The sequence below is a fragment of the Onychostoma macrolepis genome, chromosome 18 (assembly GCF_012432095.1).
Source record: "Onychostoma macrolepis isolate SWU-2019 chromosome 18, ASM1243209v1, whole genome shotgun sequence".
Lineage (NCBI taxonomy): Eukaryota > Metazoa > Chordata > Actinopteri > Cypriniformes > Cyprinidae > Onychostoma > Onychostoma macrolepis.
Window position 1 is genome coordinate 6,231,684 of NC_081172.1, and position 103,701 is coordinate 6,335,384.

General features: G+C 35.7%; 1 protein-coding gene across 2 annotated transcripts; it reads left to right on the plus strand.

Annotated features, from left to right (window-relative positions):
• Nucleotides 1-22,616: 22,616 nt before the first annotated feature.
• sema3ab (sema domain, immunoglobulin domain (Ig), short basic domain, secreted, (semaphorin) 3Ab) lies at nucleotides 22,617-73,554 on the plus strand. 2 transcript variants are annotated; one of them, XM_058751676.1, is made up of 18 exons: nucleotides 22,617-22,820; nucleotides 39,755-39,949; nucleotides 49,376-49,536; nucleotides 52,227-52,289; nucleotides 56,006-56,125; nucleotides 56,339-56,432; nucleotides 57,264-57,383; nucleotides 58,602-58,744; nucleotides 60,956-61,070; nucleotides 61,174-61,243; nucleotides 61,399-61,543; nucleotides 61,647-61,866; nucleotides 61,968-62,059; nucleotides 62,292-62,333; nucleotides 64,033-64,190; nucleotides 66,031-66,098; nucleotides 69,031-69,176; nucleotides 70,753-73,554. In XM_058751676.1, the coding sequence occupies exons 2-18, from the start codon at nucleotides 39,835-39,837 to the stop codon at nucleotides 71,221-71,223; spliced, it is 2,343 nt and encodes a 780-aa protein (XP_058607659.1). In that variant the 5' UTR covers nucleotides 22,617-22,820; nucleotides 39,755-39,834; the 3' UTR covers nucleotides 71,224-73,554. The 2 variants fall into 2 exon arrangements, with proteins under 2 accessions (XP_058607659.1, XP_058607660.1); XM_058751677.1 differs by lacking the exon at nucleotides 22,617-22,820 and adding an exon at nucleotides 36,781-36,928.
• Nucleotides 73,555-103,701: the final 30,147 nt, after the last annotated feature.

Genomic DNA, 103,701 nt, shown 5'->3' on the forward strand with positions numbered 1-103,701 from the left:
TACTTTTATAAATGGCTTCCAGCCAGATGTCTTTTTCTTATTTCCAGGAGTAATCTGTTTAATAAATCTTTAATGATATTCCATAGACTAGCTCTGCAATTTTTGCGATAGACTGTTCCGCCACTCCATAAAAACGGTGCGGTAGATGATGATGTGTTTGTTTACTGTGGCTAAATGTGGTAACTTCAGTATATTTATCTTAGTAAACACTTCCTGAAGGAAATCGTTTCGCCTAGCTGCTGTAATGAAAAATGAACAGTCTATTATATGATTTTTTTGTTGTTGTTGCATATAAAATTTTTATAAAGTTCAAATGAGCTTGCATTGATTAAAAGGACCAGGTCCAAAGCTTGGATATTAATCAGCAGCTCAAACTTTTCCACAAGCCTAGATGTCAGTAGCCATTCTAATGTGAAAAACAACTTAAAGCAATCATGCCATTTAAATAACAGGGTGAATTTCTGAAGATGCATAAACCTCAGTCATTCATTATTAGACACACAATTTCCAGTCAGAGCACAATTATTGTCATTTTAAACAGACAAACTTGCATAAATGCAAAACCCAAACTGTGAATGATTATTGTCATACTTTGAATATTTCACCCAAAATAAGAGTTCTATCATAATTTACTCACTCCCATATTGTTTAAAATGCATGTGATATATATTTTTTTGTGCTAGGAAACACAATATGAGATGTTTGACAGAATGACCAGGCTAGTCTTTTTCCACATAACTAAAGAGAATTTGACTGTAGACCTCTAAAAAAAAGAATAATAATAATAATAAAAAAAAAAAAAAAAAATATATATATATATATATATATATATATATATATATATATATATATACACACACACACACACACACACACACACACACTATACATGCATAGTTGTAGTACACAAGCTTCTATAGCTTTGTGTGACAAATCTTATTTTTTGGTGAACTAAAAATGATCTCTTAAGTTCTTAAGTGTTGTGAAGTGTTCCCAAAGAAGACTTAAATAAATCAAAATTATGATGACTGTCAATATATCAGTTGCATTGGTTATACTGGAACACTGTGCATTAGTTATGGCAAGGAGAAATGGGTGGTTATTTACTTTTGTTCTTCATCCAATAGCAATTTTTAAACAATATAAATTGTATTAAGAATGTGTAAAGGTCACGTCATTTAAATATGCTCTCTCTCGTGTACTGATTGTGCTAATGCAATAAAACACTTTTGTGTTCTGTGTGATAGGAATGCTTAACTTGGAACCGCTTTAACCGCTCTTGGAACTGAACGCTTTTCTGAGTAACAGTCCAGATGATGGACCCTGCGATCTTTGGAATATATTTATTGCAAATCTTTAAGGAAACAATGAAAATGGATAAAACACACCCATATGGACACAGTCAACTGGACCCACTCTGTCTGACTTTCATGCTAATCACTGCACATTTCCTTACGCCCCCCTTCAGCATGCAGACTGGCCTTCCAGACGAGCGCTCACCTGCAGAGTCTGGCTAACATCACAGGAATTGCACTCTCTTGCAGGAAGCATTGTTAATAATATCACTGCAGATATCTATGTTATCTATAACAAATTAGATTTTTGATTTTGTTATATAATTAAATGTTGTTTTGAATGTTTAAAATTGTCCTTGAACTAGATTTTTGATGTTTTCAGATGAATTTCTAGGGCATTGCTAGAGTGTTGTGGGTAGTTGCAAGGGTGTTGCCAAGGTGTTCTAAGTGGTTTCTGCAGATTTTCTAGAATGTTGTGGGTGGTTGCTGAGGTTCTGCATAGTTTCTGGGAAGCTACTAGAGGTGCTAAGGTTTAGTGCTAAGTAATTTTCAGGAAGTTACTTAGGGTGACCATATGTTCTCTTTCCCGGACATGTCCTCTTCTTTCCTTTCTACATTAGCCTTTCATCGTGTAAATTTTTGTATTAAAGCCCTGCACGGGACTGTTTTCTTAATCCTGCTCCCAATTTCTGACTATTCAAAATTCTAATGTTGAATATAATGTTCGCGCATCATGGGAGCCGCTACCAATATGCAGAGTATTTAAATCGCTTTGGATGCAGCTCGTGTTGGATGCAGGGTTGCCAAATCCACTTTTTTCCCACAGAATTGGGATAATTTTAAACTGTTGCGGTGGGTTGATTTTCTCACGTGGGTTGAAGGTTTGAAATATTGCATACATTACATTTGATTGAAATGCTTGTGTTGAAACATTTTGTATTCTACCTATGATAAAACTGTGGTAGATGTTAAGTTTTGTGAAGAATGGCCACTGGTAGGAAGCCTTTTAGCTGTGTTTAAAATCAATCTGCAAAATGGGGACTGTAAAATATGTATTTTAGTTATGTAAAAGACATATTTTGAGTTTTGATATAGGATATGGTCATTGCACTACTTTGGGGGCTACTTCAACCCCTCAACCCCAAACCCCCACTGTCCTATTTTTTGAAAACTAAAATATGGTCACCCTAAGTTGCTAGAATATTGTTGTTGGTTCTTGGAGGTTGCTAGTGTTTTGGGTGATTTCTACGGAGTTGTTAGAATGTTGTTGGTGGTTTCTATGGGGTTGCTAAGCTTCTGTGGTTCTGAGAGGTTAGAATGGTAGAATGCTAGATTGTTGTGGGTGGTTGGTAATGTATTCTGATTGGTTTCTAGGAAGTTCTTATAGAATGTTGTGGATGGTTGCTAAGGTTCTGCATTGTTAATGTGGAGCTACTAGAACATTGTGGGTAGTTTCTGTGGTTGCTAAAGTGTTCTGAGTGGTTTCTAGAGTTAAAGTCTGGCTAACATCACAGGAATTGCACTCTCTTGCATGAAGTGCCATTAATGCATATTAGATAAATCGCATAATTACATGTGAACAAATGCACACATTTCTGCAGAGCTCAATTCGCACCTCCCCTTTTCTCAGGCGCAAACACACTGAGGGTTTGATATTAATCCCAAGTTCAAGAGCATCTTGACGTCAGCGTGTACTCAGGTGGGGCTACGCCTTCATCAGCCCTTGAGACCTGCAGTCTTGTGCCCAAATTAGAGCTGTAACTAGGAGGGTCCCCTCATCTTTTGTGTGTGTGTGTGATTGTGTGAAAGCGAGAATGGGTGTGGCATATACAACTACCATCATACATACAATTTCATGGGCTTTACTCTCATCCAGATCCATGTCTCGGTCTCACAGGATATTGGATGGTGTATCCCAGGTCTCAAAACTCCTCTGCCAACATCAACTGTGAGTTAAAACCCTTTGATTACCACAATTTATAATGTTTTTGCTTTTTGTTGGGTTTACGTTATGTTCCTTTAGCTTTATTTGTCTTCGTCAGGTTTATTGCTCTGGTAATAAGGGCTGTGATGGCTGCAGGTGTTGAATGCTCCGAGAACGTCATTTGGTGAATCCAGCTGTTATGAAGGTGGATGATGCAGGGATATCCTGACACAAGCCCTGCAGGCTGACCGTGCGTGAGTAGATGTGCTCTGAGACCTGCAATAATAGTAAATTATGCCCATGTGTAATATCATGGCTCAGGTGAAAAATAAATACGTTATTGATAGCGTTTATACTATCAGTGAGCAAGAGCGTTTACTATTTGACCAATAAAAAATTATTATGACTTTGCAGAGAAACCAAAATTGATCCCAGAAGCTCACATAAAAGTCAGAATCTGTGAACATAGCATGAAGGATTTTTTTTTTTTCTAATTGAGCAGAAATGAAGGAAATCATTCACAAGGGATGTTGGGCAATTTCAATAATGCATAAGTAAATGAGTAATACTTTACAGAAATGTTCAATTTGTTTACATTAATGCATTTTTTTTTAAAATTAACAATGAACCTTTTACATGCCATTTATTAATCTAGGTTAATGCTGTTAATGTTAATTTATGAAAAAAAATATTGTTTATTGTTAATTCTTATTTGTTCATTATTCATTAACATAAGTTTTGTTTATACAGCTTAAGATGTTAAAAATTTATTTATTGGCTAACAAGTTTCTAAATCTTTTCTTAATCTTTAAAGGTTAATGTTATTTTTTTTTAGTAAAAATAAAGTGCTGTTGTTCATGATACTTTAACTAGTTAACTTGTTTAATTTATATAACTTAATATTAAAAATTAGTATTAGTATATAATAGTATTAAAAATTAACATTAGATTAATACTGAAGAATTATTTTTCATTGTTAGCTAATTATACCTAATGCAGTAGTAATGTTAGCAAACTGAACCTTTTTGTGTCACCAGTATGTCCCAAATAAGTGAATTTTTCCATATATTTCATGTAATCAAGGCAGATGTATTTTATGATAATTTTATGCACTTTACCTCTTTAATTGTGTGAAGAAAGTGAAAATAAAAATAAACGTACTGCTCTCCATGCATATGTATGAGACCATCTTTCTTAGATGCTTACTATAGTTCAAGATAATTGCACTATTTATATCACGCCATGTGACTGAAATACAGCAGGACTTTGTTCAGCCATCACGCATATTGAATTGTAATATAAATGCCGTGGTGATTATCTCATTGAGAGATGGTTTTGCTGACAGACAGTAGGACAGTTCTATGTGATCATCTTATTCCAGAGGGACTAGTTAAGGGTGAGCGTGCTCACTCGTGCCTGCTGGCTAAATTCTGGGCCATTAGGCAGAAATACATATCTACCAGCTGTTCAGATGTTTGAATGTGTGTGTCACTGTGTGCTTTTAATGTCCACCATTCCCTTTGTGCACTTCTTTTTAATTAAGAGCGAAAGACGGTTGTTAGTAGCGCTGTGGAGATATGTCTGACCTTGCTTTCTGAGGGCTTAATGTTGACAAATGTCCCATTCGGCTCTTTCAACGCAGTCTGTCTGTAAAGCGCTGCTCTGGCAGATAGCTATCAGGGGATTCAACTATACTGCTTTCAAAGACTTCACAAAGACTTTATATACTGACGCTTTTTACAGTAGCAGGGCTACACAACCATTACTTTACAGAATAGTGCAAATTTTCAAATTGAGTTAACATACTGTAACTGATAAAAACAAACAATATCACAGGAGGAGACATCCATATTATATATAATAAATTATGTTTTGCCCGGTTCTGTAATTTAATTTTATTGAAAAATTTATCTACAGAATTGCTAGCATGTTTTTAGGCAGTGCTAGAGTGTTGTGGGTAGTTGCTAGGTTGTTGCTAACTACATATTGCTCAGATGAAACCTTTGCATAAAATATTTAGAACTGTGGTAGACATTTGTTGATTTATTGTTTAGGATCAAAGCACAAACACTAAGAGTGGAGATAATAAATGTTTGACAGATGTCCTCTTACCGCAGAATTCAGACACCGTGCTTGTATTTTCCATGTGTAGATTTATAATGCAACATTACACCTTTCATTAGCTGGCTGCTAACGTGTGGCCATGGGTGGCTCATATAGGACACAGCTGCAAAGGACTTCTTGTAAAACCTGATCGTTTTCGAAGGAAGGAGGCAATCAAAAAAAGAGTATAAAAAACATGTTACAGAGGTGATCTTGTGCTTGGATTTCAGTTATGGCTAGTTAATTTTCACATGGCAATACTGATTCATAAAATTTACTACTCTGTGTCTCGTGTACTACTCTGCAGCAGTGTAGTTGGCGTAATCTCACAGAAGCCTAGACTCTGATGACCGTAAGGTGGCATTTGGGACGGGTCCTGAGAATTAGCGATCCAATAAGGTTGAAAATGGTAGTTTTCAGAAGCACTTGCCATGTTTGGCGTTCAGTATATAGGGCCCTATGAAATCCGTTTTATTTTTTATTTATTTGTATTATTAATTGAAACATTATACAGTAGCTGTACTTTAAAGTTAACAAAAGTAAAAAGAAAAGAAAAAAAAAACATCTAGGTACCTAAATTATACGTTTTACAAAAAGTGACCCACTTTACCTGAATTCACCCTAATAATTTTATTAGTAGTAGTAGTACTATCATTACATTAACTAATATATTTCTGTCACAATTTCTTCAAGTTAAACCTAACTTTTATTTTGACAAGTTGCTATAAAGACATTTAAGTGTCTGTTTGTATATGATATGATGATATCATGTTTTTCTCAAAAGAAATGGTGAAATGCTCATGAAGTGACAGCGGCAGAGGCTGAAAACACTGTGAGCGTCACGCGCTTCAGTATGTGTGTAATATCCAACGGATTACGCAAATTACAGGCCTATTTCAAAACTGCCTTTTCTATCAAAGGTGTTGGAGAAAGCTGTCCTTATTCAACTGCAGTCTTTTTTGAATAAGAATTCTTTATTTGAAGTTTTCCAGTCAGGGTTTAGGGAGCATTATAGTACAGAGTAGAGGTGTGCAGCGGAGCCATTATTTGTATCTGTATCTGTATCTGTATCTGTATCCATATCTGTGACAATCTCAAAATTATTTGTATCTGTATTCGGATAGATCCTGAAGTGGGCGTGGCTTAAACCGGAAGTTTGTCAAATTACATGAAAATACCATTTTAAATGCAAATCTGTTCGATTCGTAGTTTTCATTTAACAAATATGCCTTGTATAACTAAAAAAGTATCCACAATCTTAAATAAGAGCACTAATAGAAAAAGAAGCTGAAAAAAAAAAAAAATAGAAATGGAAAGAAAGTGTTCAGTAGCCTACTCATAGCAGAATGACAATGAAGCTCGCTTGAACTTTAAGTAACTTAGATCATGTGTTGCGGGAGTCTGTGATCATTTACAAGTTTTTTTTTATCAACAGAGCGCAACAAATCATTTGGACCCTCCAAAAGCCTTGATCAAACATTGCTTTTCTTCGTCTTGTATAATTAAATGTAATGCCCATTCACGAAAAGGGCTAATGTAATGCGTTTTTACAGTTGGATTTCGAAAAGGTTTGAAGTTAGGACCGTTTTTAGGATATTTTTGTCGAGTTGATATAACTCCAGACAATGCTCTGATTTCTGAAAGGTGCGCATAGACCCCAACGTGGCTATTGATTTGCGCTCATTTAATTCATATAGGCTAGTTTACACTCATTCACTTTACACATCCAGGCCCATAGCCAGCTATGAGGTCCAGACCTCCGTAAATGTTTCATGTTCAAAAATAAAATTTGAAAATATGAAAAATTATTTAAAATCATGTCGCTGAATAAATTCATGTGGCTGACTCGCAGCAGCTGCGAAACGCAGGAGTGAAGGAAGTTGTCGCAAGTGCAGCCTCCACTCCGCTCCACCATCTTGCCAGATATAGTTATTTTAAGCGTCGCTGGATTTGTTTTAATACTTAATGTAACAGCGTTAATAAAGTAATTAGGGCATTTATAAAGTGGGAAGATGAAGGTTGAGGTTAGAGATTCTGTATCCTATTTGCAAAATACAAGATTTAAACTTATTTTGGTGCATTTTTCAGGAGATTGGTTGTGTTTGTTTTTTGTAGCAATATCTGTCAAACGCTATCAAAGCAGTACTAGCCATTATTATTGCACAAATCTTAACAACCGCAGACCTCACTAATGTAGTGCTGTTCCAGCAAACGTGATTGTGTCTGCCGAATATTTTTTCTGATATTCGGATTAATCCGTTATTCGTTTTGAAGCCATTATCCCTGCCTTTCTGAATAAGGTATTTGGCTTTGGGCACATCCCTAGTACAGAGTCTGCACTTTTGAAAGTTCTCAATGATATTCTGCTAGCAGTAGACTCTGGTGATACTGCAATTTTGGTGTTAATTGACCTTAGTGCAGCTTTTGACACCATAGACCATGAAATTCTTATTGCTCGACTTGAACAGGTGGTAGGGATTCGTGGTTCTGTTTTAAACTGGTTTAAGTCCTATCTAACCAATAGGAGCTTTTCAGTTACCCTGGGGAAATTTTCATCTCTCTTACATGTGGGATCCTGCAAGGATCCATTTTGGGACCCATTTTGTTTTCATTGTATATGCTGCCAATTGTATCTGTTTTTAGTAGACATGGCATATCGTTTCATTGCTACGCTGATGATACGCAGATTTATGTACCTGAAAAGAAGGAAGGCAACTTTTTAGAACCTCTTGTTGCATGCTTAAAGGACTTGAAAACATGGTTGGCTGTGAATTTTCTGCACCTAAATGAAAGTAAAACTGAGACTATTGTTTTTGCACCCTCCAATGCAACTGAGTCTATTAATATTGATTTAGGCCCTTTATCTATCTATGGTAAATCCATGGTAAAAAATGTAGGTGTAATTTTTGATGATGCCTTGAAATTTGACAAACAGATCAATAGTGTTGTTCGATCTGGCTTTTTTCAACTAAGAACACTGGCAAAGATTAAGCCGTTTTTATCCTTTTGTGATTTTGAAAGAGTGATGCATGCTTTTGTGTCTTCTCGTCTGGACTACTGTAATTCTCTTTATGTAGGGATTAGTCAGTCCACCCTGTCACGACTATAGATTATACACGACTATAGAATATAGTATCGGCCCCAAGGCTTTGGAACAGTTTGCCTTTGCACATAAGAACTGCCTCCACCTTGGTGTCATTTAAGTCCCTTTTAAAGACTCATTTTTTCCTCCCAGGCTTTTTTACAAAATGCTGTTCAGTGACATGTTGTTTTTTTTTATGTTGAATGGTCTGATGCTCTGTGATGTGTAAGTTGTCACGAATCCGGTCTGTGAACTTCCATTCGCTCACCACCAGAGGCCACTCACTCACCACAGTTACTTTTGCACTACACTATCTGTTGCACGTCACCTCCGGACTACAGTTCCCATCATTCATTGCACTGATCACACACAGCTGATTCCCATTTGCACACCGTACTTAAGCCATGGACTTTCTCTCCCTCACTGCCGAGTATTGTATGCATTTATCGCTGTGCTAGCTTTAGCTACTCTACAGAGCCCCTGTTAGTTTTCCTAGTCTTGCCTTGCCTTGCCTGTTTCGGATTGTGTTTTTCCCCTGCCTGGATTATTGCTTCGTACCTGGATCATCTCTCTGCCTTGCCCTATTGGATACTGTTCGCCGATCGTCAACCCACGCTTGTCTTTATTTACTCTCTGTCTCGCCTGTGTTATACCTGTTTGCCACTGTTCGACCCTGCCTGTTATGACCACGTCTCTTCTCAATAAAAGCTTGCATATGGATCCGCACATCTCACGTCTCGTCAGTCCCGTAACATAAGTGATGTGTATATGTATATTGTCTACTCATCTATGTTTTTAGAATCTGTACAGCACATTGGTCAACTTGTTGTTTTTAATCGTGCTTTAGAAATAAATTGCCTTGCCTTGCCTTGCCTAGTAAACGAATCCACGCATCTGCGCCATTCATTCACACATAGACACACAGAACATGCATGATTCATATTTAAATATAATTTTTTGCAGTTTAATATTCACAAACACTAGTCCATATTGTGTTTTGATTGAAGTATACTGACCTACTTTTGATTTATTCATCCAAAATTTGGCAAATTCCGTGGATTCCGCATTGTGGAAATCATAGGGCCCTGATTACAGTCAGAAACCATTGTGACAAATAGTTAAATCTGTGTGACCTCTTTCTAACTTATATTTCACTCTTTCCTCCATTCATGTATCTTTTTTTCAAAACAGAGCAGGAAAGAGACAGAATTGCCCAACTGGTTGGCATAAACTCCACGAAAATCATGTCTGTTAACATTAAGGCATATTAATAGTCTATAGGTATAACAGTAAAATAAAAAAGCTGCAAAAAGCTTGTTGAATTGTTTTTCTGTCACTAATCTGTTTCCAGAAGGTTTACTTAAATTAAGTCCCATGAAAGACATATTCATAGCAGTGAATTACAGCGGAATTCAGGGAGCCGTTTACAACGTGGCCTTTGCAAGGTTTATTAATATTATTCATGGATGTTGTATGCATGGAGTCACTTAAACTATTCCATGTAATTGCTTCCACTTTTCTTAAATGGCATATGGGTAGTTGCACACATGGGTAATTGATTCGTGACAGGAAAAGACCTCTGGATTGTTGTAGAAAGTATGCTGCCTGTCTTCCCGCTCTGAAACTTCAGAGTTGTGTTACTGAACAGTGAGCTAATGACCACAGTGGTTTCTGTCAGGATAGAGGATTGCTTTGAAATGGTTGCTGACAGCTGACCATTGCGTTCCATGTGGTTGAGATTCAGTTCCTAATGAGCCTCTGCGTAAGCAGCGTCGCTGTCTCACATGAAATAATTTCATTCTTCTAGCCTGCTTTTCGTTTCGAATATTGCATCTTAATATTTTTCTTACAATTACAGTTACTGTATTCTTTTTAAAGCACTTTTTAAAGTGATTTGTGGTGAGGCTAATCAAATAAGGTAATTAGGCTCTTACATTTGCTTATAAATGTTTTTTTTTTTTATTTAAATGTACATTTATTACAGTGCTTAGAAGGCAGAACTGCATTCTGGTTAGGGTTTGTTTTAAACACAAAATATTATATTCTGCAATTAATTAAGCTTTCTCCATTTAATGTGTTCCACTGAAGATTTGTTTTGTAGTTTATTAATAGATAAAATAGTAATTTGTGAATTTTTGGTCAATTGAATATTTAAAAAATAATCTTTCACTGACATTCACCAGAATGTTCATCAGTGAAAACAGAACTGTGATGGCATACTTAATTCAAATCGGTCTTTCTTGCATCTATTTAACCAGCTTTTAATTTATAAAAAACAATAAAAAAAAAATTTTTTCTGTGGGTGCATTGATGTTAGATTTTCCTGCTGAATTTGGAAGATCAAAATTGTAACTTTTTTTTCTTAAAATACGGTATTTTAAAACATCTTTCATTGGGAGCATTTCTATTTCCCTACATTTTAGTGTCAGTTTCGTGAGTTTCTCCCAAGCTCAATAAAAGTATTTCCTCTGCACACATGTGCCATTAAAAGCACAAGCTTTGCCATTGTAGAGCTTTTAGGTCTCTCTGTATCTACAAGGTCATCTTAAGAGAATGCTCAGGTTTCCATTCTTCCACATTTCCAGTCTGCCTGAACAAATGACTTCCTTTAAAACACTGCCTACCTGCTCGCCCCACGGCTTCTAAACACTCCACCAAACGCCATACAGCCGTACTGCTGGAATGCTTCTGGTAGGCACAGATATCCTACATTTGGAATCCTAATGACTTGAACCTTAAGGCACATCAAGCACCATGATTTTTTTTTTTTTTTTTAGATCTTGTGACAGGATTAGCTACTTTTTAGCATTTTAATAAGGGTGACATTTAAAATACCAGCCCTAAAAGCTTTTAAATTACTATGAGATGACCTAGAAAGATTTTAGTAATAGATATAAGGGGTATTAAAGTGAAATTTCGTAGCAGTCTTCTGTAATGACTGTAAAGAATATTGCATTTTTATATTTTTTTATGTATTTTTTCTTGTGGGTTTGTATTGTATTTTGTCACATGTAATTGCAGTGTGGCATGTTTTCCCAAGTATGTATTAATCATAAAGTGACTGGCAACATGTCAGTGGCATGTTATATTATTAATTAATGTACTTTAAAAGAATTGAATTTGTGATGTATATATTTCAATAACTGCTGTATAGGGATACTCACTTTAATGATTATCTTAAAAAAATCTTTAAAATATTAAAATATTTAAACACTTTTAAATGTAATAATTACTTCATTTTTAAAATTAATATTTTTCAGAATGTACATTATACTGCTGTGATGCCTATGTATAAAATTATTGTTTTATGTAGTGTTGTATATTTTTGATCATTAAGTTATTTAATCGAAATTGTATAGATGTATAATATTGTTAATTATATATATTTATAATATCTGTGCATCCCTATTGCTGAATCCATATATGATTATTATGGATATACTGACTGTTTAAAGTTAAAAGCATTCAGGGGAAAATTTGTAAGCTATTTTGTTGGCTGAAATTGTGTTAATTTTCTCTATATAGATTGTAGTAAAATATAGCATTTGTAAATGCATAGAAGATCTCCAAACACATTCCTTTTTGCATGCATCCATCTCTATCTTTTCCTCCCGTCTTTTCTCATTCATTCTCCCCCTCTGTGTCTGAGTGATATAGCATATGCATTGCACGGTTCTCTTGCTGCTATATTACCCTGCAGGTAGCCCCCGTTCCGACCCTGCTTTGTTTGCAAACTGTGTGCAAGTATCAGATTCCTCTTTGACAGGATGCAGTGAGCGTGGAGAGGCCGGCCAGTTCCGGCGATGTGCGGCCCACCTCCATGGGTCCTCACGTCTGGACAGAGGAGGGTCAGCCGGGGGTGAATGCCTTCCAAAGCCTGTGTCAAAGCTGCGTTCTGGCTCTGTGTGTCTGCCATCACCCAGAATGACCTCCGGTCTCCTCCTTTTGGTCTCTGCACCTGATCCGGAGATGTTAGTTGAGCTACCACAAAACAGCTTGTCTGCGTTTCTTCCTGCAGCTATGATGGAATCGATCACTTTTGCATCTGCTTTGCCATGTTCTTTCAGAACAAACTGAGAGAGGGACATGCATCAGGTTTTGGCCCAAAAAATATTTGCCACTCATGTATTTTCAAAAAATATATAGTCACTTTTAATTGCCAGAAGTACCATTTTAGGTTCTCCAATGAACCTTTCAGTGAAAGGTTCTTGAAAGAACCATTTTGTGTGAAGAAAGAACCAAGTGTGAAGAACTTTTTAATGATCTGAAGAACCTTTTTTTTTTTTTTTTTTTTTTTAAACACTCTTAAAAATAAAGGTTCTTTATTTCCATTGATGTTTCTGCGTAGAACCTTTAACATCCATGTACCATTGCATTGATTCCTTGTAGTAGAAAAGGGTTCATTAGTTTATTAAAATTATTTTTTTTAAAAAAGGTTATTTTAAGAACTGTTTAAAAGTTATTTGGGGAACCCAACCTGGTTCTTCAATAGCATTGCTGTAAAAACCCTCATTTAGAAACTTTAATTTTAAGAGTGTATAAGGAACCTTTTATGTAAAGGAAAGGTTATGTTGATTTTAAAAGTTCTTAATGGAACTCTCGATACATTAGAGAACCTTTCATTTTAAAAGTGTTGTTAAATGTGCCTTAAATATCCAAAAACTTTTTGGGGCCACCATGCAAAACCTTTTAAAAATCAAAAAAACTATTTGCTGGATTCATTTAATTGTCAATTCAGATAAGATTTAGGGTTATCAGCAGAGTACAAAGCTCTTAAAAGAGTTGTCATTTTGGAAGAAGTGGTTACAGACATGTTCAACATTTAAAGTTAGCTCAAGGTTTTTCAAAAACAAAAGGAAAGATATCTTAATTAAGCAAACCATGAGTTCATTATGAACACTTCATTACCTAAATGCAGAATATGTTGGGGGAGACAAATTAAGATAACAGAGACGAATGGCTAATTAAGATAACGGTAATGAATGTAAAATTGAATTTAGATAAGAACAATTGAATCATCAAACACTCTTGTTAGAGTGCTACTGTCATCAAGAACTATTGTAAATCTTTTCTGTTCGGGTTTGACACAGACAAGACGAGTTAATTTGCTTTTTTTTTTTTGCTTCTCTCTCTCTCTCTCTCTGTGCTTATTTCATACTGAAGAACTTCAGTGCATTACGCTAGATGAAATTATTTAAACTAGATTAGTTGTGCTTGTCATGCAAAAGTTACCATCACGTTGTTAGGGTGTTATAGGTGGTTGCCAGGTCCTTAAGTGGTTGCAAAGGTGTATTATGTGGTTTTCATAAAACCGCTCAAAATAAAAGTTCCAAAATAGGGGTTTTGGAGCAATGCCTTAGAACCATTTTGGGTTCCCCAAAGAACATTTCAGTAAAGAGTTCTTAAAATAATTATTTTACTTATTGTGAAGAACATTTTAATCATCTAAAGAACAATTTTCCAGTTTTCCACTATAAAGAACCTTTTGTGTAATGGGAAGTTTCCATGGATGTTGAAGGTTCTTCATGGGGCCATTGATGCCAATAAAGATTCTGCTTGAGAGTGTGCATCATTGTTTTTGCAAAGGTTAGCATCAGTGGTTCAATGAAGAACCTTTATCATTCATGAAACCTCTTCATTGGACAAAAGGTTCACTCTTAAAATAAAGGTTTCAAAAGCGTGTGATGCCACTGAAGAACCATTTTTGTACTTTAGAATTTTAAATTGTTCTTCACACTAAAAAAATGGTTCCTTTAAGAACCGTTAACTGAAAGGTTCTATTGTGGAATCGCTGTGAAAACCTTCTTTTGGAACCTTTATTTTAAAAAGGTAGAGAAGCATGTGAAGGGTCCTCTCTAGTGTCTTCTGTAAGTTGGACTCAGTCTTATCGCGTGAGCAGCGTCCTTACGACTCCTCACGTAACCAGCTTCAGTTTGAGACCTTGGGACAATAGAACAAGTGCCATGACCCACTTAATGTGAGCTAAAGACACGCTGTTCTTGGCAAAGTTCATGAGACTGGAGCAAGATGGTGCACACAGTCTGAGATCAACAGATACACAATCTTTTTGATGCATTATGCAACAGCATGGCAGACTTCATCAGACCGCCAGTGACCATTTCTAAAGCATTCAAGCTTGTTTTTTTAATTGCTCTGAAAGATTGAAAAATTGGCAATGAGGTCAAAAGTGGTACTTTAGAAGATTAAAGCATGCGATAGCAATGTCATGCAAATGAATCTGCTTCAAACAATAATGCTATTTTTGGTAACTGACTCTGTCGTTATGCAACCTAATGAACAGCTTTCATGGTCTAACACTTCTCTCGTTCTCGTCTTTGCACTTATTTATTTATTGCCAAAAACTCCTCACTCTAGATAGATACATCAAACGATCAGGAGAACAATTTGTCCCTGTATCTGCTTCCTCTCATTATTGAGTTGGGTGCATTCGGAGTTTCGAGGGGTCAAGAGTGCTTTTGTTTTTGGGGGTGCAGGGTTTTGTATGACTCACCCCCTCTCAGAGAGACTTAGAGAGCTCCTTCAGTGGGCAAACACTCACACATGTTGGCATACAGCAGCAGTTCTCAGCTGGTTTTGCTTTAGGACCCAGATTTTATAGTGGACATCAAGTGGCAACCCAACATGGTGCCAAAATAGTTTATCATATTAAAGTAAAAAAAAAAAAAAAGAAGCTTTTTAAAGCTTTTAAGGCACAGTGTCAAGTTCTATTCAGTTCTTCCCTAATTAGCATTAGCCATAGCTGCAAAGTCAGTCTTGTATTTATTTATTCATTAATTTGTTCATTTATTCATTCGTACCGTATATATACTGTATAGTAGTGCTGTCAAATCAATCATTGCAATTAATCGCATCCAAAAGTTTGTGTTTGCATAATATATGTGTGTGTACCGTGTATATTTATATTTAAATACAAAACATATATATATATATATATATATATATATATGATTTATATTATACATAAATATAAACATATTACATATATACATGTATATGTGTGTATTTATATATACATATAAATATACACAGTACACACACATTATGTAAAAACAAAGTATTAAGTACAAAGCATGAATAAAATATCAAGGTGAGTTATGATATAATAATAATAATTATTATTATTATTTAGATATTTTATTTCTGTAATATATAAAAAGTAATATATTATGAGTAATATATTCTGGATCTCTTTAATCATTGTATTGATGATGATGATGATGATGATTATTATTATTTGTTATTTTTTTGTTCTCATTTCTGTGATGCATTTCAGATTTTATGAAAGCAGGTGAAGTAATATAATATGAGTAATATATTGCAGATATATTTTGGATCTCTGAAGTCATTGTATTGATGATGATGATTGTTATTATCCTCATTTCCTCTTCTGTTTTTGCAAATTTTTTTTTTTTACATTCTGGTTTATGCTGCACTTTGAGCTACCTTTTGCATTTTGAAGGTGCTATACAAATAACATAATATATTATACATATTATTATTTCATTATTTTCATTTAGCAACATATTTTTCCTGCTGTCTGCTTCCCGTCAGCTGAGACGTTTCGGCCGAGTGCTCTTGCAACCAGCAATCGTATGATATCCCCAGCAGACGTCCTGTAAAGAGGGTGTGGGAATGCAGGAGACACGCAGAATGCGATATGTGCATGTGTGTTTGGGGGGAAGGGGTCATTTGTAATTGCGGTAAACAGGTTACTGAACCAAGGGGCCCCTTCTTTGAATGGTAAATCAGCTTGGCTGTCACGCGATTACAACACAAGCGTATGTAGAGTAGACGAGCAGAGAAGATCGAAGCTTCCGCTTTCTTTCTCTTTCCTTTTCTTTATCATTATCTTTCCCTTTCTCTTCATGAATGAGGCCTTTCTCAGGCTGGCACTGGGACACTTGGCTTGCCATAGACTACTAATGTGCTTTGGGTTTCTGGTCGGGCATTAAAGGGACGGCTCAATATGTTCTGAGTCCTGATGACAGGAGGTTGTGGAAACCATCTCTCACCGTATTACACACATCAGTTGATCTGCCAGGGGAAAGTGTTTCTGCTTATCAGGGCTGAAATCGGATATCTGGGCTGTGTGTGTGTGTTTATACTCTTTCTCCTCAGGGTAACGGGGTGTTTTGCAGTCAGGTATGGGTCAGGATGTATTGCTCGATGATTCCTCCTTTATTCTATGCATGTTATTGTTTCCTTCCAGGCCAAATTCCAAAGCTTATACCTGTGTGTTGCAGCGGTTGAGGGTTTGCTGGTAAAAATAACATTGTGTGAGTGGGTTCAGGGATCGAGGCTTACTGGGGTTAAGTGGCTTGGCAGATACGGTTTCCATGAGCGTGAGCTCAAGATTACCTGGAAACGCTCAAATTCCACTTAGATTTTGGAGCATATTAAGTAGCTGTGCTTAGAAACCAATTCAAGGTAAAGTTACATTTAAAGGGAAAGCTCACCCAAAAAAATATAATTAGAAAATTCTGTTATCCTTTACTCTTCCTCATGTCATTCTAAAGCTGACTTTTTTCATCAGTGGAACAAAACTGACATGTTTTGAAGAAGTTATGAAATTTAAGTTATTATCTGGAAATCTTTCCTTTTGCCGTGACTCTTAAACTTTGTTCACACTTCCGCATGCATAAACAAATTTGACACATGGAGATGTGATGTGCCAGGTTTCACTTCAGAGATGCCAAACAACATTGGTTTTTGTGTGTCTCATATCCAGCACACACTCATGAGTACTTACAAGATGGTGAAAGTGTAAATTATTGTATGACTTTGCTAGCTGGCTGTTTATTGTTTTTTCATGGTTAAGTTGAGAGGTTGTGTAATGGTTGTTTGTGTTTTATGTTTAGGTTTATATATGTTTTTGTACAAGGGTCAAAGCCAAGACAAAAGTGATTTTATATAGGAAAAGCATATTAAATGCAGGTAAGTGTTTTTGTGTGTGTGTGTGTGTTATGTTTCAGATAACTCTTTTGAAAATGAAATGCCAAAATATGGGTGAAATAATGTTCCATCCTGGTTCCATTATGTAAAATCCCTTTTCATCTTTGACCCCCAACTTTTACCATTTCACCATCACTTTATGACTTATTATGACATCTCATGAGGCCAAATTGCTTGAATTTTCCAAGTTTGAATATGTAGATGCACAAATGAGAAAAACCAGAATTAGTTTTGGTTTGTTTCTTACACAAAACTGACTTGGATTATTAGTTTTATTACCTAATTTTATGTCCATTGCAATGTCCTTATTGTATGGAAAAAGACCAACTGAACCATTCTTATCTTCTGTGTTTCACAGGGGGAAAAAACCATTTGGATATTCATGAGGGTGATTAAATGATGACAGATTGTTTTCATTTATAATTTTGAATCCAATTACAGTTTAGGATGAATGAGACCATGTTGAAAAAAAAAATAGCATCTGTATAAAAATGGCTGTGTATCCATTATATGGTTGGTTTTGTGTGTATACAGAGGGAAAAGTGTTGCAATGCACCTGTTTGCACTGCAATCCTAGGAAATGGGCATATGCATGTCACCACTGTCTGGACTTCATAATCAAGCCCTCTCTATCTCTCTCTCTGCATGCTTCTCTTTCTCTCTCTCTCCCTCTGTATGGCTGTTTGTCTTTTTCGCTCTCTCTTTCTCCTTCAACACCTGGATGGACGTGGAGTGTGGGTGTGTTGTGTCAAATATTGGCTGCTGTCGAGCAGTAAATTAAAACGAGGTGCAATTTCCTCCAGTCTAATTAGCAGTAAATTGGCGGTGTCTGCTTAGTCAGTCTGCCCAAGGGTACAGAGAGAGATTGACGTGTCATTACATGAGTGAAGGAATACTTGATACTATCACATTAACTTTATTATATGTTTAATCTTTTTTTCATTACTGTTTACCTGAATGTTTATATTTACATAATTTAACATGTTCATTTAGTGCAATTAAGTTAAAAATGAACACATTTATCCATGTGACCTACTTTAAGTTCAAACAATTCAAACTATGTACTGACCTCTAAAGCTACTTTTTGTAATATCTGTTTGATTTAGATTCATTGGCATTTATTTAGGTAATAATTCAGCATATTATGCCATCAATTCTATTGTTTTAATTGACCGACAACACTAAACTGTAATGTCTTAGAAGTTATGCATTCATGAAATGCTATTAATAAAGAGTATGTTTGTGTATATTAATACAGTTTCAAACACACTTAGGTGGTTACTTTAGTTATACGAGCTGTAATTCTGCTCATGCACATGGTCTGATGGGTGTGTGTGTGTGTGTGTGTGTGTGTGTGTGTGTGTGTGTGAAACCTCACATGGTAAAACACTGTGCACTCTGGTCAGGTCCATGAATGGAAAGCATCTGTCATGCGTTAAGCTGTAAAAGCTGTGCAATGTTCCCTGACTGTTTTCATTCTTAAAAAAAAAAAAAAAACAAGAAAGAAAATGGCAAAAGAAAAAGAAAAGAAAATGGCAAAATAGCATCATGGAGGAGATCCCTTCTCTGTCTCTCTCATTTGGGAAGGTGTATGTGTTGGTTGACAATATGTGGTATCAGAGGTGAATTAATTATTCCTTTAAAATTTTGTCAATTTTGTTTACATTTTTAAGAGTTTATCCATCCATCTCTTCATCCTTCTGTCCACTCTTTCCTGTATTTGAGTCCAAAGTCACAGTTACTTTCTTCCTTCATCTCTTTCAGCAGCACAAAGCTCAGAGGTGATTACTGGACTGCATTGTTGTCCAAGATCTCCTGAAAGAGGAAACATGAATTCAGCATTGCATTTACTGTGACCTCGGCCTCACACTCATAACAGTCAGTGTAGAACACGGCTCTGATCAATACAACACCTTATCAATGTCACTGAGACCATGTAAAAATGTAATCACACCATTGACTGGACAGAAACATGAACTGTGGCCTGAACAACAGCAAATAAGACTTTTAGAAGGGTGCATCCTCATATTTTACATACTATCGCTTGAACATTTCATTAATAATTTCAAACATTTTATTGAAAATTAAATTAGTACTATAGAAGTTGCACTCTAGTTCAGAGAGCTTTCCTTGCGGACAGGAGCCAAAAAGTGGCCCTGGGCTTTTTGGCACAGAGCGGCCCTCCAAACCCGGTCCGCACCACACAATAAAGGACTGGCATACTTCTTTACATTATAATTTGTCTTGGTGTATATGGAAAATAGTAAATCATTTTAAAGAATTTTTATGAGGGACAGTTTAATATCACTAAAGTTAAATACCTATATTATCAGTCCATGCTCTGGTATCATCTAAGACTTGAATAGTGCAGAATGCGGACTGTTTTTATGGGCCTTTCTATTGGTCATCATAAACAGTATTTGTCCTTTTGCAGGAGCTTCACATCTATCATTTTAAGGAATAGAGCTCCAATTGTGGAAAAGAGTATAAAATTTATTTTGATAATGAAAAATACAGTAAACAGTACCATGAAATATATAATGTTAAAATTTAAAATAGCTGTCTTTTATGCGAATATATAGTAAAATGGTTTACTGTTGTGATCAAAGCTGAATTTTCAGCATCATTACTTCAGTCTTCAGTGTCATATGATCCTTCAGAAATCATTCTAATATGCTGATTTGCTGCTCAAGAAACATTTCTGATTATTATGAATGTTGAAAACTGTAGTGCTGCTTCATATTTTTGTGAAAAATGTGATACAATTCAGTTTTGGGTAAGAATAAAAATATATAAATATATATTTTTCTTCAACAAGGTTGCATTAAATTGATTAAGTGACAGTAAATATATTTAGACTTATTACGAAGTGCTTATATTTCAAATAAATGACGTTATTTTAATGAGAACCATTTGAGAACCAATAATAACAAACCATTATTAATAATTGATTAATAATAACTAAGCAGCATTAAAATGATTTCTGAAGGGACACTGAAGATTGGAGTAATGATGATGAAAATTCAGCTTTGATCACAGAAATAAATTACATTTTAAAATATCTTAAATAGAAAACCACTATTTTAAGTGTAATATTTCATAATACTATTATTTTTACTGTATTTTTGATCAAATAAATTAAATCTTCTTTCAAATAAATAAAAAGCCTTAATTATTTCATGCTTTTAACACCCTAAAATAATGCATGTGTGAATTAATAAGCAAATTATATTTTTATTAGGTCTACAATATAAATCACTTTCCAATGCACAGCACTCGAAAGCAAAAGTCTTCAGAATTACAATGTTCTAGAGTAAGACATTTAAACATTTTCTTAGACACGTGAAATCATGGAAGAAAGCCTGTATAGAAACATACATTAACTCTTATCTCATGTCTGCTGAAAACTGCTATATTATGTAGGCTACATTGTGACGAATAACGTAAATGGCATTAAAATCTGAGAAATTTGAAAAGGCCAGTAGTAGTTTGCATTCCTGAAAATGAATGTCTTTCGTTTAACATTATTTGATTTTTTTTTTATATCGGTAAACGGTTGGCAAATATTGCTGAATTGTCTCGTCATGTTTAGTCACGCGCAGCTCAGTGTCTGTGAACAGTAAATCCCGCCTTCTTCAATTTGATTGGCTATTTCAAATATTTTGACATTGACGAATCCCTTTGAGCCACTGCACTGAGCTGGGGCAGAATTTTTGAATCAAATGTACCATGCGGGCCATTCGTCTGGGCCAATGGAAGGATAGCCTATATGTACATTTACTACAATTCATTTTTTATATATATTTACGCAACGGGCCAGCCCACATTGTACAGCGGCCCACCAGGAATACTCCCTGTGCTCCAGATGGCCAGTCCGCCACTGCTTGCGGACATAACCAACCTAAACTAGTTAAACTGGTGACCGTGGCCAACCTGAAGTCTTAATCGAAAATTCTAAACTACTATTCAAATACTATTCTTTATTTTTAAAAATAAAAAATAATATTTTATAGCAAGGATGCATTAAATTGAACAAAAATGACAACAGAGACATAAGTAATGTTGCAAAACATTCAAATAAATTATATATAAATTATATTGCTATTCACCAAAAATATGCATTATGGTTTCCACAAAAATATTAAACAGCACAACCGTTTTCAAAATTGATAATACATTTTTCCTAAACACCAATGATGCTGGAAAAATCATCTTTGCTTCACAGAAATAAATTACATTTTAAAATATATTCAACTACAAAACAACTATTTCAAATTGCAATAATAATAATTAACAATATATTTGATTTTACTGTATTTTTAATTAAATAAATGCAGCTTTGGTGAGACTTAAAAAAAACAAAAAACATATATATATACACACTATATCATACCAACCCCAAACATTTAAGCAGTTTGTATGTTTTGAGCACTTTTGGGATTTTAGGTGGTCACATTGGTTTACCTGCAACAAAAATCCAAAATTAAACAAAATTAAACAAAAATTAACCAGTTTGTGTCAGTAATAGACCAGCACTGGCCATCTAAAACCAACCTGTCTAGTCCAAACCGGTCCAAACACAGTAATTACGTCTGAAATGCACAATACTTATTTTTTCTCTTTTATTTGTGACTAAATAACTGCAAGATGGCAGCATTCTTTCCTAGACTCTAGTTGTCCTAGTAGGTGACATTGTCTACTGTCCTCCTGTTGGGTCCCTGATAAATGGCTGATTATCTGCTGCTCATCCTGCTATTCATCTCCTTGATGTTTCACCAGTGGAGAGGTCCCCCCCCCACCCCCCTCATTGATCCTTTTGTGAACAATACACTACACTAGCATTGGCTTTCATTCATTGCAGCCTCAACTCTAGATTTGTCTACAAAGCAATTAAAAGTGTGAAATCCAGTCAATGTATGCCACAGGAGAGAAATTTGCCCAAATACATTGAGCATCGAGGAATATCTGACTTTTAGTTTCACCATGGGTCACCAAAAAAGCACATTCAGACATTTTACAACAATATCAATCTCTGTCGCTGTGGCTTTTACTCAAATGACTCATTAGGAAATAATTGCTTTGGAACAATACCAGCCGCATTGACAGCGTTCAGTGATTTATGACGCAAAGAGAGAGCGCGCACAGGTGAAATCAATCTACTGTAACGAGAGAGTCTAGTGGAATCGGTCTCACCGGGCTAAACCCACAGAACCTCTCTCAGTCACACTTCTTCTCTGTTAGTGTTTACAGTCCGCCGTTCTTCTGGGTTTATGAAGAGGGCATTCACACCTAATGCCGTGTGGCACATGTCTGCAAGCATTGAGCTTCTCACTGCTGATCAAAGATACCTGAAGGGCTTCTCTCCATTCAGTCTTAATGAGGTTTTAACGGATCCATACCTTCTGCTGCTGCCCGCTTGGAGATGGTCTGCATAAATTCTGATGTAAGGTTCTCTTTGAGTTTTAGATGGTTGGTGTCACCAGTAATTTACCCACTTTTGAGCTCCATGAGCTTACAATATTTTCATGAGGTCACTGAGTTTCTGAGAACTGTTGTCCGCCATGGAAGTGCTTGAGAAATAGGCATAATAAGTTATTTTCCCTAGACTTAATTAATGATATAGGAAAATAGAAGAGGTGGTGTGTGGGTGGAAGGTTGCTTTAAGAATTGTTGCAAGAGTGAAGTAACCAGACGTTTGTATTCTTTGGTTTGTGCTCAGCAGGATTAGATGACAATGTTCATTCTGAAGTTTCTTTTTGAACTCGTTTTAAGTGTTTTACCACCTTTGCGTAGTGCATTGTTCCTCTAGGTACTGCTGGAGAGGTTCACCAAACAACTGTGCATTAATTTGTTGACTGGAACTGACTGAAGAAATCCAATGGTGACGTTCCAAATCCATTGTTGATCGACAAAACATGTAATGTAAACTTCTTGTGACTGTCAGAAGTTATGAAGCGTTTAGGTAGGTATTTGTATGTGAAGTATTGTTTTAGCCTAAAATTCTTTTAGGTCCATAGAATATTGAATTCATGGATTTTTATAGGTTGATTTTATTGTATTTAATCAATTTAATGATCATGTTTATTTTATGCATTTACTTTTTTTGGTTCAAATTACTTTTTTTTGTCCAAAGGATACGCTAACAATCAACAGTTTGGGTTTTTAAAATTTTTTTAAATTTATTTTTTAAAATCTCTGTGCTCACCAAGAATGCAGTAATAGAAGAAGAAGAGCAGTAAGATTATGAAATATTATTACAATAAAAACTTTTCTATTTAAATATATTTTAAAATGTATTCCTGTGATGACATCTGAATTTTCAGCAGCCATCAATCCAGTTTTTAATGTCACATGATCCTATATTATTCTAATATGCTAATTTGATGCTTATTATTATTATTATTATTACTGTCAATGTTAAAAAATAGTTGTGCTGCTTTATATTTTTGTGGAAACCATACATTTTTTCAGACTTCTTTGATGAATAGAAAGTTTAAAAGAACAGCATTTACTTGAAATAGAAATCTTTTGTAACATCATAAATATTGTTTTTTTTACTGTCACATTTGATCAAAATAATCCATCCTTTCTGAATAAAAGTATTAATTTCTTTTAAAAAAAAACAATAAATGTTTCTAATATTTTATTGTTACTGAAAGTATTGTGACTACGTTCATCAGCAGATTACGTTTTATTTTATTGAGAAGTGGTGAAGTTTAAGGTAGGGGTTCAAAAATATCAGTGTGAAATGTAACGATGGAACATGATGTTATACAATGTCTTGTACAGAAGTGTTCGACTGAACTCTGTGCTGAACTCTTCAATAAATGACTCTTGGAGGTTTTTGTGACACATGTCAAGTGTGTGGGTGCTGTTATAGGGGAAAATGGAAGCCAGAGGTACAGGCTTTATGGATTTGGTGAAGTTTTTTGTTATGTCTACTTTGTGAAGGTGTAACCTTACATGCAGGCCATTCACTTTCTGTCCACCCCCTTTCTCCTCCTTTTTTCAGGCGTTTTCCCTGTATTTTGTTAAATGATCTCAGCTAGCCTTGACAAGCCCTTCTGGAGCCGCTCCATGGCTTAAGACAGTGGTGTCAGGATATCCATAAATCTTGATGCCAGTTTGTCACTTTGTGGTCTCATGATAACAGAATACCAACATATTCAGGGGAGTTTATTTAATATAAGATTCTGTTCATTATAATTATTGTTATTAATACATTCAATTATCTATTCAACATTAGTATCTTTTATCATATTCCTCTTGGAATTATGGTAATTACAGTAAGGTTCAATTTATTAACATTACTTAAATGGACAGTTATCCTAAATTGATCCAAACCTGATGTTGAGATGTGGTTGTGATTTTAAGAACATATTTTTTTTTATATAACGCGATTTTGAAAAAATTAGGGTCCAAACTAAATTGAAAAATTGCACCTCATTCAAAAAAAAAAAAGAGTTTGGATGCAGATTTGGAAAAACACGAGGGTTAATAAATGATGACAGAATTTTCATTTTTTTGAATTTTGAAATTTTCCTTTAAATCATTAGGCAGAACCAACAATGAACAAAATTTTACAGCATTTATCAATCTAGATTAAATTTGCTTTATATAAAAAATCATGTTAATTTTTATTTTATGTTCTTTCATTATGTTATTCATACAGCTTGAATTGTAAAAAAAAAAAAAAATCTAAATTAACAAATTTAATTTAATATCAAATTTAGTATACAGTATGCATTAAAATTACCTAGATTAATAAATATTAGTATTTCATGTAAGATATTGCATTAACTAATGTAAAAGTATAGAACCTTATTTTAAAGTTTTATCAGAATGAATTATACCTGCATTTATTTGGTTGTTTTTTTGGGGGGGCGGGGTTGGGGGGGGGGGGGGGTTGTTATTGTTTACAGCTGTAATGGAATTCACAAATGCATGCAAAAACGCTCTTTTGAACTAGTTCAATAGCAGCTTCTCTGAAGGACTGGGTATTCATGACTATTTTGGGTTTCGACGTCAAGGTGGCCCTGCATATGTTGACTGGATGATGGATGGTTTTCAGGGGCTGGTGGTTGCATATGGACAGAAAACTGAAAGTGCTTATGTATCCAGTTTATATAAGTACAAACTGGAAAATTGCTGGCATTTCTCCTCCCCATACCAAGACCAAGTGTCGGCGAGGGAAATGGGAGGGATGCCAAAGTAGTGTGACTGTTCCAAGAACCTTCGGCAAGATCTTATATTGGTCCTTTACCGGTGCAAAAATACACTATACTGTAGTATACTTGAATTTTAATTTATGTTGTTTATATTGTGCTATCTAGAAAAACAGTTCTTATCAGTGCAAGAAGTAGACAGCACTATCTTGACACGGTCTGTCACTAACTTGGCCTTACATTATTGTATATAAAATCAGTGAAATATGCTTTTAAAGGCAACTTGAAATGAGTAAAATAGTAATGTTTCTTTTAGCTCCACAGCCTTTCAGTTGAGCTTTGCATAGTTTAAAACGTAGACGCTGTTGTGATCCCTTCATCTCCTCAAACTCCCTCACATCCCGTCTTCCGTCTGCCTGTCGCTGTATTTCCCTCTCTGTTCTTAAGGTTGGCTCGGGCCACCGCGTATGTGTGTTAGGAAAGTGATTAGAGTCAAGAGTAGTGCTTTAAAGACATGCTTTTGTCTACAGCTGAAAGACTTGAATGAATTGCTTTAATCCCCCTTAGCAGACCTGAGGCTGTTGGGTAAAATCTTCTTCAAGGCCGTGGCTGCCTTAAGCTACAGGTAGGAGTTTCTCAGTCTCTGGGAATTTGCATCGTAATTGGGTTTAGCTCTCATAAATGAGGTTAATTACAGCAATGTGGATTTAATTTCAGAATCAAGCACATATTTAGGTTTGAGAGAGAGGGTTTGGAAGCACATTGAGTGCACTACTACAAGTTTGCGCCTAAAAATGAGATGAAGTCTATGTTAAGTTTGCACATGACAGTTCTAGGTAGTTCTATTCTAATTCTAGAATGAGACTGAAAAATGCATTAGTGATAATAAATTTATGTAGGCAGCGAGCGATGCATGTCCCAGAATGCACCTATTTAGCAGGTAGCTTGAATGCAGAGGGGTGCTACATAATGTAGAGATGAGCCACTGCATTTATTGGCTATGACATCCTTTTGAGCGATCATTAGAGAGTCAATACCACATATTCTCCTTCATGTGTTTCTGTGTGGCTCAGCTAACCAAGAAATTAATACTTTTATTCAGCAAGGACACATTAAATTGATCAAAATAAAAAATTAAGTGGCACATTGATAATAATGAACGTTTTTAAGCACCAAATTTGCAAATTTGAATGATTTCTAAAGGATCATGTGACTCTGATGACTGGTGTAATTGGCACAAAAAATTCAGCTTTGCATCAAAGGAATAAATTACATTTTAAAATATATTTTAAAAGAAAACAGCTATTTTAAATAGTAAGAATATTACATAATATTGTACTGTATTTTTATTTTTATTCAAATAAATGCAGCCTTGGTGAACATTAGTGATTTCTTTCAAAAAACATTTAAAAAAATGTTACCGACCCCAAACGTTAAAAGAAATGCGTAAAAGTTATTCAGCCATATACATACTAACACACCTACATTTATAAGTAAAACAGCGCAAAATAGCCGAAATAAATGTTATCTGATTTGAACCACATGTGCGGCTTCTGTGCAACTTAGCAGCTGTGTTAAAGGTCCGAGTTTCACCATGTGCCCGATGGCACTTAAGGGAAGGGCAGGCCGACCTCTGCACGGTGGGAAGGCGAACACATTGCGCAGAGTAATTTATTCATGGCTTTGTGGTTTTTCACGTTATTTTGCCATCCATTTTTTATTGAGAGAGAGAGACACTGACTCACACGGCGTGGTGTTCTTGTCCATTAATACTGCATGCCGGTCTCAGCCAGGATTCTACCATGAAATGTTTATAGAGTAAATAATTGCTCCTGGTTAGGGCACGTTGTCGACACCCAGAAGGCGACGGTCTGTGTTTGGATCACGATGGGACATTCAGAAATTAGGCCACTCCCCTCTACCCCACTTTCTGCCATCTCTCTCTTATAACTACTGCTGTATACTGTATATGTTCTGTTTTTTTTAAATGACAGCATAGTTTGTGAGAGTAGATTAATTCAGATTAACGCATTTAACGTGAATTAATTTAACCTGCATTGAAGCCATACATACAGCCAACATACTGAGTATCAAAACGTACCATAATATTACCATGGTTTAGAGATGGTACCTTGGTATATACTCACAACAATTGCAGTTATGTATCAGATGGAGATATTGTACTTTACTATAGTACATAAATGATATGGAATGTACTTTGTATTCAGTATTTAGATCACTTAAAATTGTGCCATGGTACTTATCATGGCAGTGTCATATAAATAGCATGGTAAATTAAATTTCATCCAATGCCATCACTGTACTGTACCACGGTACTGCCAAATGACTTTTTTAAGGGATTATATTTAATACCATGTTTATTTATTTATTTTTTATGAACATGTCCAGATATATTCCGTACAAATAATGCTGTGGAATTAACTGGGTACAGTGACAATATTCAATGGAAATTCTTAGAAATGCACCATGGTATCGAATTTCTTGTCCAAAACCATGATAGGGTCACGGTGCACACAGCAGGAAGGAACGAGGACCACGGAGACGAGGATAACTTTCAAAATAACAGTCTTTAATAAACTCAAACAGGGCAAGACAAGGCAAGGCTGAGGCACACAGGAACACAAGGAACGTAACGAGTAAACCAGACAAAAAGGAACTAAACAGGCAGGAACTAAATACACAGGATAATTAAACACACAGCTGAACAGAATCATTATCAAACTAAACAAGGACAGGAAAAAGACAATATAAGGACACAAGAGGGCGGGAAACACATGACACACGACACAGGACTGACAAACTCCCCCCTCCCGGAAGGTGCGCCCCGTGCCGTAACAGTACCACCGGGGAGGGGGGAGGGGGGGTGGGCGCTCTGGACAGACACGGACAGCCTTACAGGACGGGGACCTCCAGGAACAGACAGTTCAGGGTGCCATGGTGGATCAGGGAGCTCAGGAGGTCACAGCACGTGGTCTTCGTGGCCGTGGCCTCGGTCCCCTCGGCCCGGGCCACTACAGCCGGAACCCTACTACCCCCCACAAAAAAATTCCTTGGGGGCTTGATGTCGGAGCGGCCGGCAGGTTTGAAGGAGCCACAGCCGGCGGATTTGAGCGAGCGGCAGCCCGTGAACTTGACTTTGGAGTGGCCGGCGGGCTTGGGTTAGCCACAGCCAGCAGCCTGGACAGATAGTCGGTCAACAGACTTGACTGATGATCAACCGGCAGGCTTAAGTGAGCCACGGCCGGCGGGCTTAACTTTGTAGAGGCCGGAGAACTTGACTGATGAACAGCCGGCGAACTTGACTGACGGGCAGCCAGCGGTGATCCCGTCAAACTCCCACGCTGAATTTCCGCAGGCTAGAGTGGGATGACGAGCGGCGACTTCCATGCTGAGGGGAAAACAAACAGGAACAAACCAAAAACTTTCAAAAAAACGGAAAACAAAACAGTGAAAAAAGGCGCTGCTCACTCTCTGTTTAGGTCTGGTCTTCTGTCACAATGCACACAGCGAGGACCACGGAGACGAGGATAACTTTCAAAATAACAGTCTTTAATAAACTCAAACAGGGCAAGACAAGGCAAACAAGGCAAGGCAAGGCTGAGACACACACAGGAACGAGTAGACCAGACGAAAAGGAACTAAACAGGCAGGAACTAAATACACTGGATGATTAAATACACAGCTGAACAGAATCATAATCAAACTAAACAAGGACAGGAAAAAAAAAACATATAAGGACACAAGAGGGCGGGAAACACACGACACAGGACTGACAGATAGTACCGTGTGTGCCTCACATGTCCTGAAAAGTGAAGCTGCGGGCTCTTTGATCGCCCCCTGGTGGCTGGCTACAGTACAGGTAATAAAGCCCACTCTCCATGTAAATGAATGGGACTTGAGTCAAAATAAAAAAAAATAAATTACACTTCCAATACAATTTTCTGAAATAAGGTTTTGGTCATTTAAGGTAGTTGTTATCACACTGATATATGTTCAGTTGTTTGTTTTTGTCATAAGTTTGATTTTAGCTTGATACCGCGTCTCCACCTCACGACACTGCTGTGCAGACTCTGGCTCCAAATGATGTCATTTACACACGATGGCAGTGGCCATACTGAGATGCTATGGCTTCACTTTTCTATAGTGGAAGGAAGTGGAGACGCGTCGTTCATCTTTTTTATATATAGTCTATGGATAGTACCATGATACTTTTTGTAAAATCACATTTAACAAAGTTTTTGTACTGTAAGTGATATTACATTTAATATAGTAACATGGTACTTTTTTTAAGTTATATGACATTTAACATCATAACATGTCAAAAATACCATATTTGTACCATGGTAGTTTCTGTAAGTGATATCAGATTTACAATAGTATTAGGTCCAAAATACCATATTAATACCATGGCACTCTTTGTAAGTGATCTGATATTTACTATAGTATATATGTCCAAAAAAACATAGTAGTAACATGGTACTTTTTGTAAGTGATAATTCAATTAAATTCAGTTCAATTCAATTCAAAAGCTTCATTGTCTATCCCCAAAGGGGTAGAAAATTGTCTTTAGATAAAAGGCTCAAACACAAACAATACAAATAATCATCACAGCAACACATTACATACATCCCCTAAAAAACACACAACTATATTAATACATAAATTAATTTTAAGATCCTATTTAAAATACCAATCGCAGTTGGGATAAAGATCTTATACTTGGCCCTTTTCATTAAAGGCACTTTATACTGTCTATACGGGGGATGAGAAGAGTTTCCCACAACAACAGAGGCTTTCCTTTTTAATGTGACAGAAAAATGATCAGAAAGAGGTGTTTGTCTCTCACCAATTATTTTACTCGTCACATTTATAATCCTTAAAAGTTTGTTTTTGCTTTTAACAGAAAGAGAGTTGAATCAGGATACAATATTAATAGGATACAACTATCAAAATGTATTTTTCAATGTTAAAACTCCTCAGTTTTCTCAATAACCCTAAACATTGATAAGCCTTTTTAAAAACATGATCTGAATGCTTATCAAATGAAAATTGAGAATCAATCTCCGTACCTAAATATTTAAAGGGGTGGTTTACTGCGATTTCACTTTTTTCATTTTAAATAGTGTGTAATGTTGCTGTTGGTGCATGAACAGTATCTGCAAAGTTGAGGCGCTGAAAGTTCAACGTAAGCGGAGATATCGTCTTTTAAAAATCAGGAAGTTTAATGCCTACAAAAACGACTCCTATGGGACTACAACAAGATACTTCCCGGGTTGCATACGTAAAAAACCCATCAAACCCCTCCCTCCGGAACATGCAAAAAAGGGGGCAAGGCCATGTTCTGCGGCTTTGTCGAAGAGGAAGAGTTATAGTGGAGAGTTGTAGCCATGCCGTCGAAACGGTGTTATTTTCACCCAGCTGTCAGGTCTTCTGTGTGCGGGCTTCCTACGGACGCTGTAGTTCGTCAACAATGGTTAAAATTTATGTTTGATTATATTCCTGACAATTACAATCCTAATTTAGCTCTCTGTGCCGCGCATTTTACGGAAGACAGCTTCCAGAATCTACACGAGTTCAATGCCGGATTCACACAGAAACTATTACTAAAACATGGAGCAGTTCCAACTTTAAAACCAGAGGCAGCAGCTGTTGGGCCACAACCTGTAAGTAAGATTTAATAATTTTAAATGTATTTGCATGTATAATTTCAGACGTAATGTTTTAGTTTTATCAAGGTCGTAAACAAATGTCAACGCTGGCTTTAGTAGCCAGTGAGTTAAATGCTATTTTGTGTGTCTATGACAAACGCGTACAAACATTTTGGACCCGAATTTGTAATTATGTACTAATTTTGTAAATGTATTTTCCATGTATACTTTATGACGTAATTTTTAGTTTTATCAAGGTCGTAAACAAATGTCAACGCTGGCTTTAGTAGCCAGTGAGTTAAATGCTATTTTGTGTGTCTATGACAAACGCGTACAAACATTTTGGACCCGAATTTGTAATTATGTACTAATTTTGTAAATGTATTTTCCATGTATACTTTATGACGTAATTTTTTAGTTTTATCAAGGTCGTAAACAAATGTCAATGCTGGCTTTAGTAGCCAGTGAGTTAAATGCTATTTCGTGTGTCTATGACAAACGCATACAAACATTTTGGACCCGAATTTGTAATTATGTACTAATTTTGTAAATGTATTTTCCATGTATACTTTATGACGTAATTTTTAGTTTTATCAAGGTCGTAAACAAATGTCAATGCTGGCTTTAGTAGCCAGTTAGTTAAATGCTATTTTGTGTGTCTATGACAAACGCGTACAAACATTTTGGACCCGAATTTGTAATTATGTACTAATTTTGTAAATGTATTTTCCATGTATACTTTATGACGTAATTTTTAGTTTTATCAAGGTCGTAAACAATGTCAATGCTGGCTTTAGTAGCCAGTGAGTTAAATGCTATTTCGTGTCTATGACAAACGCATACAAACATTTTGGACCCGAATTTGTAATTATGTACTAATTTTGTAAATGTATTTTCCATGTATACTTTATGACGTAATTTTTAGTTTTATCAAGGACGTAAACAAATGTCAACGCTGGCTTTAGTAGCCAGTGAGTTAAATGCTATTTCGTGTGTCTATGACAAACGCATACAAACATTTTGGACCCGAATTTGTAATTATGTACTAATTTTGTAAATGTATTTTCCACGTATACTTTATGACGTAATTTTTCGATTTGATCAAGAACGTAAACACAAGCCAACGCTGTTTGGTTATAGTGGCCAGTTAGTTCGATGCTATTTTGTGTGTATAAGACAAAAGTGTACAAACTTCAAAAATTGATATGTAATCACAACAGCAAACTTCCATTCAGAAAGGTTTTGTAAGAGCCGTGTTTGCGGAAGTTCTGCTTGACTCTCTTCATTACCGCTTTCCTGGGTCTGATTCTGGCTCAAACTGATACGGCAATATTGACACCATTATTTACATTTGACCGGAGCACATGCAACTGTTGCCCGTGAAGGTAATGGGCGTGACGTTTCCGGACAATGTGCAGTACGCAGTTTAGCCAATCACAACACACCGGCCCAACTGACCAATCTGAGCCCATTGCCTGTTTCTGAGGGAGTGGTTTCAGAGAATCAGGAAGTCAACTGGTCGATCAAATGACAGAGGAGAAAGCGGCTTACAATAAAGGTGAAATATATGAAAAATAAGGCGTTTTTTAACAAACGAAACACGAAGACATGTTATATTGCACCCCATAAACACAATCAAGCAAAGAAAAAAAGCAGTAAACCACCCCTTTAAAAAATCCCACTTGTTCAACTTCATCTCCATTAAAGGTTCACAAAGTGCTAGTACACTGTTAGCCCCACAACACATTTCTTTGGTTTTACTAATATTAATCTGCAAAGAACTCTCCTCTGTCCAAATTGTGATATAGTTAACAAAATTCTTATCATTATCACAGGTCATTTCGTTTATATAAATAAAAAATTAAATTGGTGATAAAACACATCCCTGTGGAAGGCCCATGTTTAAAACCACGGTTGCTGTAGTACTGTGGTATTTTTTTTGTAAGTGATCTGACATTTACCATAGTACCATGTCCACAAAACATAGTAGCACCATGGTACTTTTTGTAGTGATATCACCATGACCATAGCAACAGGACCAAAATACTATATTAGTACCATACTTTCTGTAAGTGATATCATATACCATAGTGCCATGGTACCTTTTGAAAGTGATATCACAATTACCATAATACCATCCCCAAAAAAAAAAAACATAGTAGCACCATGGTACTTTTTGTAAGTGGGATCACATTTACCGTAGTACAATGGCACTTTTTTGTAAGTGATATCATATTTACCTTAGTAAAAGGACCAAAATACCATATTAGAACCATGATACTTTTTGTAAGTGATCTGACATTTACCATAAAACCCCAAGATGTTGATAGACTTTCCTCAACCCCTGCTTGATTTTCATTGGCAGCTGGATTCCCTCAGTCTGATAAAACAGTGTTTGTGGAAAGTCATTGTGTCATCTTACATTATCATAACAGGTAAACCATAATTCCTTACTTCTTCTTTCATCACGACTCACACTGCCTCCCTAAGCATCTTCTAACACCTGTCACACGGTCCCACAGTCCCGGGACAGACTGCGTGGGCTTTGGACAAATGGCTGAGCTAAACAGCCTCATTTATGGGATTACTTTCCCAGAGTGTTTGAACAGATGAGGACTCGAACGCTCCATCCATGCGGTCAGTAGTGGGTGGAGGTCGAGAGGGGGCCAGGAAGGGTGGATGGAGTCTGAAAGGGTTTAAAGAGGGTGATGGGGGTCTGGAAGAGGTGTGGGCATCAGAGTGGGTGTGGGCATGTCTTTATGTCTGTGGTGCTCTATGTTCAGTGTGGGCCGATGGGAGGGTTTGTATTGTATTAATAAGTGCTGAGTGAGATCTTCATGTTTCCTGTGGTTTCACTGTTAATAGATCCTTAAAAGTGCAAGAAGAATATTTAATTTTGTATATTTTTCTTGAACTCTATGACTAAAATCACCCTGTGAGATAAGTGTTTCTTGAAATGTTAGTTTCAGACTTGAACTGGTCTAAATGACTCAAAGATTTTTGAGTAAAGGTTGCTAATGAACTACTTAAAAATGTTCTGAGGAATGCTAATGGAATTTCTAGCATAATTTGGAGGCTGTCCAAAGAGGATCATATACAAATCCACTAAGAATCAAACAAGATCCTGCTGGATAAATTGAAAATTTTTCAGCCTCTTCATTATTGGTCCCAAATGGTTATAGTAATTTTATTAGCATTCCTTATCTGTTGATACGTGTTCGCTGCAAATGTGTTTGTTTTGCTAATTTTCAGCTTTGAAATAGTGTAAAATTAAGTATTATTGCAAATCTCAGAATCAGATGTTGTTATATTGTTACATGTGTATACTGTTACATACACAAAAAACATTTACTATTATTATCAATACTGAAAACAGTTGTGCTGCTTTTTTTTTTTTTTTTTTTTTTTTAAGATTATTTGATGAATAGAAGGTTTAAAAGAACATAATTTATTTGAAAAATATATATAGATATATATTTTGTAGGAATGTACCTGCGAAAGTCTTTAACATTACTCACTTAAAAAAAAAAAAAAAGGAATAAATTAAGAATAAATGGCTTTATGAATTAGTTCATAGTCCATGATGTGGACCTTGAAAATCTTGACACATGGATTGAGAGGGTATACAGAATCAGGCTGGGTTACTTCACAAAGACAATAAGCAATAGCCAAACGATCTTCCAGATGAAGGGTTTTCTTCCAGCCTGAATATACAAACTCTCAGGAGCTTCAGTTTTCATATCACTGAGTGTGTTTGAAAGAGAATTAGTTCTGGATCTTCCTCGCTTCTCCAAAGGGCTTTATTTATTTCTGCATGTTAGCACAGATTCTTGAGCAATAACACAAACTTTCCTATTTGGTCTATGTTGTGTCAAAATGCAAGCCTATGCAGTTTAAAGGTCTAGTAATATAAAAAATTCAAATTGGAAAGTTGGTGTCTAATGTAAAATCAGGTTTGAGACCCAGTGAGTTGAACTCAGATGAGATGAATAAACATATATATAATTTATTTTTTTGACACAAAATTCATACTCTTGACACTTTTATTTGTACAAATGCTGCTCTTTTACACTGGAGCAGTGTTTTTGGGACACGTGAGGAGGAAATGGTCAATGAAAGTCCCTTGTTTGTCTTGAATTACTTGCATACATGTTTGCATTCCGCAGACGTTCATTCTTCTCCTCTGATATTAAAATTGTGTACCTCAGGCCCTTGGTCATCTGATTCCAATGTGAGATTTGCTAGAAAAGACCGGAACGCTGTATGACGCCACGATGGCCTTGTGTGAGTGAGTGGCATTGAATTGAGTTGTGTAATAGTTGGACCCTGGAGTCATGCAGGAGTATTCTTCAGCAGATTCCTTTTTAAAGCAGTGCTGTCAGTGAGACTCATGGGATAGATGACTGAAGCAGAGAAAAAACTAAGATGAGATAGAAAAGAATAGAATACATATACTTTTTCTGAAGAATTGGCACGCTGGACGTTCTACACATAATCCAATCCTTGCATGTTTGTCTGGTAAGTATTTTGGCTAATTTGATGTACTTTTCAACTATTTCTTAGACATTTTACAACAGTTTAGGCCTATTCATTGAGTTCAGTTGTAGAATCTGATGGGTTTATTTAGGTGTGAAGTTCAATTGCTTGAGTCTGTTTTTCTCGCTGGAAGCAGACATCAATTAGATGGGAAATCAGTGGGGAGCTCACTGTAGTAGAAGGCTACTTTAATGAAAATTGAACACCACTTGAACTAAATTGGCAGACTGCCGCTCTCGCTCTGCATGCCGGCCTCATTATTTACCCATTAACAGACTCTCTGTCCAAACCTTTATATAGCAGGCAAACACTTGCTACTTTATCATGACTCCACATCAACTTGAATAAACAGAGTTCAGTCTCCTCAGCCTAATCTTACAGCTGGCATTTCTCAAGATGACAAACGAGTGCTTAAATTCACACAGTAAGCAAAAATTGTGTTGTCTATAAGCAAAAAGTTAGGACTAACTCCTGCCAAGATTCTAAAACCCATTTTGTTAATGTCTAGAAAATTCAAGCTTTTCTTCATTTAGTAGTGCTTCCAGCACTACATCCAGTCAAAGTTTGAAATTAAGATTTTTAAAATGTTTTTGCAAGACGTATCTTATACTCACCAAGACTGCATTTATTTGATCAAAAATACAGTAAAAGATACTGGCATTTTGTGAAATATTGCCGTTTAAAGGGGTCATATAATGCTACATGCACTTTTACAAGTTGTTTGAACTGAAATGTGTGTTGGCAGTGTGTGTACACAACCACCCTATAATAATAAAAATCCACCCAGTGTTTTTTTTGTAATCTCCTTAAATCTTTACCCCTTTCTCAAATCGAGCCGTTCTTTCTGTGTGATGTCACACGGACGGAGGCCCCTCCCACGATTGTTGATTGACAGCAGCGTTTCAGCACAGACTGCACTGGTGTCTTACCTCAGACCCGCTCTGAGTGAGCTGTCATCAGTTATTTCACCGCCGGAGCAGATGTAGACAAGAATGACTCCTAAGCGATTGAGGTGTTTTGTTGTTGGATGTAATAATGAACATAGCAGTAGTCATTTACTCCCGTCATCTGAGCCGCTGAAGAGGATTAGGTTTTGTTCTGAAGGGAATGCGCCCTCAATCTACCTAAATGCGTCTATGTTCGCGCGAATCATTCGTGATCCAGTTTCACCTCCAGAAAAAGTGAGTACAAGGTTTTTTAAAATTAATATTTGCAAATGGCCTTTCCTAATAATGTGCTAATTAGCAAGTTTCATGATGAATGCGGCTAAAGTAAACAGTCCCTTGGAGAGCGGCTAGGAAGAAATGGGCGGAGTCAGCAGAGCTCATTAACATTTAAAGGAGAATGACACAATACCGCATGCTCTGACAAGAGCTGTTTTTGACAGGGTGAAAAAGGTGTTTTTTACACTACCAATGAGAAATTTTAACCAAACTATGTTACAGAGTTTTCATTTAGACCCTAAAGAATAATATCAACTTGTGGAAAATGGGCATTATATGACCCCTTTAAAATAACAGTTTTCTGTATTATTATATTTATATTTTAACAAGTCAACATTTGAAGTGGATCAAAACCTTTGATCAAAGTTGTCCTATAAAACCTAAAATTCAGCTTTGAATAAATTACACTTTAAAATATAGTAGTCAACATTTGAAGTGGATCAAAAAAGTTCATCAAAGTTGTCTTATAAGACAAGAACTAATTTTGGTCTTCAGTGTCGCACGATCCTTCAGAAATCATTCTAACGTGCTGATTTTGCTCTATAAACATTTCATGTGTATATTAAAATGGCCAACAGTTATTTTAAATTGTAATACTATTTCACAATATTGCTGTTTTTATTGTATTTTGGATCAAATAAATGCATTTATTTTATTTTTTAGCCTTATGCTCCTGCATTATGTAATTTACTAAGAAAGTAATTATATCACATCATGTGAGATATTCCCAGTAGTCTCTTTTTTTTTACCTCTCATATTGCGTCTGTTGCTGAGAGCTTTGGACAGTCCTGTCAGTCGCAAGCTCGTTTGTCAAAACCTATTAAATCCCAATTACTGAAGTATTCATGCTCTGTGTGGATTGTGCCAAACAGAAATATGAAGAGAAGTCTGGTGGCCTGTAGTTCAACATTATCATGTTTCAATAGGCAGCATCACGGCTTTGGGATATTAAAAAGAGATCAGACTGAAAGCACAGGAATCATTCATAGACTGCTCCATTGTCTTCTAGAAGTGTTGGTATGTTCTGTGGGGGAGGGATCACAGATAATGAGGTCAATGGATTTGTGGTGGAGTGGGCGGAGTAACAGAAACTGGCGTCAATCAAATATGCACACAAAAATCTTAACCGATTTAGCTCTGTAGTTTTACTTTAAGGAACAAATGACAATTTTGTCATTATTTGCTCACCCCGCATGCCATCCTTTGAATATGTTATTCTATTTATTCTGCGAAATGTGAAATAAGATGGTAGCCACTCTTTTACACAGGAAATAATGTGAATTTATATATGTATTTTTATTTTTATATATTACCATTCAAATGTTTCTTATGCTTCCCAAGGCTGCATTTATTCAGTAAAAATAGCAATATTGTGAAATATTTTTAATAAAACTGTTTTCTATTTCTATTTTCTATGTTAGTTTTTAAAATGTAGTTTATTCCTGTAATGCAAAGCTGAATTTTCAGCATCATTACTCCAGTCTTCAGGGTCACATGATCCTTCAGAAATCTTTATAATATGCTAAATTGTGCTCAGTAAACATTTCTTATTATTAGCAATCTTGAAAATAGTTGTGCTGCTTAATATTTTTGTGGAAACCATGATGCATTTTTTTCAGGATTCTTTCATTAATATAAAACAGCATTTATTTGAAATAAATCTTTAGCAACATTATAAATGTCTTATTTACTGTCACTGTTGATCAATTTAATGGATCCTTGTTAAATAAAAGTATAATTAAACAACAACAAAAAAATAGTTTGACGTGATTGCACCACATCAATTACAATTTATGAGCTCCATTAGAAGAGAAGATTATCAGTAAATAATGGTTTAAAATTATGTCTGTTCTTCACACAAATAAAGCACACAAGTTTGATGGACCGGTTTTATAATACTTTTGTATCTTGACAGTGTAAATAACTGATATGCGATATGAAAACGAGTAAATGATGAACTATCCCTTTAACTTTATAAGTGCCCTGACCAGCCTTTCTTTAAACATAGAATATCATCCTTCCTGCCACACGCCTTCACCTCACACGAGGAGATGTGCTAAAAATAAACGTCTGGTGTGAGGGTGGAGTTTGACGAGTGTTTTCAGACTCCTGGGCGGCAGAGAACAGTGCGAGACATGGACAGGAAGGGACAACTTCCTAATGTCCCGAGTAGGACATAAAGTCTGTTCTTGCGTTAGATATAGAGCAAAATAAACATTGGGAAACCAGGACAGTGAGGTTAGGAAATATCTACCACACCACACCACACATGCCCTCCAATGTCAGAATGATTCTTGTAGAGTGAGTGCAACTTTGACAGTGTGTGTGGGATGTGGAAGTAGGAAAAAAGTCTACCTAGAGGATCTTCTGCTGGAAGCACAGCCCTCCCCTTTCCTCTCGCTCACTCACTCTCTCTCTCTCTCTCTCTCTCTCTCTCACTCACAGTCTTTCTCAGCTGGCTCCGCTCTCTCTCAGTCTTGCGCTGTGACCGTGTGTGCACTGAGCTTTTGCAAAGAGAGAGGAAGAGAGAGAGAGAGAGAAGCGCCTAGGGCTTCACCAAGCTTTAGTTGAGTTTAGTCTCAACCGTGTTACTATTTAAAACAGTCAGAGAGGAAGAGCGCACAACATCTAGGAGATAAACAACCACAGGAACACACTTTAAAGTGAGACAGTGAGTGGTGTGGACACTCGTGGTCCTCTCCTGAGGCTGTGACTGCTTCACCAGGAGAGATGTGATCGTTGTGTGACTTATATAACACACAGACACACCTGCTCCATCCTCAGGTGGCGTTCCGAAGGACTGGATTGCTGAACGAAACACTGTTTACCAGAGGCCAGTGGACTGCACACAGGCAGGGGTGAAAATGGACTACCTGTGGGGGATTGTACTGCTGCTGTGGACGCTCGGCGCGCCGGAGAGAGGAGCCGACGCTCAGAGGAGCAAGAACAACGTACCCCGGCTCAAACTCTCGTATAAAGGTCAGTCACCTTGTGATTATGCTGCGGATGGGGATTCTGGGAAAGGGGGAAATCAGAAAATGATTGAGGTAGCTTAGAAGGGCAGATGTTAAAGTTTCTTGATGCTTTCTTGTCTGGAGTTGGCTTATGGGTCTGGTTACTTCTCGGGGATATTTCATTGATATGATTCACATGGTTTAATTATGCATGGTTGGTAATTTTGAAAGATGTTTCTGAAAGCGGAGCTGGACTTCATATTGATATTCATGGACACATATGAATATTTGTGTTCATTATTCATAACTAAAATATTAAAGTGCTGCTAGTGAAAGTGATATTGTGTTGAATTGGCTAGTGCTGAGGGGTGAAATTATAGATCAAAAATTCGATTTTTACCAGTAGTGCAACCACACTGAAAAAAGCTGGTGTAGAATTTAAGAGTTTTCACTGAGAAATTGCAAGTAAATTACACAAACAATTACAAAGTAACACACTGAACTGAATGTGAAATTTTGAAGTAGAAAGCAGAAATACCATTTTCTTCTAAAACATATTTCAGTAATCTTTTTTTCTGTTAAGTGTTAATCTTAGATTTGATCAACAATGCCTTTTTCTCTTTTTTTTTACATTCTTAATTTTTAATATTTAACCTTAAAGTAGATCTGCACAATTATGTAAGGCACTATTTCTACTTTATCTGACCCTAAATATTATTTTTGGTTGAATAACCTGATTCAGTAATATTAAAAATTACATTAGACTTGGGGAAAAAAAAACTGTTATTTTAAGGGACTGAAGCATTTTGTACAGTTTAGAGGTTTACAGTATTACGTTTGAAGGAAGCATTTAGGTTTAATTCTACAAGATACAGTATTATGTATCACACAATATTGGGTAATTAGTTCAGTTTCATGCACAGATTAAATCAGGCATGTGTTGTTAAGTTTGTGCATTCACAGAGCCTGTGGGCTGAATGCGTGTCTGGATGCACAGGTGGGAATGTTTAAACCGCTGGCATTCATTGTTTCCCTGAAACACCTACACGTACAGTTCAAACGCCAAAAAGACAGACTAAACTCTGTTTTTAATTTACATCCTGTACATTTTGAGTCTAATTTAATAATATCAGTCAGTCATAATTGATCTACCACAGTGGTTTTGCTTCAGTTTGCAACACATTACGATAATTGTTTTACATTTATTCATGTTTTTATTGAATATGAGAACATGTCATTCAGACTGTCTATGTTGGCATCTGCTAAGTTATACCAAAGTTGCACCATAAATAGGAAATGTGGAAAAGCCTATTTATTTTGCTGTAATAACTATGCATGATGTTAGATTTTTTTTTTTTTATTGCTATACACCATTGTTTGACCCTATCAGAACAGACTTGCCCATTTTTGGGTCATGACCCACTGCTTGAGAACCACTGATCTATTATATTCTTCTCTGCATGTACTTTTCTCCACTTTTGTTGCTCAGCTAGAGTAAATTGTTTATAAGATCCCCAGTGTTTTGAGGGAGTGTGTTATGATAATTGCAGACAGTATAATGCAAGGTGGCTGTTTTTAACGGTGCGGTTTTGTTAAAACATTACAACTCTTCACATCCGATTGGCGTTCATGATGAAGTGAACTGTCAGGAGTGAATTCACAGTACGAGTGTTTAAATGCAAGAGCTCATTCCTCCCTCCCTCTGTAATTAGAAAGAGACACAGAGAGAGAGAGGTTTAACAGTCAGGGCAGATGGCTGTATAAAAGTGAGCCATTTCTCTCTCTGCCAGCTTTCTAATTGCACTGACAGCTCCTCATTAGCTGGCTGGTGGAAGCTGAGCTCTATATGAACTGCGGTGTGTGACTGTCAGGCGACAGACGTGCTCGATCCAGCACGCACGCATGCACAAACACACGGGGGGCTCCTTAAGTACCCAGAGCTCTCATCTGCCCCAACACTCACACACACACACACACGTCTGGAGCTGTTTACCGTATCAAACACTGACACCTACAGGCATACACACACTGTTTGTCTGGAAAACAATGAAGAAATAGACAAAGAGAGATGGAGAGGGAATATGTGTTTGTGTTTTGCACCTAGAGAGTGCATGTATGTGTGTGTGTGTGTGTGTGTGTGTGTGTTTGCGATGTACTCCAGGCTGATCTAAGCAAACACGACTTGGTGAAATGCCAAGACTGATTCTGATATCCACCAGCACCAGAGCAAACTCACACACCTGTGAACGTTTGTCACCACAATCTGGCTGATTCATCCTTTGCTGAATTCTCATCAATTAAAATGCATGTGGCTGTGTGTAATTATTATTTATTTATTAAGTAGTTTTTTTGAAAAACCTTTGTCTTCCTTTGGTCGGACAAACAGATTGTCGCAACCAAAATCAAACCATTTGCTTAGCCAATTTTTGTGAAAATCCTAGAATTGTTTACTTGTAGTCATTGTAGGTTGGATTAAAGAGAGAAAGTGTTTTAAGTTGAGCCATTTACAAGAAGACAACATTTCCTTGAGGTCCTCCCATAGACATAATGATTTTTATACTATGATAATGATATTTTCTATACTCTAACCTTCACAGAAACCTGCTCACATTATCATATTTGATTCAAAACATGATTTGGCTGAATTGTGAACCTTTAAAATATTGAGGACCACTTTAAATATCTCACAAGTTGTTTTTATTGTGTTTTAACTAAGTGAGAATATATTTCGAAATGTGGTCCTCACATGTACAACCAAACCTGTACACACATAGCTGTAGAGTCCCTACAGCCGTATTTCCATTGAATGGAGGTGTGTGTGTGGAGGAAGCCACCTGTGAGGAAGTCCTGAAAGTTCCCGGGGGGCAAGTTAACAATAACACCTTTACATAAATGTCAACTGGTGTGTAAAGACATAAAGAACAGGATAATGGATGTGGCTGCATTTTGTCTCAATTAAGTGGCAAAGAAACAAGAGATTGCCTACTTTAGTACCGTATGCATGTGTGTGTGTGTGGATTTGTGTGGTGGAATAATGTTTTTGGTGTAAAGCTATCCCATTCCGAAGTGAATGTTTTAAGACGGCTATAATCTCATGAAGGAATGAGAGAAGTTTTATTTCACTTTAATTAAGCCTGTAATCCACAAACATGCCAAGAATCTGGTGTTGGATTGCATTTGCAGCATGTGAACTCTCCGTATCCTCTTCAAAAATAAAGCCGTGTTAGAGCGCACACACCTAAAACAATACTCTGCCAAATTCCTGTGAAATGGAAAATATGCATGCCATAATACAGGTTTTCCCTTGGAAAGCAGAAAGTCACGAGGGAAATTGGATTTGATTTGATTTGAGGTATTTGATTGCCTTAAAATCGTCTTTGGACCCTGTGGAAAGAGTTCAAACGATCAGGTACGCTAATAATCAGAACTCCAGATTTGATTAGATGGACATGCAGGCTGCGATGAATGGAAAAAGGTGAGCGTGGATAGCGCTCGTGTTTCGTCTGCCCACACACACACACACAAACACACACACAAACATGTGCCCTGCAGAGCAGAGAGCACAGGCAGTATGTAGGGTAGAGAAGTTTATTTTTATCAGCCTCAGATGGGACTGTTTCTCTGCCTCCACCTGCCCTCCCCTCCTCGCTTGTATTCTCAGATGTTTTTCCACAACAATAGATGGAGGGAAAGAGACGGTCTCAGTGGTTTGAAGAGGCTGAGACTAGCTCTTCTCCTCTTTAAACCGACAAGGTTCAGATTAGCAGCATGTCTAAAGCCACTTCCTCCTGAGTGACTGAGTGCTGCTACTGTAGGTTACCCACAATGCCAGGCAGGGACACCGTATGTTCTGGAATCTGACACAGAACATGACCCGTTTTTGTCCTGATGCAGCTAAACCATGATACACTACTGTTTCAAGTTTGAGGTTTTTAAATGTTTTTTTTTTTTTTTTTTAAAGAAGTCTCTTATGAAGTCGATTGTGCTCACCAAAGCTGCATTTATTTGATCTGAAATACAGTAAAAAAACAGTAACATTGTAAAATATTATTACAATTTTAAATAGCTGCTTTCTGTTTTAATATATTTTAAAATTTAATTTATTCATGTGATGACAAAGCTGAATTTTCATTGTCACATGATCCTTTGCTGATTTGCTGCTCAAGCAACATTTTTAATTATTACCGATGGTTGCAAACAGTTGTGCTGCTTAATATTTTAGTTTGGTACATTTTTCAGGATTTTTTGATGAATATAAAGTTGCCTTTGAAATCTTTTGTAGCATTATAAGTGTCCTTGTCAATTTTAATACATTTAATGCAACTTTACTAAATAAAAACATTAATTGGTTAATAAAAAACTGAAAACCTTTGAAAGAGTGTATATAAAGCATAGAGATAACATTTATGCTTTTTTTGTATTTTTATTTTGTCTGGTGAAGTTAGCATGCTATCATTTAGCAAGTGCTGTTTTCTCTTAACTACTGCAACTGGTCTCTTTTCCAATATGTTGAAAGATTACTAATCATCTCAATTTGGTGACTCGGGTATCAAAAATGATCTCTTTCCAAATCACAGCAATTTCCAATAACACATCTGCAGATTTCTTTGTAGACTTTGTAAACAATACACTCAGTAGTTCACAAATTTACCCTGGAACTGAAATGTTTCTGAAATGTGATTTCAGTGATCGAAAGTTTTACATTTGATCCTCACAATCTTAAATATTTAGTTGCATCCTTGTAGATTGAACTTTAAACCCGTTTGGTGTTCCTTGTCTTTGTCTTTGCAGCTCAAATCCTTCATTCTGAGAACCTGTTCCTCAGGGTGTTCTCAGGTAATCTTTAATAGATAAATAACTCTGGGCTATATGATAATTACAGCTCATGCACTATTGATTCTCACAGCAACTGTCGCTAGTTGTATTCGAAGTGAAACCTGCCAAGAGCAGTCACTTTTTGAATCTTTATATCAGAGTTTTTATCATGACTGTGTGTAATGGGTATTACTGATTTAAAAAAGCACTTTTCACTGTTTTACTAGGCAGTTAGATCTTAAATCTCATATTCACATTTTACACAAGATCAGGTTTTATTGCCCCAGGTTGAAAACGTAATGTTCACAGAAGGTATTTTATAACCTAACCCAATTAAATGCACTTCTCACACTTCAGTCTGATCACACACTCAAAGACATGCACAATGAGCAGAATGATGTACTAATTGCATGATATTCTATCTGTGATATCTGATTTATGAGTTTGAAATGCCCTGGCAACCGTCAGGATCATAACAGAGGCGTTAAAAAAACCCTAAACATTACATCATGCTTTGTATTCAACTATTTAACAGAGAAAAACTTGATGACTGATTTGACGATGATGGCACAATTACAACAAAGTCACAATGTTTTAGAACATTCACACATTTGTACATACTGTACACAGACTATTTGTTCAAATGCAATGCTTTTCAAAATTCGACAGTAATCAAGTGCAGTTAATTTCCTCTCTAAAGTGAGTGTTTGTGATGGTAGATGGAGTCATTTTGCAGTTTAAGAGAGTGTTTGTGTGTTTGACTGCTGTATATGTGTGAATATTTTAATTAGACCTCTTCTCAGCACAAGTGCATTACGCAAGCAGACCCTTGACAATTCGATGAGACGCCTGTGTCAGTTGATGTTACACACTCATGCAAAACCTCCAAACGCACATAGTCACATGTTTACACCATCAGAAGCAGAAGTGAGCATAAAGCACATCTAAAAAGGGTGAAAATGAGAAAGGAGAGAGTATGACAGCAGCAATGACATAATTCAACAGATGTTTCTATGACATAAAGCTCAAAGGAAACGCTCATTGCACTTTGTACCATTCATTTCCTCACAGTAACAGACATATCCTGTGAAATATACGTAAAACACTCCACAAAAGTCCTATACGCTGTTAACATTACAAAATGCATTGCTTTGATAGGCTGTTATGTTCAATGATTTTGAAACAAAATAATTAATATATTGACTTAAAACAAGCAAATATTGTACAATATAAATATATTATATACATATCTTGGTAACACTTTACTTAAAGCCTTTATATCTATAATGCATTATAAAAGTAATTTTAATGCATTAATTATGCCTTATAGTGCACCTTACATTGTTACACACTGCATTTTAAATTCTGTTATAATTATTTACGACAAGACATAATGTATTACAATGCACATTATGAATAATTATAATGCATTAGACCCTTTAACAACCCTTTATAATGCACTCATTTTGTTGACAGTTTTGCTTATTTGACAAGGCTTTCAGTTGTGAATAATACTGCTCTGTTTTACACATTTTACCATGTTTAAAGGGTTAGTTCACCCCAAAATGAAAATTCTGTCATTAATTACTCACCCTCATGTCGTTCCAAACCCGTAAGTCCTTCGTTCATCTTCGGAACACAAATTAAGATGTTTTTGATGAAATCGGAGAGCTCTCTGACCCTCCATAGACAGCAACACAACTGAAATGTTCCCAGGTCCAGAAACGTAGTAAATACATCGGTAAAACAGTCCATGTGATATCAGTGGCTCAACTTAAGTTTTGCGACGCTACGAAAATACCTTTTTTTTTTTTTTTTGCGCAAAGAAAACAAAAATAACATAATTTACTCAACCATTCTTCTCCCCCGAGTTACATCGTCCGACATTTTAGAGAGTATCACAACGCATATGCACGCTTTCCCCTAAGCGTAAACAATGCTTAATACGCAGATTACGTAAACAACGTTGATTACGTGAAATACGTTCTGAGGTACTCTCCACAATGGTGGACGACGTAACTCGGGGGAGAAGAATGGTTGAGTAAATTGTTATTTTTGTTTTCTTTGCGCAAAAATAAAAAAAAAAAGTATTCCCGTAGCTTCGCAAAACTGAAGTTGAGCCACTGATGTCACATGGACTGTTTTACCGATGTATTTACTACGTTTCTGGACCTGGGAACATTTAAGTTGTGTTGCTGTCTATGGAGGGTCAGATAGCTCTCCGATTTCATCAAAAATATCTTAATTTGTGTTCCGAAGATGAACGAAGGTCTTACGGGTTTGGAACAACATGAGGCTGAGTAATTAATGACAGAATTTTCATTTTGGGGTGAACTAACCCTTTAAACCATTTCCACAGATTTTTTTCCCCCCATAGTGAGTACAGATATAGTGGAAAAACTTTGTGATTTTTCGTGAGGTTTTGGCTTAAATGAAAAGGGTTATAGCTTTCTGAATAGTTTTTATTGGAACAGACATAGTTTTGTCTTCAAAAAAGCCTGTGTGTTCATGAGCGTTCACATTGAAGTGATGGTGAGATGAATTCCATGGTGTTTTGAGTGTGTCTGAGTGTATAAAAGGCATTCTGAGAGTTTTTTTGAGTCATGGTGCCAAATGGAAACACCACAGCCACTGCAAACCCAAGTGAGAGATTCACTCTCGTTCTCTCTTTCTCCTCTTCTCTAGCTGACCTCTTTTAAGTCATCTCAACCTTAGTCTTAACCTTTTTTCATTCTGGTCTTCTCTTCTCCTCCGTGGCACTCCACAGGTTTTGTCTTTCCTTTCTCACACTTTCCTCTTTCACTCTTTCCTCTCGCCCGTTCTTCCTCTTTTTCCCCTTAGGCCCTTTGAAAACCCGTTCTGACATAGAAACTCATTATAAGTGTGTGAGTGTGTTGTTAAGAAGATTTACATGATGCAAAATTGCTTTAAAACATTAAGTATTAAGTATTCCTTAATTAATTCTTTCATTCACTTGTTTATATGTGTGTGTGTGTGTGTGTGTGTGTGTGTGTGTGTGTGTATAACGTGCTTTTAATTAATTAATTAATTAATTTGCAATTTTTGGTAGGTAAGCAACAGGCTTAAAAACATTTTTTAGATCTTAAAATTGTGGATGATTCTATCCCACACTGTGTGTGATTCATCTGCTGCCCTTTTTGCCTTAACCTTATACAACCTAAAACCTAACACACACACACACTCATAGGTTACAATAATTGTCCAAATACTTCCATATTTCTCAACTGCTATTAATGTCCCTCTGGAGAGCAATTTAAGTGTGACGGCAGGGAAAATCTTACTTCCCTTAAGAACAAATGCAGTAATTACAGCTTGCTGGTGCTGTCGCACATTTTCTGTTTTCTTTAACGTGGCTTTACACCACACACCAACTAACAGAACAAACTTAAGAGTTATATATAATGATAGACAAAGACCCACAGTTAGGTATGCGTGTTGACTGCTAGATGCTGACTCTGACAAAACTTTTGATTTTTTTTTTTTGTTGTTTTGTTTTTTGACTTAAACAGATTCTATCATCTTTTACCCACCCTCATACATGTTCCACACCTGTATGACTTACTTTATTGCAACGAATATCCGTTAACAGATGTAAACTCTCGGGGAAAAAAAGGTACCAGAGCTGTGACTGGGGCTGTGCAGGCACGAATATGAGCCATCCAAGTAATATGCACTTTTAAGCTACTAATATGCACTCTTTTGGAGTAAATGAGGTACAAATGTGTGCCTTTTGAAGGCCTGTTTTTCCATGCAGCGAATGCATGACAAGTCCTCCAAAAAGGACATGATAGCCAAAAAATGAATGTTCCATACAACTCATGCACTTTATTCTCAGTCGTCTGAAGCAATATGATAGGTTTGTTTGAGGAACAAACCCAAGTTGTCAGTCATTATTCACTGAAAATCCACCGTAGCCCTCAGATATCATCTCTGCATGCACATTTTCAAATTTGAATGTGAAGATAACTCAAATTCCAGTCTGTTCTTCACAGAAAGCTACTGCATGTCTTCTGAAGACTTGATACTTTTACTGTGCTTTCTTGTGGCTTGTCAGTCACTGTTGAGTGAATTTGAGCGCGAGTAAATGAAGACAGAAATGTCACTTTTGGTTAAGCTATTCCCACAACAAACAAATCAAATAAGAAATCCCAATAGCAAATATTTTGAAGCTACCTGAAACTAATTTATGTAGATTACTCTTGTTTACTCTTGTTGGCTTGGTTTTATTCAGCTCTTTGCTGTGTAGATAATAAACTACATAAGGAACAAAAGCAAAATCCACAAGCAAATATCTATGTGTATCCATGAGCACCGCCAGCTTTCCCAGCTGTCTTTTAGCCAAACCACAGTCACACGTCTCACACACACTAGAGCAGAGCTGCCGTCCCTGCTGCTGAGCTGTTCGCTGTCAGAGCCAAGGTCCATCTATCTGTCTCCCTCTCAACCATATAACCCTAAAAAATGAGGATGAGGTCAGAAAGCATCAAGTTTTACGTATTGTAGACCATATTTAAAAGCTCAGCATATGGGTGTTAATGTTTCTGTCAGCTTTTGCTTTTGAAGTTTGTAGGAGACCCAATAAATCCAATATACTATATTCACTTTTTTCCCACAGAAATGTTGGAATCCAACAACCTGCTCACTTTCAACGGATTGGCCAACAGCTCTGCCTATCACAACTTTTTATTGGACGAGGAGAGAGGTCGGCTGTTTGTGGGGACCAAAGACCATGTGCTATCCTTCAACTTGGTGGACATCAATCTGGACATGCAACTGGTAAGAAGAGGGTGTTAGAACACCTATTAAAACAATCAGGATAACATTAACCAATTTAGATGGTCAGCATTTGCACATGGGACATCATTCAAATGAAATCAATGTAGAGTTGCTAGTTTTAGGGTAAGTTGTCTGAATGACTACTCGACTACTTGGTTGCAGGCAATCCATGCATAATTAGATCTATCAGACACTTGACAAACAGACGGATAACCAGAATATTTCTCACAGAATCTAAAGAAGTCTGACAGTAATTGTCTTGGAAAGGGTGTTTTGGTAGCTGTCATGACATGATTTCATGTCACAGTTAGCATGTTAAAACTGTCAGCACGCTAAATCCTATCAGGGATGGTGTGTCTCAAATTTCGTCCGCTTTAAACACTACAGCGAACAAATTAAAGCTAAAATACTTAAAATACCTTGTGCTTAAAATCCTTACAATTCCAATTCGGTGTTCCCAGTCAAAAATGGCTAGCCTTTAAAATCTTTCATTATGCTATATTATCACCAAATCTCAGATTCAATCTTTTTGTCAGCTTGTTTTCTTTCAGTTAGCACAGGTTTTGTATTTCTTTTTGGAACTGATAATAGTTGGTCTCATTGATCTGAGCTTTTGCGCCTCAGTTTTTGAGTGAAAATGTGGATCATTTTAGCAATATTTACCCCATTACTGATGTGTATACTTTCAGATCAACGGGGCCTACAATCAATCCGTTTAAATGAGAAATACAAAACCTGCCATAATCGACAGAAAACAAGTTGATAAAAAGATTGAATCCAATATTTGGTAATATAGCATAATGAGAAATTGTACATGCTTTATTATACATAAAAGTTATATATAAAATAGCTGTACTTGCTACTTAAAGATACATAGTATCTCTCTCTTTCTTTCGCTCTCTCTCTTATTCTCTTGTTCTCTCTCTCTCAGTCTTATACACACAAACATGACCACATCAGCACACAGGGGGATCTGTTTCCAGCGAAAAGAGTATGAATATTTCAGGGCAAAGCTGTCATACTGATCACATAGAGTCTGGCTGAGAGCTGCTATCCATTCACCTGGATAAATAATGAACAAAATAAACGTAGCAAAGTACAGACAAACGGCGCCAGGGCAAAACCACAGCCCACTTTAGCCTATATACAACTTTATAAACATAACCTTCACAGAACAAAGGTAATATAAATGTTACCGTATGAGGAAGCACAGGATATATATAATTTATCCTGAAGAATTGACTTTAGTCAGCTATCTTACTTATATTGTAAGAAGCTGTTAAAACAGAACATGTTCTCAATATATACCTGAGCTGAAAGAGTTTTATTTTCCATTGGCCATTTTGTCCCATTATGAAACAAAAAGGGGGTCAACTAATTCAGTTATTGTCAGGAATAGTGACATATACTATGGCACTTTTATAACAGAGGTCTAATGAGGGCAACATGTACCGTGGTCCGCTACCAAAGAAAACTTTCTTCCTTCATGCCAACTTCCAAGAGTGAATATTCAGTTCTGTACTCTGTGTCTTTCTCTCCCTTGGAAACACAGAAACACAATTTCACTCAGCGCTTATCTGATCAGTGTGCAGTTTCACACGTTCACAGCCATCAGACAGGAGCTCCATTACAGCACACTGAACTCTCTCCAGACACAGGGAGAACGGAGCTCGCTGTGACAGCAATCCCACAGAAACCTCGTTCTTCCCATTAATAATACAATTCCATTACTCTTTCCACCAAAGGCCTCTTGCATGATTCCTAGGATTTACACAGCACATCTGGAAAGTTGTGTCTAGACTCGGGCTAATGCTATAGCTAATATTGATGTATACAGATTTGTGTTAAGAGAATGGAATATATGTTGGAGCTTCGGGACAGGCATATTTTTAGGAAGTCAGTGGTTATAAAAATTCAGATGATTATGCATGTTTACCATTATGGGGTGAAATTTTGTTTTACGAAGTACATATGGTTTAACAAACTAGAAATTGGGATAAACAAATGATCTTTATTTCTTAAATTAATACTTTTATTTAGCAAGGATGCATTACATCGGTCAAACGTGACAGTAAGATATTTATAATATTACAGATGTATAATGTTACAATATATTTCTACTTCAAATAAATGCTGTTTTTTTTTTGTTTTTTTTTTCGTCAAAGAGTCCTGAGGAAATCATTTCCAAAAAATTAAAATAGAAAAAAAAAGCAGTTTTTAACATGGTTAATAATAAGAATTATTTGTTATTATTTTACCAAAGGATTCTCTTGTGTGATTAAGTGCATTCCCCCCCCCCCCCTTTTTTAATGACTAAACATGTTGTAATAAATTGTGAAATTAATTAACATATGATATAGTATTACAGTTCAAATACTTTTTGTAGATTGCTAAATTTTATCCAAAATGTTTATCAATGCATCAGTGACCTTAATGTGATGTGTGCTGGGAGATTCAAACTGTAATATTGTCCTGATAAACTATGGTATATTTTAGGGTGAATTACTGCTGTTTTTGTAGTTTTAACCAATATTAAGTGGGAAAATATGTAATATTTATTTACTTGCTCAAAACAAGTAGGTTGCTACAGTGGGTCTCTAAAGGTTAATAGACAACAAGAAGCTTCCAACAAAAGATTTCCCAGTATTCTTTCTCCTTTAACTTTCTCTCTCTCTCTCTCTGACCGGTAGATATCCTGGCCTCCTTCACCTTCTCGACGAGATGAATGCAAGTGGGCTGGGAAGGACGTCCAGGTAAGTGCTTCTGTTTCACTTTGTATTTTTTTTTCCCATCCTCTCTCTTCTGTCCTCTCCACAACCCTGAGATCTATCGGATAGACCTCACTGATGCTGTGAACTGCTTGTTTGTCTGCACTGTTCCACTTCTCTCTGCTTCATCTCTCATTTGGCTCGCTTTGTAGTATATGTATGCGTGCTATAACTTTATAATTAGATCGGCAAGTTGAAACTATATAAATGATTACACAAAAATCTGTAGCTGTGAACAGGGCGTTTATCTAACCTAATGTTTTACTGAATTTTTAACATTGATAATAAAAAGAAATGTTACTTGAGCAGCACATTAGAATGATTTCTGAAGGATCGTGTGACTTTGAAGACTGGGGTAATGATGCAGAAAATTCAGCTTTGCATCACAAGAATAAATTACATTTTAAAATTCTTTAAAATGGAAAACAGTTATTTTAAATTGTAATAATATGTCATAATATTTTACTTAATTTTTAATCAAATAAATGCAGCCTTGGTGAGCAAGAACACAGTAAAAAATCTTACTGACCCCACACTTTTCAGCATGGTGATTGTTTGCTTAGTATGACAGCTTTTAAAAGAGCAACACCCCCATTATATATGTCTTTTATTGAAAGTAAATGTAATATTTGAGATAGATCCAAAATCAAGACATGATTGGTTTGCTTTTGACAAGAACCGCTCATTCTGAGAAGGTAAAGCTGAGCTGAGCTTGTCTGTCATCTGTCTTTTGCTTTTACAAACAAAGTTGAAGGTTTCTCTCAGAAAATCAGTTCAGCAGATGTCAGTGGAAGAATGAATAAAAACCAAATCACTGAATTGTGGGATAACGGTGTGTAAACACTTTCCAGGCTGGTCTGCCATTTGCTCTCATAAATTCCATCTCAGATCCTGCCCGAGGCGCTGCCTTGAACATATAGAGCCATAGAAAGCAGCCCTCTGCGCTGTTAGCATCATAAAGAAACTATAAGGTTGGTTGGGTTTCAATGGCACTTATTTGAATTGCAATAACATGCATTGTGTGAGATTTTGATGTAAACATGGTTTCGATGAATGGCAGGGTGCTCACTGAAAGATGGCTTTTATGTGAAGAGAGGGGTGCTGGTGAAAAGAGACATATTGACTGAGGCTTGTTCTGCTCAAAGAGAGGTTGACTCAAGCTTGTTTGAAGTAAGTGGGACTATGTCAATTTAGGGCCCTTTTGAGAGCCAATGAAGAAAACTGCTGGTCCCGTTGAAGGATCTCAGCCGCAATTTGTAAGAAACAAAAAGAGAGTGAGATCAATGCTTATGAACCAGAAGTCTTCACAAAAACATGCATTTGTGTTGGTGGTGGTGCTGCATGTTAGGTCAAATTAGACAAGTGTTTAATTAGAAGTGTTTGAATTCATCTGTGGATTTTGCAATAAATAACTTTAACAAAAAATTTGCACTTATAACATTTTTTTTATATATATATATATGCATATAAAATGCATTTGTAGACTTAGAAATAATTAAATTTAGCATGAAACATTGTCATTTTAAAACAATTATTTCATTTTATTTTAGATAAGGCTTGGTCAAAACCAATAGCATGGACAAAGCAACTTTTTAAAATCTTTTAAATGCTGTTTTCCTATTGGTTACTGTGCAATTTCACTATCAAACAATGTGTATAGAAGTTAAAAAACAAAAAACAAAAACACTGTTAAGAAGGTGAACCAACATTGAGTGGAGAGCTTAAACTTTAATTAAAACCATGCATTTTTGTTTTGATGAAGGTGTGTGCAGAAACATGTCAGTTTAAATTAAGTCTGAGTTATCCAATTAACAAATGTTTGCTGGTTGCTGGGAGAAATCACCATACAAATGAGTTACATATAATTGTTGAAGTATATTAAGTTGGGATAGGAGGTTGGAGAAATATAGCTAAACTAAAGTGTCAGTCAGTCAATATTGATGGTGTAGAAAAAGCCAAATCTTTGAGTCACATATTATACTTTGTCATACTTTTTTATAAAGCTTTTCCACATCAGATGAGTCACTTCAGTCCGTTCTAGATGAGACTTGCTCAGACACGTGGCTTTAACAAAACTGAGGAGCTTCTGATCACACGCATGCAAATTTCCATAGGCAAAATCCCTGCTCAGATGCTATAGTGGAGCTGACAAATACCAATAACATACACACACACTAACCCTGAGAGTACAGGCCACTGGGGAGCTATGGACGCCCATAACAGGATTTCCCTGTTAATGCACTAAACACCCTGCTGAAAAACAACTCCAGCTGTTGTAATATTTTCATTTTAATAAAGCGCTTTGTGGGAGTGTGTTGGTCAGCTGTGCCGCTGTGTGTGGAATTCTGCTGCAGGAGTTTGATGAACACAGAACTGACATAAACAAAGGAATTACGCAATATTAAAGAACATGAAATTATTGGGTTAGTCCACAGATTACAGCATGACAATCTAAGGACATCAAACACTTATTGTCAAGCAACATAAACCTATGAGTGAACTCCTATAATATTGAAGGTGATAATATGAAGGTAATTATTAGTGAATGTATGAAGTCAGTTCCCCTCAAGTGCACACAGGTGTCCTAATCACAGGTTTAGGTCACCACAATAACTGTGTTTCACTAAGTATTGAAAACCAGAAAGTAAACAAATACTTCATCCATCTTCACTACTGTTCAAAAGTTTGGCATCAATAAAAAAAGTAAAGTTTGATTATAAATACAATAAAACAGTAATATATAAAATAAAATATAGAATACATTTTAAAAAGTAGTCATTCCTGTGATATCAAAGCTGAATTTTCCTGTGATATGAAAGCATCATTACTCAAAAAAACCCCACAACAAACAAACAAAAAAAAACTCGTTGTTATCAGACTGATTCCAAAAATATATAATTATTTATTTTAATATATTTATTTATTATAATTTAATGTTACTTTATCGTTTTCAACATTTATAATAATAATAATAATTTTTTTTTTTTAAACTGCAATATATAATTTAATTTAATTTAATTTTTACATTTTTAGAAAATGTGTGTAGCTTGTCTGGTGGGGTCCAAATATAAGACTACTTTGGAAAACAAAGTAAACAAAAACGTCATCCATCTTCACTACTGTTCAAATGTCAATAATATTTCTATTTTTTAATTTGATCATAAATACAGTAAAGCACTAATATTGTAAAATATTACTACAATTATATATATATATATATACAGAATATGAATTCATTTTAAAATGTAATTTATTCCTGTAATGCAAACGAAATTTTCAGCATCATTACTCCAGTCTTCAGTGTCACATGATCCTTCAGAAATTGTAATATGCTGATTTGCTGCTGACATTCATACATTAAGTGTGTCCTAAGTGTCCAAGTACTTTCTTGGGCCACTGTATGTGTGTGTGTGTGTGTGTGTGTGTGTGTGTAGGTGATAAGCTGCGTCTGTCGGCATTTGTTGACACAGATGGCATGTGTTTATTTATTTAAGAACGTAGTGACCACTGTGAATCAAGAAATGTAGATACACCACATATTTAGTTTGCTTTTCTCTCTGTCATGTTCAAAGTGTTGTTTTGGAAGTTGGAAGTTTCTGTTGTTGTTTTGGAAGTTTCTGTTGGTAAAATATTGGCTACATCAATATAAATGCCATTTTTATGATCATTGATTGATGTTGATTTGTTCTCTCTCTCTGCAGAAGGAGTGCTCAAACTTCATAAAGGTTCTGCAGCCGTTTAATCAGACGCACTTGTATGTGTGTGGAACAGGAGCCTTCCATCCCGTCTGTGCTTATGTGGAAGTGGGCAAACGCCCAGAGGTAAATCCATCCCACATCAGTTATTCTTTCACGGTTTATTAGTGGTTCTGTTTTATCAAATTATGTCACTTTTGATTATTTAGGAGCTTTGGTCACTTTGACCAGACCTAAAAATTATGCTAAAATTTTCTGAAATCTGACGGAAATTTGATAAATGTTTCATTGTGGATTGTCATTTGCACAGAGATTAATTTTGTGCACGTTTCTATCCAGGACAACATCTTTCGGCTAGGGTCATCAAGTTTTGAGAATGGCCGTGGAAAGAGTCCCTATGACCCCAAACTGCTGACTGCTTCCATGCTGATCGGTGAGTGATGCTGAATATGAACGACTGATTTTCTGGTTAACACTTAACTTCATTGTAATCCTAGAAGTCAAAATTTAATTTTAAGGGTCTCAAAAAGTTTGTACAGGTAGATGTATTTTATATAAACTCATTTTTTTTTTTTTTTTTATTAATTCATTTTCTTGATTTCACATTTTTACATGGTGGTGTAAATTCACATGACTAGATCCATTACCCACTCTTTTAACATCTGAAGAACCTTTCTGTTTCACAAAAGTTTCTTTGTGGCGAAAGAAGGTTCTTCAGATTATAAAAAGGTAAGAAAAATGGTTATTTTATGGCATCGCTGTGAAGAACCTTTTAAGCGCCTTTATTTTTAAGAGTGTAGTTAGAGAAAAATAATACAGGTTTGTGTTTGTGTATTTGGTGTGTGGCAGTGCATAATCCGGAGTGTGTTTTGCTCTGGTTCATGTGTTCTGAATGGAAATTCAACACCCTTGATTAATGCTCTCTCTTCGAGGATGACCAGTGCAGACTGTACCTCTGGTTTTGTGCTTTACCTGCAGAGCGTTCTACTGTTAAATCTCTCATCTCAGATTAAAGGTCACTCATCACACACACACACACACACACACACACAGTCCCGTTCTCTCACGCCATCCTTGAGCGTGAAATTGCCTGCGAGTGTTGACTGTCCTCACCTCTTTGAGCCTTCACCTGAGCCGTTATTAAAGTACAAAACCCAGACTGAACTAGTTCCTCCTGTCTCCTGACATTTCATTCTTGCCATCCATATTGAACTCACATCAACTATCCTAAGTATGAGTTTTAATTAGTGTTTTTGATCATCAGATGGGGAACTTTATGCTGGGACATCAGCTGACTTCATGGGCCGGGACTTTGCCATTTTCCGAACGTTAGGCAAGCACCATCCAATCAGAACGGAGCAGCACGACTCCAGATGGCTCAATGGTGAGACACAAACACATATTTACACACAGCTTTGTATATATTTTAAATTAATGCAGACAAATAAAAATACTATGTACATAGACACTACCATTCAAAAGTGTCTAAGATTTTTTACATTTCCTATGTTCACCACTGCAATTATTTGAAAAATGCAGTTAAAACAGTAATTTATGCAACTTTATTACAGTTTAACAGTTTTCTATTTTACTATATTTTAAATGTAATATATTCCTGTGAAGCAAAGCAGAATTTTTAGCAGCCGTTACTTCATTTAGCAGCCATTGTTGAAAACAGTTGTGCTGCTTAATATTTTAAGAAGATACTTTTTTTTTCTTCAGGATTCTTTGAATAGAAAGTTCAAAAGAACAATATTTGTTGGAATATAAATATTGTAAATATTATAAAATTAAAAATTGTGAATTTATTTCTCACAACGTGACTTTTTCTCCAACATAATGTTGTTACTTATTTCCAACTTTACTTCTCATTCTAAAATTTAATAATTTAATTAAATTTTGTATTCTGTTGAAACAGGCAGTTATATGTGTGAGAGAGAAACAGAGAACTCCTTAACCAGAAGAACTGGATTTTTGATCTCTGTCTGAAACTTAAAAGTTATCAAATGTCATCACCTCACAGTGTCAGTAGACATCTGATGGAATTAGGATTATATAGTAAACACCAAAAAGCGTAATTTCCTCATACTTCTTTCTTTTTTTTGTTAACCAAAGTAACAATTAAAGATTAAATGAATGCCTTTGGCTCCAGTGAACAAGTTTTGCGTCATAGGAGTGTGTGTGTGTGTGTGTGTGTGTACATGCACGTGTCTGTGTGTGTGTAGATGTGGTCAGGTGACTGTGTAGGTCAATGTGAGCTGGTGCCACAATAATGTCATGTGAGATGTTTGTGATGTGGCACATGGACCTCTGTGAATACAGCAATAACTCTGAATAACCATGAAAAACAGGCTGTGAAGAGCTGGGGCCCACACTACCGTAAATAGAGCCTATGCACACTTAACATGTCACTAAGACACACACACACACACATGTAAATTTGAGGGTCAGACCCATTCAACGATATGAACAATGAAGCTTAACATGAAATCTAAAACTGTCAGTACTCTTTCTGTTAAATTTATTGGTCCACACTGTTTTTTTTTTTTGTATTATGTATTTTTATTTTTTTGTGTTAATCTTTTGTTTGTTGTCCTTCCAGACCCCAGATTTATCAGTGTGCATCTCATCCCAGAGAGTGACAACCCTGAGGACGACAAGATCTATTTGTTCTTCAGAGAGAACGCCATTGATGGAGAGCAAATCAGCAAAGCCACACACGCCAGAATCGGACAGCTGTGCAAGGTACAGATACACTTCACACATACATACACCAAACGACCACAAATACATGACTCCACAGGCTAGGCCACACACACTTAAGCTCATTTTATAGCTCAGAAAACTGGAGTTATCAGTTATGTTTCAGCTTTGCCCCAGATCCAACCTAGGATCACTGAAAAAAATATGCCTCTGCCTATATTTTTGCAAAACTCCATCCTCAACACTTTTACCATTTGTAAACTAATGCATTTTGAAGTTCACATAACCAACTCCAGTTGTATGGCTTTCTGATGTAGTAAACTTGCTCGGTAGCACACCTGGTACAGCATTGCACTTGCACTGCAAAGCGCTTAGGTATGAATCTTGTGAAACATGTATCATGCCAATAGAGATAAAAGTCTTAGAAGTGAGCTAAAATGAAATGGTTGCTTTAGCAAATGCGATTATACCTCATGTTTGCTTTTGTTAGCACTATCGATAAAACCTAACATGCCACACACTGTACATTTCACTTTGAAAGTGTCGTAAAACCTGCAAGAAACTATGTAATATAATTTAGCAAAAATGTCGCCATAAGCATATTTTGCCAATATTTTTCCAATCTGATGATGCTGTATTGAAATCTCGGACTTAGTTGATATCTTGGCAAATTGACGGTATCACCGTAATGCATACAAACACCTCATGGTGACGATAGGTAGGTGGATGGCTCAGCCAGTGTTTTTGCATTTGGCTTCACCTCTGTTTTGTGGCCTTGCTCTCACCCCCCACCGTGGAACTTAAGAGATGCCTAAAATGTCACAGGAGCCATCAGCCGAGAGAACAAAGACTGCTCTGTGGAGAAAATGTGAGACTTTGGCAGACACGCTCAGCTCAAGTGCGAGTCTACAGTTTGAAGTGGTAGAAAGGTGTTCTCAATTACAGCTCGCTCGGTATTCCGGTATGACTGGAATCCTACCTTCACCAACGCAGACAATTGTCTTATTATGCAGTGTATGTTTAGTTTATGCAACACATTTTCCAGCCCTGCTAATTAGAGCTCATCAATCCACAGTAAAGGAGATTGTTTATATTGCTCATGTGTTTCACATGCCGACTGCCAGGTTTTTACGTAAAACAAGATTGTAGACATGTGTGTGTAAAGTATATACTCTTTAAAATGAATGAATCATCAATAATCATTCTATAAATAAATGATGTCTGTGCTAAAGATGACTGGAGTTATTGTTTTGGGGACTTTTATGTTGTAGTGCATCTACTTTAAAGGGGTCATGAATTGAAAAATCTTCTTTTCCTCGATCTTTTGACATGTTAAAGGTCATTGTACTATAAAAACACTGCATGTTTCAGAACTCAAAACTTCCTTGTTAGTCTAAAAACAGCTTTTATTGAAACCAAGCTGCCAAAATGACTCATTTTGATTTATTACGTTATTACGCAATGGAAATTAATACATTAGCGCAAGACTGGCTGTTTATTTTCATCGATGTGAATATGTCTCTTTTCACAATTAGTTATCTCAGCAGCTGTTGTAAAAAGTTTGAAAAGTGTCTTAAAAGAGACATAGGGTTTAGAAAATAGCCTTTTATTTGTAAATTTAGTTTTTTTTTTAAGTGAAATTTTTACATTATAAAATAAAAAGTTCTATCCATGATCCTTTAATCACATTTTAATAGGAATGAAGATTTTGTTTTTGCTCTGGAAATGAATAATCCCTTAAACTGAATTGTCTCTATTGACAATTAAATTTGAATTGGCCATGCCCCACAAAAATGTACTGAATTTTAGTTCAAATCAATTCGACAGATATATTTGGCAAAATACATAAAGATGGTATTCTGGGAAGTGAAATGTTCATCCACACTATAGTCCATAAATATTTAAACTTTTTAAACGACCTTTTTCAACTTTCAAATTCAGATGTCACTTTAAAATACATAAGATGAATTGAAGAGGACCTTTTCTGTGAATTTTTCTTTGTTATAAGAATTTCTTTGAGTTTACTAATTTAACTTCCTTGAATTTCAAATTTGCATTTCAATTATATTTTCTGTTTTATACCTCAATTCAAATGGAATTTAAAAGGGATTCTCTGTTCAATTCTGAATGACATAATGCCCTTCTTCAAAAAATGTTCAAATTTGGGGCAAATTATATTCTCTTACATATCGGCTTGTCTGAAGTAAACATTAAGTAAAATGATACAAGTACGTTTTAATTTGTCCCTGACAGAATGATTTTGGAGGCCACAGGAGTTTGGTGAACAAATGGACCACCTTCCTGAAGGCCCGTTTAATCTGCTCCGTTCCTGGCCTGAACGGCATCGACACACACTTTGATGAACTACGTAAGTGACTCCATGCTATGACAAACCTTCATATTTTGCTGTACATCTCTCTTTGGCATATTTGGTTGACCACTCACTAAACAAAACTTTTGATCGTTTTCAGAGGATGTTTTTCTCATGAGCTCCAAGGATCCCAAAAACCCTATTATCTATGCTGTATTTACAACATCCAGGTATTAAAACATCCAATTTACACCAAATTCCCTTTTCCCACTAAGCCTGAATGCTTATTCTGTCTTTTTGTATTCAGACCTTGATAATTGTGTCTTAAGTCCCTGAAGGCAAAGCTGTCAAAAAAACTCATAATTGCTGTTTCTCGGGTTTACAGTAATATCTTTAAGGGCTCAGCGGTGTGTATGTACAGTATGGCGGATATCAGGAGGGTGTTTCTGGGCCCCTATGCCCACCGAGATGGACCCAACTACCAATGGGTACCGTTTTTGGGTAGAGTGCCATATCCAAGACCTGGCACAGTAAGACGGGCAATCAGTGCTGATGCCTTTGTACATTTTATTTTTCAAATGAAAGTGACTTGCCTGCTTGGATTTGAACACATGCTCTTCTGGCTGTTGACAGTGCCCCAGCAAAACGTTTGATGGTTTTGAATCAACAAAGGACTTTCCTGACGACGTTATCACGTTTGCCAGAAGCCATCCGGCCATGTTCAACCCAGTGTTCCCCATCAACAACCGTCCAATCATAATCAAAACCGATGTTGACTATCAGTTCACACAGATAGTGGTGGACAGGGTGGAGGCAGAGGATGGACAGTATGATGTCATGTTTATTGGCACTGGTGAGTAGAATAAAGTTTTTAAATCATTTGATTTCTGTGATTGTTTTAAATCATATAATGTATGTAAAACTCAAGTTAATTATGTTATTTTTCTGCTGTAGACATGGGCACAGTTCTTAAGGTGGTTTCTATCCCCAGAGGAACATGGCATGATCTTGAAGAAGTCCTGTTGGAAGAGATGACTGTGTTCAGAGTGGGTTTACAGAGTTTATTATACTGAGTTATTTCTAATTGGTTCATCATCAGGATATTATTTCTATCTACTAGTACTTTGCATTCTATGCTGTAGCATTTTTCCACTAAAACACCCCAAAGGCACTATTTTTATACTGTATTATTTTCCCTTTTTCATACTAAGAAATATTTTGTAATATTCTGGTGATAGACAATTTAAAGCATTAAAAACACTTATTTATTTTTTACAGGAACCAACAGCTATTACTGCAATGGAACTCTCCACAAAGCAGGTTGGTATTATTAGAACTGCAAACAACTGATCTCTTAATGCAATAAAGATGGTGAAAGCAATTCAAATAAGTGGCAGTACTGAAGATAATTCCATTAAGCAAGTCTGAGGAACATAATTGGTTTGTTGAAGTGCAGGGAAAAGAGTGAATTTAAAGGAGCAAAATAGGCCTAATACTAGATCACAATAGGTCTTATTCACTTATACTTTTGTACAAGTGGACAGAAATTCATAACGTGTACATTTGTTTTTCTTATACATCGATTAATCCAAATTATTCAGCACAACTGTTAATGATAATAAATATTTTGAGCACCAAATCAACATATTAAAATTGATTATTCATAATGAATATGATTTCTGAAGGTGCATGTGACACTGTAGACTGGAGTAATAGCTGGAGTAATGAAGATTGGTTACACTTTATTTTGATGGTCTACTTTAGACATTCTACTAACTATAAGTAACTTTGTAACTACATGCCAACTACATGTCAGCTAATTCTCATTCATTTTCAACTACATGTCTACTAACTCTCAGCAGGGTAGGTTTAGGGTTAGTAGAATAAGTTGACATATACTTACAAAGTTTCTCATACTCATTATGTTGTATGTTGTGGACCCATCAAAATATAGTGTTAGAAGATATTAAGCAGACAGTCTACTAATACTCTAATGACTTGTATTTGCAAAGTTACTTACTGTTAGTAGAATGTCTAAAGTGGACTATCGAAATAAAGTGTTACCTGAAAATTTAGTTTTGCCATTACAACAATGGATTACAATTAAAAAATACTGAAATAGAAAACAGTTATTTTAAATTTCACAATATTACTGTTTTTACTGTATTTTTGATCAATAAATAATAATTACAATTACAATAATTGCATGCTTGGTGAACATAAAGTCTTTCAAAAACATAAAAAAAAAAAAAAAATCTTACCAACCCCAAAAGTTTGAATGCTAATATAAATATAGAAATAAAAGTTACAATAAAATAATTTTATTTTAACCACAAGTCTGGGATTTTTGCAGACATGTAGCTTGAGTTGATCCTAAATATTATCCTAAATTTAAACTTGCAAACTTGTTAATGAATCATTATTTTTGTGTGAAACCAGTCGCTCACAACAAGACCCAGTAAGTCTAATATGCGATCTCTGTAAGTGCACAACTAGCGTAGCATATGAGGTTTTTAAAAAAGAGTGAACTGGTCAGCCAAGTTAGCATTGGGCATTTTGTGGGGAAATTGTCATGCCGCACTACATTTTGTTGACAGAGGTGATATAGACCAGCCAGATTTATCTTGTACCGAAAAACCCAGCACAGTTCTCACACTCAGGCTGGGTTACACACACACATTGCTTGGCCTCAAGCTACATTACGTAGAGCAGGGGCTGCTGTCACAGTCACTCACACAACACGGCAACATGAGGTACTGCCATTAGAGGCCACACATACACACACACTGTCACACACACACACCAGCTGGTTTTACACTCAGGACTGCAGCGTGAGCTCTCCTTTAGATGGTGTGAATAATCAAGCAGACACTGAGAGGTTATCTGAAGGGATATATAATTAAACAGCTGTGTGCAAGCCCCGAGAAAGTTCCAGTATATTCTCAGCAATCACACCAGCACAGACCATCAAAACTTTGCCATCATTGTTTTAAGGAAGTCTCAATCTCTATCTTTACAGCAACAGCTCTATCTTGGATCCACCATTGGGGTTTCTCAGATGCCGCTGCATCGCTGTGACGTGTACGGGAAGGCCTGCGCTGAGTGCTGTCTGGCACGTGATCCTTACTGCGCCTGGGACGGCTCACAATGTTCCCGATACTTTCCAACTGCTAAGAGGTACGATGAGAAACGCAGAAACACTGTGAAGTTGACCTAAGATGAAGAAGATGCTCTATGAACTGTGTTTTTCATTTTCATTTTTTTTTTTTTTACAAAAAGTTTTGTTTACATCTAATATTTCAGCTGCAAATTAACAAAAACAATTTTTCATACCTTTAGTTAACAGTAACGAAACTGGTAGATGACACAAAAATTAGCGCAGAAAAGAAAATGTTCTTAGCTACATATTTTTTCAAAACCTGTATATCAAAAACCCTTTTATTTTTTATATTTTCAGTTTACATTTTAATTTTAGTTTTACTAATTTTGTCATATACTTTGTCATTTTAATGTTTCTACTGAGCTTTAATTTATTTTTATTTGCTAATTTTTATGTTTTGTTTAAATCTAATATTTTATTTTATTTCAGCTTTAAATTAACAAAAACATTTTTTCCAAACTTTTAGTTAACAATAACAAAACCGGTAGTTGACACAAAAATAAACACTTAAATGAAAATTGTCACCATTTACTTAACCACATATTATTACAAACCTGTATGATCTTTCTTCTATGGAACAAAAAATAGATGTTTAGTAGAATGTCTAAGCTGCTCTTTTCTGTACATAATAAATACATATATTGGCTAGGACTGACAAAAGTCATAAAAAGTACCAAATAAATAAATACTTCTGCACCACATTCTAAGTCTTCTGAAGCCATTTTTTATTTTTTTATTTTTTTATTAACAACAAATGCTGACTTCAATATCTGTCAGCTTCACAAAGCAGTTTTATGTTTATTTGAATTAGTTTTTAATATTTCTATTTAGTTTGATTTTTATTTCAATTTATTTGTTATTTTATTAATTTTATTTCTTCACTTGAACTTTATTTCAGTTAGTTGTCAAGACAAAATTTGTTTAAGTTGTTTAAATTTTACATATAAAACTTTAAATATTTTATTTACATTTATTTTATTCTATCTCAGCTTTATTTTAAATAGCAAAAACATTTATTTATTAGTTTTAGTTTAAATTGGTTTAGTCAACAATTTAGTGAACAACAACTCTGCTTGACAGTCCCTGGTAATACTTGCTGTATCTCTTGTTGTATTCCTCAAATGAAAGAAAGTCACAGTTTTGCAACACCATGAGCTGATTGAAAAAGATTTTCATTTTTAGGTGAACTATCCCTTTAACATCAGTTTTACTATTATATTAGAACATTAGAAGTTTTGAAAGAACTTTACACAATGCTGTCATTTCATCTTTGAGTTCTTGACCTTATTTGAAGTGTCCATCATAATTTCATTGGATTTCCCCGCTGTCCTTTGTAGCACTTAAGAGCACCACTGTCGTTTTCACTGTTTAAACTTATCTCCTTCGGGCCGTCAAAAGCAAACATACCCCTTCTTAATGCTTCATCTTCAATTTCCAAAACAAGAACAGGTCAGATCTCACATTTACAGTAAATGTCATGTTCCTGTAGCAAGTAATATGTTTGTGGACAAGGTTCTCAGAGAGGTTCTTTGTGTGCTACTGCTGCTGAAAAGGCCTCACATATTGCCAGCATTACGGAGTTGCCTCAAAGGTACATTCTGGACGAGATGTCTCAGGACATATGTTGCATGATACGTCTTTTCATAAAGGTTAGAGACTAAACAGCCCAGAGCTGAAACGGGTTCCATTTCAGACACGCGTATGCTCATGTGGAGCTGTGTTTGATGTACTTTGAGCATAATATAGTGAGAGCTTTTCTGTGAGACAGATGTGTGTAGGAGTGGATATGTGAGTTTCAGTGTGCTCACGCTCACCTGCCCTTTCTAATTTTCTGCTATGTGTGTTGTACGTTCGCAGGAGAACGAGGCGTCAGGATATAAGGAACGGAGACCCTCTGACTCAGTGTTCAGATCTACAGCATCACGGTATTACTGGCGGAAAACATATTTACTATGTGCAGAAACACACTTGTTACTGTGTGTTAATGATTACAACTCTGTATCTATAGAGTCCCAAACTTTCCACCAGGTCTTTACTTGATGTCTAGACTGATATATACTACTATTCAAATGTTTGGACATTTAACAAAATAAAAAAGGATGCATTAAATTTATCAGAAGTGACAGTAAAGACATTTATAATGAAGATTCTTATTTCAAATAATTGATTTCAAAATAACTTTTTATTCATCGAAGAGTCCTGGGGAAAAGAAAATATCATGATGGTTTCCACAAACATATTAAGCTGCACAACTGTTTTCAACAGTGATAATAAGAAGTAATGTTTCTTGAACACCAAATCAACATATTACACTCAAGACTGGAATAATGTTTGCTGAAAATGTGGCTTTGCCATTGCAGGAATAAAATACATTTTAAAATATATTGAAATAGAAAACAAGTATTTTAATTTGTAATAATATTTCATAATATAGCTGGTTTCGCTGTATTTCAAGATTTTCATTTTTTTTAACAACTGTTTATTGAATATTTTGGTAACACTTTACAATAAGGTGTCATTTGTTAACATTGGTTAATGTATTAACTAACATGAACAAACAATGAACAATGCATTTATTACAGTATTTATTACACTTTGTTAATGTTAGTTAATGACAATACAGTTGTTCATTGTTTATTCATGTTAGTTCACAGTGCATTAACTAATGATAACAAACACAACTTGTGATTTTAATAATGCATTAGTAAATGCTAAAATTAACATTAACTAAGATGAATAAATGCTGTAGAAGTATTGTTCATTCTTAGTTCATGTTTACTAATGTTGTTAACTAATGAACCTTATTGTAAAGTGTTACCATTATTTTTTTTCTTCAGGGAACAGCAATATAAAACAAAAAGCAGCTGTACAAATTTAGAACCCACCCCAACCCCCTTAAAATAAAATAAAATAAAATTATAAAATAAAATAAAATTATAAAATAAAATAAACAAATAAAAATTATTTTTACAAAGATTTTAGAAAAGATGACATTAAAATATTAAAAGCTGAATGCCATGAATTTACAGTTTTCACATTAGATCCATGTGTACGAGAAGTTGAGCGTTCCATCGAAATAATGTCCAACAAATACACAGTCCAGGTTCATCTGTCCATTGTGTGAGAAGGATTCCAACGACTGATTAGCAATTTTTTTGCTGCTGCGAGAGCAGTTAACAGTAAACATCTTTGTTGGAGGGACAAGGTGAAGTCCCAAAAATCATTCATGACAAAAAAATGGCATGGAGTCAAACATATCTTAGTACCCAACAAATATGATAGGTCCTGTGAGAGCTGTACAAAAAGGTTCGAGAGAGGGGCACTCCCAAAAAAAAAAAAAAATGCAAAAACGTGCCTAAAACTCCTTGGGAACAGAGATTACACTGAAGATGAACAGATTCATATAAATGTTTTTTCGCTGTATTTTTAATCAAATAAATACAGCCTTGGTGAACATAAGAATCCTAAAAAATTACCAATCCCAAACTTTTGAATCATAGCGTAAGTTAATTAGGTAGTAATTTAGCAAATATTTTATTCCAGAGTCACCCATAACAGGAACAATCCTCCTGATTTAGTATCTTGCTTAACCAGCTTGCAATGGTGATGGCTCATGTCTCGCTTCTTGTGGGGCTCGAACCAACAACCTTCTAGTTGCCAACCATGCATAACACCTTCCCAACATCATTTATTAGTTTTGGAACAGCATTTGTATCAAACAGTCTTAGCCCTAATTCTAACCTAGCACTAAAAACAGAAGAAATGGTTTCTCCAAGACCAAGAATGATGTTGAGCCAACTTGCAGATCTTACTACTTGACTTTATGTTAAGCGTGATAACATACTAGCAAGAAAGCAGTCAGAGTTTCACACTTCCCTCAACGTCTCTTCGTAAAATAAAATTCAGGATGTGCGGGGAAACTAAATTTTAAAACCAAAGAGATAATTGCAACTGTTCATAACAGTGTTTTAATGAAAGCTCTGCATACATGCCGTACATGCCAGGTTAGTGTTTAATTAAAGCTTCTGAAATGAAACACAGCCTAAAAAGGTCATTCCGCTATGTTAATGACATATTTAACTGCTGAGAAACTGTTTCACAGCTGTTGCAAAAATACAGGCTCCAGAACATGCACTTACACACGTCCATGTAGATATACTGTACACTACCGTTCAAAGGCTTTGGGTCTGTAAGATGTTTTTGAAGTCTGTCATGCTCCTTCAGTAATATTGTGAAATAATAATACAATTTGAATATATTTAAACGGTTAATTTATTCCTGTGATGCAAAGCTGAATTTTCAGCATCATAACTCCAGTCTTCAGTTTCACATGATCCTTAAAAAATCATTCTTATATGCTGATTTGGTGCATTTCTTATTATTATCAATGTTAAAAAGTGTCCTTTAAAAAAAAAAAAAAAAAAAAATCTTACTGACCACAAACCGTAGTGTACATCGTGTGATCACATTCATGGAGACCACACACAGATTTCCTGTGTCGGACACACCTCATTACAGTGGCATCGCTAACCCACAGCACTGCGCTCTGACGTTTCATAGTTCAGACTTAAAAGGCTGGCAGAGGAAAATGAAAGACTGAGGAATAGATGCCGCTTAACACAACAAGTGATTTCTTTTTTTGGTCTCTCTTGGCCTTGGATCCCTATAGACCTGAAACATGCTGAGAGACACACAGCTGTGTGATATAGACATGCTGGGTGTGACTTCACTTGTGTTGATAGCATATGGTCTGAACTATCAGTTTGTGTTCTCACTGCGGGATGCCTTGTCTGTCTATCTGTCTCAGAATCAAGATTTCTCACTTCTTTCTCTGTTGTTTTCTGTCTATTTGAGCAGAAGAGGCAGACGGAGAGAGGGGTTTGCTGGATAAGACAGTGTACGGGGTTGAAAACAGCAGCTCTTTTCTGGAGTGCAGTCCTAAATCCCAGCGTGCCCTTATTTACTGGCAGTTTCAGAGACATGGAGAGGACCGCAAACAAGAGGTATGTTCTGTTATGTATACAGTGGAGGCCAAATGACCACAAATTATCAGCATAACAATTTAAGTAAAAAGCTGAACTGATAAAATTAACATCATTTTACATTTCTTAGTATTTGTGTAACGGAGCCGACGAGACGTGAGGCGTACGGATCCATGTGCAAGCTTTTATTTAGAAACATAGTCAAACACAGGCAGGGTCAAACATCAGCAAACAGGTATGGCACAGGCAAGACAAAAGAGCAATCCTAGACAGGCTTGAGTCAGACGACAGCAAACGTAATCCAGAGGGCTTGACAAAAGGAGTAATCCGTAAACGTGAGCATAAATCCAGGTGAGGAGCAATCACAGTCCGAAACAGCAAGCAAAGGGTTAATCCAAGATACCTGGCAAGAATCAGGAACCAGGAAAACAGGCAAGGCAAGACTATGCCCGCGTCCCAATGTGCATACTATCCATCCTAAATTCTATGTGATATTAGTAATGTTCAATACTATTTAGGGCAGACAGGGTGGATAGTATGCACATTGGGACGCAGGGTATGACTAGACTATGAAAACTAGAGCAGGCTCTGTAAAGTAGCTATCAGCTAACGCAGTGATAAACGCTAAACAATACTCTGTGATCTGACTAAGGAGGTCCATGGTTTAAGTAAGGCTTGTGATGGGAATCAGCTGTGTGTCATCAGTGCAACGGATGATGGGAATTGCAGTCCGGGGTGACCTGCAACAGTTAGTGTAGTGCAAGAGTCAGTGGTGAGCGAGTGACCTCTGGTGGTGAGTGAACGGAAGTTCATAGACCGGATTCGTGTCGATTTGGTTTGCCCGTCTTTTACTTAAATGACAGCAGCACTTGAGCTGCATGGACTTAACAAGATTTGAGAATGATTCAAAGAGCATAGAATCTTAAATATTTTCTTATTCGTTTTAAGGCATTTATTTATTTATTTAGATATTTAAAATTCCTTTAATTTATTTTTTCAATTGCTTTCACAAAAGAAAAATGACACTGAATCTGACTTTTTCAATGTCTAGTGGAGAAATAAATCAAATACAGATTTGATTTTTGCAATGTTAAATATCAGGTCAGAATTCATGCAAGCTTTCCGTCAATCTTACTCAATATATTCATAAATGTATAAAAAGGATCTATAGAATAGAACATTGCAAAATTTGTTTAAATGTACATGGATGTACATTACAGTACATGTCAAATATTGTGAAGTTAAACAACAGGCCAAATATTAATGCTAATGCATAAATACTGTACGTTTTTTTCCAGTTTCATATGCTGTAATAATAAAATATGGTATTGGATTCAATTACGAAATTTGTTGATCAACATGCTGTCATGAATGTTGATGTTTTTTAATTCGGTATCAGGTATGGATCACATTACAAAAGTTAAGTAAAGAAACTCATAAAAAATTATATTTGACTGGACAATTTAATTGGAAAATAGAATCAGGCACTTTGGTTTATGGGGTGAACGCAGCCAAAAATACTGAAACTGTTGTTGTCAATGATGTTTACAGTACTCAGAGTATGTGATCTGATCACATGTCTACATGTTTTGTTTAGATAAAGTCAGATGAGCGGGTGTTGGGCACAGAACAGGGTCTGTTGATCCGAACTCTCCATCAGAAGGACTCGGGTGTGTATTACTGCCACGCTGTCGAACACGGCTTCATCCAGACCCTCCTCCGCCTCACGCTCAACGTCATTCCCACCGAACACCTGGATGACCTCCTGCACCGAGACACGCCCGACAGCAACGACCCGGCCAACGGCAAGATGTGGTACCGTGACTTCCTGTCCCTCATCAACCCGCCGAGCCCGAACAGCGTCGACCAGCTCTGCGAGCAGGTTTGGAAAAGAGAACGGAAACAGCGCAGGCAGAAAGCCAATCTGCTGAATGCCAGCCAATCACACGCCAGCCAGCTCATCCACTCCAGCCAATCACACACCAGTAAGTGGAAGCTGCTACAAGAAAACAAGAAAGGACGTAATCGCAGGACCCACGAGATGCAGCGGGCACCCCGCAGCGTGTGACGTGGGCTCTAAATAAAAAAGGATGAGGAAATCCAACAGACTTCTGCTGAGACTGGAGACAGGAAGAGTGGGATTCCACTTCCTGTAGTATGTGTGTGAGAGAATTAGAGCACATCTTCATTGACACGTATTGAGGCTCAAACTCTGAGAGGACCTAACGGAACACAAGATGCTAACAGATACTGAAATACCTGTAAATATGACATAAATACAAAAATATACTGTGAGACAGGTTTCAGTCTGTATAAAAACCTTGTTTCATTTTATGAGGGACAAAACATGGATGCTGAAAGACCACTGTTTAACCTCCATTTAGCTGAAGCACAATCCCAGTGCATTCTGGGTAATGAACTTGTCAGTGATATTATGTGTATAGAGTGTGTTGACCTTAACATATACTGTATATCTTTGTATTGGAACGGTAGGCCCTTCTGTTTATGTATGTATCCATTAATTAGATATTGTTCTTTAGGATTTATTCTTCTTTTTCTTTCCCCCTCTTTCTATCTTCCTCCTTGTGTTTTCTATTTTCATCTGCTGCAAAAGCAACGCCTCAGCAGATCCATTAATGGAACTCTGTTGTTCCTCTGAATAAGCTCTTCCTGACAAGAAAAAACAACTAAAAATATTTTCTGCTATTTTTTTTAGATTAATATTTAATTTTGTACTGTGCCAGAGTATATCTAAAATATTACATAATAGATTTATTTTATTATTAGTTGTCTTCATTGTAAACCACTGCACCATGAGGGGAAACAAACCCTCTTCATTAACTAACTTTTTCTCCTCAGTTAAGTTATTTGTTGATATGATTTTGCTCTATGTTCACATTCACGTTTATATAAAAGCATTGTGGTCGAGTATATGAAATACCGTGGCATTTATTGCCATGTGTTCCTTTTTGTCATGTTTGTCAGGCAGACTTGGGGAAATACTACTAGCTTCCACTACATGTACAAAAACAGAATTTATGAAAACCCAATCCACATTACCACTATAGAGAGTACATGACTGTTTTTCTGAATAATTCTGTTTATGGCATAACATTATTATTTGTAACTGCTAAAAAGGATTTTCATTTTTGCTTTTTACAAGGCCATTTTACGTTTTCTCCATTTTATGTGACATTCAAGGCCATATTTGACGTCAACATGGAAATATAGTATATCTGGAACACTTGTTGCTACTATAACGTGACATTTCTAAGTGAAACAGCATTAATCATAATTTTATACATTTTAATCCCCTTATGAAAAGTGAGCATCCGAATAAACATTTTGTGTGCATATATATGTTGTAGTCCATAAGTTATTCAAAAGAAGATGTAAGAAAATATAATTATCAATCTCATCAAAATATAATAAAATGTAGCTCTATCTCTGAGACAACTTTCAAAGTCACAAAACTTTCAACCAATGGGTGGCGCCATTGTTACACTCCTCTTTATATATTAGAAGCTCAGAGATGTTTTAGAGATTTTTACATTTTATTACATTTTTAAGAGAGATTATGAAAACAGACTATTTATTTTCCCTGGAATAACTTATGGACTTAATCATGAACCATGCAATAAGACCAAAAACTTGTACTGAGAGAGTAAATGGGGTTGTTGTTGTTTTTTTTTTGCTTTAAATATGAGAGGGCAAAGGAGGACAAATTTACAACTGTTATATAATATCCCGACGGGACAGCTGTGTGACTAGAACTGCTGGGATCAGAGACAGAACACAGCTGGGACCAGACGCATAGACTCCTTGAGAAGTCCTACTTTCACCCCTTTCACAGAATTAGTTTTATCAAGTCATTTTTGTCCCCTCTTGTTGAGGCCACACACACGCTCACACCTACAGCACACATATATCTGAATGTAGCTGTGAACATATAGACTATTTATGGAAAAAATGGTCCAAAATATATGCCACTGTGTACAAACTGCATGTGAATTTACAGCACCACTCATTTCTATACTCGTTTACAGTAGCTGCTCTTGTTAATGAGTGATTTGTCTGGCGTTGGATTCCAGGTGGTGCTTAAAAATATTCTGCTAATAATGACAGATGGTGTTATCGACGGGCATAATTTCTGCCTGATGAATTCTCTACCTTTGTAGCTAAATGTATAACCAACAGGAATTTCAGATGCAAAACTTAACAGTATGAACTCGGTTGGCTGGCTCTGTTTGAATGGACATTGGGCAGAAAAGGACACCTGCCTTGCTTAGACTTTTCACAGGGACTCTCCTGAACTGGAAACGAGGGACAAAGACATGAAAATGCTGCTGTAAATTATTCATTTCTGGCATGCATTCTGCTGTTCAAATAAATGTCTCTTCTAAAGAACCTGTTTCAGAGGGCTGGACCGCTGGGTGCGTTCTTGTTTCTGATTGCCTTGGCAGTGCCGTTGTGTTCTAGGTCCTCTGGTCGCTGCACCTGGGCCCAGGGAAAAATTCTCCCTGTCTTGTGTTATTAGTCTTTCCTCTCATGCTGGAGTTCAGTGGGTTCTCAACCATGAAACTCATGATACTGCTGAGAGAAGCAAAAGCTTAATGTTCAGGATGAAATTACTGACACAATAATCCATGTAGAACAATACGGTCACACTTTATATTAGGTGGCCTTAACTACTATGTACTTACATCAAGAAATAAGTACAATGTACTTACTGTGTTCATACTGTATTGCAAAACACTTTTGCTGCTATTGAGGTGGGATACGGGTAAGGTTAGGGACAGGTTTGGTGGTATGGGTAGGTTTAAGGGTGGGTTAAGGTGTAAGTGATGGGTCAACAGTGGAATTATAAATGTAATTACATATAGGTATTTTTAAAAATATAAGTACAATGTAAAAACATGTTTGTACACAATAAGTGCATTGTACCAAATTATTAATTTAAATGACAAACACATTAATTGGTTAAGACATCAAGTGGGATAATAAATTATTATTATTTTTTAATTATTTTTATAATCTGATCTCAAAAATGGAAGTGCGCTTAATGGGTACATGAGCTTAATAGGTACGATTACCCTAAATACATTAAAAATGCAAAATGAGGGATGGATTAAATTAGCATTCCTCCGTATTAAACAATCATCATCAACTGTAACTTTTTTAACCAATCAACTTTCATTATCTGTTTAGCGTCATCGTGTCTGTTTATGAACGCCACAGGTGCACGTGTGGCTGAAATATCCGAAATATTCGACAATAACAAGTGAAATATTGAATAACAGTGTCTTTATCATAGTGAATAAACTGGAAGATGGACTTTCTACATACAGATAAGTCAATGTTAGATAGAATGGGGTCCTCCGTTCGTTTATGAATGTTTGTGTGGGTTACATTCTGTAGATAGCACTGCTACATTTAATTTGTTTCCTTCATTTATAATCGAGTGCTGAGTTTTTGATGGTAAATATAACGCGTCATTATCAAAACTATTGTATTATGCCATGGGTATATTATATGTTTTTGCAGCGTATTTATCAGCAAAATATCAGGGTGCAAATTATTACTTGTTACATGTCTGCAGGTTATTTTCTTTCATGTTCAGGAAGTTGATGTCACGTCTCATCTATTACCATAAAACATAACTTTGCGTAAGATTTACATTTGAGATCGAGTGTGAATACAGTAAATTGGATTTCTGCAAGCACAACCATACTCGCCCTATTGCATTGCCATTTTGCATATTACATTTCAATTCTCACTGGACAAAAGATGCTTGTGTTAGACCACCTTGCAGTGAAAGTTAGCATTCAATTGAACATTTGATAGATGGAAATGCATAACCGAAATAGTATTTTCTTGTGAACCGTACTCTTTATAACTTTGAAAACGTATAAAAATATTTACAACTTTGAAAAAATGCTTGCAATGTACTTCCTTGACACACAACAGACTTTGCAGTTTCCTTCCATAGCAAAACATGTAATATGTACCTTAAGGTCCAAAACCTATACTTGAACACAGGCACTTCTATGGCATCTCGATTGTAAACATCATGAAATATGTCTGAGCTTAATAAATAATGCTAAGGAATAGTATAGCAGTTATTAGCATAAACCTTCTACTGTGGCCAGTTTTCTCTTTCAGATCAACTAAATTTGGAGATACCACAGAGTCCTTTGTTATTAAGCTACCACCTATAAACCAGATCAGAACACCCTATAGCTCAGTATCAGGTTTATGCATGGACATTGGTCAAGCACCCCACATTTTAAACACACAAACTGTACAGATCTAGTTTTTGTTATTATAAACAAAACAAAACAAAAGACATGTCTGCCATCTGATGGTAGAGTTTGGTACTGCATTTACCGGTTTAAAAATCCAGAGCTTGATTTACCACAAGGCCCACCGCAGCTAAATGACTCTCTAAACACATTTATAGCATTCTGTAAATCCAGCTATACCCAGCTCAGCTGTTAGAAATGCAAGGAACAGATTCATGTTTGTAGGTGAGAGTAAAAATGAACTAGTTATCGAAACTGAAAGCGTAATAATTATTGTTTCCCTTGTTTTCCCTTATGGACTTTTGAACTCACTCATGCTTAAAGGTGACGGCTGGTCATGTATAGTGTCTAGAGGTCAGAGGTCGTCCTGATTACCCCACAGACTGCTCTGTGGACACAGATGTGTGTGTCGTAAATGTCCATATCTATGAACGAGTGCATTAGTGGTTGTGTGATGAATGAACTGGGCAGGATTCCACAGTGCAGACCATTGACACTAAGAATATATGCCCAGAGCGCAGTTATTTGAAGTTTTCACCTTTGGGAGTGCTTCAAACCAAATGAGCCTGTGTGTTCCATGATGTGCTGAGGCATGTGTTCTGCATGCACTGCAGATTGTGTGTGTGACACTTAATCCAGAAAGCCGTGCAGAGCTTTGGACAGATGTGTAATACTATAGAATATATAACAGAAGGCCCTAGTGGGTTTATAATGTAGAACTAAAGTACTTGTCATTTGTGTTCTACACTATGATGACTATAAGCTAAAAAAAAAAAAAAAAAAAAAAAGTATTAAAATACTATCTGTTTAACTTTATTAAGCTTAGAAGAACAGGATGCCAAAATGTTTACCAGCTGCATGCCCTCTGTGTCATCATCTTGTAAAAGATGTTTGCCTGAAGAACGTGTCTTAGTGTCAGGATTGTTTATACCACTTTATCAAAGAGCGTGAAAGCCTGTATATGAGATTATTATGGTTCAGAGACAGCAGCATGCTTTAATGGAAAATTCCTCCAACGCCTTCTAAAACATGCTGGCTATATATATATATATATATATATATATATATATATATATATATATATATATATACAGTATATATATAATTTATTATTATTTTTTCCATTTATTTCCTTTATCTTTATACGTAGATGCTTCTTTGCACTGCCTTATATACTGTACCATGATGTAGCTGTTATAGACATTTTGGCCATTTATTTATCAATGCTGGATGCAATATTGTATTGCTTCATGACTCTATGCTGCCCTCTGGAGGGATTCTTGGAAGTATGGTTACATGTTCAAATGTAGTCAAACTGTAGTTTGTGTTTTATTGTGCCAAGAGGCATTAGCTTGGTGTATTTAAGGTAAAATATAGTGTTATTGCATAATTCATTAATTTAAATAAATAAAAAATTGTGCCATTAGAGCTGCACAATATTGATGGCATTAGTTATCCGCCAGTATAGTTTTTTTTAAATTATAAACTTCAGCAGATATTGAATATATACTAGTTGATATTGTTTAATTAATTGTGTATGCTCGCTTCCCCTTTTGACATTTGTCAACATCTAACACTCACTTAAAGTTATCCTTGAAACAAGAATAATTGAATAACATGTTAAATGTAATCTTTAGCAAATCTCAAAATGAATATTATGAATATTACTATTGTTTTTATACAGTACAGTGTAATATTGTGATGTCTGAGTTCATGTGTAACATTTAAAATGATTGTTTGTAGTTGTTTTTTTAAATTAAGACAAAATAGTACATAATTGCTTTAATTAAAAGGAGGTCATGTAACATTTTACAAGACGTTGTGCTTTTGTGTTGGAGTAGAAGAGAAGACATCCTGTGTGGGTTTTGTGTTTTGGTGTTTATTTGTCACTAAGCTCTAAATTAAGTCTAAAACACACACACACACACACACACACACACATCCCTATATATATTTAGTGATTTATTCCCTCAGATTTAGATCACAGGTCAGAGATCAAGCCCTCCTGCCCTGGTCTTATCACACATGTGGAGATGTTCAATGAGGCAGATATACAGCCAGCAGAGGGGAACCAGGACCACGGTGAAACACCAGACGCTGTTTGAGTGTGTGTCTGTTCAACGCCGATGTGAACAAGACTGATTGCTTTAGTGTCATGGGTGACATGAGCTAGACACCTGCAAAAACTAAAAAAATACCACATTCTTGCTTAAATACTAAGTGTTATTGTCCTTCTACCCCCCTTTTATTCAGCAAGGATGCATTACGTTGATCAAAAGTGACAGTAAAGACATTGTTGCAGAAGATTTCAGTGGAATTGTCTATTCATCACAGAATCCTAAAATAATGTATCTTGATTTCTGTAACTGACAGTAATAAGAAATATTTCTTGAGCGGCTAATCAGCATATTAGAATGATTTCTGAAGGATCGTGTGACACTGAAGACTGGAATAATGATGCTTTGCATTCACAGGAATAAACTCCATTTTAAAATATATTCAAATGGAAAACAATAATATTTCACTGTTTTTGCAGTGTTTTCTTTCAAATAAATTCAGACTTGGTGAGAATTCTACTGCTGAATGAGTGTATTTATACTTTTTTTTTTTAATTTACTGAAAATGACGAAGCATTATAAACCTCACAACAAAATCAAACAAATCCCACAATCCTCTCTGATGACTAGTGGTTGAAGTAACATTCCTCTCAGGGCTGTTGCAAGCATTGCAAGTGTGTAATGAAATGTTATTCCAGCATAATGCCTCATTTATTCATTTCACTCAGATGATTCTATCTGCCCGTGTTTAAACTGGCACGTACCTATAGAGATGGTGAAACACACCCAGGTGAGGCTCTACAGCTATTTGTTTTGAATTTGTATTGGCTTATCTCCTGGTTAGCGCTGTGTATGGGCATTATTCTGTCACGGTTTCTGGGTTTGGCGGGCTGAGGACGAGTGCCAAACCCTCAGCGCAGCATCAAAGCGGCCTTGTGTGTTTGTACAGCATCCATTACACTCACCTTCAATAATTCAGTCCACAAAACACTATACGTGCAGTCCATAGTTTCTCCTGCTGAGGTGGTTGGCTCGGTGTTCTGTGTGACAAATTCATGACCATAATTCTCAAAATAAAATGGTGTTAGCATGATGGAGGAGGCTTTAGGCTCATGAGAGAGGGGGAAGATAAAGTTTTCTTTGGCATTAGGACTCATTAAGTGTTTGTTTATTCGGTGAGTCAGTGTACCAGCGCGTCTCTCCGCAGAACGCCTGCAGTGTGTTTGTTTAGCAGTGCTCCGCCATCACCATGTCACATCAGGTTTTGTTAACTTTCACATCTCACCACCACCCATTACTGCATTAATGTTTTTTCCCTCACTTTTAAAGTCTCGTTCTTAAAGGAATAGTTCACCAAAAGTGAAAGTTCATTGTTTACTCAACCTTTTGTTGCTACCAGAAATAAATAAATAAATAAAATAAATTACTATAATAATAGAAATGACATGTGCACATTAAAAAGTTAAATAATTATTCATTTTAAATTATTTTTTACATTTCAGATTACCTTTTACCATCATCTGACGTTCACTAACACCAATTTTATAACACTGTTAAATCTAAGCTTTAGCAAATTTTTAAATAAATATATATATTTTTTTTTTTCGTGCTGTACAATATAATGTTGTGATTCCTAAATTCACTTGTAGCATTTATAATAATTGATTTTAGTTTTTAGTGTTTAAATTATTTAAAAAAAAAAAAATAGTACAGAAATGTATTATGGGCAATTTATTGGGTTTGGGCCATAACATGAAAATAATTTTCAGATTATTAGTCAAGCTTTTATTTTTCTCTCCTGAACGATACGGATATCTGTATAATAAATATCTGAATTGTGGTGTTCTTTATTATTATTAATAACAGTTATTTTTACAGTACTGTAGTACTTTTAAAGTTGTAATATATTTTATTGTTTTTATTTATAACATTATTATTATTATTATTATTATTAAATACTCTTTTACAGTTTTAATTGTTTATTTGTATGTTTTATTGGTTTTTATTTATAGCATTATTATTGTTTTTGTTATTATTATTATTATTATTATTAAAAGCTCTTTTTTACAGCACTATATATATTGCAATACTAATAGTCTGTATTGATTTATTTTTATAATTATTATAATTCTTATTAATATTATTGTATAGTCATATTGAATGGGCAGAACTATTTTTTTTTTTATTCATTTAATTATTTATTTATTTTCTTGCATATATCAATCAATATTCACCGCTGTGCTGTTTGAATACACTATACCTGTTTCACTGTTCCTTGATCCTCTTATAAATCACCAGTGCTTGCTGTAGGACCTCATCATTTACAGATGAAGGAGGCGGTGTAGAAGCAGTGGGGGTGATGGGACAGGCTTTAGGTGTGTAGTTTGGCATGAGCAAGATATTGAAGGAGGCGTCTATAATAGCTTCCAGAAGTTCAAGACAGTAACTCTGTGTTTCTCCTGCTCAGACACACCAGAGCTTAAATACCAACAAAGACAGAGGGATTGTTTCACTGGAATGAGGTGAACGAGAGGATTGTGGTCCTGTTTCGTGGCATCGTGCCCTGTCTAGTAATGTGGCACTAATTATTGAAGCTTTATCCCCATTGGCCTCCACCTGAAGAGTTTACTGTGGCTATCAGAAAGCAGGCCAAAGAGATGTGAAAGATACAACTCTAAGTGGAATTCAAGGGTAATTCAATTAAGTTAAAAAGTTTTAGATTAGCTTAGTAAAATGATATGCCTATGAGTTTGTTTTTGTAAACATACCACCACATTTTCTTGAGGTGCTTCTAAATTTACCCCGTGGTTATTGGTTGCATATTAAGACTTTGTCAAACCTAAACTACTATGTCAGAGTAGAATATTATCTTTCTTTAAGTGCTGACAGAAGTGTGTCACACGCTAGTGAAATGGTGTTCGCAGTTGCAGTGTTAGTGTTACATATTACTCAAATATGGTGCGACTCAAGGTCGTTCAAACATAACATGACACAACTTTTATCTGACCTTTTGACATCAGCTAATCCTTATGTCAGCACACTTTCTTCTGACTTTCTGGAGCCCTGGAGCAGTGACAGGTCAGAGAGTGACGCTTGCCGCTGAGTGCAGACTTAATCCACCCTTGAACACCCTTCTCTCTGAGGTGACAGACTGTGTTTGGAATGGAATAGCATACTGCTTACGCTACTATTTTTTAAAATAGTATGGAAACAAGCAGTATGCAATACTAAATTATTTAAACAGTGTAATTCATTGTTCACGATAATTTGTTTATTTCTAAAATGGCATTAAGTTATCATGTGAGTTGTCTTTTTTTGAGTTGAGTTAGTTTTTTTTTTTTTTTTTTTTTCAAAGGTTTTGAGTAAGTTTCTCTTAATGTTTTTGAATAGAAGTCTTTTGTGCTCACCAAGGCTGCATTTATTTGATTAAAATTGTGAAACCAGTATCACATTGTGAGTTGAGTGAATCATTGCATCCTTAAATACTTTTATTTAGCAAGGATACTTTAAACTGATCAAAAATGGCAGTAAAGACATTTGTTAATATTAACTTAAGCATATAGCATTATTTCCGGCAGGTCACGTGAGTCAAGCTTGCATTGGCTGACTCTCAGCTGATCACATCTACTTATAGGAATATGACACCTATCACGGCATTCCTATATAAGCTCTATTCAGTATTATTCAGCAGCTTTTTCACTTGCTCAGGAGCAAATTATCCTCCTCCATCCCCAGCTCCTCCTTTCGCCACAGGCTTTCTGATATTCCTCTTTGATTCAGACTCCTTTTATCTTGAATAATGTGTTACACTTAAATATCATTAAGTACATTAATTATATCTGCTTTGTTCTGTTCTGTTTACCCTACACTGTAAAAAAATTGCTGTAAAAATACAGAGAATTTTCTACAGTAATATACCGTTCTATCTAAATAAAGTTAAATACTGTAAATGATGATGAAATATTAAAAGCAAGCTACTGTTCAGTCTTAATGGTATAATACAGTATTTTTTTAGTCTAGTCACATGTGTGACGTTGTTACTTGAGACCGTTCATAACTCATCTGAGCACGACGCATCAGCTCCCATCAACAGTCAAGAGGTGTGCACTCATGCAGGTTTAAAATTACTGATCTACAATATTTTATTAACGAGAGAAAGAAAAATAAGAAGCAGAATTAAAGACGATTTTTGTGAGCTGCCAGCATCGAAATGGACGGCGAATTCGGCTTGCTTTTCTACTCGCCGACTAAGGTATTTGCGATTTTTATCAAAGTCAGTTTTAGGCTGTGATATTATTTACACACTGTTATATCTTTTTATTGAATGAAGTTACCAATAACAATTCTTTTTTTTTTTTTTTTCATATCCAGTGAACGGTAAACAAATCAGCTAACTAAGTTAGCAAGCTTGTTCATTCAAGTTTAACTTTTGTTATTTTGCAATCTAATCAAATGTCCATGGTATGATCATCCATTTAATTTTTTTGTAAAATCTATGTGATAGACTGGGCTTTATTTTACCATTTGTTGTGCGGTTTATTGAAATGTGCACTAAAGTTATGCTAACAGTTATAATTATACCATAATCATTTTATTATTCTGTCAGAGAGAACCTTAAAGATTGTCTGTATTTTGCTGTTACGGTGTGTAGGCTGATACCTATATTTCATAATGTTTCTGAACATTAAGTATTGTTGTTTGCATCAGTTGCTGGTGACGAAGTCACAATTGGAGGTTGGATGATCAGTATTAAAAGCAAGCTACTGTCTTCAACTTGCAAAACCAAGAGAAAGCTACAAGGACATAGGAGTTTGTTCAAAGGTAAATATTGTTTGATTTTTTTGCCAGCTTTGTTCAGAAATAGTCGTTCTCTCTTTTCACCGCCCACCCCACCTCTCTCTTTATTTTTGTCAAACACAGTAGGTCCGGATACAGCTCTTTTCATGCAGTTACCCCAATTAATCTTTACTTGCCACGCCTAACATCCCATATTTCTCTATTATTACATTTTAAGCACTTCATTGGTGTGAACCACGAGAGGGAAACAAAGGCCAGCCAAGTGACTGTGGTGTTGTAGAAGACAGGGCAAGGTTTTGTAAAAACCTCATGAACTATAAGTGGGACAGTATTTAGTAAGGTGAAGTCACATGTTCTGCAACCAGAAGTCATAGCATTTTGTTTTGTTCAGTCTAGTCTTACTGGTGAAGTGGAAACAGTGTCATTAACAATGCTTTAATAAAAGCCTAATGTTTTAAAGCCATCTCTTGTCCGAGCAATTTTTGTTCAAGTAATTTTTAGCTGTATTTAATTTTAGAATGCACATTTTAAATCATTAGCTTCTAGCAGTGTTACAATGTTAAGATCACATTCTACAGTACTTTAATACATTTTACAGTAATAAAGAGCTTATGAAATTACAGCTGGAATACTAAAATAACAGTATAATGACAGTATTATACTGTAAAGCTTATATTTTCTACTGCACGGTACTGTACTATTTTTACAGTAATAAACTGTTGTTGCAGATTACAGTAGGTACACTGTAAAAGTACAGCATTATACTGGTGAATCTAGCTGCCAGTAGTTTACTGTAATTTAACAGTGAAATTTTTTACAGTGTAGGGGGGTTATTATTGCTACTCTCCCTGCTCATTGGACTGCTGACCAGTTTTTGCCCAGAACAGAACCATACCGCCAAACCAAACCGTATGCTAAGTGTCAATCATTTTGACGATAGTGGAACTGACAGAAATAAAGTTACAGTAATGTTAATGAAGTTAAAAAAAAAAGTAAACTCATGTATATGAATTTGGAGAGTTTTTAGTATTTAGTGTCTATATTGGTAATAGTCCTATCTGAGGCTGTTCAGTACCATCTTGACTTTTATTGCCCATCATACTTGTACCAGGCATTGAAGTGTACTAAAGGTTATCACTGTGGCTCTTGTTAAACACAAAAAACTCCTTCACTGAACAGGAAAGCTCTGGGAAACTTTTTTTTTTCTTTCTTTCTTTCTTTTCACCAAGTAATCTTCCTGAACAGCAGCCTGACAGGGACAGGACACTTATCTAACTTATTAAATCAGGAGTCAACACTGGAGGATAACCAAAACCAGTTGGTATAAAATCATCCAAAAATTAAACTGTAAAAGTGATGTGTATTAAAAGAAAAATATGCTAATCATCACAGAAAGCTTCTGTTTAATTCACTTTTCAACCTTTAAATAGCCCCGAAGATTAATATTCTTATAAAAGAAAGTTTAAAATGCCTGAAGGTCCTCATGTGTTTCAATTTTTCTTTGTGTTTCTTTGTTTTCTTTCATCTTTTCTTGAATGTGAATCAGTTTTGTTCAGAGGCAGCCACTGCATAAAATATTTAATACTTCAAACAGGCAAAAACAAAACAATATTGTACCAAACTAAATCTTCTGTCCTTGAGTCAAATGTTATGACGAGACCAAATTACAAAATACAAATAAGTAGTATTTTTAAGAACTTTCTTCATCCTTGAATACACATGGTATGAAATTTCAAAGTATATTCCAGTTGAAAAAAGTTATTTGGCAGACTAATTTCTAAAAAGTCCACAGTCTTTATTGACGTTTAACAGAAGCTACATTTTTCAGTATTTGAGCATTTCTTTTCTGGTTAGCTTTAGAATTTTACTTGCAGATCAAAACGCAGAGGGTAAAAACATGGGCTCTGAACATTTGCCCAAGTGTTTGTGGATCCAGGGTGGTCTCATTGGATTATGGAATAAGAGCAATTCAGTTCGGCTTAAATTGCACCAGTCATACCAGTACAAAGGAAATCCTCCAAGAGGGTTCTGCTTTAATTCTTCAGTTTCCTTAAGCCAGCTGAGAAAGATCAAGTTACAGTTTTTTTCCCCCTTTCCTCTCTCTCACACACTTTCTCTTTCTTTCTGCAGATTTGTATTAAGTCTATTAATTTTATCTTGTTGTTTGTGAGAGCTTTAGTGTTTACTCTGATATACCTACTCCATTATGAAATTTCTAATTTTTCACCTAACAACAAATCAGAAGCACCATGCCTGTCTGTGCAACCTCAGATTATTGTAATAAACCATTGAGATGTTTTTTTGTTTGTTTTTTTTAAATAGGCTATATAAATATTTTTGTGAATAATCTGAAAAGACTTTTGCACAGTGTAGAACATGTTAAAAAAAAGTAAAGAGGATTTAAAGTCATTGCACTTTATAGCTAGTCATTTTAGTAGATGTAAGATCCTGTCATTTAGAATTTACAGAAATTGTGCAGTGCTGTTCTGAAACTCTGCTGCCCTGCCCTTGGCTTGGCTTTATACAGTGAAAATTAGTTAAAAGCTCCAGGATTTGATTTTCCTGACATGCATACAAGTTACACAAGCACATGTCTGGTTAAGCATCGAAACATCTTTGATGGCTGACAGTTTCCATTCTCTGGTACGTCTGCGGCTTTTCACTTTTGATTTGTTGAGAAAGTTTGGAGAAAACCACTGTACATTTATGTTTATTGGAACAATGGGCTGCTTGTAAGATCTTTTTCTGCACTATGACATACTGTACAAAGCATGACACACAAATATATCATGCATTGGAAATTAAGTGGTTTTAAACTAGGTGAGCAGAGAATTTTGAATGGACACTAATAATGGCGCTATGGGAAAAACTGTGAAGAAATACTCAAGAGACAGGGTGCGAAATCGTTCAAAGTTGGTCTTAAAACAAAAACAGGATGCAAACATGACAAGCAGGTGGGCTAATGAGTCTTTCAGAGGCAACGTTCAAGTCTAGCTGGAGAACTTACAGATTCGTTAAATGGCAGTTTTATTAAAGATGTCTTTGTGTTTTGTGATACCGCACTTAGTTAAATTTTTTCAGTCCAATATGGCAACCAGGACAAGTAATTGTATATTACTTTAGGGACTAAGTGTTTTTCAACGGTCTACATAACTTCCATGCAGATAACAAGTACTAGACTCTTGAGATATTACGGTGAGATAAATACATGTAAGTCCATGTAAACCGGCCAACCATCTGTTGGGCCTCATCTGTTCTCATCATCATGTTTCTCATATATATATTTTACACTCAGATACATTCAGATACACCCACAGACTTGAATTCATGCCAAAGAGTTGGAGATTTCCTTTCCGGATGATGTAATATCAAAGCTAATTTCCGAAGCAGCCCGTATTGCAGATAAGCATGGGTTAAGATGGCGTTTCACATATTTCAAAAGCATATGTTCTTAATGTACAAACTGTTGCTCGTTTGTTATTTCAGCATTGCATTTGTGGCAGATTAACAGACTTGTTTAAGACCCCATGAAAGTTGGAATTGTAGTTTTGTGGCTTTTAGTCAGTGTGTGTTAGCTTTGAATCCAACTATATATCAGTGTTCTCCTAAAAGTTGACCGTTATCTTTAGCAGATATACACATTTAAAATTGAATTAAAATTGTCTTTCTTTCTCTACTGGGAAAACCAAATTATTAATGTATCATCTTGAACTTTTGCCCATATATTTACCTATATATTTTGTTACATTGTATTAGATGACTTTTTTTATGTATATCAGTTTGTTGCATTTAAAACAATTTATATTTATTTTATTTAATTAAAACAAAATATAGAATTTTAGCCACTTAGTCCCCAAAGTAATAGTTTGTGGTTATCCAAAGTTATAATATCACTATATACTTATAGCATGAAAGTCATAAAATGTACTTTTTAAAGGTTATTTTATGGTGTTTTGTAGTCCTTTTTTTGCACAAATTCTGTTTTATTTTTTTCTGGATTCTGAGTTATTTTTTTTTTATTTTTTTATTTTTTTCAGACTCTGTTTTAATGGTTACATTAATTTTTTATTAATAAAAAAGCATGCCTAATTAACTGAAACAATGAAACTTGCACAATTTAACAGAAGTTTATTAAAAGTTTAAGGAAAATTAAATTTTTAAGGCCCTGTGAAATGTTTTATTTTTTTCTCAAATTCACTTTATTCACTGAATTTTCTGGGTTCAATTTTAATATATTCATTAGATTTTAATAATCAAAAGCATCTCTAATTAATTGGTTTTATAAACACACACACATTGCGCTTTCAGTGTTGTGGTTCCTATATTAATTTGTTGCTTTTTATTCTATTTATTTAACACAAAATATAGACTTTTAGTTTTAGCCATTTGTTGTTTATCAGCCATAAAATGAAATAGTTGGTGGCTTATCTGTATCAGACATAATTTTTATATCAGGGAATCCATAACTCCATTTCTTTTCCCATATATTAGTTGGTTGTGAAGGAAGTGGCTGATATGTATCCATTCAGAAAGTGTATTTATCACTTTTCTCATCACGTGTGGCTTTTGCCCAACTGTGTTGTAAACTGACATCCTTAAGTCTTTTTATATGTGTCTTGCTTTCCAGTTCCTTGAGAAGAAAATTTCTAGATAAGACTTGATTTCAGAGAATATAGTTTCAATATTTTTTTAACCTCTTTAGTAGATTTGTTGTTGTTGTTGTTTAAGCATTTGAGAGAGCTAAGAGTGAGAAAATGAGTTTATATCTTGCACAATGTTTCTTAAGAGTATTTAGATGATTCTACTGGAAAACAGAGCAAACATACGTTTTAAGAAAATCATTGTTATGACAGACGAAATCCAAAAATATTATCTCGCATTAGGACACAGTATACTGAGAGGGGTCAATGTCAGTGTAGTTTACCCTAAACAATAACGGCCAAATTAAAATTCCTATCTAATTATCTCAAGTACCAGCATTCTTACCCACTTCCACTCACTCATGTGAGTCATCTTTTTGTAGAAAGACCACATGAAACCCCCAGCCTGAGCTGTTTCTTAGCTCTGGTTTCTGTGGGAAAGCGGGTACCGTCCATGGAAGTGGTCGATGGTTTCATTCCAAGTGGTTTCAACCGCAGAGATTGTACATTTTAGTCTACATTAATTTGTCACAATGACAACAGCTACTCCTATGCATACAGAACTTATCTTTTAAAAAGTAGTTTGGGAATTGTACAGACCTACGTACAAAGTAATTTGATATAAAACATTATGTAGAAGTAAGAAGGAGAGAGTCTTCAACTATTAAGTGTTTCTGTGAACAGTAGCAGCTCTTCAGTATTTAGATGTCACGTTATGTATGCTGTTGTAAGTTGAACCGTACTTTCATAACACATTGTCTAAGAATGCTATGAGAGATTCCCCTCTTTTCTCTCCAGATGCTCTCTGACACACGCTGGACGGGTCAGGTGGTTCTTTTATACAAGCCTGTCTTTCTGTGAATGTGTTTGTATGTTGGACATTCTTGTAGCCCCTCAGGGTCCAGAGAAAAACTCCCTCAGTCATGGAGCCTGATGTTTGTGTGTGCAGTGATGCGTGAGCCAGTGAAAACACACCTGGATTCACCGTCAGAGACAGAGAAACTGATCATACCAGCTCTCAGAACACTGACATTCAGGGCATCCTGTGTTTTTATTCACTGACAATAACTCATCAATTGAGGAATGTAGACAAGTAAATCTGCAGTTAGCTTGTAATTTAATTTTGAATTACTTAACCCTTACCCTGTCCATAGTGCTCAGTGTTTACGAAGAATTTATTTAGGTGAGCGCATCTACGCGTGCACACAGACAAAAACAGACATGTGGTTTCACTTAAGCTATCAGCAGACATGGTCATATCTCCAGCTTCCAAACTTTTAAGATAACATTCCTTTCAATTTCAAGGGTTGGTGGCAAAATATTATTTATATCAGAGTTTTTAGATTAGATTTTTATCACTGTTTTGAGATAAGAGTTGAAGCGGTGTGAGGAAAAGGCATACCTCAGCTCACTTTATGAAGCTAAAAGCTTTGTCTGACTTAGACAGACACTATGTCTGCCAAAACAGTAATGCATTAAGACGGTTAAGAACAATCACAGCTGAACCTGTGTGCTAATGCAGCTATAAAATCCAGCATGGCATGCGATGTCCCAAAATCTTTTTTTTTTCCTGAAGAACGTCTGGCGGTGAAGTAAATCTTGACAGTCTCTGCTCAGTAACTTAATTCTTCTGAAGAAATGGTTCACCCAAAAATGTCATACTGATGTTTTAATGTTTTTTCAGTTTAACACATGAGAAAGAGCTGAGTAACAGCCTAAATTCTGTTCCAAAATTATAAAGATCATAGCACAAAAGTAAAAAAAAAAAATTCTAAAAAGTTATTTTATGGTGTTTTATAGTCCGTTTAGTTATGGTGACTTAAAACCTAAAACCAAAAAAAAAAAAAAAAAAAAATTGGTGTGACGTTTTAATTGAATTAATAATTGTATAAAACCTGTATTTTATTTTACTGTAAATTCCTATACTAAAAATCATCATTCAAAATATTGGGAATAGTAAAAGGAAAACATCAAGATTTCTTATATTAATGAGAATTATGAGGAAAAAATACTTTTTATATAATATATTTAATATATTTTCCTGGAAAAAGGGTCCTAAATGTAGGCTTAAATTTCTTTAGAAAAACTATATTTTTTCTTTTATGATTATGCCTGAAATATGATCCAGATTTCTTGACACGTGCTTGAAGATTCTTAGGTAGACGACAGTGTTGTCAAAATGATCCCGGTTCACACGGATCCCTGAAAATGACTAAAAACACTGTATTATGCATGTCGGGCCAGTAGTTGGCGACTTTTCAAAAGTTTGCGTTTTTAGGACCCCAAATGCATATTTTTCTGTTTTTTTTTTTCATATTATTTGAGAACGTTGTCCAAGCAGCTCCTTAAAAAGGTCTCCTTTTGTGTTTCACAGAAAAATAAAGGCATATGGGTTTGGAGTAACATGGAAAACAGGGCCCTATAAAATCTGTTTTATTTTTTCCAAAATTCTGTAATTTTATTTATTCTGTAGTTTTAATTTTTCTGGATTCTGTTTTTTTCCCCCCGATTTAATTTTTCTAGACTCAATGGTTAAATTAAGACAGTATTAATCAAAAAGCATGTCTAATTAATTGAATTTTCTGGATTCCATTTTAATGGTTTCATTACATTTTAATAATCAAAAGCATCTCTAATTAATTGATTTTATTGAAAAGAAAAATAATTCTTTCTTTCTTTCTTTCTTTCATGTTCATGCACTCATATATTGAGGTGGCAGAGGCAGAAAACAACACGAGCATCACGCGAGCCTCAGTAAACAAAACCGCGTGTCTGCGCCATTCATTCACACAGAGACAGACAGATTTGCGGCTTAATATTCAGAGACACTAGACCATAGCGCATTTTGATTTAAGTGTACTGACTTTGTATTTATTCATCCAAAATTTTACACATTTCATGACATTCTGCGTTATACAGTAAATTCCATTTTATGGCTGGTTCGCAATTCTGTCCGCGTTTTCTGCATCATGTAAATCATAGGGCCCTACATGGAAAGCAAACAATGACAGAATTTCCATTTTTGTGTGAACTATTTCTTTAAGAGTGTGTCTTAGCCGATATTGTACATCGAAAAGTTAGTCTTTCATTTGAGTATTTGATGAAGATCGGTAAATAACATAATGCAAGTAAAACAAATATATACTCTAAGTGTATTTACTCTTACTGCAAGGCAGCAAGAGATTGACTGACAGAGCATGAGACACCAGAACAGTTAACTTTGTTAACTTTTAAATTGTGTTATCGGGCTCCAGCATTCACCTTAATACAACTTTAATCCAGTCTTATTGGATTCTAGTTCAGAGAGGCAGAGATCCAACATCTTAGACCTTGTTGGCAAGATCTCAGTGCATTTTAGAGAGGTTGTGACTTCTGATGGTCATCTAATCTCTGTCATGGAGCTGTGGGCAGATATTAAAACAACAACAACATCTCCTTAATGAAAAAGTGCTGAGGGTTCTATTAAAAACAGTGATACATGATCAACTGTTTGAATCATGCAGGCATCTGCGTTGGAAGCAACTAACAAGCTTTCTATTGAAAATGGACCTACAGCTGCTGACATTTGAGAAATCACCTCAGCTGAAATGGGTTTTATGGAGAATGTTCTTGCCGGTAATCTTCTGCTCCGCCACGGTCCTACAGAGTGTGGCTTTGTTGTGGTACTGGCTGGAAAGTTGCACTTCATTCTGTGTTAAGTGTAGCGGAGAGGCCTTTCTCTTGAGCCTCTTAAATCGCTCTGCCTGCTCGACCATGGCATTGTGATGGATACACGCTCAAATCTTAAAAGCGAAGAGCCTACTTGGTCATGGCTGATCCATTTCTCTAGGGCTCTCCATGTGTGAATTTCCATACTTCTCTCAAACAAGTGATTTTTCGCCACTCAAGACCTTTGAAAGGGCTTGAATCAAACACTTGCACTGAGGGATTGTCTTTGATCAATGTTTTCTTTATGCAGACTGCCATGTTGATAATGTAAGGAGTAACTGACGATAGATGCTTCATGTTATGGTGTGCATTACATTTTCAATAATTCAACGGTCCATTGATTATATATAGGGTGACTCTCACACAACCTGTCAAGAAAATGTCTAGGTCTCATTTCATTTCAAAAAGGTGTGTGTGTGTGTGTGTGTGTGTGTGTGTATATATATATATATATATATATATATATATATATATATATTTTTTTTTTTTTTATTATTGTTATTTTCTGCTATTATTATAATTATTTTGCATTGTGACATTACTTTCAGGAGTCAACAAATTTCCATTCATTTATTAAAAAAAAAGAAATAAAATAAAATAAATATATATTTGTTGATATATATATATATATATATATATATAGTCTTCACATTCTCATTACCATAATGTAAAAATAATGAAAATTATAAATGAAAAGTAAATTTTTTTTACTGTTTTAATTTATGGCGCTACTTGTATTACAATTGTATATTTTTCTGTTTACAGTTAAATAATCGTCTTTGAAAATAATAATAATAGTAAAATTTGAATAGTTGGGGTGATTAAATATTTTTGATTTAAAAAAAAAAAAGTTAAATAATTATTAAATAAATTTTTAAATAATGATTTCATTTTTTTAAGTTAATAATTTGAGTGAAATATGACATTTCTTGAAAAAATGATAAATTTACCTAAAACTTTTCATCCTTTTGCACCTTAATGCTTTTTTTTGTATATAACTGTTTGTCAACAATTATTGTAGTCATCTTGCTTAAACAGTCACCATTACTAGTGCAAGTGTCCATAAGAATGTGTGGTGTGATATGCAATTGTATTACAACCAAAAATCTGCATCTTTAAAGCCGTGCATTGCTGAGTCAATTAGACAATGCTATAATGAGTTAATGCGTAGAATTTATGTATGCATGAAGTTTTGTGAAAGCTTGTGAATGCATGTAACTATGAGGACATGTGATGCACACCTGTGTAAACTAGATGCAGAGCAAAATTCAGTCTGAAGATGAACAGAGCTTTTGTTGCAGGCCGCAGCCTCGCACCCCTGTTGAGCCGGCAGTCTCTCGTCCACGAGTTTTCATCACGGGGTGCATGTTTCACCCTGACAGCGCACTCCTCCCACCCCTGTGGTATGGCTGTCTGCTGGTGGAGGATGTTTTCATAGCATTTACATGAGAGAAAATATTTTCACTGCTGTGTGAATCATGAAAGCATGCAGCGGCTCCAGACAAGGCCAAAGGGAAACTAATCTGCGATATTAACACCGAATTAAACTGTCTTTTTTCACACAGCAAGCCGTCTGGGCTGACAGGGATGTGGATGGGGGGTTAAAAGGGGTCTGCAAAACAAAATGTCCAGGGTTACTTGGAGGGGAAAGATCTTTGTGATCGACAGATGAAGAGAAGGTCAAGTTTATGAGCTAGAGATACAGTTGTGCTTAAAGAAAAGAAACACCACAAAAGAGATGTTAAGACTCTGTTAATATGTTAAGAGATGTTAATTACCACAATTAATGAAAAAAAATAAAAAAAAATAATATGTTACCCAAAGGCACTTAAAATGGAAATAAACAGGAATAAATATTAGAGCAAATGTGAAGCTTCTTATTTTATAAATGCATTAACAATAATTTTAAAAATAGTTTATTATTTGAGATGTTAGGATATTTGGATAATTTAAACATTTTAGGGTTTATGGCATTGTGCTGTTATGGAAAATCATGTAAGAACTCTCAGCACTTTGTACATGTACGTCTGTTTTGTAAAAAGAAAATAGATATATGTTTACACAGAAATGGTTGTTAAGCTATTTATTTATTTTTTATGTATTTATTTAAACAAAATTTTTTAAAACTTTCTTTGGTGAAAAGAATTTAAAAGTCGGGGCTATTTTAATATTATTTATATACTTTTATACTATTAATATTTCAAATGAGCTTTTATTTTTATATTTTCAGTTTTCATTTCAATTTAATTTATTTGCTTTTGTAATTTTTTCATTAATAATTGACAATATAATATAATATTTAATTTATTTCAGCTATATTTAAATTACAGAAAATGTTTTTTTTTTTTTTTTAATAGTCTTAGTTAACAGTAACAACACTGGTGGGAAATTTATTTTTGTAATGACATTATGCTGCAAATGCTGTGTTTGTACCGAATATTCCCTTTTTTACAGAGAAGCACCACAAAGTGGGTTGAAGATCCTTGTAATGTAACTGTTTATGTTCGTAACTTAATTTAGTCACCTTGAGCAATGCAATTTTCCACTTATGTCTTTGGATTTATAAACAGATAACATTTGTTTTATTGTTAGGAAAGCACATGAGATTCTTTATCTAAAATCTTTTTTTATTTCTCTTACAAATTATTATCTGAAATGTTTCCTCAACCTGTGAGTCGCAGCATTTAAAATCATTATCAGATATCTGACCTTTTCAGCTAATCCAAAAAAAGGCACACGTGTCCCAAGAAAATGTATATATGACAGCAAAAATATTAAACGATACTATCTTTTTCCATTTCAATTTGAAACAGTCAGTATAATAAGTGTGTCAAACATGCTGGCATGCGCAGAGTGATTTCTGATGACTTCCTATGCACTGGCGCAGCTGCCAAAAGCCTTCATTCTATTTCTCTATTTCTCTCTCTGTCTCTCATTCAGCTGGAGATTGTAGGGTGACTGTCAGTATGTCGGATAGCTGTTATTATAAAAGAAAGAGTGAAAGAAGGGGATAATGAAAGGTTAGGGGAATGGGCAGCATGCAGATGGTGACTGGCGTGTATCAACTCATTCAAAAGAATGAAACGCAGCCAAAGCAGTTCGAACTGCGGACTTCAACTCTACACATATGACACACTCACTCACGGGGTTTCATGCGGATTGTATTTAAAAGGAACCAGTTAGTCATTGTTCCACAGGCCTTGCCATTTTTATTCTGGTACAGTCACTCTATGGAAAAGTAAGATGAGATCGCCTTTGCGCTATTGAAATTGAAAAAACATTTTTTAACTACAGTGTAGTAATTAGAATTATTCTAAATTGTAAATAAAACCGATTATTGGGTTACGCTTTACAAGAAAATGTTATTTCAGTCTAATTTTCCTTCTAATTTGATGTGTAACTTTTTTTTTTTTTTTTACTCAAATTGCTAGTATTTATTTATTTTTCTTCAGTTTATGGTATATAGAAATGCATCTTTCAGATCAAGAATTCAGTCTCATTGGCCATTTTTTTAAAACTAAGCTACAAAAAAATGTTGTTCAGAGACTGTTGAGGTTTGTCCAGCTAACACATATGAGAGAGACCACACTTAAAAAAACAAAAAAATAAATAAAAAAAAAACACTGACCTGGTATTGTTGGATTTATTTTGTAAATAAATAATTATTTGATAAAAAGTAATAACAAATAAATTAATAAATTCCATTTGACATTGTGTTATTTTCATATATTTTACATTCAGCTTAAGTGTCTATTTTTAAGCAAGCTATTGTTTTTGCTTTTAAAATATAAGAATATTAAAGACTGTTTTTGCTCTAAAATATATACTGTAGATTTATAAGTTATAAACTAAAGTGTTTTTCTGAATTTTGTGGCCAAGTACTTCCTGCCTACAGATGGGGGTAAACTGATTTTTAATGAGTAACTATGTGGTATTGTTTGAATGGGAGAGATTTTTGATCACTTTTTGATGAGGGGGGAAAAAAAAGTAGAGGTCCAGTAGAGTATTTACAAAGCGATATGATGTCACCCGATTCAGCAAGCGTAACTAGAATGCCACATGCAAAGTACAATGAGATCATCTCATCTCAGATTTTAACAAGGATCAGCTGCTGTTGGTTTACGAAATAACTCGGTGCAATGCTGCTATCAGGAGGAACAGAGTGACCTCTATTCTTCTCAGAAGACAGGTGAATGACATTAATAATCATTTTTGATTGATCTAAGTGCTGGAAGTGTTCTCAAGTGCTTCAGTAACTACAGTCTGAACCTCAGGGGTTGATAATCAGTCACAGATTGGAGGAACTCAAACCTCACAAACTAAGAGGGACGTGTAGATGTGAGAATGACCAAGAAAAGGGGCTTGAGAGAGAAAAGTTAAGTGCAGTTTAATAGTGCTCACAAAAGTAACCATTGGTGAACACAGAGCTGCTGTAATGATTCCAGCATTGGGCTGCGTAACCACAGGCGCAGATGAAAGCGATTGCTCACAATCCACCACAGCTCAAGATCTATGCTGTGAATTGATTATGTGGTCATGATTTGAGCGTGAGCGCTCCTTCTCATTTGTCATTGGTGGGTTACATGAATGAGTGCACATCTGTGCTGACTTCTGTCCTTCATTTCCATCATATTTTGGCATTCTAATATGTGTAATATTGAAAAATAACACGATGGAAACTGTATGGGGAAGTGGTATCCTGCAATATATTTGGGGTCACCCGCAGACAGAGATCCTTTTGTTACCATCATGCCCTTGAGCTGTTGCTTGTTTCAGATAAACTCTTTATGCAAGTAGTGTACTCTACATTAGTGTTGGGCGATATGCTTAATTTTCATATCGTCGTATTGTCAGCCTGTGAGTTGCATATACACAATATTTTTGCTAATTTATTTAGTTATTTAGTTTCATTGCCGGAAAGTGAACCAACTCCAGGCTAAAATGTTTTAATATGACATAATTTGTATTTAACATTATAACAATTTAAAAGAAACATTTTAAGTTACTAATTATAATGCTTACATTTCCTCAGTTATTCAAAAAACAGCAACAGAAAAGGAGCAAATACCATTTAGGGCACGTTCACACTTGTAGTTCGATTCTCTTGGTTCGTTTGGTCCGGACCAAAAAAGAAAATATTACATTTAGTTCTGGCCCGCTTAGCATTCACACTGGCATTTTTGACAGCGAACCTAAAGAAACCGAACTAAAAGGCATAGTAATACGTTCACAACCTGATTGATCGGGTTGAATGATGTATATTTTGTGACAGAACTTACCGAACACCAACAATAGGTGTGTTCGACTTAAAGCAGCACTGCACAAACCGATCGTTGTATATGATGTCTAAGTACCTATTCACTGATCGGTCTGCTCAGCGCCGCTTTAAGTCGAATACACCTAATACCATCTGAACTAAGCACGCTCATTGTTGCGTGTACATATGATTTCATTTTTACCACCTTTGAACTCACAAAGAGATCATAAAAGGCACTTTACCTCCTCGTTGCTCCATGTTTGCACTCTGCTCATTTTGTTTTGGGTACACCGCTCATTCCGCGTCGTCAAATCATGACGCATATAGCCTCGCATCATTCGAACCGCACCAGAGTTTGTTTGGAAGCAGAAGAGACCGCTAAAAATATGGGTATCGGTCCGCTTCCAAACGAACTTCGCACCAGGGTTCGGATGGCAGCATTTACACTTACTTAAATTAACCGCACTAACAGAGCAATCGCACCAGAGTTCTTTTTAATCAAATCAAACATAGCAAGTGTGAACACACTCTTACATTACCAAAGAACATTGACTTCAGGTTAGCGCAAGTATATGCACTATAAAAACACTCCCATTACAATCAGTGAAGCTATTTATAGCCTACTATATGATGCATACATCTGCACTTTGTTGTTTCTGATGAGAGAATTCGTGACTCAGGAGAGAGCTGAATTCAGTCAGCGAGTGTGTGCTGAACGTCAAAGCTCCTCTATTTCAGAGATGACTCATCTGAATGCCTCTGATTGGCCATTGCATTCATAAACTCAACATAAATGTGTGTGATTGGTTATAACGCACAACACTGTAAATACGTGGGAAAATAAATATAATGGAACAAATATAAATTAGATACTATTACTAGTCTGATGATAATTAATAATAATAATAATAATAATCGTCTTGCTATCGTCAAAAGCATCAGCCACAGGTGATATGTCGATACGCTCGTCTATTGGCACAACCCTACTCTAAACTGGCTTTGGAAGTGAAATATCTGTTTGTACGAGTTGCTGAATGTGAGCGTACTACAAAAAACTTGGCCCAGTTTTGCCGGTATAACTAAATATGTTTTAAAATACTTTTAGATCAAACTCAGTGTCAGTAAATAGGCCTAAAGGTGTCATTACATTAGCAAAAAGATATTTTGCAGACAAAAAGGTCCATTGTCTATTTAACAGTGTAGCGTTGAATGAAGCAAAGTGGTAAATCTGCATTACTAACTTGAACCCACTGCGAAATCTGTGTGGGGAAATCGTCTGCCCTGCAGCTGAATGTCAGATGCACGCAGATTCGTGAAAAGACTGAAATTGTCCGAACAGCGGTAAATATGAATGCACTTCAACATAAAGGATATTCACTACAGCTAAAATTAATCACACTATTGCCAGTTGTTTGTGTGGATTGATAGTATGTCAGAGAAGAGTTAAATCAACGCTTTATCATCCAACAAATCCACTTCTGATTTCTTGTCAGCATTAATTTGTCTTGTTCAGGATTGATACAAAACAGAATTTGTGTTCGTGGCATTGTGTATTTTTTATTGTTTTCTGCTAACAGCTGAAGCCCCCACAAAAATAAAATAATTTGGAACAGCAACACTTGGATCAACAATAATTGAACAACAAAAACTGGATTATGTGCAGTGGGTTGGTTTAATTATTACTTCATGAATTGTAAAGCCCCATCCTTATTGTCAAGAAAAGACATGTTTGTTTTTACTTTTTAACTGGAAAATTATAGCTATGTTTTATCAAGAACAGCTGCCACAGTATAAAGATGGATGCACTGATGCATTGTTCTTGTTGAATTTAGTTTTCAAGGGAAAATAACTGGGACCCCTGCTTTAAATTAATATGTTTGTGTGTGAGAAAGAGAGAGAGAGAGAAAGAGGGTAAGCGATTTAATAGAGCGGCAGGAATTTATTTATTTATCTATTTACTGATATCCAGAATTTTTATATATATTCATATAATCAGCATTGTGAGTGGGCTGTTTTCTTACCTTTTTTTTGAGGAAATACAGGAGATGCTGGTATTTATTTGTTATTTTTAGTAATTCAGTTATTTCACTGTAATGAACTTATTTAAAGGGACAGTTCACCAAAAATTATAATTCTGTCATCATTGGAAGTCAGTGGGCTTCAAAATATAATCTTTTCCACAGAACAAAATCATACAGCTTTGGAACGATATCATTTCTATTATCATTTACTCACCCTTATGTCGTTCCAAAGCTGACTTTGTTTTGTGGAAAAGATGATATACTGAAATCCTCTGACTTCCAATAATGACAGAATTTCCATTTTGGATGAATTGTGCCTTGAATTCATTCTCATTCATAACCCTGGTGTCAGCGCCTGATTGATTTATTTTTCACATCGTCTATCGTTTAGAAAAAAATGTTACTTCCTTACTCCAAAAATGTTTCTTTGACAACTTGACTTTTCAAAATGCTTTTCCCACAAATCACTCATAATTACTTTCAACTGGACATGCATAAATTAATCTATTATATATGGATATTCTGGGGAAGAAGTGTTTATATGACAGATTTCTGATTAATTAATTATTTGCCAGCTGTCTGATTTCTGAAATTTCGTACATTGTCCAACTGCAGTTTAGGTAACGACAATATGACCAAATTACAATATTAATCATACTTTTCAGTTGCATGTAAACACGGTCCCTGAGATGAAAACAACAGAAGTACATCATAAACGGAGGAGAACGCAAGGGTGGAACTAAGAGAGCGAGATAGACAGAAGGAGAGAGTTTAAGAGAAGGGTGGGGGTGGATGGGAGTGTTTGGCCGTTGTCCATGTGTGCGGCAGGGGAGTTGAAGCAGTCAGGAGGGGAGAGAGGGCTGGCACGTGGAAGGGCAGTATTTCACAGAGCCGGAGAGAGAGAGAGAGAGAGAGAGAGGAAAGAAAGGAGGCTTCTTCTCATTAGAGGAGGTGGAAGCTCTCCAAGATCAGTGTGCTTGTTGTTTGACACACGCTCGCACTCACACATTTTCATGAGTTAGAGGAATGCATCGCCTGTGGTAAGAGTGACAGGAACAGTCAGCCAGGGTTGAGTCACAGCTTTGCGCACAGTTTAGACACTTTCTTCACACTGGTATCCACAGAAGCATCTCAAAACACAACCTAAGCGTCAATTAAGTGAGTTTCAGCGCACTGCTCTGATGACAGCAAACTAATTTTCTTCTGCAACCGGCAATTCAGTCATTCAACGGATGGAGGCTGCTCGTGGTGGATCGTAAAGGGCCAGTGTGAGACATTCAAGAGGACTGCGTGAGGATGGCATGGGGTGTGTGGACCTTCATGCTTTGCATGACACTATGGATCTGCTCTGCAACTCAATCGGCAAAGACTGTGTATCCAAGATTACGACTGTCTCACAAAGGTAAGGCAACAGGTGTGTGTGGGTGTTTGTGCAATGCTTGAGCATGAAGTTCAGTCAAATTGAAGCTGAAACTGTAATTATTGGCCATAATTTTAGACCAGTATGGACATCCCAATACAGCTCTTCCAAATGACTTTATATAGGTTAAGCATACTGATTACCACTTTCCTCCACTGTTAAAATGGACAACTGTCTTAAACAATTAAACCAGTAAATTTATAATTTATTAAATAGTATTGTTATTTAATTTATATGTATTCATATTAATGGCATTTGTTTTATAGCTATTGAAACACACTCTCATGGCAAATTGGTGGTAAATTTGTAGTTTCATTTGATTTCATTCGTCACAGTGGTGTATGATCTCACTTTGTACAAAATCTCATTTTGTATGATTTCATACGATATTCACATGATCTCCTTCATACGATCTCATTTGTATGATTTGTTACAATCTTTTTCATTGAATTTTATACAATCTAATTGTTACGATTTGCTTACACCTCACTGAAGATAAGGTTTAGGGATGGACCTTCATGCTCAGTTTTTTCCTCTGAAATCGTGAATTAAAACACTTAAATTTATAACAATTTGCCAAAATGTAAAATAGCTATATATATATATATATTTAAAATATGTTTTATCTATCTATTTATCTATCTATCTATCTATCTATCTATCTATGTATTTATAGATTTATTTATTTATTTATTTATTAAACTTTTGAGTGTACTACATTAATCTGTTAGATAGTGTGAATGAATGAATGACAGTGAAGTTGATTATAGACATGCAAATGATTTGGATGAAGTCACTTGTGCTGCCATAAATACATCTGGATTCTCTTTTATTTGTGTTTTTCCTCACCGTTACGGTGGTTGAGCTTCTACAATGTGGTTTTCTGTCAGCTTAAGCGGTTCACTGAAGGAATGTCAACTGTTCTTTTTACTATGCTGGTCTCTCATTGGCATGTTTACAGTGAAATTCAGGTTTAGATGGGGGCGTCCTTTGTAGATGAACACCCTTAGCCCGAAGCAAATAGCCCATGCCACTCTCAGTCTTCCTCTTTGATCAGAATGCTGTGGAAACTGTGTCATATAAAAATCCACGCCCCAGCGTTGGTCATGGTCGAGAGTCCATGTGGAATTTCAGTGCATGGTAAATTAAACCAATACCGTCTATGAGTGTTCTGTAAAACCTGCTCATGGAAATAGTGCTTTTAATTTGAGAAAAACACTGACACCATGTGCCCTGGACAAAGGTTTTATACTGAGGTCTTTGAGTGGCTTTTCTCATTAGATTTGTCACAATATTGATTTACAATGTCACTTTCAGTGGGTTGAGCACATAGCTGCTGGCACACTCAAGCAAATTGTGATTGACGTGTGGTGAAGAAACCGGCTGGCAGCAGGGGAAATATCCCCAGGCAAAGATAAAATGAGGAATTTCTTTCCCAATCCTCTCAGTGCTATTCTTCTCCCCATGCCTTGTTTTTTCTTTTCCTTTTTTAATTTTTGATTTAAAAGATTGATTTTGAGGGGATGTTTATACATATCATTTTCCCTTTATTAGCCATTTACAGTTCCTCTTGGTGTCCATCTCTTTTTTTCTCCTTGCTTCTGTTTCTGTCATTCACTTGGTGTTCTTTGCATGCCTAGACTGATAAAGTGTTCTCTACTCAGCAGAAGAAACATTTTTGCATGTATCCTATCATTATGGAATGAAAAACATGCTTTAAAATTTGAATAACATGAAGACCTCAGAGGTAGTTGAGGCATTTTTGTAGACCTTGGAGCAATCACAGGAGGTTGACTTGTGGTTAAACCCATGGGATTCTCCTCCTAAATTTTAAAGATGTCTTAAATTATAACTCAAATTAAAACCAGTAGTTGGTTTAATTAAATATTGCCCTGATCTGCCAGTGGCTACATGCTGTGTGCTAACCAGAGTGGGAATTTTCTGCCTACCAGACATGGTGCTTGTTGAATGCCCAGTTTACCAGACTGTTAATTATAAATTTGAGTTTGCAAATGTGCAAAGAGATGCCTTTTTAGAGTCTGAGTCAGTCTTTTAGTCTTCAGACATTTTTAGTAGCCCAAAAAATAAAAGTAAATGTGGGGTTGGATCTCTTTTGCCATGTTGACTGCGTACCACTTTTATGTAGCCAGACCTTTGACCTTTTGTGCAACTTATTCTGGCCAAGAACTACCAACTTAGATGGAAGAAACTGTATATCAGACATGGTAATAATATAAACTGGTTCGGCATATTATATGTCTTGAAAAATAGTATTTTTGTTGAATATAAAATATATAATAAATTATATTGTTACTTTCTCAAGCATACATTTTCTTTTACTTTTTGTTTTCTTCATTTTATTAATCTACATATTTTTTTGTCAAAGACGTCTTGTAGGTCACCCACTACATGAACTGTCAGATAAAGCAAAATTAACTAAAATTTCCAAAAAGTTCATCATGTTATACAAGGTTCTTTAGTGCTTCTTTTTTACCATTTGTAAAATCATAACTGGGAAAATTATATCTGAGGATTGTCTGTCAAGTTAATTTTATTTATTTATTTATTTTTTAATGACAGTGGTGGCTTATATTACAAAGTTACCACATTTTTTTCTGTATTAATCAATAGAATTTGAGCAAAACCTATAGTTACAATGGTATGTTTTTCTAAAGGTATAGTGTTTGTGGACTTATGAATTCTAGCCAACAGTTTGTTTGGAAGCAGAAGAGACCGCTAAAAGATGGGTATCGGTCCGCTTCCAAACGAACTTGCACCAGGGTTCGGATGGCAGCATTTACACTTACTTAAATTAACCGCACTAACAGAGCAATCGCACCAGAGTTCTTTTAATCAAATCAAACATAGCAAGTGTGAACACACTCTTACATTACCAAAGAACATTGACTTCAGGTTAGCGCAAGTATATGCACTATAAAAACACTCCCATTACAATCAGTGAAGCTATTTATAGCCTACTATATGATGCATACATCTGCACTTTGTTGTTTCTGATGAGAGAATTGTGACTCAGGAGAGAGCTGAATTCAGTCAGCGAGTGTGCGCTGAACGTCAAAGCTCCGCTATTTCAGAGATGACTCATCTGAATGCCTCTGATTGGCCATTGCATTCATAAACTCAACATAAATGTGTGTGATTGGTTATAACGCACAACACTGTAAATACGTGGGAAAATAAATATAATGGAACAAATATAAATTAGATACTATTACTAGTCTGATGATAATTAATAATAATAATAATAATAATCGTCTTGCTATATCGTCAAAAGCATCAGCCACAGGTGATATGTCGATACGCTCGCCTATTGGCACAACCCTACTCTAAACTGGCTTTGGAAGTGAAATATCTGTTTGTACGAGGTTGCTGAATGTGAGCGTACTACAAAAACTTGGCCCAGTTTTGCCGGTATAACTACATATTTTTTGTCAAAGACGTCTTGTAGGTCACCCACTACATGAACTGTCAGATAAAGCAAAATTAACTAAAATTTCCAAAAAGTTCATCATGTTATACAAGGTTCTTTAGTGCTTCTTTTTACCATTTGTAAAATCATAACTGGGAAAATTATATCTGAGGATTGTCTGTCAAGTTAATTTTATTTATTTATTTATTTATTTATTTATCTATTTACTGATATCCAGAATTTTTATATATATTCATATAATCAGCATTGTGAGTGGGCTGTTTTCTTACCTTTTTGAGGAAATACAGGAGATGCTGGTATTTATTTGTTATTTTTAGTAATTCAGTTATTTCACTGTAATGAACTTATTTAAAGGGACAGTTCACCAAAAATTATAATTCTGTCATCATTGGAAGTCAGTGGGCTTCAAAATATAATCTTTTCCACAGAACAAAATCATACAGCTTTGGAACGATATCATTTCTATTATCATTTACTCACCCTTATGTCGTTCCAAAGCTGACTTTGTTTTGTGGAAAAGATGATATACTGAAATCCTCTGACTTCCAATAATGACAGAATTTCCATTTTGGATGAATTGTGCCTTGAATTCATTCTCATTCATAACCCTGGTGTCAGCGCCCTGATTGATTTATTTTTCACATCGTCTATCGTTTAGAAAAAAAATGTTACTTCCTTACTCCAAAAAATGTTTCTTTGACAACTTGACTTTTCAAAAATGCTTTTCCCACAAATCACTCATAATTACTTTCAACTGGACATGCGCATAAATTAATCTATTATATATGGATATTCTGGGGAAGAAGTGTTTATATGACAGATTTCTGATTAATTAATTATTTGCCAGCTGTCTGATTTCTGAAATTTCGTACATTGTCCAACTGCAGTTTAGGTAA

Excerpts from the sequence above, each read along its gene's own strand:
- sema3ab (XM_058751676.1), top strand. The coding sequence starts at position 39,835 with ATGGACTACCTGTGGGGGATTGTACTGCTGCTGTGGACGCTCGGCGCG. Across the intron at positions 56,433-57,263 it reads GACTGCTTCCATGCTGATCG|ATGGGGAACTTTATGCTGGG; the intron begins GTGAGTGATGCT and ends TTTGATCATCAG. Across the intron at positions 58,745-60,955 it reads GAATCGGACAGCTGTGCAAG|AATGATTTTGGAGGCCACAG; the intron begins GTACAGATACAC and ends TGTCCCTGACAG.